Raw genomic sequence first — 144,179 nt, 5'->3', positions numbered from 1 at the left:
GCTTAATTTGAAGAATCAGATAAGCTAACAAGGGTTTTCTAAGCTACAACAATATGGTAGGGAAAAAAATCTATAATAATCATGTAATTGATTTTAGAAAAAACTAGAAACTAGGAAAGGTGTTATCAAAATAAAGGGGGTTGGTTCATTTTGCCTGCATGCATAAAAGCCTAATGAGAAACAAATGGGTTTGCAACAAAGAAAATAAAGGTTTATTTAAGGAAATGGCTCCAAGCCCAGAGACACAGATGAGCTAGTGCTCAAAGGCCTGGCAGCCTGGAGGCCTCTGGGGGCTGAGTTGTATAAGGGAAGCATCACATGATAGTTAAGGGAGCTGAGCTCATGGGCTCTATGATTGGTCGGGGCTACGGTAGGAGGTAATTGATCATTGCATCAGGTCTTGGTGACAGTCATGGCGTTCTTTTATCTGATTTCGAGGGGATGCAGCCAGTAGGGTCATTCCACCTTCATGGGTCTAGAGCTGCAAGACATTAACTTTGGTTTGACCAAAACACGGTCTCTGTGGTCAACAAACCTGAGGCTTTGATCCTAAGACTTTTCGATGCTGACCCGAGGGCTTTATGATTAAGGGAGTGGTCATGAGGTTGTACGAAGGTGGAGGATGAGGAAAGAAGAGAAGCCGGCGAGTGAGTCATGGTGCTGTTAGACTAGACAAGGCCAGTTTGGTTCAAAGAGAAAGGAGAGAAAAATTGATTGTGAAGAAGTGAAGATTTGCACAGTTACGAAGCCTCCAGATAAGAGCAAAGGAGCAGTTAGGAAAAATAGAACCTGTGAAGAAACAGCAAAGGAGGTGAGATTTCTTTAAAGGAATATTATTTTTTTCAAATATGTTCAAGTTTCCTATGGGCAGAGATTGTTCCTTATAAACTAATCCATTTTTACTCTCACACATCAGTACGTAGGAAGTGGTTTCATGTGGAAAAGTAAGAGATGGAATCCAGATCAATACCACTCCCAGGGCAGATGTTCTCTGCTTGGGTAAAGGGGGGAAAAGTCATTTGGAAATTAAAACTAAAAATCGCGTCTTTAGTGTGGAGCGACAAATCATTGGACCGAGCTACCAATGCCTGTGCCATCTGTTCTCGGAGATCTCCAAATGCAGCCATTGGAGGGCTGAGTGTGCTTCAACTGAGGTATGAGGAGCTACGGTTAGCACCCGGGACCTGGAATCCGATGGCCTCATTCAAACCTCAGCTCTTTCACTTTCCGGATGAGTGGCCTTGACCTCTCTAAACCTCAGTTTCCTGATTTATAAAATAGACATACCACCTGCCTCATAAGGTTGCTACGGGGAATAACAACTGCATTTTGAGGAGAATAGGTGTCCCGCCCGTGGGACCGGTTATTTGGTGGGAGAACCGAGGAGAACCCAACCTAAAGAAAAGAGGGGTAACACGGACGAGAGAAAAGAGTGGAGGCAAGACAGTGTTCTGATCAAGCCTCAAATTTTATTTTTGGATAACAAACATATTTATACGGCAAGAACAAAGGGGGGCAGGCAAAGGGTACCTGTTGCAATATGATTGGTCTTCAGCTGGTGGTGTGAGGAGCGGTAAGGACAGGGGGAAGTACGAGGTGGGGGGGAGAGCAGGAGACTATCAGCACCTTTGGTGGTCAGCCAGTTCTCGGAAAGGCTTGTTTATCATGGGTTTGGTTCTCACAGCCTGAGAGCTTGAGAAACCAAGGGCGCAGCTCCCAACATCTCCTCCCTTTCTATTTTAGAAAGGTGGGCCTTAACCGAGTGGGGGAACATTGACCTGGTTCCTCCCGTGGGCTATATACGCCCATCTATTGTTGGCTCTTGGTATCTTTTGGGGAGGAGAGGCAGAGCCGGTTTTAGATTGTGATTTGGATACCAACCTCTATGCAAACCAGGTATGTTCTCAGGGAAGGACAGAGGGGACCCTCTAGTGGGTCTTCCCTTGCAGTAGCTTTGCATCTGCACCCATCTCGATGCCCATACCTTTCCTTGGTCTATCAAAGGTGAAGGTAGACATTTCTCTGTCCCTTATGTCGTCCCCGTAGGGAGAGGGGGAGGTAAGTGTCTGGCAGTCCCCAACCTTGGGACGCCCCTGCAGCTAGGCGACAAAGGTCTGGGGTGAGTGAATTCCAAGGTGTGGTGGCCGCCAAAGAGGACGTAGAAAGGGCAACATCGCCCGCCTCGTTAATGATTTGCCATGTGTAATTAAATATTTGATGAGTATGGACGGAGGCAAAAAGTCCGCAAAGCAGGAGTAGGTACGTTATTATATGCAGGTGCAAAGAGTACACGCTCCTAAGAAGAAAAGTGTAAAGAACAGCAATCCTAATCTGTGGGTAAGGGGAATATTAGAGTCAGTGCAGAGGAGGACGAGAAACAGGAGGAAGAGCAAAATTCCCGTGAGGAGGAGAGGGGCTGGAGACTATCCTCTGCAATGCATCTCCGGAGGACGAGGCGATTATCTGTAAGAGAACAGAGGGGAAGCGAGGTCTCAGGGCTGTGGATCCCTGGACGGATTATAGAGTTTTAGTAGCCGGTCAGGTAACCACCGGGCGTTTTGGGCCTGTTTGTCATAGATACAGGCGTGTCCCTTACCCCAGATAAGAACAGGGTCTGGGCCCTGCCATTTATTGGTGAGGGGATCTTTCCAAAGTGCTTGTGTATAATCAGAAGCGGTGGCCGGGTGCCAGAGACGATCACCAGCTGTTTTGCCGCAGGCGTCTAAGGTTAGGAAGTTAAGGACAAATAGGGCATGATTTATTAGGGTTTTAGGGCTGGCTCTTGTGTTATAAAGGGCAGTATTTCCGGACTGTATTTTAAGGAGCATATTTTTTAGCGTTTGATGAGCTCTCTCAACAATGCCCTGTCCTTGGGGGTTATAGGGAATACCCGTGATGTGTTTTATTCCGAGCTGCGCGCAGAATTGTCGGAAGGAGGCGCTAGTGTAGCCTGGCCCATTATCAGTTTTAAAAACTTTTGGCTGGGGGATGACGGCCAAAAGAGCTATGACATGTTGAATAACATGTTTGGTGGCCTCCCCGGTTTGGGGGGTGGCATAAATGAATCCACTATAGGTGTCTATAGAGACATGGATATATTTAGGTTTTCCAAAGGGAGGGTGATGAGAAACATCCATTTGCCAGAGTTCTCCAGGAACTATCCCCCGGGGGTTTATTCCCAGGTGAGGTTCAGGTAAAAGTGTCAGACAACCCTTGCATTGACGGACAATCTGGCGGGCCTGTTCTCTCGTTATGGAAAATTTTAGGCGAAGGGTATGTGCGTTGAGGTGATGTAGAGCGTGAGCTCGTTGTGCGGCAACAAAGGGGGTGTCTTCCTGGGCGGCAGCAATCAATTGGGTGGCCTGGTCTACTATATTATTTCCCTCTGTGAGAGGCCCAGGTAAGCCTGAATGAGCGCGAATGTGTCCAATAAAAAACAGAGCATTGCGATTAATGATTAGTTTTTGTAATTTGGAAAACAAGGGGGAAGCATTTGTGGAGGGACGTATGTAGAGGACCGTTTTAAGTAGGGGTACAGAGACAGCTACATAGGCGCTGTCAGTATAAAGATTGAAAGGAACCTCGCTTAGGAGTTCAAAGACTGTAATTATAGCTGTTAGTTCAACAAGCTGTGCAGATTGGAAGGCTGTCTGTATACGGGTAACCTGTCCATTAATACTAAAGGCTGCTATGCCTGAAGAGGAGCCGTCAGAAAACACTAGCGTGGCTCCCGCAATGGGAGTGGCTTTGGTTCTCCGGGGAAAAACAATGGGGGTTTTCTGTAAGAACTGAATTAATCTGTCAGCAGGATAATGATTATCAATTGTTCCTTGGAAGGAAGTGCAACTAATCGCCCAGTCATCATCGTTTTGAATTAGCCATTGTACCTGAGCTGTATTATACGGGAGGGTTATAGTGTCAGGGTCCTTTCCAAAGAGTTTTAAGGCTGACTCCCGCCGCGAGATTAACAGCCTGAGATACCTTGGAGGCAAGGGGGTCTATGGCCAGATGCATGGCTTGGGACATTTTAGAGGTGAAGGGATCAACATCACGGCACATGCGCAACATTTCATCAAGGGTTTTATCTCGCGTCTTTCCGCGCAGCACCGCGCGGCAAGAGGCATTGGCATTTTCGTAGGCCAATTGTTTAACGAGCCTGTCATTAGAGGCTTCGCCCCCGAGGGTTCTTTCTGCCGCCTCTAGGAGCCTACTGACAAATTCGCTATAATCTTCTTGTGGTCCCTGAGTGATTTTTGTAAGAGGAGTAGTCGCAGCCCCTGAAATAGGGAGTGCCCTCCAGGCCCCAAGCGCAGCGCTAGTGGTCTGGGCGAGGAGTGCAGAAGGGAACCTTCTCTGTTTAGCCTCCGCGGAGGTGGCAGGGACCGCATCGGGCCCCTCCCTGTGGAGCTTATCGTTTAAGTCACGACCTACTTTCTGCCATTTTTTAGGGTGGATTTCAGGTCCATTAACAATGAACTAAGGGCAAACCTTGTCTATAAAAAGAAAAAACTTAATAAGATCCTTTTTCTTAACTCTAACTCCTCTTTCCCTAAGAGATTCTTTTAGGTCTCGAATAAAGACCGCTTCTTTGGAGAGCTTGGGGCCCATTTTTCAGGGCGGGGCTCGTTCGAGGGCGGGGGCCCATTCCAGGGCGGGGGGCCCTTTTAAGGGCGGGGGCCATTTACTATGAACCAGGGACAGACTTCATCAATGAAGAGAAAAAATTTGACTAAATCCTTCTTTTTTACTCGGATTCCTCGTTCCTTGAATGAGCGTTTTAAGTCTTTTATGAATAGTGCTTCTCTGGACAAGGTTTGTCCCATCTTTTCGTTTTATTTATCTAAAAAGAAAGAGGGATAGGAACTGAGGAAGTGAACATAGGTATCAAGGCAAAAAGGAGGAGAAGGGAACTTAACTTCTCTCCCGCGTGGGCAGCCGGTTAGTACAATCCGCTAACACGGACCCCCTGGGGTGCGATGCCTACGGACGTCCCGCCGGCTGTGCCTTTGGGCATAGACAAGGCTCTTTTACAGAGGCGGCAGAGGAGGGATTATACCAGAGGTCTCGACGTGGGCAGTCGGTTGGTATAATCCGCCAACACGGCTCTCAAGAGGCGAATCGCAGACCTACCGCTCTCTCCAGGGCGGAGGGAGAGGTCTACGACCGGGATGCCCTCTGAGTGGACGACTTCTGCCTTAAAGTCGACTGACACACTGTATTCTCCCAACTCAGAAAAAGCAGCCTCTAACCTCAGGGGTGGACGGCTTGTGCCGAGAAGCGGGCTAGAGAGAAAAGTCCCAAATCCTTTGAAAAAAAAGGAAAAGACAAGAGGACCAAGAGAAGACAGAGGGAGTTTATGCTCAACTCTTTTCTCCGTTTAAAATTTGTTACTTATGACCCTAGCAGTCCGTGCCGAAACTAAACTAAGGCGGATGAACACTCACCGAAGACGGCGATCTCCGGTGAGCCGAAGACGAGGACCTTCCATGAGCGGTGAAAGGCAGTCTTCTCTGAAAAACTTCTTCTCTGAAAAACTTCTCCTTAACGAGCCGCGGCCTCTGTTATTTCGTAGTCCGCCTGGGTAAGGGTTCTGCACTCGGGCCCCACGTTGGGCGCCACCTGCCCCGCCAGCGGGACCGGTTATTTGGTGGGAGAACCGAGGAGAACCCAACCTAAAGAGGGGTGACACGGACGAGAGAAAAGAGTGGAGGCAAGACAGTATTCTGATCAAGCCTCCAATTTTATTTTGCAAAGCAGCTATATTTATACAGCAAGAACAAAGGGGGGCAGGCAAAGGGTACCTGTTGCAATATGATTGGTCTTCAGCTGGTGGTGTGAGGAGCGGTAAGGACAGGGGGAAGTACGAGGTGGGGGGGAGAGCAGGAGACTATCAGCACCTTTGGTGGTCAGCCAGTTCTCGGAAAGGCTTGTTTATCATGGGTTTGGTTCTCACAGCCTGAGAGCTTGAGAAACCAAGGGCGCAGCTCCCAACAAATAGGGTTGTGAGAGATGATATCACAACTCTCTGTTATTTAATTCTTAGGATTCAAGTCTGTGCTTGGCAACATGTTCTAATCTATCTCCAGTGTGTATTTAACCCATGATTTCATATTCCACTAAAGATCGCACGTATGCTTTCTGCTTCCAAACATTTAGCGATGTTATGTAAAAGCTCTTCTACTTAGGTTTAAAGATATCCCAAAAACTGGCCTTGTCAAATTTATTGAAACATTTGTCCCTGTACTCACATCTACTCATGTTTACATGTCTCTTCCAACTTGAATAGCTTCTTCATTTTGCAATCGCGCAAATTTTTACTTCTCTAAAATGATTTTTCCTCTTCTCTTTCTCCTTGATTCAAATTGGCCTTGGGCTCACTTGCTTCTTTTCTTTCCTTATCCTTCTGCAGTACCACTGCCTTAATCACCAAGCCCTTAGGTCAGCATCAAACAGTCTTAGGAACACAGCCTCAGGTCTGTTGACCACAGAAACAGAAGTTTTGGTCAAACTAAAGATAACAGCTTGCAGCTCCATGCCTGTGAAGGTGGGTGACCCTACCAGCATGCCCTTGAAACCAGAAAGAACGACCCCGTGACTGACATCAGGATCTGATGCAATGATCAATTGCCTCTTACCCCAGCCCTGACCAATCAGTGAAGCCCACAGCCCTGACTCCCTTAGCTACCATGACTAATGAGTTTCCCCCTACAAAACCTATCCCCCAGGGGCCACCGAGGAGCCAGTTCTTTGAGAACCAGCTTGCATGTGTCTCTAGGCTTGGCACCATTTCTTTACATAAACCTTGGCTTTCTTTGTTGCAAACTCCTGTCCCTGTCTCTTTTGGCGATTGACACATTCAGGTGAAACGAAGCCCCCCTCCACATGCTGTATTCATTCTACCATGTATTAGACCTCACGATTTGCCCCCTGAAGCATCTTTCCTTGTGCAAGTGTTGTACCTGTTTGCCCCCAGCAATCCGTTCCCTGCCTTTCTCCTACTCCTGACTTCCGCAAATGGAATTACTCAGAGCACCTTGGGCATTCTTCCCCTTGGCTTAGGCCAACGGGGTGACTGGAGAACAGGGGGCGAAGCGAAGCCAGCACATGTCTCTGCACCGTCCTCCAGCTCTGTCACCAGCCGTACCGCTTCTGTGTCCCCTGCTCCCACCAGGGTCCCTCCTTCTGTGTCCTGGGTCACTACACGCGACTCTGCCCCTTAGCCCTAGAAACGCCAGCTTTCCCCTGGTCCACTTTCTGTTGAGTTCCTGTCCCCTTTTCTTCCTCCATTTTTTTCTATTGTGGTGTAACACACATAACATAAAATTTCCTATCCTAACCGTCGTGAAGTGTATGGTTCAGTGATATTAAATATATTCACCATGTTGTGCAACCATCACGACCATCTATCTCTGGAAATCTTTTCAGCTTGGAAAACCGAAACACTCTACTCGATAAACAGTAACTCCTCTTTTTATCTGTTTAGCCTTGCCAAGACTTTTTCAGTTAGTTTTCACTATTAAATATCCTCATGTGATATAGATGGGATGGATTCTATTTTCCTGCTTGGGTACTCCATCTTCAACATACGAGATTTCCAAGATGTTTTAACAGGTAGTTATTGAGTATCTGATGAAAACATGGCGCTGATGATACAGAAATGAATAACACGTGGTGTAGTTGTTATTCTTACAGTCTCACTAGGAGACAAGCAAATTCGTGTGTGATTCCCATACGATATTTTAGATAAGCGTATGGGCTTTATGAGTCCTGACTTGCCACTTTCTGGCTCTGTAAGCAAGGGCAAGTTAGGCACCCTTCCTTCAAGAAAAACCTTTGGCTAAGGAGATAAGATTGTTTAGCCCTCTGCATAATGGAGATATTTAGGAAGAACGTCCAAACAGGAGCATTTAGATGCATAGAAATGTGAGACGGAATGTAAAAATATAAAGGTACCATTTAGAAAGATAATGACATAGTTCACTCAGGCCGATGGCAGGACGAAGGAGGAGATGGAGACCTAAGAGTTCCTTAGCTGATAGAATCGTTCTGAGTTATTGGTAAACCGAAGAGGGAAAGGGATGAGTTGAGAAATAAATGACAAACTTTCCGGTCTTTTCTAAAGCCTTCCGTGACCGTTCCTGGGCAGGCTGACTCTTCCTTTTGAATTTCTATTGAGCAATAGTCAGCACCGAACTGTAACCCATTTCATTATCTCTGCGGTGTTAATTCCAGTCCTCCTCCCACCCAGACTAAATGATGAGTCGCTAAAGAAGAAAGCAATAACTTAATATTTTTCTATCCCACAGAATGTTCCTTATAATATTTTACATGTGAGAGTGTTTAACAGATCTCTTTGAGAAGTCTAGATTTTTTCGATGTTCTTCAAAAATGCTATATTACCACAGCCAGCTTAAGTAATAATTCAAGAATTTAATAAGATGACTCTATATTTTTCACTTTCCAAAACATCACCTTACTAAATATTATCAAATGGGATAAAAACGTAGCCTCACTTTTAAGAGTTTGATATTCTGCAGTTTCAGTTTGATCTTACTAAGTATCTCGACTAATAAAGAGCTAGTCCGCATGATGATTTGAATTCAGAGACCCAATTTGATTAGATTTTCTGATTAAGTGAACTAATGTTAACCATGCAATATGATGCATAATAATATATCAAACCTCATTTTGGGGTTCTCTTTTAATGGAGAGCTTACTGCATGATTAGAAAATGAAAAACGAAGCTTTTCAAGATTCATTTACTGTAAATTGACTGAAATTGAGTGGAAAAAAAACCCAAACCTATTTGCCTTATTGATGCTATTTCCATGTATATAATAATTACTTCTTAACATCGATTTGAGAAACTGTAATTTCCTTTCACATTTAATCAATGAAGAGCAATATCTGAATCCGAATCCTTTTTGAGTAATATCATAATTACCACATTATAGAGCCTCTCTTTCCTCCCTCTAAACTGTTTAGCCTGTTCGGAATTCATGTGACATTTTACATGGAAAGAAGTGTGAAATGCCACTTTCCATACTGCTACCTTATAAATTATTCATCCCTGCTGTTTATCAGGCAGCTTCTGCTTATAGATAAGAAGTCACCTCTCGTTTGCCACACACATCATAGGGACCTAAACAATCAGAAATGATGAGTAGCCTGCTCAGGGAGCAAGGAGAAAGCCCAAGCCAGCACAGTCTGGGATGAGCTCCCAGCCTGAAACCAGCCCCACCAATCTTACTTGACAAAAAAATGATACTATTTAGCTTGCCAAAGTGGATAGTTGGAAGAAAGATCCATACTCAGAATAGAGGCAAACTTTCCCTGAAAGCTTACTTGGCGGGTAACTTTACTGAATCAAAATCCAGATAAGAAATCATCCTTGCCCTTCCAAGCAACCTGACAAACTGCCAAAGCTCTAACTATCAAGATAAACTCTATTTTGTTTTGGGGGAGGGGGTTGGTTTTTCGTTGGGTTTTTTTTTTTTTTTCGTTTTTTGGAAAACGTGGCAGCATTCCTATTTACCTACATTACATCATTGTCCACATTTTTTTCCCCTCTATTACTTGTGGCACCTTCCACCATAGTCAGGTTTTAATCTGACCTATATTTTGATCTGGAATATCCATTGTTCACCAATTTAAGGTAATGAATTTATTGATTAAAAAAAAATACTGAATCTTTAAACTCTCGAGAACGTAGTAGATTACAATTTGGCCATAAAATAAATGACTTAGTTTATTATGCCTTTAAGTGATTATTACTGACAAACAATCATTGAACTAACTACAACATTTCTGGGCCAGTTTTCCCCATTGAGTAATAGCCTTCACTGCATTTGAGTGATTTCTACATTCGACAGTATAAGAATAAATTTATTTTAACCTCACATATTTCATTATGCACGTAAAATAATCATTTTGTCGATCAATAAAAAAGCATATGTTAAAAACCTATCCTGTGCCTAACAGTGTGCTAAACGAGATGCTGTTGTGAACTGAGGAGAAACTTAAGGTATGCAGTGGAGTGCCTCATATTAGATACTGTCCACTCTGGGCCTCACAGCGTGAGGATGTTGATGCACAGACGCAGACTAAAACAGATCCCCTAACTAGTTAATGGCAAGGCCAACACCAGACCTCAAATTTCCAGTTCCAAAGCTATTGTTTTTCTCACTTCTTCGAGGAGCCCGCGTTCTGTCTGGGCAGTTAAGAATTACACATATGTAGAGATCAGAACAAAACAACATACAGGCTATAAGGAAGTGGTATACTAGACATGCTATGGGCACTGGGAGTTTAGAAAATTGGCGAGAACGTTTTAGTGCACAACTCAAGGAAGACTCTGTGGGGAAAATGGGTCTTGATCTGTCCCTTGAAGAATAGGGAAGGGTAAATAAGATCGAGATAGGTGGTCATAAAAATGAATGAAATTCTGCCATTTGTGGCAACATACATGGACCTTAAGGGCATCGTATTAAGTAAAATAAGTCAGACAAAGACAATACCATACGATCTCACTTATAAGTGAAATTTCAAAACAAAAAAACAAAAACAAAAAATAAGTTCATCGATAAAGAAAACAAGGTGGTGGTTGCCAGAGGCAAGGGTGGGGATGGGCAAAATAAGTGAAGGAATCAAAAAGTACAAACTTCCAGTTATAACATAAATAAGACATGGGGGCATAGGTGTAGTTAACGATACTGTGTTGTATATTTGAAAGTTGCTAAGAGTAAATCTTAAAAGTTCTCATCTCAAGAAAAAAATCTCTAACTGTATATAGTGATGGATGTTAATGAGACTTATCGTGGTGATCATTTTGCAATATATACAAATATTGAACCATCATGTCATACCCCTAAAACTAATATGATGTTGTATGTCAATGATACCGCAATAAAAAATGTAAAATAAAATAAAAGACTCAGATAGGAACAGATGACTAGAAGAGACAGTAGCTGTATGTGGGAATTAATGAGTCAGCAGGGTAAAGAGAGGATGGCAGGGGCCTTATTGCTTGGGGAAGCACGGGAGTTCGTCTAAACAGGAGTCAGTGAAGTCCTTGTTGTAGGCAGAAAATCGGAAGGCACTATGTGACCAGAGTCAGCTTTTCCTGAAAGTTTCTCCTAAGTCACTAGTCACTAGTAGCCCACTCCCTGCATTTTAGATGCTCTCATTTAGCCCTGATTCCTCACACTTCCCGTGTCTGTACTCTTTCCCATACACCTGAGTCATGCATTCTCGCTGCGGTCGGGTTGACTGGCCCTGACATGCTCAGCCATGCACTTGCTTTGACCAGCATGATGCTGGCAGAAGTGACATAAGCAGAAGCTTGAAACGAGCTGTGCGCGGGGTTTATTCTCTTGCGCATCTACCAGCATCACGAGAGGACCGGCCTCTGACAGATGAAAGGCATATGAAGCTGAGTTTCACCAGCTGGGTCTGGCCAACCTTAGATGCCTAAGGGAGCCCAGCCAAAATCAGCAGAGCCCTCAAGGCAAGCCCAGCCGGGATGGGGTGAACCCCGCAGATGCATGAAAAATGCATGTCTATTGCCATATGCCACTGAGTTTGTGGCTGTTTATTACAGAGCAAAAGTGGATTGATACAACATGGGAGAGACTGTGCAGACGATGCCATCTCCTACTTTCATAATATGGGATAAAATATCCAAAAATATAGAAGCTAAAGAAGGGAGGTCAGTAGTATTCTTCACTCCCATTGTGTCTCGCTTAATGGATACTGTGGGAATACGAAAGACAGAAAGCAAGATTCTTAAACTGATATTATACGCCACACACATAAGGAAAAAAGGGCAAGAAAAGTTATGCAGCTATTTAAAGTTAGAAATTGCCTTTCTTGAGTCACCATCTATATGTGAGACACTGCTAAACAAGTCAGGAAAAGTAGGGACCCAGCTTCCAGGTGAGAGAGCTCCCTTAGGGAATGCAAGGCATCTGGGAGGAAAGTGTGCGCCATTCTGGTATTCCCGTTAGCAACCTCAACATTAATCCTGAGTTTCAGGAACTCCGACCAGCCCTAGCCTGGCACTTCCCTGAAGATAAGAGAGGCCACAACAACTTTCCTGAGAACAAGGTCCATGTCCAAGCAAATGGGCCTTTCATCTTCGAGATGTTCCAGGCGGATTCTGGCTGCCCAATACGAGCTCTAACAAACCGAGATGGCCATCGAGAAGGTTCATAATCATCCTTAAAAAAATAATAATAAAAGCTACAAGATTCCTTCCAAACACATAGCGAAAGCCAGGAATCTGGGAACAGCTCTGGAGGTCCCTTCACACTCCACTAGAGGAGAAGCGAAATCACCTGGGAGATGAGAGCATTCGTTCCCCACGTTCCTCCCCGCTAAGTACCCGCGTGTGGCTCATGCCCACTGTGCCTTCTCGAGGACAAGCCTTGCCAGACAGGACACCTGCCTGGAGTGTCCCATCCCTGATGTGACCTGCCAGCACTGCCACACAGTATTATTTTTCTCTCAGCTATTTGTCTCCAATTTAACAGTATTGTACAACAGACAATAGGTTTTAAATGCATATTGCTTAGGTAAAGACCAGGCGGTTTGAGCATTTAGAAAGAAATGCTGTTCCAGGAAATCAGGAGCGTCAGGCACACGAATAGAATTATAGCCAGTGGGAAACTGGGGTACGGAGGTGAGGTTTTTGAAGAGCCATCCTTAAGTGGCCCAGGACTCCATTAGGGGAGCAGAGGGGACGCTGCCGAGACAGTGGCAGGAAGAGAAGGATGCCTCTACGGCTCGTCTGTGCCAAGCGGTGTCTCCTTGGCACCACTTCTCTATCTACGTGTCTTCCAGGTCATTCTAGAATTATTTATAAAGAGAGAGAGAAGAGAAAAGGAAAAATAGAAAGCAGCATGATAACAGGAAAGGGGATGGCTAAGAGAAGTTTAAAAGTAAAATTTAAGGGCAAGGAAAGAGAAATTAAAGGGAGCAAAAAGTGTAAGACAAACAATGAAAACCCTTATAATATTTTTAAAAGTTAAATCTTAAAAATTGAATCAAACATGACTTAGGAAGTTGTAAATTTTTATATGGAGTTAAAATAGATGCTTTTTTTTTTTCTTTCAAGTGTGTTAAAAACAAGAATATAAAAAGAAAAATAAAGAAGAGAAAAAAAGGAGAAGCAAGAAGACTAAAAAATAAACAAACGAGGCTAGCTAAAGCAGAAGGGGAGAATGCAGAATGATCACACGTGGGAGAGAGGCAATGGAAAGTTCTAGAGCTGTGCTGAGAAACTAAGAAAACAGAATAGAGCTGTAAAGAAACAAGAAAATGTGGTCGGGGTGGGGATGTAAGAGGAAAAAAACTGGAAAAGCAGGGGACACACACAGTGGGCAAGGGGACATTGAACGCACTCTGTGAGCTGGCCGGTGACAAGGACTCCCTGGTAAGCCTTGTGGAACCAATTCTCTCTCTACGCCAGTAGACATAGACAGGTAAGCCTTTCGAAATCTCAGGACCGAGAAATAAAGGCGACCTCTTTTCTCACAGCCTTAACCATGGCATGTGTTTTGTTTTTTGTTTTGTTTTGTTTTGTTTCATTTTGTTTTGTTTCGTTTCCAATTTGCCCAAAGAATAGGCTTGTCAAATCATGTGTCCCGTCAGGGGAAGGCCTCCTGGAGAAGGTACCTCTCTCACTGTGTCTAAAGATGCTTCCTATAGCCCCGGATGTTCCTCTTAAATTGACCACGCAATCTCATGTAACACTTTCACAGCGTGCCTTCTCAAAATTTAACTTCCCAAATACTTAACTCTCTTAATCTAACATGTATATGATTCACATTGAAAATATCCAGGAATAAAATTCAAACAAGCATGTTGGACAAACGCTATTTAAGTTTAACAATAAATATCTTTATTGGCAGCAAGCGAACCCAAAGAATTACTCATGTTGTTATCTTTTGAGAAAATTTTTTCCTTTTGTAACACTCAATTATGCAAAGAGCTCTCTCTTAGAAGCTCTTAGAGCGCCACATGGCAACCTGATGCCTGAGGATTTAAGTCATGTCGAATTCCATCTAACCTTTCTTCAGTCTGCCTCAGCACTTGTATAGTGTAATCCTTGCATGAAGATGTTAATATAGGTTTGATTTGTGTTGAAATGAGCAAGGAATTTCAGCAAGATCTACCTGAAGAGATTATTTGTGTTATTTCATTTTACCGTATTACTGTTCTGTGATAGATACATTCAATTAGCAGAGTATATCTACCTCCGAATCAGTTGTCTTGCCACAAGGCAATTTGACAGCTAAGCTTGAGGTTCACAAAAAAATATCTATTTGGTTCAGTAAAAATAAAATAACTCTCAACTTTTCAGTTAAACCAAACTTGCTCTACTTTTTCCAGATTGATGTTATTGAATAAACTTCTTTATTCCCTTCTTCAATACTTACACACATACACACACACACAAAATTTGTATCTGAGACCAATATCTTTCTCTACACAAATAAAATTTTTTTTCTGTTTCAAAATAGAACATTTCTTATTTTAAAAATCATTGTTGGACCTGGTTTCATACTGTAGCAGTTAGCATGTCTGCTTTACACGCAGAAAGTCCTGGGTTCATGCCCCAGTAGAGCCACAGTCCATAGTCTATGGCCACGCCACCCTGAACAAGCCCGATGTCTGATCTCGGAAGCTAAACAGGATCGGGCCTGGTTAGCACTTGGATGGGAGGCCACCTGGGAAGGCCAGGTGCGATAGGCATAAATAATAATAATAAATCTAAATAATAATAATAATTGTTATGATAGGAAAGATTTAAAATAAGTGACGATCACCCTATTCTCACCAGTAAGAAATAATTATTGTTAATATCTTTATATACATGTTTAAACATCTTGTGTGTATATATATATTTATAAATATATAACCATATATTTCAAATAACATTATACTATATATTTGACAATGTTTTTTGTTTATTATTGCAATGTGTCTTTCAAGGAGATTATCTTTTAATTTGATGAACTATAACTTATGTAATCTAGACCCCCCCCATGGACTTAAAACTATTTTATAATTTCTACTTTATGAATAATTCTGTGATAATCACCCTTGTATGAATATCTCTGAACATTCATTCCATTATTTTTAGACTAAATGCCTACACATAGAATTTCTATTTCAAAAAGTATGCATATTCTAAATTTTAGTATTTGTGAATTTTAAATCATTTGATCAAGACTTTTTAAATCCTGGGTTTTCAACTGAGATCTTATTAAATTCATTGAGTAGGTTCATGTGAATTCATTCATTCATTCATTCATTCATTCATTCAGTGAAAATGAACTAAACTCCCACTATGGGCCAGATGCTAGTACAGTGGTAGAAAAAGCAAACAGCCTTCCCTATGGCACATTTGCATAAAAGAGTCAAAATCAATAAACACACAGATACATAACATGAAGTCAGGGTGTAGGGAATGCTAGAGGTTAAATGCTCTGAAGAAAATGAAGATGACAGAGGGTAATACTTTCTGTAAGGTGATTAGAAAGATTTCTTAAATGAATATTGATCAGAGACCTGATTCTGAGAAAAACAAAATGGAGAGAAATTTAACATCAGAGTTTTACTTAGACCTTCCTCCATGTAAAAGAAACAAACAAAAAAGCAAACATATTTTTATTTTCACAATTATCCTCCTATCTTTGAACTTTTCTAGGAAACTCTCTGAGGACGTTTGAGAATACAATGAAGACAGGAAGGCAACGCCACGGAGAGACACTCTGGAAGGTGAGACTGTCCCCTGGGGTAGGAAGCAGGAGGATGGGTTAGGATGTCAGAGGTCTAGGCTCGAATCTCAAGTCACTTAACTCAATAAAGATTCAGTTTTCTCAGCTGTAAAATAAACAAATAGTACATTTGTCTTAATGGAGTTGCTTGGAAGACCCAATGTGAAAACGCACATTAAAGTATTCTATTAAGAACTAAACACATACAAATGATGGTTCCATTAGGTCTCTAGAAGGTGTACCCCATTGGGTCACTTCTCAGGGGAGTGTTCCTTCCACATTCAGCCTTGGGATGGAATCGGCCAGATGCTCAAACCTTGGGTAAAGGACACTCCAGAGCTGCAGTTCCTCCAGGTGTTTAAAATCACAAAGCAGGCATCTGAAAAACCTGAAATCTAGTCATAATATACGATAGAGTCTCTCATGTAAAAATAACCTGAAAAAAAAATTAGAAAAAAATACATAATCATTGGGAAATACCCTTGGGTTGCCCTTCTCATACGCGAAGCATAAGACTCCAAGGGTCTTTGCAATCTGTGATATGAAGCTACATACAAGTCTTGTCACACTTGCCAAGGACCACAGGGAAAGTACTGAGAGCAGAGGAAGCATGAAACCCTACGTTATTCAACGAGTAGTTAGTTATCAAGCTGGTCTCATCCTCCGTGCAACATACTATGTTAAGCACTGCAGGGGACATATTAAAACATTAATCATCAAAGAGTTCACAACTGGGATGAGAAAACAAAACACACACCTGCGAACATTTAAGTAGGAAAATGACAGGTGAAACAGCAGCCTTACCAGAGGACATCAAGATAGAAGCAACAATGAATATGATTTAACACGGGACAGAAAGACTCCAATCTGGCTTCTTAAAGAGATGACATCTGAGTGGCATAATTGAGTGTGACATTTGAAAAGGATAATTTTCAAAAATAGGGTAAAATCACGACTCTCGTATAGATACAGAATGAATATGCGTTGAAGATTTTATTTAACTCATTATTAATAAGAGAAACTGTAAAATGTTACCGCCAGTTTAAAAGAGAAGTCGAAGAAGCACAAATTGATACGTAGTTAAGGAATGTTGAAATTAATTTACAAATACGGAGGAAGTTGACTTTCCATTCAGAGAGGGGCATCAACTGAGCCGCCATTTTTTTTAATATGTCTATAGATGAGAATTAGTTGGCATTGTTATCAGTTATTTACAGCATTCCCAGTGGTAAAATAGATTAAAGGCAATGAAAGGCCAGGAGTCCCCATACAATCAAATTTAGATAACCTGGAAGTGTGTGCTTAAAACAGGCTCGGTTTTCCAATGAGACACACAATTTTCCCCACAAGGTCCATTCCAAATTTAAACCATCACTTTCTATAGCTGATTCCCAAAAGTGTCATTTCTTATGAAGACATTACTAATATGGGAAGACTTATCAAGGTTTATTACGTATTCGTACTATACAAAATCATTCAAACGACTTTCATTAGTACCTAACAAAGTAAATAAAAGCAATGTATTTGTGTCGCAGTATGATAAAGTATGATATGCATTATATTAATTTAAATCATGTATCACCTAGTGGAATTAAATATGAAACATTAATTTAAGTTATTACATATAGGAATTTGAGACATCTGTAAAGTAAATTCTCACCCACATGAGAAATGTAAAATATTAATTTATTGCATATAAAAATTTGAGACATTTGTAAAATAAAGTTTTCACCCACATGAGCAGCTCTTGAAAAGGTCAACATGGTGGCTTCAATAAACTGTCTCTCAAGATCAGAGAACTCATTCGGTATATATAATTTTCAAATTAATACAAGAGAAAATATATCTTACGAAAATTGTCTTTTGGCTGCTTTAGAGATTCTCTTTCAATTTTGTTTTCTGGTAAAATTTATTATACCATTGATTTTATGGTCATTCCCTAAAATAAATATGTCTTGATCCCTCAGGAAGCCAATGTCGAGGACCTTATATTAATTCAAATCAATTTTTCCTCCCAAAATAACAATGGTGTGACTTTCCCGAAGTAGTGAGTGTGTGTCCTGCTGAGTCATACTTCTAGCTAGTCACCTTGTCTCCTGCTTCTCTTTTTGTCATTTAATTACAAGTCTAGGACCTACTAAATATAGCATTTGGCTGCTTTTACCTCCTCTAGGGGTTACAGGTGATTTATGGGATGACAGTGATATGGGCTGGCAGACTCACAGGTATCCAGCTCTCAGATTAATGCATTAGACCCTCCTCTGGGCTCTGGGCCCTAAAACTTGGTAGGATTGATTGCTTTATGTATAACTCTTACAAGTTTCAAAATAATTTTGCCTTTTAATTTCCCCCAGACTTAAAACCATGTTCTAAGGAGACATTAAATCCCAGATTTAATTACGAATTCATGAAGGCGGCAGAAGTACTGCCCCCTTCGAAGGCTAAGTAACGGAATGGAGTCTAAAAATAGATGACTCCTGGCTTCATTGCTTCCTCCCACTTGTTTAACCAACCCTGTTCCCGTCAAAAAGGGTAGGCCCTGGTAGAGCCTACAACACAACGGATGCGACTTCTACTTCAAAACTTGACACCAAAGTACAAGGCTTATTTCTCCAAGATACTAGGAATATACAACTCTGAAAAATTATTGGTGCCTCTCCAAATAAACGCCAAGAAGTGGGAAGCCTTACTTCCGGTGAACTGCACACGCTCTGTTCCATGAAGTAGCTTTGTCTGAATGGGGCTGGAGCAATGCACAGCTGGGCATGGGAGTCAGGCTCGGCTGGATTTCAGCCCCAGCTCTACCACTCACCAGCTCTCCAATCCTTTGACCCTCGATTTGTTTATCTGTAAAACTGGAAATAAACATAGCTACTTTACGGTGCGTTGTAACGAAGGAAAAAAATATAGGGGTGTTTAGTGAGTTTTAATCACTTTTTTTTAACGTTTCACCAGTAAATGGAAATTGCAAGCACAAAATCATAGGCAAAGAGTCTTTCTACCTGGCTCTCACGGCACCAGTTTTAAGCTAAAGTAGGTCTGAAGGTCAGAGAGAAAAAAAGTTTATCATGCTCACTCAGGTGCCGTCCAGAGAGAACCTTTGGCTTTTGTTGACCTTTCAGCTGACCAGCCCCTTGACCCATTCTCATGACTCCTGGAAGAGGCTGCTGCTTTCACGGAAATACCCACTCACGGCGAGGGTGAGTCGTCCAGGATAGTGAACGGAACACACTCCTGGGAGTCAGCCAGCCCCAGCTTCAAATTCTGGCTGCTTCTCTGTCTTTGGGATCACTTTGAAGCCTTGTTCTTTAAGCCTATAAATAGAGAAATTAATACCTTCCTCTAAAGACTCTTGTAAAGATTAAATAACATATGCGTGCCAGGAGCATATTGGACTCTGTTTCTGTCCAATTAATACCTTTTCTCTTCCTGCCAGACACTGCCTATTGTTTCCTAATTCCTGCTAAGTGTTGCTTTGAAAATCGACCTATTTCAAAGAAATCAAGTTCTACCAAGAAAAAATGAGGCAGAGGAGGAACAATGAGCCAAGTGAGGAGCAGCCTGACGCTTCGTGTCTGATGAAGAATTAACCTCGCCCATAGAGAAGTCTGGTTTTTGTCCTCAGGTACTGGAAGGTGACTTCCCAGCCCTGGGAATGTCCTGCTTTGTTTTCCTGAGGACTTTGTCAATCTGGCTCTAAGGATGTGATACAGGATGGGGGTTTGACCCGTGCCTTATCAGCTCCAACCTCCAAAGGAATTGATGACTAAAGATATGAGTCAGACCTCAAGGACAGCTGGAGACTAAACTTCAGCTGCACAGGAGGAACATGACTGACTCTGAATACAGCTCAGGATACAATAGGCTCACGTAACTTCCATGGTTGGCAATACTCTGTGTGTGTTGTCACACATTATGACTGGGAGGACGTAACACCACCCACGACCCACAGGGAGAGGATGACCAGAGCTTCCCATTTGTACCTGTCCTGGGCTCTGCCCTCTGCATCTCTTCTCTTGCCTGATTTTAACCTGCATCCTTTTGCTGTAATAAATCATAACCATGTGTAACAGTTCTAGGGAGTTCTGTGACTCCTTCTAGTAAATTATCAAAACCGAGAGTCGTTTTGAGAACCTCTCAAACTTGCAGTTGGTGTCAGAAGTGAGAGCAGGCTTGCGAGGACTGTTCCTTCTAACTCTGTAATTATCTCAAATACCTCACTCTGCTAGAGAGAGAAAAAAAGTCAACAGAAGCCTGTGCCCCATCCAGGGAGCGCACAGCTGGTATTCTGACTTGACCATTTGCAGATGAGCAATCCTTATGACTTGTGTGTGATTAAGTATTGTGTCTCCTTACTGCCACCACCAGCACGGAGTAGAAGACAAGGACCCAAAGTATGCGGGGATTCCAGACCCAGCAACATCAGGGATTTGCTTAGATATTTTTAATCTTATGTTTCTTTTCTGAGCATACTAGTTCTTTTTATAAGAATTTCTGTAACAAACAGCATTTTTATGATACAGAATTTTTCAGGTCCATAGCCTCCGCATACCTTTGATGGTCAGTCTGAGGACACACGTGGCTGAGGCATATTCCTAAGGAATGCCACTGGCGGGACACATGGTCCCAGGCGAGCACACATATTCGGGGTCAGCCCCTCGAGCTAGCTACTTGCTACCAGAGTTCATATTTCTCGTTCATTAAGTGAAATGTAATATATGACAAGTAGCTCTTGACAGAGAAAGAGACTTAATGAGTGGAAATTTATTAGCGGACATGGATGTCTTTTCCAATGACTTATCCATTAAAACAAGAAAAAAGTCAGAGGGATGAGGCAAAGATTTCGGCCGCTGATGCCTTTGAGCCCGTTTCCTCTTCGTCGTTCATAGTAACGGAGCAGTCGGAGTAGTCATCTGGGTGGCCATAGCTCTTTAATTAATTGTTATTCTTTGAACAAACATCTTTTGAATATCTACCCAGCATCAAGTCACTGCTGGAAACTAGGACAGATACAAAGTTGTTTCATTTATGGACCTGTCCTGCCTTCAAGGAGCAGAGACTAAAATTTTGCATAGGTGCATAAAAATAGCAGCACCAATTGTCACTGGAACTCCAAGAAGGGAGAGGTCACTTCTACCTCGACAGTCACGGACGATGTGTAAGGCATCGGCTGAGCCTGAAAGGCTGGGAGTATGCGGGTATATGAACATGACTAAGGAATTTAAGGGGAGGCATGGCGATAGAGAAAAAAGAAAAAGAGAAAGAAAAAAAAAAAAAGAAAAGGCCTGGTAAGGGAAGACGAAGAAATCGATTTTCCTAAAGAAAAGGTACGTGAAGTATGGTAACAGACAAGATAGCAAGGTTAAATTGGTTTTTAGAACAGAGCTGGGCTAGACACATCAGAATCTAGTGGCTTTTTAAAAATAAAGACTCTAGGATCACACCTACGGAGGTTCTGATTTAGTCGGTTGACAATCATGGCTCAAAGAATCTAAGTTTTAAAGCACTCCGGGTGATTCCCACAGGCGGCCACATTTGGGAATGACTAATGTATGCGCAAATTATAGAGGACTTTAAACGCCGAGTTAAAGCGAATGAACAATTTTTTCTAAGTGCCTGTCCCACAGGTCCTTTCTCCTAAGCACTCTAGTTCTTTTTTCAACAGCTAACAGAGTTCTTTATTAAAAATTTATTTATGACATCCAAGTATGCCATGTTCAGCAGCGCGGGAAGAACGGCCCTCGATTCGACATCCCCGGAGGAGGCGTGCTCCCGCTTCTCCGAGCGGGGCCTCTCTTGCTATCTGTCTCCACACTATTACCCTTCTTTCTAGACAGGGCGTCTCCACGAGACAGATTTAGTTGTTCTACATCTGAGGACAGGGCAACTCTACACAACGTACCGAAGCAGTTAAATTGAGTATGCTCGATTTTCCATTGCAGTGTGATCTCGCCTGTGGGCTCCCCCAATATCCAAGCAGCCGAGGGTCTCAGCTCACCAACTACTCAAAGGCTTTCAGCGTCGTTATACCTGCCTTAAGCTTCAAAGTTACAATCTGTAGCCTCGAGAGATTTCCAGTTTCAGAAAGAGTCGCATTAACCCTTATAAACCCAAAGTTGTATGATTTGAGAAAGTACTATAAGAATAAATGGATTTTAGGCAGAGGTAAGGTATTTTGGGTCTTGGGTGACTTTTTAATGTTCTACTAAAGTATGCAAACTCCTCCCACTTGTGTAAAGTGTGTGGAGAAGGAACAAGAGACTTGAGCAGGACTTTTTTCTATAAAAGGCCAAATAGTAAATATCTGAGGCTTTGTGGGCCACTTGGAGTCTCTGTCACAACTACTAAACTCTGTCATTGCAGAGTGGAACAGCAATAGACAATAAGAAACAAGTGGCTGTGGCTGTGTTCCAATAAAATTTTATTTACAAAAACTGTATTTGGCACTAAGGCCACAGTTGAATGGCCCCTGGTTTAGAGAAATGGAGAAGATAGAAAAGTTTGAGAGAATCAATAGAAAAACTATTAGAATTAAGAGATTTTTTTTCAAGCTTGTCAGATATTGAATCAATTACAATAATAGTAGCACTCTGTACACTAGCAATAACCAATTAGAGAATAAGATTAAAAATTAGAAACCATCATCAAAAGTAATAGATGACATAGAGAATCTAGGAATTAACCAAATACATAACACTTCTATGGAGAAAAATGTTAAACTCTAATACAGGACACAGTGATTATGTTTATAAAAAGAGAAGTATGTTATGACTTACTGTTGAATTGTACACTTGAAACTTATTGGATTCATTAACCAATGTCATCATAATAAATCTAATCAATGTACTGTATACTTGAAACTAATCGAATGAAATTGTTAAAAATAATTTTCAAAATTAAAAGACAATAAAATAAGAGAAGTAGGCCCCCTTAACTTTTCCCGATTCATTTGTAAATGCAATGCAGTTCTGTGGAGTAGAATAATGGGTCCCCAAAGATGTCTGCACATTAATCCCCAGAATATGGGAATGTGTGAAAAGGGATTTGCACAGGATTAAGGTTATCAGACTTGAGATGGAGAGATCACCCTGGATTACGTGGGCTGGTATAATCACAGAAATCCTCAAAATCAGAGGATCTCTCCCAGCCGTGGTCTGAGGGGAAGATGATAATGGAAGCCGTCAGAGAGAAGTCATGTTGCTGGCTCTGAAGATGGAGGAAGGGGACTAGGAGATTTCACTGGGCAAATGATGATCTTGGGCCATGAGCCCACCTTCTGCATTACGTTGGGACAATAATGGAACAGAAAGTTTTAATGGAAAACAGGGAATTGAGTGATCCCTATTTTCCAAATTCAGATCTTGTGGTTAGAGGTATAAGAGAGGAATAAAGGGGGACTATTTTTTGCAATGTGTTAATTTTTAATTTACAATTTTGAATTATGTTGGCTCCTTAAATACAAGATTATATTTTAGCAAAAACAGTAATATCTTTATACTCATATCAATTCAATCTACAAAGGCAAGGAAATAAAAAGCAAGACCCAACTTAATTGCTAATTTTATTTTAGTTCCTAAGCTAGATTTGTCTTTCGAATGGATACTTCCCTTCTATGAAATTGCTATAGGAGAATATAGAATCTTCTCATATATGTAAGTAAATAAGAAATTATCTTTAACCTTAAATATTTCCACAAAATTTTGACTAATTTGTTCTATTTTATTTTTATATAAATTCACTTTCTATATAAAGGTGTACATTTGGAAATTCTATAATTTAAGAACACAGATCTTATCTAGTTTACTTTTTTTATTTCTTGAGGCAGCTAACCTTGTGTCTTCCTTATTACAATATAGGCTGAATGAAACAGAATGGATTTTAGTCATGATAAATAATTTGTTTCAACTAAGTCTTCTGGAAACACACTACTTTATTCAGAAATAATAAAAATCTTTTACTTAAAATATTTGTTGCTCAAAAAAGTCACATTTCCTGATTAATTTTTGAGGGGTTTATCTATTTTTTTTTTTACTAATGTTTAAAGCTATTTTTCATTCTAGTTATTTTCAGTAATTCTTATGAAATATTAATGATCATAGGAGTTCACCAAAATGAAAAAGAATGGCATCAATTGAGGACAGAGGACAATCATGTCCATCAAAATGAGAGATATTAGTTTTACGATCGAAGATTACTTTATCCCTTAAGCATGATTATTGTTATTTCTGAGATTTAGGCCTTAAAACATAGGGAAAAACATTTGTCAATGAGTTTTCAAACCGTTAGAGTTCTATTTTCTTCCATGAATATCTTAGCAAAATCCTCTGGGAGCAAAACCTCTAAAAGTATAGACTCTATGAGAATGACAAATTCTCACAGTTACATATATAAAGTCTAACAGAATAATCAGAGAAAAAAAATAAATAAATACATTTTTCTACCAAGCTACAGTTCAGAGTCCATCCTCAATGATTCTGACTACCATTATGGTAGACAAAGGATGTTTAATTAAGTTTGGTAATGAAACAGTTGTTTCCAGTTGAAGTATAAAAAATATGTAAAATATTAAAAGGCAAATTTTAAAAAGTAAACCCAATATGCATTGCTTGATTAGATGAGACAATTTCCTTCTATTCTCTCTCATTCTCTCTCTTTCTCTCTCTCTCTCTCTCTCTCTCTCTCTCTCTCTCTCTCTGTCTCTCTCTCTGTCTCTCTCTGTCTCTCTGTCTCTCTCTGTCTCTCTCTCTTTGTCTCTCTCTGTCTCTCTCTCTCTCTCTGTCTTTCTCTCTCCCCTCTCCATTCTTTATAACATTTTCAGAATGATGTCTTTGTCTGTTAGCACTACCATAAAAGAATGCCATATACTAGGTGGCTTCTGAACAGCAGAAATGTACATCTCAAGTTCGGGGGGCTGAGAAGTCAAGATCAAATGCCAGCAGACTCGCTATCTGGTGAGCCTACTTCCCAGTTCTTGGATGGCTGTCCTCTTGCTGTGTCCTCACAAAGCCAAAAGCTCCCTGGGGTCTTCTTCATAAGGGCACATTCGAAAGGACAAAAAATTTTGGTTTATGGTAAATGGTATAGTGGGACAAAAGACCAAAATTGTACCTTTAGATGAGCTTTAATATATTGTATGTAATATACGGTTCTGAGAATACAATCACGAGAGCTCAAGCAACAGTCCCCAGTTCACGGACAAGAGAGAGGAAGAAACCGTGAAACGGGCCTCACTTTATGCAAGTACGAGAGACCTCAAAGGCTGTCCATCTTCAGTATCAGAGAAAGACTGGTGGATTTCAGATCTCAAATGGAAAACACGAAGCCCAAAGGCAGGAAGATAGTAAGTGGGTCCTCAGTAATAAATATTTGTTCTCTTTCCCTTGAAAGACAAGACCTTATAAGTAAGACATCCTGGAAACAGATTTCTCAATTCTCTCTCATTAGCATCCTCTGGATACAGCGCTTTCATTGCCTTCAAAAGGAATTCTTTATGCAAAGAGTCTGTAATTAGGGTACAAGGGAGAACTGAGCCCCTGAAAAAGACAGCGGTGTCTGCCTATTGTCTTCGCTGCTTCTTATCTAAGGCCTGGATATCAAAAGCACCTGGTACAAAATACAGATGCAAACACCTGACCAGTCTCAGAGTTAGTCCATTTCCCATAAGAAATGCAGTCTGTGCACTTTTCTTGAAAATGGAACCTCTGAACAGCACATCCAGTAATTAGTGCATGATTTTCTTTTCACTTGAGCGTTTTCTAGTTCTCTTTCACGATTTCAGCCACTGAGTATCAGAGAGAGAAAAACAATGTCTCCAAGTGTGATTCATTTCTCAAAGCAGGGGGCAGAGTCCAGTTTCTTGATGAAAGCTTTGACCTTTTAATGCAGATGAAATGGAGCTAAATTTATTTTGTTGCAGAATTTGAACTGGTCCGGCAAGGCAAACGTTTCAACAGTTTGGGCTTCCTGTAATTAACTGTCACATAAGTGACCAGGACTAATCAGCGAAATGCTAGTGGGTCAACCTCAGAGGGATTTAAATGCTGATGACTTTTACAACAAGAACGGCTTTCTAAGGAAACATTCATCCTAGTCAATAGTTCACTGTATAAACAACACCGAGGCTGAGGGGTTATCAAAAACGCAGCGTGAACCCCCGTTAGGCTCCCACTGCCCTGGTTATCCCTGATGCTTCTTAGCTGGGGGGCACTCCTCTGCAAACTCCGCACACAGGGAGCAGGGCTTTGAGGATGCGGAGGTGGAAGGGCTTCCGAAAAACGCTTCTGTTGCTATTGTGCATGGAGTAGCAGAGGGACGCCCCCCTGACTTGTCACCTAACTAGCAAAATGTCCTTCTCGCACAGGCACAAATGAGCTGCTGAACCCCACTGCAAACTACACAGCTCACAGAGTGTTCACTGGCAGAGCAGGTGAACAGAGCGATCAATTTCAGATAGATTATTGTCATAATCTGAGCAAAACAGAAGCGCTTGTCCTTTGACTCATAAATCAAAGTATTTCCATGACAACAGAAGGCTTTTCATACAGTGGATGACCAGGAGCAAATCCTCTGATCTCTTGACATTTCTAATCACAGAGCATAATATAGTAGGTATGCAACCTGTCCACCTGGAACCTGACTTTCACTGGAATTCTCCAAATTGCTCATGTAGGACAGAGCAAGTTTGGATTTTTTTTTCCATGCTTCATTTTTGCAAGCTAGTGATAAATAAAATCAGAAATAAATATAAATTTTTGGCATGAACAACAAAACCAGTTGCTAAAAAAAATAAATTTATTTCTAATTAAATTTTAAAGGCCTAAAGAATAAAAGTATTCACCTCCAAAAGAATGAGCTAAGGCACAATTTCGCCCTTGGTGACTTCCATAAGTGCCTCATTTCATTGGTTAATGATCAGATTTTATTAGTTCATGATTGCCATCTTATATCTGCCAGCTTTTCCCTCTTACTAGAAAATTTTCAGGTCCCTCCTGCAGGAATAAAATGCAATTAAGTGTTCAGTATTAAAGCAAGGAAATTATGCCTTCGTACCATAAATTGTTTTCTTAAATAAAGTAATTTTCATAAACTCTAATGATGACCACTGGTTACCGAAAAATACAAAAATTAAACCAACTACTTGTGGAAGAAGAATTTCGGTATCAGTGGGCAAAGGTGAAGTACATCAACATAACATTAAAGGAAATCGTCACGTAACACATATGCACTCACTATATCTGGTCTAAGTTTGTGTTTAAAAAATTAAAAAGACAACTAATTTTTCCACCTTATCTCCTAGCCCATAGTTAAACTGCAGAAGATGCTGTTAAATTGGGATTTATCATTTCGCTTCAGATAGATTGTGACTTTCTTTAAAAAAAAAAAAAATTAGCAGCTTTGTTGGAGAATAATTGAAAAACAATACATTGCACATATGTAGAGTATTCAATCTGATAAGTTTGACCATACGCATATGCCTTGAAAGGGTCATTACCATCAAGATAGTGAACATAATAACTCCCCAAAATATCCTATATGCTCGTGTCCCTTTGTGAACCTCTTTTTGCCCCCGCCATCCTCAGACAGCCACTCATCTGCTATCATTGTAGATTAGTTTGTCTTTCTAGAAATATGCGTAAATAAACTTTTTTTTCCCCCCTGGCTTCTTTCACCAAGCAAAATTATTTTGAGATTCATTCACATTGTAGAATGCATTAATAATTCACTCTCTTTTTACTTCTGAGTATTCCATCGTACAAATGGACCATAATTCTTTTTTTCATTCTCTGGTTCGAGGACATCTGAGTTGTTTGTAGCTTTTGGCTATTACAAATAAGAAAGCACTGAACAATCTTATGCAAATTTTTGTATAAACATATGATTTCATTTATCTTGGGTAAATCCTAAGAGTAGAGTAGAAGAGATGGATAATATGTTCGGTGCATGTTTTAACTTTTAAGAAACTGCCAAATTGTTTTTTCAAAGCAATTGCATCATGTTACATTCTTACCAGCAATTAATCAGAGTACCAGTATATTTACATGAGTATAGTTATCTAATTCCACGTGTCTTTACATTCCTTCCAGTGATAGCTCGGGATTGTGTTGCTCTATTTAAATCTGTCCCAATGGCATAGAACGTAACTGATGCTATAGGAATTCTGAAGCTAGATCATAAAAAAAGAACACGGCTTTGGCCCGGCTTTGCCTCCCTCTCCCTAGGTGTCTGGCACTGTGGAAATATTACTCCCATGCAGAGGAGAAGCCCATTATACTCCATGAGGAGAAAACATGTGGAAAGCCAAGAAGAGAGGAAATGAAATCTCTCAGCCGAGATGTGTATCTGTTATCTTAGGCCTCAAATTATTTCTACAAACAAATTTGCAAATAAAATGTGTAGCTCATAATCAAAGACAAGCAGGCTAATCAGGAAACTTGATGATATGGAGGGGAACTAGAAAGTACCAAACAAGCAAGAATCCCAGATAATTAAGCACTAGCTTTATATAATTATGCTTACTATGTTCAAGAAGATAAAAAAGACAAGTTTAAATATTTTGGCAGAGAACTGGAACATAGCTTTTAGAACGACAAAGCTGATTTAGAAAAGAACAAAATAGAAATTCAGAAACTGAAAAATAAGTGATACTAAGAATTGAGTAGATATGTTTGAAAGTGCACATCCTAGAAATGACTAAAGAAAAGTTAAGTTAGTAAATGGGATAAAAATGAAGAAAAATTTCAGAATAAAGCTCAAAAAAAAAAATTCGAGGGGAAAAAAGAGAGAGTATGAAGTTAAGAGACCATGACAATACCATAAAAGGTTCTAAGATGAATTTAATTATAATCGCAGAGTAAAAGAGATTCAGAAAGAATACTTGAAAGGAAAATAGCCCAAAATATTTCGAAACTGGTGATTGACCATTACACAGATGCAGTAAGCTCAGTGGCTCACGAGAATGACAAAGAACTACATACCTAAATGATCACAATAAAATTTAAAGAAAAAAAAAGAAAAGGGAAGGAAGGAAGGAAGGAAGGAAGGAAGGAAGGAAGGAAGGAAGGAAGGAAGGAAGGACGGAGAGAGGGACGGAGGGAGGGAAGGAAGGAAAGGTTGATTTTTTTATATACTTCTTTTGTACTGAAGATACAAAAACCTTTTCAATCCCACGTGTAGATGGGCATCATAAAGAAAGCGTGCGCACGTGCTGCAGGATTTACGTACAAGAGTGTCCCTAGCCACATTATTCGTAATTGTCCAGAGAAGAAACAGCCCGAATGTCTGTCAGTAGTGTGGATAAATAAATGGTGACATATTCATTCAGTGGAATACTTCATAGTAATTAAAATTAACACATTACAGCTGTCTTCAGCACTGTGGGGTGATCTCACAAACATGATAGTGGACAAGAGAAGCCAGTCTAAGGTATTTGCTTTTCGTTTCCACCTACATTCGTTTGAAAGGTAGATAAAATTTAGGTAGTGTTTAGGAATGTACACACGGTAGTAAAAATATAAAGAACAGGTATAGAGAAAGCAAGGGAGAGATTAGCAAAAAGTCAAGGTAGTGATTAACTTGATAGAAAGGGGGGATTTGGACAGGAAGGGCGCGCAGCGGCTCAAGACATGGGCAGCGTTATATGTCCCGATATGAGTGGGGAGTGCATGCGTGTGTCAGAGAAAAACTGCACCGGATGGAGCTAAACAGGCAAAGAAGACTTTATTCAAAACTACTGCAAGGCAGGAGAGAGAGTGAACAAAACCCTGAAACAGAAGGCCGGAAGTGAGTTCATGGGAAAATGCTGGATGAAGGACAGGTCGTGGGCAGCTTGGTCACTGTGATTAGACCATCTGTGTTCACTAACTGGCCTGTGCGAAGTTTAGTCAAGTCGATGGGAATGTTAAGGCCCTCTTGGTCAGATTTTAGCTTTATACTATTTCATTTAGCTGTATGCTTATGTTTTACACAGTTTCCTATATATGTTAAAAATCTGTGTAGACCAAAATTTATATGATTTCCAATTTGCTTTTTTAAATTTGTCTTAAAAGAGATAAATATAATGATAGTTATGAAACATAAAAATTCTATTAAGAACAAGTATCAACGATAAATGGTAATTTTTCGTGAATGATAGGAAATTAATTTTTATTTTTGCTTGTTTTTAATTGTTCTGCTCTAGTCTCGTATGGCTCCGAGTATACTACCTGATAATAAAGAGGAATTTATTTCCCCAAATGAAATGCCCCTACCTATATTCTCTCATATGAAAGCCACATGGGTTTATAATTAACAGTGTTTAAATATAATTTTCCCCAAGAAATCTTCGGGTCTCTTCTGTTTGCTTAGAACCCAAAGGACAAAGAAATATGGTTAACTGTACTTACCCGCCCTCTCTCTTCCTTCTCCGCAAGTGTGAAGATGCAATGTGGGATTGAGGAAAATCAGAAGAGGTTTCCCACAAGCCTCTGCAAATATTTAAACCCCATGGGGGAGAAAAATAAATTAACTTGTTGAAAGACCATCCTCTTTTTTTTTAATGGAAACTTTTCGACATTATGTGACTTGAAGGGCATCCCCTAAGCCTAATGTCCTCCCAGGGAGTAATTTAAACAGAGGCAAAACCACAGTTTCTTCTGTGCATTAAGTGAGTTGAGTTCCTATGAATTCGAAATGCACCGAGGTTGAAGTGACTTTGTTGAAACGTACCTGAGCCAACTCAGTGCCCGAGAGAAAATTCAATCTAATAATGCGTGCTGAATATTTACATCTTTATATGGTTTATAATATCTTTGTTTTCCCCAGCCTTTATTATTACTTATGTATCCATCTCTATTCGATACCACACCCTGAGGCTACCCAATAATGGTATAATGTTCTTCACTTCAGTCAATGAACTTTAACAGAAACCAATGCATTTTAACTGAATTTTTGTTTATCTCAAGGAGCACATTTTAATGAAATCAATACATTCTTGCTGAAAGCCACATGAATCCATCGGAAAGAATACATTGTTACGGAAACCAATATACACTTTTATAATGTCTGTATGTTTTAGGGTAAGCATAGCCATACATTTTAGCTGTGACCAATATGTTTCTGCAGGGCTGATACTGAGAAAACTTTATTTCATAGTAAAGTCAATTCATTCTTACAGAAACTAATACTGTATTCCATATTCCTGAGCCAGCAATGTCAGGCTAAATGAAGATTATGATTTATAAAATATAAATATTTCCAGAAATGACATTTTAAAAAGTAGTTTTTAAAGTGTATAACATATTATACTATCTTCATTAAAATTACAAAAGAAGTTAGAGAAAAGGTTTTGAACTGAAATATTAAGGAACCTGTTTATAATTTGTTTGGGTTAAGCACTCACATACATTTATTATATTTGTATCTCAGTCACTGAGTTGTTTCAATGTATGTTTATTTCATTAGCTACACACACACACACACAATGGATATCCTTTGGAAAAAATCAGAGGTTAAAAGTTTTAGAAATTTCCAGTCCTGGAACAATATCACATCTTCTCCATCTCGCGGGGGAATAGTGAAGGAAAGAAATTCTAACAAGCGCTCAAAAATAAAAATATTTTGAAAACGTGCAAAGTTTTACACACGTATGTACCCACGTATAGTTTTGTGTATTTGTAGTTATTGATGCAAGTCTTTTGGCCTCTGTTATAGCGTTTCTACACCTGGATTGGCCACTATATTTTACACTTAGTCCTGAGATGGAAAACGCATCACCTTGGATAAAGCTAACCTTTTAAAATTCAAGCGTGCTTGCATTTAGAAAGTGACTGGTTATCTCCCAAGACGTTATCTAATTGGCAGAGTAACCTTGTTGTATAATTTATCTAGAGGAAAAGCAAGGGCAGCTTGCTTCCCCAGATGTGTTCATTTGCCTTTTTAGTTTTTTCTACTAATGACATTTCCAGAAGATGAATAAAATGAAGAGAAGAATTATACATCAGTAAATGAAATAAACCCTAAATCAAGTTTTTTAAAAAGCACTTTTCAGAAAAATATGCATCCTAGTTAAAATTAAATGTTATAGTTAACATTCACATAAACAATAAGAAATTAATAAACAGTAAGAAAATTCTCAAACCATCTACTGGACTTCTCTAACTAGGAAGAGTAGAAAAAACAGCAAAATATTAAAGGAAGGACATTATTCTTGAGAAAGAAAGAAAGAAAGAAAGAAAGAAAGAAAGAAAGAAAGAAAGAAAGAAAGAAAAGGAAGGAAGGAAGGAAGGAAGGAAGGAAGGAAGGAAGGAAGGAAGGAAGGAAGGAAGGAAGGAAGGAAAAAAGGAAGGAAGGAGAAAGAAAAGAAAGAAAGAAAGAAAGAAAGAAAGAAAGAAAGAAAGAAAGAAAGAAAGAAAGAAAGAAAGAAAGAAAGAAAAAGAAAAAGAATTTCTGGACACAATTTCTCTCAGTAAAGCAACTCTCTAAATCATTCCAAGTCCTTTGGCTTCAAGGCTGCTTTGTAAACTTGTCCCCCTAGGGCTGTCTCTGTCCTAATAAAGATACCAATTCCTAAATAGTTACTTTAACTCAAGGTTTATTTTTCTTCACAAGGTTCAACCTTGGAGCGCTCTGCCTTATGAATCAGTCTTTATAGTGAATCCCTTTCATTTCCTCGGTTAAGAGTTAGAACGCCAGAAACAAGGAGTTAGTGCATCTCAAAAAGCACATTTACTACCATTTGGAACTTCACAAAAAGCAGTGCCATATTCTCTCACTCCCCCTTTTTGGGGAGCAGGGGGTTTGTAGTAACTTTACCTTGAGTGAGGAATGAGGTTGCAATAAGTCGCCGTGATTAGAGCAGATAGGGGTTATCTTGGCAAAGCGTGAAGCCTGAGCTTTGATTTTTTTTTTTTTTAACACCTACATCACTTGGTCTTCCTGGCTGGTCTCCCATCCAAGTACTAACCAGGCCCGACAGCACACGAAGCTGAAAAGCAAAGCCCAGAATACCACCTTTTCTGGTTTCCCCAGCGCAGTGCTCCTCCCGAGTTGGGAGGAGTCACTGCACAGCCTCGCCGTCGCCAGCAGAGGTCCCTGAGCATCCTCCCCTGGATTGGCTCCTTCTCACTTTGCTCCATTCGTCTACCATTCTTTACTTACCCTTTAAAAGTTGGGGGGGGGGGGGGGGGCGCGGGGCGGTACCCATGAGATCCACTCTTCCTAGAACTCACTCACTCTGAAGCCAGAGTTCAAGTCACTTCCTATATAGATTATAGTGCCACAAATCTTTTTCTCTTTTGCGGGCATCCATGAATTTCTGATCGTTACCGGACTTATCCATCTACCTGGATCATAGCGCCTAACATTCAGCATGTCTAAAACTGAGCTCGTTATACCTACCTACCTCTAAAGCTTCTTTTATTTCCAGCATTTCCAAACGTGGGAGCATCAGCCGCTATCTCACGCGAGCCAGAACCACGGGACACACGCTTTTTCACTGGGTCTCTTTCGATTTAACTTACTGACCATCCCTCCAGCCTGTCCTATTTTTGCTGCATGTGACTGTCTCTCCTGAGCTTCTCATCATTTTTGTCTAGAATAAATATCGCGACCACTCTCCATGTTCTTATCCGTTCTCCACACCGCCTCTAAGGTGATCATTTGACAAGACAAGCTTAATCGTGTCAATACTCAGCGTTTAATTTCTCCCCATCGCTTACAGAACAAAGCGAAACTCGTTAGCAAAGCTTATCTTATCTTCTCATGCTCTCCACCTGCTTTTACTTCTAGCGGAGTTTCCTGTCAATTATATAAATCTTCTCTGTGCAAAGCCTCACTAGACCACGTACATGTCGCTTCATACAATGACACTTTGCTCTTTCTATTATTTTTAATTGCATACCTCCCTATACTTTGACTGTAGAGTGAGCTCCTACTTGTACTACAATTCAGAATGGGCGTCGTCATCTCTTCTGTGAAGGAGCCACATGAGACAGTCCCTTCTCCCTGATGCATATTATATAATAGATATGTCTACATCATAATGATTATTACATTGTTTTATAACCATTTGTATATCTGCATCCCCTCTATGACTTGTGATCTTTAAAGGAAAACAGATTTGTGATGTATGTCTTTGTGTGAGAGGTAGTATGATCCTGCTGGAACATCTTTTGAGTCAAACATCAGAATTTAGCTGCCTGCATTTGATCTCAAAAGCTAAGCAGGGTCAGGCCTGATTAGTACTTGGATGGGAGACCACCTAGGAAGACCAGGTGCTGTTGGTGTAAAAATAAAAAAAATAAATAAACGGGATTGTAAGCAGACAAGGTCCATGCAATCTGTGAGGTCAACCAAGGGTTGCCTTGTTTAAAAAAAAAAAAAATTTTAGTTTGCAAATAGATCTGCACATTCGTGTTAGAGACTTAATTTCTCTAATTCTCTGCTCTTTAATTTAAAAATAGGGATAAAACAAGATAGAGGAAAATTTAAGTGACTGGTTCATAAAAGGATCTCAATAAATGATAGTTGCTATTATTATTAGAATTATTATTATTGTTATTGTTGATTCTCCAATGTTTGGTATCCTTTAGGTACTTTGTAAGTGGTTCTCAAATAAACAATTTACAGTTGTTAAGTATACATATGTATATACATATGTATGACTTTAAATGACTATCTTGTTTGTCGACAAGGACTCTACATAACTAGTTGTTCTTCTAACAACTTCTAAAGTGATCTTTTCAAGCAGATATTCAATAGATGTTGGTTGACTGAATTTCTCAATGGTCTTCTTTGGAGAAGAAGAATTATTTTTCTTCTTTTTTTAGTTTTATTGATTTATCTAACTTTATTCAATTTTTTCACTACTGGTAGTCATACTACAGACAGAATTATGTTTATAAAGAATCTATGTTTGGATTCAACTAAAATTTTCCTGCTATTTAAGAGACTTTCAAGATGAAATTAAACTTTAGGCTTTTGAAAATAAGCCTAGTTTAATATGCTTAAACCTCACGACCATTTTTTAAAGCTCTTGAGAAACAACGAAAATATCATCTGCTACGCACAGGCTAAGAGTGAAGTCCCACTGTTTCATTCTTGAACTCTTCCGGATTATAAAACATTTAAGATTTATTGATAAAAAGCGAGTGGCCCGGTTATAGATTTGGTTAATTAAGAAAAAGATTATAACAAGCTCTAAGAGTGGTATCACTGCTTTGTGCTGTGTAGATTTAATAAAGTGACTACAATGCTCTCTAGGTCATTAGGGACAGCAGGCCGGCATCCCATCCTACCCTCCCCCCGCCCCCAGATGCTTATTACATTTCCCACAGTGCCGGGTGGCCAGGCTGGGGCTGGTACCCACTAATGCTGCTGTGGGTGATTGTGACAATCATCTCATGGATGAGGGCCAATAGACTCACACACAAAATTATCAGACATTCCCCCCAAATCCCCTTTACTAATGACATTGCAAATGCCTGACTTTTGATCATGGAGTTTTCAAGTGAAATCAACCAAAAGACCTTGCTCGCTTCAACAAAACCACCACAAACTTCAGTGCCTGAAAATATTTTGGGATCGACAGTTTCAAAATCCACTTTTTTTATTTTAAGGGCAACTTTTAAAGGCTTCCTTCATATCCTTCTAACCCACAGGGCTTCATTACAGTAATGAGCAAGAGTCAGAAAACCCAGAGGTAGCTGACTCTACTTCACTAAAAAGAATATTCAACAATTACGGGAATGTGACTATCAGAAACATTTATAAAGCGTATGGCTATGACTTTGAAGGTACCGATATTTTCTTCGTTGTGCAATAAAGAGAACACCCTTTATCATTATGAGTATTTCTTCTGACGCATTCCTCATTGAAATATAACCTGTAGAACTCTCAGAAAGGAAACGTTTGCATGTGCGAGCAACACCCGTCCTGTGAAAGAAAACAACCTGGACTTCTGTTCAGACTATGGTCCATTTTCCTATCACATGACCTTATATTCTCATCCCCAAATCCACACAATAGACAGCGCTCACAGCTTCCTAACTTCAAAGACATATACAGCGAAGTTTGACAGCCTTTGAGTGCTTTAAAAATAAGGCAAAAGATTGCTATTGTCGGAGCATTCATCTTACCTATAGCTAGAGCTCAGATTTCACCTGCGGTGGAGTCCGTGGTCTAAACCACGGGAAAAAAAAAAAAAAAAGTTTGCAATGGCAACCTCTGGTGGTGATTTTTATTTTACACTCTTCTGCTTTCTTGTCTTTTCTAAATTTTATACTAGTTACTTTTGTAAAGATAAACCCCAAAATATGTTTAAAGTCCGTTTGAAGACCAAGTAGGATCTTTCAACTGTGCATGTGAAGCCAAGACACATGACCCATCAAAATTACTGGAATTTGTCCTTACTTAGGCTCTCGTTAATTTAAAGATACTTATACTGTCTCTTAACACTAATCGCTACAAAAAGATTGGAAGAATGGATATTGATTTATGCCCAGCGTGGCCCATTTAAAGAATCTTCCATAATCATTTAAAAGTACTTAATTCATATCTATTTACTTACTCACAGAAAGATTGTTGTTAGTAAAATGTATTTGTCATTTTTCCCTCCCATTTATCTCTGAAACATTTTAACACAAAATTGTGCTTGCTGGTGAAGTCTAGTGACGACAAAATCGATGGTTTTATTTTGTTTCGTCGTGCCTTTTATAGAATGCAGAACTATTATCATGTTTTTCTTATCCTCAAATTATTAATCTAGTCTATATCCAATGCTTTGCAGAAGATGAAAAATAGTGTGAAGTTCAAAGCCTTGCCACTTCTGTGTAATGATGATTGGCGACCCCGATGGCAGCTACGTTAGACCATTTTCTCAGCACACCTGGAAGTGGGTCTTTCTCATGTGAAAGAAACAGAATAAGGTCAATCTACCTGAATATGATCTAAAAAAGAAAAAAAAACCCAGACCCCTGGGTTTTAATTTGTAAGTTGGAGTAATTTTTGACAAGTCACTAAACGCCGGTAAGTCTTTGGGGTAAAGAGATGCAGAGTTTCTAGAGGTGGGGAGAGATATGCTGTGGAGGGGAATTATATCTCTACTATTTCTGCAGCATTCTCAGGTTATGTGATAGTAGCTTATTCCACATAATTTTTAAATGTGTCACATGGAGAGTAATGACTTAAGAATTGTGGTTTACATCCTCAAAGAGGCGTTATTTCGCAGCCAACACGTGTTTTGATTCTGTCCATGGAAACTAAATAACCCAAGAGCTCGTCCTTGTTAGGCCGGTGAGTTGCTACTGTTTACTATGGTTTGGTTCTCTCTTCTCCATCTGTCTCCTAGCCCAAGAGGCTCAGCTCACCCTTCCTCATCACTCTAACCGTTATCTACACTGCTAGATCTCAAGTTGCAGCTCCATGTAGACTTACCAGCAGGAAGGCAGCTTCCATGCGAGTGGTATTGAGGAGTGTCGTGATTGCAATCTGCAGAACAAATATCCAGTGCTAGTTCAGAAAAAGCTAATTACTGAATTAGACTATTTAAAGCCAAAGATCGGGCCAAATTAACAAAGAAAACAATCTATTTAACCAAAAAGAGAAAGAGCTGATTACCTCCGCTTGTGCATCCCATTATACCTAGTCTTCCACTATAACACCAGTCAGATTGTATTGCATTTTTTATTTTACATGGGTCTCTTCCTTGTTAGACCATTATCTCACATGGAGAAGGAAAATATCTTACTCATCTACTATCCCTGGTGCTTAGACCAGGGCCTGGTATGCATACGCATGTGCGCGCGCGCGCGCGCGCACACACACACACACACACACACACGAATGAACAAATAAATAAATAATGCATCCTAAGGTAACTGGCTCCCCCATAACTTCCATTAAGTCATAGAAAAGTTATCAGATCTTTGAAGCATACAGTCTTAGCACTGAGGGGGTTATCAAAGGTCTTCAGAATCAACCTCACTCAACAAAGAACCTCCTTCTTTCTTGTACCACCTGAAGATTTAGGATGAGAGAAGACTGACCAACCGTCTTTTCAGGCTGTTTGCTCATTCTTTGAACACCTTAAATTGTTGGGAAATTGTTTCTTTTATTGAGCCGACATCTCTGGCTTCCTCCCACACATTCTAGCCGTGCCCTTAGGGTTTTCGGTGAGTAAATAAAATCACTCAGAAGATTCTTTGCCATTGATTTGAGAGCCCTGTGTAGGCCACGTTTGATTTCGGACTGAGCTCGTTACTAGTCTTAAGTCTTTTCATTCGCAGATCCTAATAAAAGGTTATTAGAAGCCCAAATGAAAGTGCTCAGTGCAGCCATGTCAAAGCGATGGCTCCTTTCTTGGGATTTCACCCTAGAGAACCAAGAAGGGAGAAAAGAACTGTAGATAGATGTTTAGTGCCAACAATGCATCAGCTGGTTTCCACAAGCTTCTTTCTTCATTGAATTCAACTCATCATATGGTTCGAATATTATCCTCATTGTACAGATTAGCTAATAGGTATTATTAAAGAAGCCAACTGTCCCTGGTTCAATATCTTAACAATCCGTGTATGATTTTAAATAAATTGAACTGAAGGCTTATCATAAATTAATGCCCAAATTAAAATATAAATCCATCACTGGCAGAGAAATTGCCTTCCTCTCGGTAGACACCATGGATTCTGGAATAGTAGGGATCTTGCCTCTATTTCAAGGCTAAGTAATCTAGAGCAAGTCACATAACTTTCCTGGGCTGGAGCATCCTAATCTGTGAAATAATGACAATCATACAGATCTGGGAAGGCTGAGTGAGGATAAAATGGGATCGTATATGTAAAGGTTAGGTGAAATGCCCCAGAAATGACAGTGTTGATAATGATGAAAGAGACATGGAGATCCGGCTAAAGGATTCAGAAGATTTCAGAGCTGGGAGGCACCTTAGCAATCACTTAGTCCAATTATATATATAATTTATACACACACACACACACACACACACATACACACATATACTAACACAGACCCTAAGGGGACACAGACTGTATTCAAGGTCAGAGAGCAAGTCCACACCGGCTGCCTATTCCCTGGGTCCGTGCTCTTCCCTGCAGTCCACAGAGTCCCCAGGCTTGGCATCTTCTCACACAGGTCAGGACAGAAGTCAGCCAGCAGGCAAGGGAGCCCCTGGCACTGAGCGCGACCTCCAGCCCGAGGGAGAGACAGAAAGCACAGCCTCGTTCTGCCCACACACTTTCTCCAGCGTCCCCTTCATACTTAATCACTGAAGACAGTCACGTGAGGAGTGAACCTTCATTTCTGTGGGGTCCGTCTGCTCCCACCACCGACCTGCATGCTCAGGATGCCTCCCCACGAACACGTATCAACTCCCAGTGAGCGGTCAGACAGAAAGCTGCCATCACAGCTGCCTCACGGGGCTCCGAGCCACAAAGACAGTTGCTTCCCTGCATTGCAGCCCTGCCCCTGTTGGCAAGGAGGGTCAGGAGAGCCTATCAAAGCCGCTTCCCAGGACAGTGAGGCCCTCGGGCAGACAGATGTGCTGAGCGTGAAGACACATTCTCAAAAGCCCTCCTCACTCCCAGCCTGGGTCAGAGCGAACAGGGCTGGGACCTTCATGCCAGAGTCACTGGCCTCCAGGGCCGATGCCCTAGTTACTGGATTTTAACTTCACCTTCTTCCTCTCCCGTTACACTTAGTTTTGTTTTGTGTTTTTGGCTTTTCCATTTTCGTACATTTGTTATTTTTCTTCCATCTTCCCCATCTCGCCCATGTGCCACAGGAATACAGAAAGCAAAAAGGCTCCTGTCTAATTCCGACTGAGTGAAGGAGGCGTAAGATGACCAGGCAAGGACTGTGCCCGCGTGGCTCTCACTTCTCTGATCCCGCTGTCCAATCTGCCCAGCCTACGCCACGGAGTGATGGGTGGGAGCCGTCCCTATCGCACTCTGACTTTTCTGTGAGAAAACGCATCTCCCCCATTTTCCATCCATCTTCAGTGCTGCGATGGGCACGTGACTTGTGTCCGACCCATCGGAGCAGAGAATTCACGCTCGTCAGTACTGGTGGGTGTAGACCCAGGCGCGTGATCCAGTCACGGCCCATCGGCTGCACAAGGCTTTTCCAGAAACTACTGGAAAAGAGCTATGTTCTCACATCTGCAGACTTCAGTGTGGAAATATGAGAGGCTGAGGACCACCACATGAAATCGGAGAATGAAGCCTACACTATAGAAGGCAGAGCCCTCAAATGAAGAAAAGCTACACTTTGGTGAAATCAATTGAGAGCCTAGATCAAGCAATGATTGAAGGTATAAATGTCCTTTTTTTGTTGTTGTTGGTCAAATTCTATCAATGAGCAAAAAAGAACTAACTAGTACAATTTCCCTTGATAATCTACATGAATAAATATTTTAGTGAGATAGGTTCAGTGTGACGTTACGTGAATTTGCGAACAGGAAACATGAAATAAAAACCTATTTCTTGATTTTTCGGCAAGCACCACACGAGAAGAAAAAATATCAGAAACAAAATTATCTTAATGATGTGTCTCGAGCAGTGCAGTAGAGAGAGGGGGAGGTGGAGGACAACCTGCACTGAGTTCGAGAGAGAGTCTGGGTCTCGCTGACAAAGCTGGGATTCTTTGGCCACCTGGGCTAAGCCTGTGGGTGGGAGAAGCTCTGAGGTGTCCTGCATTCAAGACAACCCCGTCACCAGCAGCCCTGAGCGGAACACAACACCTCCTCACGCCAGTCAGCTTTCAGATTTTCCCAAAACAACATGTTTTAGAACGAATTCAGGTGTTTCCTGTAACGCCCGGAGCAGGATACATGTTTTTATGAAGCGTCAGCTTTCCGGTTCACTATACACTGGCTCCCAGCAGCGTTGGCGGCTGCATCTTGTACGGCTCTGCGCATCATCACGTCCAGTCCTGCCCTCCGTTAGAACAGCATTAGCGCCCAGCATGTGCATGGAAGGATGGATGCCCAACGCGCTATCTGCCCTGTGGTATCTACGGAGCGAGCACACCTGCCGCCCATTCTAAGCTATTAGTGGCAATCAAAAAACGATCCCCGCGGGCCGGCCCAGGTGTGCTGCTTGCCACCCAGTAGGTCCTCACCGACCACACAGCCCTTCCCACTGCCAGGAGAGGGCCGGGTCCGCCTCCCACGGCTCCGATCCTGCGTGAGAAGCGCTGAGAGGCAAAGGGCGAGGCCACAGGCACAGTGGGCCTCGATCGAAGAGTGGAACTTCCAGGGCATGGAATGACGGCGTGAGGGCCACCCCGGCACACCAACCCTTGCCGAGCTCCCAGACCAAACGTTTCCGACATGACGTGATGTGAAAGGCTGTGAGGTTTCCTGCTGGGTGTCTCATTCCCCAGGTTGGAAACAATTTGGGAATGGGGACCTGCAAGCCAGGTGGAATCAGCCATCGGCCCAATCCAGAGGGCTGGCAGCCGGTCTCCCCCCAGCAGCTCCAGCTGCCCCACGGAGGCAACGGGATGTCAGGAGTACACCGACAGGTGACATCTGGGGGGACACCTGGGGTCCCCTCAATGCGGACAAGCTCACTCCGAAAGCCCCACGCGCCCTCGGGACTCTGTGATGAAGAGCGTCCTCGGGACCCTGTCGACTTGAAGAAGGGACCTGCGGGGTGGGTCAGAGGTGACTGTGGCGCAGAAGAATGGGAAGAGGGCGCTTTGAAATCCCATCAAAACGCTGCGTCCGGAGCAGCTGTTGAGGGAATGACGGAGACGGCGATGAAGGATGATGGTAAGCGTTTCATTTGTTTTGTTTTTAATTTGGGGCTTTTTGTTTGTTTTTAGTGAAACTGTCAATTCTGAGGGAAACTGTGAGGGAAGTGGAATCTGCTCCTCCAGATGGAGAGGCTGGGCCCCGCGCCTGGAGGGGGCCTGTGGGAGTGAGAACCAGAGGGGAGAGGGGGGAGGGGGAGGGGAGGGGGGAGAGGAAGGAGGAGGAGGGAGGGGGCGGGGAGGGGGAGGGCCGGGCTGGCCGGGAGCACCGAGGGCTGGGCGCGCGGGACAGGCTTGTGCTCCAATCACAGCGACCACAGAAATGGAGGTGGTCGGTCCCACCTGGTCTAGCAAAAGCCCCAGGTGAGACCGACCTCTGACCTGCAGCCAAAAGGGAGTGAATCTGGGGCCCCGGGAGGGAGGGAATTTTGTCAGGTAATGCGGAGCCCTTGCTTGAAACCGGAGGGGAGAAGAGAAGCAGATGGACTGGGCCTCCACGCTCCTTTGTCATGGTTGATGAGAGGGAGAAATCAACGTAGGAAAGGGACTGTTTGGTTTACAGGCATAGGCGTCGTTGGTGTTCTGTTTTTAAACTTTTGACGTTTGACATCATTTTTAGCATTATTTATAAACCTTATTGAGTACACCCGGGCTTCATCGGGGTTTGTGGACTATTATTTTAGATGTGAAAGCCAGGCTTATATTGTCAAACCGTGCCCCGCCCCCCCTGTAATGTTCAAATTCATAAAAGGGGAGGAAAATGAAAACACGATTTCGCGGATACATATTAAATTCAAAATACTGGATTTTTAATATTTGCATTTGGATGCGGATATTAAGAGACAAAAGTTACAGATGAAAAAGTTTAAAATACAAACAACTAAAAACTGTCCATCAAGACAAAAAAAAATTGCCTGAGTACCTTTTAAAGAATTAAAACATCATCCAAATTTTTTGAGATGAGTAATAAGAAAAATGTCTAGTGTGAATGCTAGACCGAAGCATTCTGGTTTGAGTGATAGTGTTACAAACAAAAGCTGAATTTCAAGCTTCAGTAGCTAAATCTGTTTACCGTGTTTTACTGTTTTATTTAACAAGATGTCGATGAAATTTTACTACATAACTCTTTTAATAAAGAAAAAAACTTTTTTCTCAAAATGGTTTATTTTAGTTATTATGGATTATGCTAAATTTACACAAAGAATTTTTTTAGCTGTTCCTAAAACCAAAGGCAAAATATGGTGAAATAATTTAAATCCTATAATAAGCAAAGAATTTAAGATATAATAACAATTCTCAAATAGCAGAGAAAATGAACTCATTTAAAATTGGTCTTTAGCAGATATAATGAAGAAGATAAATTTGGACAATTAGAAACTAATGAAGACTTTGTAAACATTGCTATTTACAAAGAACAAGTGAGAAAATGCTTGAGAAACTTGGACATTTAGTAAGCAATAGGTCTGAATGACAAATGCCCTAGGCTATTAAGAAAATTAGTCAAGAAACTTAATTAACTTACAATAATTTTTCAACACTCTAATAAATGATCGAACTGGCAACTAGGTACCCATCTTCAGAAAAAGATTAGAAAGAATGAGCTCAGAAATTACCAGGGAGTAATATTTCCTTGAATCATATTAATTATTAATAAAATCATAAGATTAGAATTCCATGCATGACAAAAAGATCTAGGCCCCAGAATCATAATAATCACACACAAAACAAATTCTTTTCCCCTCGATGTTACTGAAAAACAGAGAGAAAGAAAATAAAATTTATATTGACGATGATTATGTATTTTTTTTCTAATTTTGGAATGTGAAAAATCAGACGCTTGCCAAATTACTTTTAACTGACTTGTTTAAAAGTTCAGCTATATAAGTTCAAACTCGTCCTTGGCAAGAGAAGATTGGTAATCATCTTCACCTAAAAGAAGTCTCTGGCGAAGGGTTTGAAGAGCTAGCTGACCAGATGTCTAATTTCCATTGGTCTACACCCTATACTAACGAGGTCAAGGTTGAATATTGTGACGTTTGGTTATTTCTCAATAGCGAGAGTAATTTTAGGATTTAAACCTTCATTGCACTGAGAATTTGCGGTTAGCGTTGTTATGGGTAGAAAGGAGTGGGCCTAAAGCCTCAAAGCAGGGGAGGACTAGCTTTAAATGGGAAAATTTGAGATGAGCATATGAGAGGGAACAAAGTCTTTAATGAAGATAAATGGGTGGATAAAAAGCAAGTAATCAGTGGAAGAAGGATCTTCCTCAGCCAGTGGCCACCTTGATGAATTATTCATTCACTAGAAACCAATGCCTAGGACCAGGAGCCGTCCCCTCCCCCGCCCCCCCCCCCCCACCTCTGCTGTGTCTGGCGAAGGCGAAGGCTGTGCCCAGATTTCACCTCATGTACACGAGGCCTGGCCTTGAGGGCATCAGGCTGTGGCACGTTTGGGGGAATTAACTTTCATATTGTCAAAATAGACAGCAACCCACATCCACACTCCTAGATAGAAACAGGTGACAATGACGGATAAAGACGATGCCACCTCGCATAGTGTTAAATCACGTTCCAGTGAGCTTGTCCAAGACCAATAGCAACTTTCTTTCTACCCCCTCACAATGAAAAGTAAAAGACTTTCCCTACCAAAAAAAAAATAGCTAAACAATATATTGATGCTCATTTATCCTCAGATCTTGGGAAAAACTTTTAGTTTCATTGAGTCTTTGTTTTCTGTTTCTCAGTTGTAAAATATAAAGAATTTTTTGAAAGATCTACTTAACAAGGTGAATGTAAAAATTCATTATATGAAATATCACACAGTAAACCTATTCACAAGTTTTCAAGCATTATATACATTAGTTATTATGCTCATCATTCTGGCTATATCATACTTAAATCCTTCTCCGAAATATTGATACACACATGGATCCATTTAACAAACATTTATCATACCTCCTAACACTATACTACTTTAACAAAGTCAAAGATACAGAGAGAAATAAAGTTTTTTACCCTCATAATTGCAAGGGCGACAGTGATGTTACAACACAATGTGAAAATCGCTCTGATTTTTTATTAATGGGTATACATGGGAGAAACGCATATTCCAGTCTTGGGGCAAAAAAAGACTTCCTGAAGAAAGTGACATCAAACATGAGAACAAAAGGTTGTATAAAATTTAGAAAAGGAAGAAAAGGTTTCAATGGGGGTGCATAACCCGGACAGGACAAACAATGTTCACAAAGACATGGAGGATACATTCATGAAGATTTCAAGAAGTGCACAGTCCAGTTTAGATAAACCGAATAGTATGTATGGAAAGACGAGGCTGCAAAGGTTTGTAGACACCAGGTCCTGATGGTCTGGTACAGCATACAACAGGGTCTAAACTTTTTCCGGTGGGTACCTGCAGTCACTAAGGGTTTTAAGCAGGCTGTGACATGATCAGATTAGCATTACTAAGAATTAGAGTTATGGTTTAAATTAGGATGATTGCAGTAATTCAGATGAAATATCATATTCAAACGTTCTAAGGCAGGAGTCTGCAAGCTCTCCACTGTTCATAAAGTTTTATTGGAACACAGCCGCGTTCACATACATATTATTTACATCTGTTTCAGTGCTATGGTGGCAGAGCTGACTGGTCATGACAGAGACTGTTTGGTCCCCAAAGTCTAAAATACTTACTTTTTGACACTGAATAAAATGTTTGCCAACTCCAAATCTGAGGGGGGAAAAACAGGAATAGAGAGAAAGAGAAAACATTGCAAAAATATCAGTTGAAATTGACAGTTTTGAACTAATTGTTTATAGAGTAGAAAGAAAGACAAGTAGATGTCTCAGAGGGGTTGAAAGAATAAGTGATAAATAAATAAGCTATATCTGGTGTCTTATCTTTATAAACGCTTACTTACTATAAATTCATCATTTTCTCTGATAATCACAGTTTAGGTTAAAATATACATAACATATACTGCAGTATACTCCACATACAGAAATGTCAAGGTATAGAATTCAACCTGTAAATGTAATAGACAAGCATTTTATTTAGTATCACAATTGGATTGCATATTATTTTCCAGATGAAGTTTAACTCGGCCCTGCAAATCCGATTATATTTTTCTTGAATGAACCTCAAAGCTCTCTGTAACATTAGCTATTCGTCTTGGGCAAACTCTTTCAAGTCTAAGTTTTCTCAGTTGCGAAATCATAACTTTCATTGTTTCTAACATCTAAAAGTCCAAACACTAACGATTCTTCTCTACCGAGAAGCGCAATACAATTACTGATTTGTTTCTCTGTCTTTAGTGGGTAGTCGTCCTGTTAGCCGATCACCAGGTATCTTGGAAAGACTGAGACAGATCAACTGAGATATAATACTTGGTGAGCTGCTTTAATTTTTGATGTTCTAGAGACTCTTCCTTCTGAAAGTCTCCTTTGTCTTGTCTTTTTTTCTTCTCGTGTCCTGATGGAAGGAGAGAAAATGGAAGGATCTTTTGTGGTAGGATACATTTGGTTGATTCTAAAGATGATATCAGTCATTTAGAAGAGGATATTGGGAGAGCGAAAGCTGCATATCCACAGTGTGTGTTGCATTATCTGTTACTTCGGCACTTAGGCATTTACATTTAAAACCCAGAGCACATGTATTCCAAGTCAGGATCGGTGCTGCTTTGAATCAGCAGGGTAGGTCCAGAGCCAAGGCATACTGGCAGCCAGGGTACCTGTTAAGGGAGATAATAAAAGAATCCTTAAGTCCTTGGCATAGGAGCTGACTTAGAAATAAGAGATAAGAAAATTAGTTTGCAATAGAATCTCTAATGATTAGTTAGGATGGAAATCAGGTCTTCTGCAGTCTCGATCACATTTTTTATTATCTTGGCAACTTATCTGGCGTATCAGCATTTTCTGCAACATTCCCCCCACGGTCCCTTCAGTAACATCTTTTGCTTGAGTGAGCGGTAAATAACAAGGAGAACTAGGGACAATTAACTATTATTGTAGCTCTATAACTAATGAAAATTTATACATTGCACTTTGGGGGAAAATGTACTTATTAACACGCCTGTGGGGGGTAGGTTAATGTTGCTATTTTAACTTTGCTTGGGAGAAACTAAAGTAGAATAACTTATCCAAGGTTAGCCAGCTGTCTGTGGCAGAGTCTCCACCCCACCCCCACCACCCCCAGCTCCGGCCCTGAGCCACCTTGTAAAGTCGAGGGTGCCTGCACCCCAGACTCTACACAAAGGGTCATCTCTGCATAGTAAAGCTGATTAGCTGATGGACTAAATTTTTATATATAAACTAATAAATCTTAATACTCTCAAATCTTTTCACAAGTATGCACACGTTTATTTAATCATTTGTTTTTAAGGATTTTTAAATCCAGCAAAAACTTCAGGACCCCACAAAGAACATTTTAATGGTGATGTGACAATTGGCAGGGTTGAGTTGCAAGTCTATATTTTTACCCGTCAAATCACACTGTCACTTATTTCTTTATTAATCCAACTGACGTTCACTGCGCACTTACTGGGTAGTTCAATGTTCCCATTGCACAAATTTTAACAGTATTAGATAGAGGACAGATACTAAGGGCTTTCTTACATGACGTGAAAGAGAGTATTTTATCCCGTAGTTACTGGTTAGCTGCTGGGAAATTCTGAGTAAGGGTGTGACAATTAGATTTTCTTTGCTGGTTCTGGCAACAATCTTGAGGACAGATAGAGGAGAAATTGGAGCAAGAGTTAGGAAATTACCCTTTTCTGAGAGAGAAGTGATAACTTGAACGAAATCACTGGCCGTGCAGATGGAGAGATGAAAAAAATTATGATACATGTTTGCGTTCACAGGCAAATAGGAAGATTCCAGTAACTGGAAGTAAGAGGCAAGAGGAAGGGGAAGTCTAGGATGACTTCCGGTTTCTAGCTTGGAGAACAAGATGAATGACGGCTCCACTCAGTGAGATTGAAATCACAGGGGCTGGGTGGGGTACAGCAGACACAGGGATGGAGAGTATCCTTACTCTAAAATATATTGAGTTTGAATTGCCCGTAGACAATCTGAAAGACAATTTCTAATAAGCAGTTCGCTATACGGGTCTAGATCTCAAGGTGAAATCTGACTAACACAGGATTTGATGGCCATGATGTAGTTGATGCTCATGCATCTTGGCTGGCCTTGAGCTTCACCCCACTGCTGTTTGATCCTGTATGAAAGTTATCATCCTCAGAATGGAAAAACTAGAAACAGTTATTCATTTTCTCTTGGACATTATTTTTAATGCATTTTTTTTTAAGCCATGAAGAAACCTGATGATCTTAGCCAGTACTGGGAAAAACATACAGTCAAATATGTGTCTAATAAACTTTAATCTTTATAAATTCATAATAATAGGGAGTATGATTCATGGATGTTTCCCATCTCTTCTTCATTTCTAATGGTTTCCCTGAGTACTTTTGACATTTTCCCTCTGCTTCATGCCTTTTAAGATGATGTTTTGTGAGCTGCAAAACATTAAACAAAAGTAAAGAATTAAAATAATCATAATGATGAAGATGATTAGACTTTATATCTGTAAGTCACTTAACAAAATGTCTTCGTATAATAAATATTTAATCAATATAAAAATATTTTACTCACTTCAGTAGCCCCAAGTGTTTACAACATCTTCAGCACAATAAAAACTAGAACAATACTAATAATCAAACTACTAGTTATATAAAATCAGTTCTAAACATTTTAATTTATTTTGCACTGATTTACCCTTGACAGCATTTTAAGAGTTTCCTTATAGTTTTTTTATTTCTGTTCAAAACACCAAGATAACTTAGATGCAATAACTGAGGCTTTTTATTTCTAATTAGAGATGTATTTGTTCAGAAATATGTCTACTGAAATAAAACTAAACTTGATTAGGTTTTGAAAAATTAAATTAAAAAGCAAGAACTTTAGTTGAATTCTGATAGATCTGTTCCAGCTTAGCCCAAAAGTATTTCTTTAAAATAAACAAATTATCATTTGTCTCAAATACATGGAAAGGGAATTGTTTGGTCAACAGACTAATAGCGACACCAAGTGGTAACACATTGGAAATGTTTTTAGGTTTTTTTTAAACATCTGAAAAATGACAGCCTGGAGGAATGATTATTGTGACCAGCAGCATCTGTAATCTGGCTCTAAATGAGTGGAATTATAACTTTTTAAATTATAATTACAACCAGTGTTTCTGTAATGAAAGTTTTGTCTCCAGCCCAGACTCAGAGTCAGATAAGAAATTTTGTGTGGACGACCATGATTGGTATTCAAATGGACATGAGTAATTTTGCTCATCCTTTTGGAAATAAGAAGGAAGCAGGTGTTGGGCACGTAACATCAGCATTCCGCAGAGGTGGCTGCTGCCCCTAATGGCAAGAGGTACCAATGAGAAGGTTCAACCACGTAAAGTCAATTCCTTCTTTGCGGCTTGTTAGGTGTGTGACTGGCAGCCCGATATTTAAAATCTCCCATGAATATATTTTTTTTCCCATCTCAAAATGGGGAGCCCTAAACTCCCCAGTATGCGTGGAGGCTGATTGCTGAAGGATGTGGACCAGACAGAGGATCTGGTACCACTTTCAAGTAGCTGAGTCCCTCTCGGCTACCTTCACCTTAGGACCACCTGAGAGGCTCTCCTGGTGGCAATGTGCCCCAGTGCTGTCGGAAAGCAGAGAGAGGGGGCGCTCTCTCTCTGACAGATACCCCCGGCACAAGGACGTGAAGTGGCCTGGGAGAGTAATCAAGCTCCCAGTTTCACTGCGGGTAAAACATTACATACAAGTGAGAAGAAATGGGAAGAGATGAAAATAAAGAATTGGGGAGGAGACAGATCATAAAAGGCCATGGCATTGGAACAAGTCTGGATTTTATCATGAAGGCATGGGAAAGCAGAGAATGGTATGAATACTTTTACTTTTTTAAAAGTTAGGACCCTAATAACAGTTTAAAGATTAGATTCAGGAGGGAGTGGCTGAGACCGAAGCAGAGGAAATAAGGAAGGGTCTAGTAGAAGATGCTAGATGCTCCGGCGGCATTTTTATGTGATTGGACGGGTGGCGGGGTCCCAAAGAGGGAGAGGTCAGGGTGCAGCCTGGTGGATGATGTTCCTTAAAAACACAGAAGGAAAGGCAGAAATAGCTGTCTGTCACTGTTCGTAGTGGTGAGAGGCTTAGGGCTTAGAGCAGTGCTCAGACTAGGCCGCGAACAAGGAGTTTGAAATGTCCACGACTCTTCAGTGGAGGCTAATGCCGCCCCCCTCTTCTCCCTCTGTACCCATCACTCAGGATTGCCCCAAACAGGGTCTGTGCTACTAGATACTTAATGCAAAACTCATTTGTCGCCTGTAGCAATAACAAATGTATGTATCCCTTCTACTCATTGCCACTGATATTTCTCTCTGAGGTCTACCTAAAGGTAAAAAAAAAAAAAATCATCCTTCTTCAGCCTCCCCTGAAAGCAGAAGTACAAGAGATCCTAGGTTTTCCAGAACAAACCTGATCTCGGGCAGAACAATCTCAATTTCAACCCTGAAAAACACCTGATTTCAAACCCGTTTCTCAGAAAATACACTCACATTCTGCTCCAATTTGGCTACAAGGCTTTCTTTATGCCTCTTCAGAAAAGCTTTGTGACCCATTCGATAAGCAAGGCCACTCTGAGAGGAAGGACTTCACGGCGTGTTCCATTCACCAGCTGTGCTTCTCGGAAGGGATTACCGGGCCAGCTGTCCTCGGCCCCTGAACCCAGGACTCCCAGGCGTCTCCAGGGAAGAGGCAGAGAGGGTCTGAGATGTCAGTCAGCTGACTTCCAACCTGCAGAACAAAGGCAACAGAGCCACCGAGCCCTGCGGGACTTGCTTCCTCCAAACCTTGGTCCTCTGATGGAACGTCACTCTCTTTCTCAGGAAGAAAAGGAGACTGACTGGATTCACACCGAAGCGGGCTGGCCTGCTCCCCTTCCTCTGACACAAGCAGCAGCCTGGAGAACGATTAGCAAAGGCCTTCCTTCCGATGAGAGACTTCAAAGGCCCGAATGAGGAAAGAAATGTCACTGGAACATGTTGAAATGACAAACAGCAATATTTCCACTGACAAAAGATGAAGATGAAACAAACGTTAGAACAGAAAACATGTTTTATTTTGCGATGCTCTCACTGAAAACTATCATCAAAGTCTTGAACTCAAATGAAAAAGGTATCGGTAAAATAAGCATACGAGAGCCAACTCGGATTCCTAACGCTTTTGTTATTTCGAAATAACAAAAGCTTACAAAGTAATGACAACCCTCAAGGCAGCAGGTAAAGTGTGTGTGGCCCACACTAGCCTCGTGCTGCACCTTTGTTAAGAGAACGTTGCAGCTGGAAGCCACTTAGGGATCATCTGGACGAACCCTTTAATGATGCGAAATAGGAGATGCAGAACCCAAAGGACTTTAAGTTACCTGCTCAAGGTCACACAACTAATTGATGACTTCTGAATCGTTAGCAACTACCTTCCCTGCTGCCGTGGACACGATATCTGAAGTCTTCTACCTATGAATCTGCCTTTGGCCAGTTATCGAGGCAGCTCTGATCAGAGCTGAAGTTCAAGGTCTCCAGATTCTAGGGCCTAGTGTTTGTCTTGCTGTCTTCTATCCATTCTGTGTGGTGCTCACTGAGCGACAGACTTGCTGGAACCCGCCTCACAGCCGCCGATTCAGTCTGCAGTTAGCATGTGCCATAGACTAAGACAAAGACTGCAAATTCCAGAAAATTCCTGGGCAGAAAGGACGGAGGACTGGGAAAGGTGCATTCTGGGAACTGAAGCCCGCAGAATTAAATACTATAGGTCAGGGGAAAGACAGGAAGCGTAAAGAGTACTTTCTTTTCTCAAATATTGCTTAGTATGAGAGGTCTCGAGAATCAGCCAACAGGCGAAACATTCAGATTATTCACCTTTTAGAAACTGGCAAAGGATTTGGAGCTTTGTAGCTTAACCTGCCTTTCAGTTATACAGATTTCACACTTTTCAAGAATATGTAAAAATGAAAGAAAAAAAGAGAAAGAAGTGTGGAGCCTGTAGAGCTCGACAACGTTCAGATCGAAGCGGCATGGAAAATGCTCGGAGAAACACAGTTAGAAAGTGGCCTGCAGGATCTGGAGATAATGTGGAGACACAGGCAGACGCAACAGAAATTTTTTTAAAGTGTAGTATTTCTGCAAGGGGATCGCGCGATCGAGGAGAGACGAGTCTGGTGTGACAAGGCCGAGATGGGCGGCACGAGGAAGGGACCGAGAGGACACTTCGCCCACGCGGTCTCCGCCAGGCCCCCTGCTCTCCCGCTCCCACGCCTCTCGGCCATGCGTGTGCAGCTAGCTCTCTTCTGAGATCCAGCGAGGAAGCCGCCTTTCTGAAATAATGTGTGGATTTTGCAGGAATATCAACGTTAACGAGTCCAAAATGGGACCTTGGTCTCCATCCCACCTCTAACCTCCTACCTGCGAATGCCCTTCGGCTTTTCCCTTTTGCAGGAAAAGCGTCTCCTTCCATTCCTTGGCTCCTCTCGATGACTTTGCTCATCCTCAGCAGCCCCACACACTTGCTGGTGCATTCTGTCCCACGCCGGGACCCCTGGTTTCTTGTTTAAAGAAGGTCTTCCACGCATTCCACTTCTACATATATTTCTCTGCTACTCTGGTGTAAACGGCCTTCGTCTCTTGCCAATACTATTAAAATAATCTTCTGATTGGGCTTCTTGCTTCTACTTTGCTCCCTTCCTTTATTTTATTCTCCACATAGTAGTCCAAACGATCTTTAGAAATTGCAAATTTAAGGGTTTTCCTCCTCAACTTAAAACCCTTGACATTTGTTTACTGTGAAAGGACAAATATTGACACTCAGAAGAGTTGATCTCGAAGAAACAATTTGGATGAGAACATTAAAAATTCCAATTAACATCTTGAGCTAATTCTAGAGGTTATTTCACATGCTCACGCACACATAGACACACACAGAGATGTGAAAAAAAGGAATAATCGAAAGGCAAAAATATGTGTTTGTGAAATTAAAACATTATTGCCTCCTCCCCCCCCCAAAAAAAAATCAATTGGACTAAGAGAAAAAAAAAATTGAAGCAATCTTTCAGGGTTTAATAATGGAAAATAGAGAAAAGTTGAGCTTTGATACTCAATTCAGAAAGTCCAGCATTTGATGCACTTGCATTCTAGACAGTAAGATAGGAAGGAAAGAAAAAGTCCAGTAGACTATACCACATTTCATCAATTCCGAAATGACCTCAGTTTTAAAATGTATTATTATTTCATGTGTCACTTTGGAAATAAAAGCTCTGCAATTGAATTATGATACAGTACTTTTACTTGAATTTTTATTTTATAAAATACGTAAGGAGTTCTTTCAAACATATTTATATATTTTATCTTATTCTTGTTCAATTGTAAAATTAAAGATTCACAAAATACATTTCAAAATCACCTTAAACATATTCAGAGCCTGACTCTTTAAAATGATTATGGGGCTTAAAACCACAGATGTTCATGTTTTCATTACGATATCATTTATTGTACCATCAGAACTCTGGTATGTGCGTAGCACCAAACACCACCTAACAGAGGCGAATGCAGCACTACTGTCTCTAGGGTTTTCTTCCAAGCTGCTGACACCCTTCCTGCATATTTTGCTGTCGGCATGGGATAGGTAATCTTTTATCACACTTTCTTCTACTTGTCTTTCCTTAGTTCCTGTAAATATTGTTATTGCTCTGCAAGAAAATAAGGCATTTCACTCATTCCTCCAAACATAAATATTTGCTTCTCTAATATCAAATTTCACAATACTGTTTCAGTCCAACAATTTCAGGCATTCACAATAATTTTTTTCAATGCCAAATAATAATGTAATCTTTAAAAATTAATGGCGACTACACTCAATATATATAGCACCAACAATAACTTGAGGCAAAAAAGATATAGACATCTATGGCTAAATACAGGCATGTATGGATAATAGCAATTGCATCAAGAAATATCTTAATTTCAGAGGTATGAAGATCTACAAAAATGGGTCTCAGTGTAAAGTACAGTGTAATATTCAACTTTTTCATGCAATTTTTATGGCATTTTCTATGTTCATCTGTTTGTGGTATTAAAACAGGCATGTTTAAATTTAAATTTTTCTTCACTATGAATCATTTTGTATTTCAAATGATAGCATTTATCCATTTTAATTCACTTCCTTAAAGTCTACTTTTTTAAATACTGTTAATAATTTCCCTACTGCTGTCCTTTTAAATTTGCCTGATGTATCTTTGCGTATCATTTCACATTCCTATTCTGTGCCACTTTGTTCAAGAGATGCTAATTTAAATCCACATTTGGCAAAATCCTTTTTTCATTTTTAGGTCTAAAAGATTTTGTCTTTTAATAAGGAAGTTACACTGAGTTTGATTATAAGTTTACAATATTTATTCTTATCTGTCTTAGCTGGTTATTGTTCTCACCGCATCATGTTATACCATGATTTCTCCACTCTTTTGTTAAATTTCCTTCCATCGTGAAATGTATTATGCATACAGTGCAATGGATTACATGTATGTGTATTTAAAAGTTAGTAATAAATTAAATAAATATCTAATATCCACTACCCAGCTTACAAAAACAGAGTTTCATGAATAACTTTAGAGCTCCCTGCTGACTTAACTGATTGCATTCCTTCCTGGCCCTAAACTTAATACTATTCTATATTTTTGTATTAATATTTTTAATTTTTTCTCTATAGCTTTATTATACATGTGTATATATGTGTGTATGTAAGTGTGTATGTGTGTGTATGTGTATATATGTATATATATATATCTCAAAGCAGCACGATATTCAGTTTGTTTATTACTTAACTTTACACAAATGCAACTGATACTTGTTATTTTTGGTGGGCATTGTTTTATGCTGGTAGATATGATTAATTCATTTTCCCTAATATATGGCATTCTGCACAAATTTGTACAACCTTCAGAAGACGCCACTGACATTCTGTTCTATATGAAAGGTGCCAACAACGTGAACGGTGCCCCAGAGGTGAGCAAGGCAATGACCCTGATTCCGCTGCAGGAATACAATATGCATGACCTACTCATTTTAATAATTCAGTGTTTTCTTTAGGGTTTTTCTTTTTTTTTACATCTTTTCTTGCCATGATGAGCAATATTACTATGAGCATAATTTTGCATGTCTCTTGCACGTACAGTTTCTCTAGGGTTTCTAACCAGGAGAGAAGTATTTGGTCATAGTAGGTACAAATACTTAATTTTACTAAGTAATGCCAGATTCCTTTTCTCAGTGGTTTTACCAATTTCTGCTCCTTCCAGCTTTGTATGAAAATTGCTATTGATCTTTGACAAGATTTGGTATTAAGACTTTTTTAAATCTAGAGACTATAAAATATAATTTCTATTTTTTTATAGAGTGAATTCAAATTTATTAGAGGCCTATGAGTGTACGGCAAATTAGGCGATGGTGGCTTTTGTGTGTGTTATGCACGTGTGTGTGTGCGTTTGCTTGCCTTGACATGTTATCACAGATATCATTAAAAACATGGCTCAGTGTTCTGCAGAGAAGGCACAAAGCAAGAGTTTGACTCTCTTCCTAAAACTGAGCTCTGGAGAAATTAAAGGCAGGAGGGAAACAAGGATTCCAAGAACCAGTCGATTAAACAAACAATAACAGCCACAAGACCAGGAAGACGTCTACAGGAAGACAAAATGTTGCTTGGACTAACACACCCGGGCATTGCACAGCTGCAACCTGGAGAGACACATGCAGCCTATGGAGAGTGGATGGGCTGGACCAGATGCCTCAGACTTTGTCTCTGCCTTGGCTCCCGGTGGCCTTCTGTCTTCAGAACAAACCCTAAATCAATGTGTCCTTGAGGTTATATTAGCGCATCATAAAACAACCTGGCAGGCTGGCAGATCAGTGGTTCAGTGAGAAGTAAAGGTAAATGGTTGAGGTGGGAGAGGGGAGGGAAAGAGGGAAGAATTACCAAGGAGAGTCACGAAGTACAAGAGGAAGTTTGGGGGTGCGGTAGCTATGTTCACCATCTTGATTGTGGAGATGGACTCATGGGCGCATACATATATCGAAACATGTCAGATCGTACATATTAAATATGTAAAGGTTTTCTGTGTAAATAATATCCCAATAAAACTGTAGATTTTTTAAAATTAGAGGTGGAAGATGCCTCAAAATGTGCCCGCTTTTATGTTGACAGTATCACTTTTAGGAATGTTTCTTTAAAAATACAAAGAATATGAACAAATATCTAGGATATTCACAACAGTAAAGTACATAAGTAATTTTAATTATCTAAATTAGAATTGATTACAGAAAATAAAGACAGTCATACATTTGACACATCAATTGGATAACATCGGAAGATAATTATCCTGAAGAAGGTTCACAGTAAGTAGGGGTAGAAAGAAACTACAGAAGCATAGGATGAACCGTGTTAAAATGTTTCTAACTTCTATTTGCATGCAGAGAAGAAGGAAGGATATAGGTCATTGCTGACAGCAATGACGCACCTGGATAGTGGAACTGTGCGAGACTTAAGTTTTCTTTGTATACTTTTGTAGTTTCCAAATTGCTGCCGTGACACAAATGCTTTTTAATCATAAAATAATGTAGGGAGGTCTGCCTTTAAGCAAGAGGTGCACTTGAGCCATGTCTGACTGTACGTGATGAACTGGAGGGGTCCGTGTTTCCAAGGGGTGCTGGGCGTGTGTTCCTTTGGGGCCACGTGTATGTGTCAGACACAAAGGGGACGGAGGGGGACACATGGCATGCGTCAGATATTTGGCTCCGAGCCCAGCCCCGGGGCTCACAGCCGAGACCCTGAAGTCACGTCTGAGGCTGACAGCAAGAGGATCCAAAGGAGCTGTTTGCATGAAGGACCGTGTGAGACATGGGACGTGCAGGGCTGTCTGTGTGATGGTGACAAGGGACAGACACTTTCTCTCAGCTGTGACAGATGACGGACACTGGCACCTGGCCCTGGTGCGGGGCAGAGCTCTGGGGTCATGGCAGGATGGACGAGCAGATAGAGGGCTAAGCTGTGGATCCCTGACGTGCTCCTAAGGACGCCCACGAACCAGGGCCACCCCGTGATGGGTAGGTGAGGGCCGGCCATGAGAGGGAGGGGCTCCCCACATTCCAGAATGAGCGGAGCCCCAAACTCTACACATCGGAGGCCTGAGTTATTCTCGATGGCTGTGGAATGCTCAGTAAACACTTTCACAGTCTCCCCAGGTGGACACACTTTACTTTTGAGACTCAGCCACAGCACCGATTTGGTCAGCAAAATCTGAATTAAGGCGAGGTGGAGCGAAAGGGAAGGAGTGTCGGCGCGGCGATGGCGCCTCGTTATGGAGACGAGAACCTGCCGCAGAACAAAACGCTGTCGGTTTTGTGGTGCTTGATGAAGAAGAGGAAGGGGCGGTCTGCACAGAACCTAGGCTCTATCCTGCTGCAGCGAGAATTCCTGACCACGGCCGTGGCCGCGGCCGCCTCCGTGCCCTCCTCGTTGACCTCTACAAAGCACTTGTGCACCACCTTGGACACAGGTACATTCTTCTTACTCGACATTCCAGAGAAGTCTGCCCTGGCCTCCTCGAAAGCGTCGGTCATCCCCAGACTTCGCAGGAAGGACTCCAAGTCGTAACTCTCCTCCAGCTTCAGCCGCGGAAGGAAAACTTGGACCTTACCCCGATCCATCTTTTCTGGATCCGTCCAGGCTCTGAACTTCTCGTACGTAAGTGCTTTTTCCACCTGAAATAAGCAAGAGTCAAATCTTAACGTCTAGGTGACGACGGCCGCGTGCCCACCCTCGCCCCATCACGCCTCCGCCATGACACGCGGCGAGATGGGGGTTCAGGTCCAAGACATCTTACTGAGACTTCCCCTCAAATTCTTGTATTTTTCCCTGTTATATGGATAGAAGAGTAGAACAGCAGGATGATATGACACAAAGAAAGGCTTTAAAAAAAAAAAAAACATCTGTACCACATTTATTTTAAATGTTTTTTAGTACAGAAAATTCTCAGGACCAATTAATTATATTTAATTACATTCATGTGATACACGTTCCTGTGACTTGGAGGGACTGTGTGACAAAAGACAGAGCATGGCTCAGGACTCTGGCCTGTGGAAAGGGTAGAAACCAGGGACCATCTGAACAGGAAGGGAGATGTGGCTCCTGGGGAGGGGACGGCAGAAATGGGGAGTCCATCAGGACCATTGCTTCCGGCATCTGAGTTTGCCCCCTGCCCGCCCTGGAGTAGCTTCAAACTGTCGGAGACCCATCACTCATTCTATTTATCCAACGGGAAGGAAGGAAGGAGCAAGAGGGGCTTCCACCTGCATCTCCCCCTTTCCCTTTATACCTGAAGCCCAGGCGAGTGCTCCTCTCCAGTGACATAAAGCTGTTGGGACATTAGCTTTATTCCTCAACTCTCCTGATTTTCTCCTTAAGTAGCCATGACAGACCTTATTCTTGACTTACACCAGTAGCTTCCTGATACCATAGGGATACCAAGCCAATCAAGCAGGCCCACCCACAGTATCCTGTGCCTCGGAGTGCTGACGCTGGCTTACAGCTCTGGGGAGGGTCAGTTGTTAAACCCTTGATGGTCTGAACTCAGCCATGCGGGCACAGTGACACCCTGGAATCGGCAAACTTTATCACCGAGGGCTTCCCCACCCCCGTGAGCCTGACAGCCAACACACTGTTTGGCCTGCACCTCCCACCTCCCGAATTCACCTTCTCCCATCCTGAACTCCATTCCTTTCCAGTCATGGGATGAGATCTCTCTCCTCCTAAGATAAATTCCTCACCTGTACTTTGGACCCTCGCTACTCAAAGTGTGTCCACGACCAGCAGCACCTGCATCACCTAGAATCTTGTTAGAAATGCAGGCTCCAGGGCCATAGCCCCCTGAATCAAAACTGCATTTTAACAAGATCTCCGAGACTCGCATACACATGAACGTTTGAGAATCACGGCCCGCATCAATAGGCAGCCTTTTCCATTACTATTGTTCAGTAATTATTAGGCTCTCAACTGGCCCCTCTCTTCAGAAGAAAGAATGTTCTTAAATTCTTGGAATCCCTCTTCCTAGCTTCATCAAACTTTGTCCTACCCACAATTCCGCTTCTAGATATATACTCAATAGAAATGCACACGCATGCTCACCAAAGACATGCAATAGTGTTCATCCAGCACTCGTTACAATAACCCTAGATTCAAACTCCTCAGATGCTACCTCATGGATGGACTTGAAGAAAAGCACTCAGGCCGGATCCTTAGACACTCAGACTCATTGTCAGGGGCTTACCACGGCGAGATCAGTGTCCTCATCAGGCAGGAGAATGACCATGCTCAGCTCCTCCCCAGCGTAAGGCAGCTCCAGGACCTGGCTGTGCACCTCGTCTGCATAGCCCATTTTAAATTTAGCTTCCTTAAACATCATCTGCACTGTCTTTTTTTCCTAATGAAAATATGACATTAAAATCAGATTACTAAAAAAGAGTACAGCTCACTAAAATCATGTCTAATTCACGGAACCCCTAGGCACATATAAGAGAATCATTGCTTCTGTGCATTAATGCTGATACATATAAAATCTTCATTATCACATATAAATAATGAGCATAACATGCTACTGCCCTGGCAGATCAATTATCAGCAGGTGAGAGAGAATAAACCTATGAATACAGAGACATAAAACTCTCTCATTATTTTCGAGACAGTTGTGTTTTTCTCTCCTCTAAGAAGACAGATAGAGAAGCACTCCCGGGGACCTTATAATTAAAATTATTTGTCTAAGTTAAGAGAATTAGCTCATATTCAGACCTTTGGGCTAAAGGATGGGGTTACCGAAGACATATAGGCAAGAGGGAGTTAGACTGTTACTCTGAAAAGTCGCTCGATTCCATAATTGGTTCTATGGCTTTAATTTTCTTGAGAGAGGAACCTTAACAAGATGTGTAGAATCCACCATTTTTAAAACTTTCACTAAATATATTCTAGGCTTTTAAATCTTTGTGCAATGTGCTATTATTAATTTGATGGGGGTCAAATTCCAAGCTAATAGCTACTGACCCCAACAATTATCATATTCAAATCGGAATGAAGAAAAGTATTTTTAATATTAGGCTTATAAGTCTGGAAATCTAATGTATAGCATGGTGACTATATGAGTTGATGACACTGTATTAAACACTGGAAATTTCCGAACAGAGCAGATTTCAGGGGTTCCCATCACAAAAAAAAAAAAAAAAAGAAAAAAAAAAAGGTAACCATGTGAAGGTATATGTTAGTTAGCTTAGCTGTAGTACTCATTTTCCTATCTGTGTTGAAATGTCATCTTGTACACCTTGAATATATACAATTTTTATTTTTAAAAGATACCCAAAGAATTAAAATATAAATATACACCGTTTTTGTTCTGTTGGAAATTTATAGTCAAGAATTCTAAGGAAATAAACAGAGTTATCGCTGACTTTTCAAAAAGCTACCTAAGTAAATATAGACGATGATACAATACAAACATAATTCCAAGGCTTAAAAGAAATGTTCTCTCAGTCGAATAATATGACAGAGACACAAGATCAATTTGACCAAGGATGAAAAAAGGAAACTATCAATATAAAGATTATTTTCATTTCTCTCCTCCCTTCTCCAATAAAGGATATCTGGGAAGCGTGAAACACATTCAGAATCGGGTTAAAAATTGAGACTGTGAAATAAATTATTTTTTTTCCATTGACCACCGTTCCCAGAGTATTACTTTAAGAAAGCGGCGGTATACCTGAAAACGCTTTCCCTACCTGGCTGGTTTTAAACGGCATCCCCCTTGTGTGCTTCCTGTCAAACTGCTCGCTCCATCGCCCCTTGAAATAGATGGCATTCACCAGAACCAGCTTGGTCAGGGCGCCGACCGTCCCGACACCCAGGATCTCTGAAATCTTACCTGTAAAGAACATGAGGGAGGTTGACTGTTCTTTGGGGGAAGGAGGGGGATAAACAGGCTTTAACAAAAATCCCTGGATGCATAATGCCCAGGCTTAGTTGACAGCCGGGCTGGAATCCTGTCTTTCCGGCCACGTGTCCAAGTCGGGCGGTGGCGTTCCACGCCATGCACCCAGGGCAACTATCGCTTGCCTTCAATTCATAGATGTAAAAATTCAAGTTCAGAGCATTTGCCTGACTATTTTTGCCAAGGTCACATAGGCGGCAAGCGGCTGAGATGAGGAAAATAACCCAAGAGTCTTGGTTGTCACCGTAAGCCTCTCAACCTCGGCACCATAGTATCTCAAACAGGACACTATCGGTATTTTAGGCCGAATAAATCTTTGTCATGGGGACCATCCTGTGTATTATACGATGTTTAGCCAGTTCCACTTCCCCCGATTGTGACAAGCAAAAAAGTCCTCAGCCACTGCCAATTGTCGCCGGGAGGTTGATTCTGGTTAAGAATTGTCACTCTTTGCCAACCTTCAGATATCATTCAGGGGAGGAGGCTCTTACAAAGGGCGGGGATCCATCCAGAACACGGAGAAGACGGGTTTCCCGTAGGGAGGGACGGGGACAAAGGAATTAGGGGGACGCAGTAAAGCGGCCCAAGTTGAGCTGTCCGATGAGACTGGGGCAAGGGGATCCCCAAAGCCCGCCGGCTCTACTACTCCTAGAAAACACGTGGACGGTCGGCCTGACGGAAGGAAGCGTGGGGGGCGCCACGGGCGGGGAGTGACAGGTGTGCGGAGCGGGGGCGATGGGGGGGGAGCTCCCGGCTGCTCCGGTGACCGGGGACTGCGGGATCTGCGGGACAGTGAGAACGCTACCCCCAGGACCGGCGGAAACGTGAAAGGCTCTTCTGTTCCGCCGGTCACGACTTTGTCGGCCGTCAGAATGTTCGCCGAGGTCACTGTGAGCTGATGCACTGCGCACGCGCCACAGCGATGGAGCGGACGGAAGCAAGCCCGCCAGGTGGGCACCGGACACACAAGCGGCTGAACTCCCCTACTTCCTGGTAGTCCCTAAATTATGTGTTAGGTTATTACAGTGCGTAAAAGCATGCCCTTTACTCTGTACTCTAGTCAAGAACGGGCTGAACTGTTTCTGGAGAGACAGAAACAGTTTCTGCTCAGGACAGTGGACACTATGGCTCCCCATTAGCTGCACCTCCAGATTCTGGGGCAAAGGTCTCGCTTGAAAGCAACGGGCCACGGCCAGGTGACCAAGCAAGGAGTGGGCCATGGATGAAACCAGATCTGCTCTGGGCACCAATGTGGCCCTATTTCAGCTGTCACCCAATCTGAATATCATTCTGCCCTCAGAGCGTGGGAAGAACCCTCCCTGATAGAAGGCAAGTCGGGCCCCCAAGGAGAAGCATTTTGGGGAGATGCTTCAGCACATCCACAGGGGAGGGGAGCAGATATCCTTACACTCGGTTTAAGTATCTTTTGAAGTCACCACTTTGCGATCCGATAAGAACTAGAAAAATGACAGCCTCACGGCCGGCCTGGCGCGGCAAACACGCAAACAGGCCCCAGTCACAAGGTCTCACGCCCGGCGGTGTCGGCTCTCTTGTCCCTCACGACGCCAGGTCCACGGAAATAAAGCCTCTCACCTTCGGTCTTCTCTGTCACCCAGTCGTTGATGTGCTTCCTGCACTCCTCCGGGTCTTCGGCAAAGGACAGCTCCTCCAGCGCGGCCTGATAGAACTCCTGGCAGGACTCCTTAAAGGCCTGCAAGTGCGAGACACCGAGTCTGGCCCCGCTCGGCGAAGCTTCCCACAGTGCGAGGACATCTTTTTTTTCTTAACGTATTTTTAGCCGAAAGCCTTACACGGGTCATCCTGCACTTGAAGCCTCACTCATGCAATGAACAAAAACGTACAGACCGCCGACCCCGCGCCTGGCCCTGTGCTCGGTGCCGGACACCAGGATGAAGACGGGACGTGACGCCCGGGGTGGCTCGCCGTCTGTTGAGAGCTGACGCACACACACGCGGTCACGAGGTGTCTGAGAACATGCACGGTGGCAGGCGGGCACCACACAGCCCGGGAACATAAACCAAACACTTAAACTTCACAGCGACTTTCCGTTTGATTCTCCCGCCCTCCCCACACTCACTACACAGTCTAACTCTCTGTGACACATTTTCGCATCACCAGCACCAACTCCAGGGTCTGAAATGCATTTGTGGAATGACTGGGCGGCTCCATGGCAGAAGCGGATTATCAAGAAATCTTACAGGTCCTCCGGGACTGGAATGTGATCAGTCCTGACAGGTGTGTGTGTATGTGGGTGTGTATGTGTATAGAAATTAGAGAAAATATCGAGGCAGGGGATGAGCCTTGAAAAGTAACTTGGGGTCAAATTAGGAAGTGCCTGTACCCAACATGTGAAGACCCAAAGACGACTCACCTCACGAAAACTTGGCTTCAGATATAATGTGCCTGGCAATCGGTGCCCATCCTCCGCCCATCTCCTGTTCTCAAATATTTTAGCTTCTACAGAAGAGAGAAGACGTAGAGAGACGAGCCAAGCAACCCAGAAAAGCGGAGTGTGGCTTCCTGTGTCCCTAGTCGTTCCCCAACCACAATATTCCAAGATCGGGCTGATGTTCAGAATAAACATGGAAAAATCAGAAGGTTCCTAGAATCGCTCATGCTTACCCTACAAGACCCAGCCACCTGAGGGACCCAGCTTCACCTCCAGTGACATTTACGCCCAGAGCAGGCGACCCCCATGGAGCAGCAGGCAGCAGCGGTTAGGACAGGGGCGCACCTGAGTCTCACAGAGTCTGGGAACTGCCGGCCATTAAGACGGCTGGGCTGCCCCAATTATTTCATTCATCTCAAGATGTCATCACCCCGCATGTTGCGCAGCAGTTTGGCCCTCGCTTACCGAATCGTGGCAGGCTCAGAAATCACATGTTGCAATAAACAGAAACTATGCAGATTTAAAACCTCAGTTTTACGAACTCACTTCACTTTTATAAAGCCTATTATGTCACTATTGTGATTTATGAGACGAAGAGAAATACCTGGCTGGACTTGGCGAGATCAGTTAGGAAACGACTAAAGTAATGCTGTGCGAGGGAGTGAGAGTCCGGACGCAGGCAATGCTGGGGGTGACTCAGTGGAGGGGACAAAATGAAACGACTTCGAGAGGCCAGCTCTGCAGGGACAGCCCCACAACCAGGGGTGATGCTGGGAGAGCTTCGTACATACGGGAGACAGTGCGGTCACTGAGGGTTGGGGATGAAGGGGTAAGAGCAGCTCCGGGTGCAGGGGGATGGACATAACAGACTGCTGTCCAGGAGGGATGTGTCGGAAACAATTTAAATGGACATAATCCAGAAGCGATCGCGACATTGAAAATTATAATTACAGCACTGCATTTCAAGGCACATTTTTAGAGCAGCAGAATTATACTTTATCTGCGTTCCTCAGTAGTGTCTATTTTATTTTCTATTTCTCTTTCATCAACACCGAGGTACTGCTTACCGGAAGGAAGTCATATGTCTTTTCTCCGAAGAGTCTGTTGGCGGTCCTGAGCAAGCACTGAGTGCCAGATCTATTAATCTCCGTGAGCAGCGACTGGAAACCTCGGTGGACGTCTTCGCCTTCGTCCAGACAAAGTGCCTGGTCAGAGAACGCAGGGACACAGACTTTTAACAGTGCCGTTTCACTCCCCCAAAGAACGATCTCCAAACAAATCTCTGTGCTGAAAATCATGGAACACCCTTTCCTAGAAGGAGGTTGGTTTAACCGTCCACACGGGTCTCTGAGCCTGGGTGCGACAGCCACACTGGGCCGGATGTTTGTCTTGTTAATTGCAGACTGTTTCGCAGCATTTCTGGACCCTACCCACTAGATGGCAGCAGCATTGCTCAGTTAATGACAATCAAAACTGGCCATTGGCGGACTGTCCCCTGGGAGGTAAAATCGGCCCTGGGTCACACCACTGCCCTACCAGAGACCACCAGGCCATCGGGAGGGCAGGGTTTGAAACTCAAGGAGGGAAGTTAACAGAACACGTGGGGAGCCAGAATGAATCCAGCTCAACCCCAGGAACCACAACAATCAGCGGAAAAACAAGGAGAACTGTTCCATCAGCAACTTCATAGTTTTCCAGCCCAGAGTGTGATTTAAATGTCCAGTCGGAGAGAGGATTCGGGTGATTCCTGTGTCTCCCTACAAGTCCCATCCAAAGCCTCAATCCTCTAGGGCACTGGAAGGAACAACCCTGGGGGGTCCGCCGCAACCAGGGGATGAACACACTTCCAAAAGCGTCTGGACCATCTAGAAATCAGTGGCAAAATGATGCACATATGAAATTTTCTGGAACATATTCCCAAGGCTGTCAGACCATCTAAGGCACGAAGCAGTTAAGGATTCCTCCCCTAAAGCATCATCCTCTACTTCATTTGTAGCTGAGGTTGCACATAGCCTACTTCTGATCAATCAGATCCTATATTTTCTCCAAATAACTGCAGGAGATAGAACTCCTCATTTACGTTGCATTCTTCTTCCACTTAGGCATAATCGCGCACCAGAAATAACCCGCTTGACAAAATGCTCATTTCCACAGCTGTATTTCAATTCAAAATACAATATTAGCAAAAACTTTAAATTTAACGGTTTTAATTCTTACCTTTTCTTGTGGGACGGAATTATGGTTTACCTTAATCAAATTTTGCTACAACACGTCAATGTCTTTAATCTAAAGAAAAGACCAGCCACACTGCTGTCGTCTGCTGGTTGGAGGTGGGACAGGACCAGTTCTGAGGAAGCCCAGAGCGAAACAGACTGCGGTTTTCCCTTGGCGATGGGCGCTCCTACCTGGGCCATCTGGGCGGCTGTGTCTCCCTTGGCCCCCATGAAGACCATGGCCAGGGCAGAAGAGACGCTCAGGGGAGAGAAGAACACATTCCGCGAGCGGTCCTCTTCACCCAACATTTTTAATAAGTTGATGGCAAAAATGCCGTTGGCTTCCCCGAGACGCTCCATCGGGGAAAGTCTGTATCAAAAACACAACACGGAAGCACATCAGCCCAATGCTCCGTCACGTCACCTAGTCACCAGCACCCGTCGGTGGACGTGGAGTGTGATCGGCAGAGTAACTGCACCCCAGAGACATCGAGTCTAATTCTCCAGGCCCGTGACTGCATTATCTTACATGGCAACAGGGACTTGGCTGAGGGGATTGAGTTAGGGATCATGAGAGGGGGAGATTCTCCTGGATGATCCTGTTGGGCTCAGTGTCAGTACAGGGTCCTTACAAGAGGAAGGCAAGAAAGTCAAAGTGAGGGAAAGCAACGTGACAAGGGAAGCAAAGGTCAGAACGATGCAGGGCCACTGTCCAAGGAACGCAGGCAGCCTGTGCGGGCTGAGAAAGGCCCGGAAACGGGCTGTGTCCACGGCCTCCAGAAACAGTGCAGCTCAGTGGACCTATTTTGGACTTCTGACCCCCAGAACTATTGTTTTCAGGCACTAAATCTGTGGTAAGGTGTTACAGCATCAATAACTAATGAATACAGTGGTTTATTCGCAGTCACCAATCCAGGCTGACTGGCACCACCCTTAGCAAGAGGACCTCTGCAGGGCCCCGAGGCCCTCCGACGGCTGCTGACGCCTTCCCTCAGTGTAGCGACGGCAACACACCTGGCTCTTGCAAAGGTAGGGATGAAACTCCAGCGGTGAAAAATTGTTATAGCTTATTATTAGAATGTCAGTAAATTATTATAAGTTTTGCATTAATTACTTTTATTAAACCTTACAGAAACCTGGGCTACTACTCAATAAAATAGTAAAGTCTATCGACTCATCTGGATTTCCCTAAGTCTCTTTGCTGTTACAGCTGAAGACATTTTGGAGAATGAAAAGACAAGTCATCGCCCACAATCCCCTGATGCTACGAGCTATTTTTCATCATTTCATCCTCTGTTTTACATGTTCATGTAATTTTTTAACTCAAAAAATTGTAAAACTACACAAGAAAACCATGCTTCAGTTTAGGAAAGTAGCAAATAAGCAAAACCAAAAGTCCTGGAACATCCACCTGGAGGTGCGGGTCTTCATGCACGTTCACTTTAATGAACGGATGGACCACCACGTGATCGTTCCTCCCCCAGGCTCCCCGAGGACCGGAAGTGCCTCACAGAGCAGTCAGGAACCTCTTAGTAGGCCACGGGGGTCCCTTGGGGTCACGGGGAAGTGGGGGATTGCGGTTTAAGGGTAGTTTTAGGAGAGGAAAGGGGAGCTGAGTGGGAGCCACAGAGATGGGATGGGGGACAACTATTCAAGCATAGCCTCTCCACTAATGAATAGTTTTCTTACAGCTTCCTCCTAGGACATTTTTTTTCAAGAAGAGATGTCTCTGGTTTAGGAAGAACAAAAAAAAAAATGTGGGGTTAAAAAAAAACAAAACAAAAAAAACGCGAAGACCACATTCAAAACAGAACACAGCCCAAACCAATGCAGAATCTTTAAAGCTTAAAAAAAAAAAAAATTGTGTTAAAATGTCAACCAACTAAGAGTAGTTTTTACGGCAGTTCTAGATACTTAATAGGTCATTTATTAGAGGACAAAATGTTCAAGTCCCTCAGTGTCCTCGCACCATGAATGAAGCCTCTCTGGAGCCCTCAGCGGCCCCGCTGGAACCCACAGGCTGCAGACGCTGGACGGCCGACGTGTCTGCAGGGGGCGAGGCCCACGGAGGAGCACCGTCCGGCCTGCCTCCGGGCCGCCTCCGGGCCGCCTCTGTCCCCTCAGTCTTCACCTTACGCTTGAGGACATTTCAGAAAATAAAGGGCTAGGACGGAGCCAGAAGGAATATTCACACATCAGGGCGCTGGGTTTACCAGAACGTGGCACCAGAGACCCAGAGAAGGAGAACAGGACCTGGAGATGGCTGACACACAGGTACCTGGATTTGATCCCCACTGAGCAGAGAGCTGTGGACTCAGAGTGAGGCGGGCATAAGCTTAGAATGGTGTCTGAGCGTGCGTGTGCGTGCGTGCGTGTGCGTGTGCATGTGCGTGTGCGTGTGCGTGTGCGTGTGCGTGTGTGTGTTTTGCCTGAATAGGCGGAGGAATGAACTGGAGTATCACATCAATTTCACATCAATTACAAACGCCCACTTCTGGTTTCTTCCGTGCTTCCTCTTTCTTCACCTCGTTTCCTCACCTCCATTCCTTTCAACGCCCAGGTGTCCGTCAGTAACATAGTATTTTCCACCAGGGTCCGCCCCGCAGCAGTGACACCCAATGGCACACACAAGTGCACCTCCAGGGTGAGGCCCAGAGCACACCGCTGGAAAAGACAGGCTGGAACAGGTAACAGAATGACTCTCTTCCCTCCAGATCTCCTTGGTGCCCCAGCCTCATCTGTACATTAAAGCTTGGGAGAGGATTGCGCTTTAAACAAAACGAACCTTGCCCAATAAATCTAAAAGGTTATTAACTTCATGATAAAATAATACTTTTGAGTGCTAATGTCACAATTCAATTGTGTCATTAAAAACACAGCAAAGGGGAAAGCTTTGATTTCCAGCAAATAAAATAAATTGGCGTGGAACTAGTTTTCTTTTTACAAGTGAGCAGACAAATTCAGGACAGTTAAACACTGTCCTCAGGTCTTAAAGTAAGAGTGGCAGAGTTGACCGCAAAAGCGAGCCCTCTGCCTCTAGCAGGTGCCATTACTCTCTTCCTGGGGGCCTTGGACGATTGCCAACGTCCTTCTCTACTGCCTCTCTGCTGACACACATCCTAAAGTGAATTTGTTCAAAAAGCATTTATGGAGAATGTTCCCGACATGAGTTGGAGGAGAAAACAAGCAATAAATGCCATGATTCCAGACCGGGCACGTTCAGCCTGGGGGAAGACACGTAGACACAAATGAATGGTTTCAAGCCAGCCCTGTGATCTGCAACGGGACCACAGACACAGAGCCGGGGACGGACATGGAAAAGCAGCGCAAACTCCCTGAGGAAGCCCCAGAGCAGGTGAGCAGCAAGTTGGTTGTACAGGTCAGGCAGCAGTTTCTGTAACATGGCAAAAGGGCGAGGTGAATTTTAAGGCTTTGGCTGTGGGCCTGGTGGGTGCGTAGAACGTAGCAGGGGCGCCATGGTTTGGTGGGGCCCAGGTGGCGGGTCTGGGTGGTGTCCTGTGGGAGAGAGGCAGGATGGGCCCCTGAGGCCAGCTTTAGAAATCTGAACTTGATCTGTGGTCTGGAAGCCATCCAAGGTTTTTAAACAAAGGTTTTATAAAATACAAAGAGTTTTCAAAAAATCCCGTGGCTCACCATTAAGCGTTGGAAAAGGCTGGGGAGCCTGCTGGTGGACCACCGCCAGGGGTGAGTGACTGCGCAAGACAGAGGAGGAGCCGGCACTGGAGGGCAGAAAACCGGCCAGCCCGCTGGGTGTCTGCGAGTCGGATCCCACCAGGGGTTGGGAACAAGTGGAGAGTGGTGCCCAGGTTGCTAAAACAAGCCCAGAGGCCAAAATGGAATCACTTCCGTTAAGCCCTAGGTCACCATACCCAGATGTTATCAGTTTCAGCTCTCCCAGAAAGAGAATCTTAAACGAGGCAGTCAGGAGCTGGCGATCAGCACTACTTGGCCATCGGCCTGGTGGACCCTACTGTCCACTAAAGCGAAGTCACTGTCCACTAAAGCGAAGTGACGAGTCTGCCTTTTTGCCAGTATCACTTCCTGCTTCTGCCCCCTCCTGCCCAGAAGAGTCTCCCGGTTTGCACAGCTCCTCAGAGCTCCTTTCCATCTGCTGCCATATTCAAGTGGATTTTTGCTCAAAGAAACGCTTAATTTTTTTCAGTGTGCCTGAGTTTATCTTCTCACAGGCTGCTAGCTAATTCATGCCGACGGTGGGCCACAAACCACAGAAGTTTATATGAGGAGCCGGCATAAATGGGGCAGGGGCGCACTCCACGTGAGACATGTGCGGGAGACAGCAGGGGACAGAGGTGGGTTACTTAAGACGGAGTCCTGGAGCGACAGGCTGGGAGCTGCACCATCCGGATCCTAGGAGATTCTAGGAAACGGGATGACATTCCTCAGAAGGTACAGTGAAGACAGAAGAGCCGAAATTCACCAACTTCTGGAGACGTCCAATAATAGCAGGAGGTAAGAGGAAGAAAACAGGTCCCCAGACTCAGCAATCAGGGGTGTGGTAGGGGAAAAGAGAGGCTGAAGGGGGGATGGGGCATAAGGGCCTGAGAGCTGAGACTGCCTGGGCCTGCAGCGGCCTCAGCCCGGGGTGAGGGTCCGGGGAATCGGGGCGGGGGGGGGGGGGCGGGGTGAGCCGTGTGGCAGAGGGGCTGGGAATCAGGGAAGCCGCGGAGCAGGGGAAGACGGGCGGGGATGCATTTTTTTCAAATTGAGGGGAAGCAGCCGGTGAAAAACAGATGAGAGAAGTGAAAGGAGGCGCGTGGGGGCGGGAGAGACCCAGGATAGAAGGAAAACAGAAACACAAAAAGACGGTAAGGGAAGGAGGAACGACGAGAGGACTCGGAGCGGCGGGGCAGGGACAGTGCCAGGGCAGCCAGCCGCACCGCAGAGGGACCCGCGCCCCTGCCGGCGGGTCAGCGGCCCGGCGCCTCCAGAACGTGACCCGGCCCGGCTGCAGCCCGCGCCCGCGCCTTCCTGCCGCGCCCTGCGCACGCGCGCGCCCCGCCCCCTCGCGGCTGGCCAATCGCAGCGCAGCGGCGTCGCCGGCCGCGGGTCACGCCCACCCGGGCCGCCCCGTGACCCAGGGCGGGGCGCCGCGCTCACGCGCTTCGGTTTCGCGGCCGCGGCTGGCTGAAGACGCCCCGGGGCGCTCGGATATCGCGGCCCGGGGACCCTGCGACCCAGCTCCGCGGGCACCCTGCGGGGCCGCCTCCCGCCATCGCTACCGCTTCCCTCCCACCCCGGGTCCAGGCTGGGGCGTCCACCGTGGGATGCCGGCCACGCCGGCGCTTCGCAGCCTCGGTACCTGGGCGAGTCCCGCCGCGATGGCCTCGGCTGCTGGTCCAGCGCGCTGGGCGCTCTGAGTCCGCGTCGATCCCGGCGACGCCTCGGGAGGAGGATGCTCAGCCTCGTCTGCGCCTCTGACTGCGCATCCCGAGGCTGGACCCGGGAGTAGCCCGCGCCTCCTCGCACGCAGCGTCGTGTCCCCGCCTGAGCGCGCCCGGCGTGGCGCCGCAGCTGGCGGGTCTTCCGGGGGTGGTTCTGGAAGTCTCCACCCAGAGAGGGATGGGTTCGTTTTTCCTGGCTTAGTCCACACGGAATTCGTATCTAGGGCGTGTATGCAAGAGCAGTTTAAATTGAGACTTGACGTTGAAAATGAGCCAGAAGCAAAAAAAAACAAAAAAACAAACAAAAAAAAAACCGGTTACAAAGGTTCCTAAAGCTTTTTGTCTCCAGCGAACGTAGCAAGTTGGAAGAATATAAGATTGAAACACAATAGACAATTATATTTCTACACAATAGCAACAAAAATCAAAAGTTGAAATTAAACAGCAATACTCCTCATAATAGCGTAAAAACAGTATATACTTAAGGATAAGTCTCACAAAATGCGTATAAGAGCTGTATACTGAAAACAAAATGATACTGAGATCAATTTTTTAAATGGAGAAAAATGCCGTGTTCATAGGTTGAAAGATTCAATATTGTTAAGATACCTACTTTCTCCAAAACGATGTTTAGATTCAACACAACTCTAATCAAAATTCTAGCAGGAGACAAGCTACTTCTAAGGAACTGCAAAGATGAAAATAGTCAAAACGACTGAAAAATAAGAATAAAATTAGAAGATTTACATTACCTGATTTAAAAACTTATTTAGCTATAATAGTCAAAACAATGTGTATTAGCATCAATATAAACAAATACAATGGAAACCATAGAGTTCAGAAATAGATCCACACATAGTGTCAATTGACTTTTGGCAAAGGTGCAAAGACAGTTCAGTGGAGAAAAGATAGTCTTTCTACATATGCAAAAATACACACTTAAAATGGATCATAGACATAAATGTAAAATCTAATGTCGTGATACTTCGAGAAGAAACACAGGAGATAGTCTTGATCACCTTGGGTCGGGCAAAGAGTTCTTAGGAATAACACAGGCATGACATATAAATAAAACGTGGTAAATTAGCCTTCATCAAAATTCATAACTCCTGCTCTTTGAAAGGCAATGTTATCAAAACAAAAATTCAAGACACAACGTGGAATAAAAATGCCTACAAATCATATATCCGATAAAGGATTTGCCATCCATAATACAAAATTTCTCAAGACTATAAGAAATATAAAACAAAAAAGCAAAAAAAAAAGTTGGAGAGATATTTAAAAGACATTTCCCCAAAAAACATATAGAGATGGCAGATAAGAACATTAAAAAAATGCTGAACTTAATTCATCACTGGGGAAATGCAAACTAAAACCACAGTGAAATACCACTATGGACCAAAAATAACAACATTGATGGGACCGAGAGTTGGCAAGGATGTAGAGAAACTGGTGTGCTCATATGCTCTGTTGGGGATGTTAAAAAATTCAGCCACTTTGGGCCTTATGCGAGGTATATGTTTCATTTTTAAAGAAACTGCTAAACTGTTTGCCCCTTCCATATGGCCCAGACATCCACCCCCGCGTCTCTTCACCAAAGAAACAACAACGTGTGAATGTTCATAAGAACTTTATTTGCAATAGGCAAAATCTTGGCAACAGCCTAAATGTCCACCAAGGTGGATGGATAAACAAATGCTGGTATATCCATATAACAAAATATTTAGCAATAAAAAGGAACATGGTATTAATATGAATATGAATGAAGATCAAAAGTACTCAGCAATAGCAGCCATACAGAAAACAGCAGATAATGTTTCATTCCATTCATGGAGAATACTAGACAATGCAAATTAATGTATGGTAACAGAGAGCAGATCAGTGGTTGAGTGAGAAATAAGGGTAAATGGTGGGGGTGGGAAAGGGGAGGGCAAGAGGGAAAAATTACCAAGGAGAGTTACTAAGTACAAGAGGAAGTTTGGGGGTGCAATAGCTATGTTCACCATCTTGATTGTGGAGATGGATTCATGGGCCCATACATATATCGAAACATGTCAGATTGTACATATTAAATATGTAAAGGTTTTCTGTGTAAATAATATCCCAATAAAACTGTAGATTTTTTTAAATTAGAGGTGGAAGAAGCCTCAAAATGTGCCCGACTTTTATGTTGACGGTATCACTTTTAGGAATGTTTCTTTAAAAATATAAAGAATATGAACAAATATCTAGGATATTCATAACAGTAAAGTACATAAGTAATTTTAATTATCTAAATTAGAATTGATTACAGAAAATAAAGACATTTGACACATCAATTGGATAACATAGGAAGATAATTGTCTTGAAGAAGGTTCACAGTAAGTAGGGGTAGAAAGAAACTACAGAAGCATAGGATGAACCATGTTAAAATGTTTCTAACTTCTATTTGCATGCAGAGAAGAAGGAAGGATATAGGTCATTGCTGACAGCAATGACGCACCTGGATAGTGGAACTGTGCGAGACTCAAGTTTTCTTTGTATACTTCTGTAGTTTCCAAATTGCTGCCGTGACACAAATTCTTTTTAATCATAAAATAATGTAGGGAGGTCTGCCTTTAAGCAAGAGGTGCGCTTGAGCCATGTCGGACCGTATGTGATGAACTAGAGGGGTCCGTGTTTCCAAGGGGTGCTGGGCGTGTGCTCCTTTGGGGCCACGTGTATGTGTCAGACGCAAAGGGGACGGAGGGGGACACATGGCATGCGTCAGAGATTTGTCTCCGAGCCCAGCCCCGGGGCTCACAGCCGAGACCCTGAAGTCACATCTGAGAGTGATGGCAAGAGGATCTGAAGGAGCTGTTTTCATGAAGGACCATGCGAGACATGGGGCACGCAGGGCTGTCTGTGTGATGGTGACAAGGGACAGACACTTTCTCTCAGCTGTGACAGGTGACGGACACTGGCACCTGGCCCTAGTGCTGGGCAAAGCTCTGCAGTCAATGCAGGATGGAAGAGCAGATAGAGGGCTAAGCTGTGGATCCCTGACGCGCTCCTAAAGACGCCCACGAACCAGGGCCACCCCGTGATGGGTAGGTGAGGGCCGGCCATGAGAGGGAGGGGCTCCCCACATTCCAGAATGAGCGGAGCCCCAAACTCTACACATCGGAGGCCTGAGTTATTCTCGATGGCTGTGGAATGCTCAGTAAACACTTTCACAGTCTCCCCAGGTGCACGCACTTTACATTTGAGACTCAGCCACAGCACCGATTTGGTCACCAAAATCTGATCTGAAGGAGCTGTTTGCATGAAGAACCGTGTGAGACATGGGACGTGCAGGGCTGTCTGATGGTGACAAGGGACAGACACTTTCTCTCAGCTATGACAGATGACGGACACTGGCACCTGGCCCTGGTGCGGGGCAGAGCTCTGGGGACATGGCAGGATGGACGAGCAGATAGAGGGCTAAGCTGTGGATCCCTGACGTGTGCCTAAGGACACCCACGAACCAGGGGCACAGCTTCGAGGGGAGCTGGCCACCCTGTGAAGGGTAGGTGAGGGCAGTCAGTGAGAGGGAGGGGCTCCCCACATTCCAGAATGAGCGGAGCCCCAAACTCTACACATCGGAGGCCTGAGTTATTCTCGATGGCTGTGGAATGCTCAGTAAACACTTTCACAGTCTCCCCAGGTGGACACACTTTACTTTTGAGACTCAGCCACAGCACCGATTTGGTCAGCAAAATCTGAATTAAGGCGAGGTGGAGCGAAAGGGAAGGAGTGTCGGCGCAGTGATGGCGCCTCGTTATGGAGACGAGAACCTGCCACAGAACAAAACGCTGTCGGTTTTGTGGTGCTTGATGAAGAAGAGGAAGGGGCGGTCTGCACAGAACCTTGGCGGCATCCACATGCTGCAGCCCACAACCATGCTCACGGCCGTGGCCACGGCCGCCTCCGTGCCCTCCTCGTTGACCTCTACAAAGCACTTGTGCACCACCTTGGACACCATCACATCTTTCTTGATCGACATTCCAGAGAAGTCTGCCCTGGCCTCCTCGAAAGCGTCGGTCATCCCCAGACTTCGCAGGAAGGACTCCAAGTCGTAACTCTCCTCTAGCTTCAGCCGCGGAAGGAAAACTTGGACCTTACCCCGATTCATCTTTTCTGGATCTGTCCACGCTCTGAACTTCTCGTACGTAAGTGCTTTTTCCACCTGAAATAAGCAAGAGTCAAATCTTAACTTCTAGGTGACGATGGCCGCGTGCCCACCCTCGCCCCATCACGCCTCCGCCATGACACGCAGCTACTTGGGAGTTCAGGTCCAAGACATCTTACTGAGACTTCCCCTCAAATTCTTGCATTTTTCCCTGTTATATGGATAGAAGAGTAGAACTACTAGAAGAATCCTGAGAGAAAGAAAGGCTTAAAAAAAAGAAACAAATAAAAAAACCCATGCGTACCACATTTATTTTAAATGTTTTATGGTATAGAGAATTCTCAGGACCGATTAATTATATTCAATTATATTCATGTGATACACGTCCCTGTGATTTGGAGAGACTGTGTGACAAAAGAAAGACAGAGCATGGCTCAGGACTCTGGCCCGTGGAAAGGGTAGAAACCAGGGACCGTCTGAACAGGAAGGGAGATGTGGCTCCTGGGGAGGGGACGGCAGAAATGGGGAGTCCATCAGGACCGTTGCTTCTGGCATCTGAGTTTGCCCCCTGCCCGCCCTGGAGTAGCTTCAAACTGTCGGAGACCCATCACTCATTCTATTTATCCAACGGGAAGGAAGGAAGGAGCGAGAGGGGCTTCCACTTGCATCCCCCCCTTTCCCTTTATACCTGGAGCCCAGGCGAGTGCTCCTCTCCAGTGACATAAAGCTGTTTGGACATTAGCTTTATTCCTCAACTCTCCTGATTTTCTCCTTAAGTAGCCATGACAGATCTTATTCTTGACTTACACCAGTGGCTTCCTGATTCCATAGGGATACCAAGCCAATCAAGCAGGCCCACCCACAGTATCCTGTGCCTCGGAGCGCTGACGCTGGCTTACAGCTCTGGGGAGGGTCAGTTGTTAAACCCTTGATGGTCTGAACTCAGCCATGCGGGCACAGTGACACCCTGGAATCGGCAAACTTTATCGCCGAGGGCTTCCCCACCCCCATGAGCCTGACAGCCAACACACTGTTTGGCCTGCACCTCCTACCTCCCGAATTCACCTTCTCCCATCCTGAACTCCATTCCTTTCCAGTCATGGGATGAGATCTCTCTCCTCCTAAGATAAACTCCTCACCTGTACTTTGGACCCTCGCTACTCAAAGTGTGTCCACGACCAGCAGCACCTGCATCACCTAGAATCTTGTTAGAAGTGCAGGCTCTAGGGCCATAGCCCCCTGAATCAAAACAGCATTTTAACAAGATCCCCATGAGACTCATATGCACATGAACGTTTGAGAATCACGGCCCGCATCAATAGGCAGCCTTTTCCATTACTATTGTTCAGTAATTATTAGGCTCTCAACTGGCCCCTCTCTTCAGAAGAAAGAATGTTCTTAAATTCTTGGAATCCCTCTTCCTAGCTTCATCAAACTTTGTCCTACCCACAATTCCGCTTCTAGATATATACTCAATAGAAATGCACACGCATGCTCACCAAAGACATGCAATAGTGTTCATCCAGCACTCGTTACAATAACCCTAGATTCAAACTCCTCAGATGCTACCTCATGGATGGACTTGAAGAAAAGCACTCAGGCCGGATCCTTAGACACTCAGACTCATTGTCAGGGGCTTACCACGGCGAGATCAGTGTCCTCATCAGGCAGGAGAATGACCATGCTCAGCTCCTCCCCAGCGTAAGGCAGCTCCAGGACCTGGCTGTGCACCTCGTCTGCATAGCCCATTTTAAATTTAGCTTCCTTAAACATCATCTGCACTGTCTTTTTTTCCTAATGAAAATACGATATTAAAATCAGATTACTATAAGATGAGTACAGCTCACTAAAAACATGTTTCATTCACAGAACCCCTAGGCACGTATAAGAAAATAATTACTTCTATGCATCTATGCCGATACATAAAAAAAGCCTTCATTATCACATGTCAGTATTGAGCGTAACATGCTACTGACCCGGGAGATCAATTATAAGCAGGTGAGAGAGAATAAACCGATGAATGCAGAGAGACGTAAAACTCTCTCATTATGTTTCAAAGAAGCTGTGCTCTTTGCTCCTCTAAGAAGATGAATAGAGAAGCACTCCCAGGGACCTTATAATTAAAATTATTTGTCTAAGTTAAGAGAATTTGTTCATATTCAGACCTTTGGGCTGAAGGATCGGGTTAGAGAAGCCATATAGGCCAGAGGAGTTAGACTTTTACTCTGAAAACTCGCTCGATTCTATAATTGGTCCTATGGCTTTGATTTTCTTGAAGGGGGAACTTTAACAAGATGTGTAGGGTTCACCATTTAAAAAATTTTCACTAAATATATTCTAGGCTTTTAAATCTTTGTGCCTTATGCTATTAAGCTGATGGAGGTCAAATTCAAAGCTAATACCCCTACCATTATCATATTCAAAGAGGAATGGAGGAAAGTATTTTTAATATAAGGCTTATTAAGTCTGGAAATCTAACGTATAGCATGGTGACTATATGAGTTAATATTACTGTATTAAACACTGGAAATTTCCTAACAGAGCAGATTTCAAGGGCTCCCATCACAAAAAAAAAAATAAAAATAAAAAGGTAACCATGTAAAGAAATAAGTTACTTAGCTGTAGTACTCATTTCACTATGTGTGTTGAATTATCATTTGTACACTTTGAATACACATAATTTTTATTTTTAAAAGATACCCAAAAATTAAAAAATAAATATGCACCTTTTTTGTTCTGTTAGGAATTTATAGTCAAGAATTCTAAGGCAATAAACAGTTGTCGCTGACTTTTCAAAAAGCTACCTAAGTAAATATAGACAATGATACTACAATACAAACAAAATTCCAAGGTTTAGGAGAAATTTACTTTAAATTGATTATATGACCAGAGACATAGATCAATTTGACCAAGGATGAAAAAGGAAACTATCAATATAAAGATTATTTTCATTTCTCTCCTCCTTTCTCCAATAAAGGATATGTGGGAGGCGTGAAACACATTTAGAAACGGGTTAACAATGCAGACTGTGAAATAAATTATTCGTGTTTTCCATTCACCACCGTTCCCGGAGTATTACTTTAAGAAAACGGCAGTATACCTGAAAACGCTTTCCCTACCTGGTTGGTTTTAAAGGGCATCTCCTTTGCGTACTTTCTGTCAAACTGCTCGTTCCATCGCCCCTTGAAGTAGATGGCATTCACCAGAACCAGCTTGGTCAGGGCGCTGACTGTCCCGACACCCAGGATCTCTGAAATCTTACCTGTAAAGAATATGAGGGAGGTTGATTGCTCTTTTGGGGGGGAACAAACAGTCTTTTACAAAAATCCCAGGATGTATAATCCCGAGACTTAGTTGACAGCCGGGCTGAATCCTGTCTTTCCAGCCACGTGACTGAATCGGGCGGTGGCGTTTCACGCCTTGCACACAGGTCATCTATCGTTTACATTCAATTCATAGATGTAAAAATTCAAGTTCAGAGCATTTGCCTGATTCTTTTTTGCCAAGGTCACATAGGTGACAGTTCCCCCAATTGTGACTGACAAAAACGTCCTCAGCCATTGCTAAATGTCACCGGGAGGTTGGTTCTGGTTGAGAATCGTCGCTCTACACCAATCTTCTGATATCATTCAGGTGAGGAGGCTCTTACAAAGGGCGGGGATCCATCCAGAACACGGAGAAGACGGGTTTCCCGTAGGGAGGGACGGGGACAAAGGAATTAGGGGGACGCAGTAAAGCGGCCCATGTTGAGCTGCCGATAACAGTGGGGACAAGGGGATCCCCAACTCCCCGCCCAGTCTTCCTAGGTGGTCTCCCATCCAGGTACTAACCAGACCTGACCCTGCTTAGCTTCCGAGATCAGATGGGGTTGGGCTCATTCGGGGTGGCATGGCCCTCGGCAGTTTAAGTATCTTTCGAAGTCACCACTTTGCGATCCAATAAGAACTAGAAAAATGACAGCCGCACGGCCGGCCTGGCGCGGCAAACACGCAAACAGGCCCCTGTCACAAGGTCACAAGGTCACGCGCCCGGCGGCGTCGGCTCTCTTGTCCCTCACGACGCCAGGTCCACGGAAATAAAGCCTCTCACCTTCGGTCTTCTCTGTCACCCAGTCGTTGATGTGCTTCCTGCACTCCTCCGGTTCTTCGGCAAAGGACAGCTCCTCCAGCGCGGCCTGATAGAACTCCTGGCAGGACTCCTTAAAGGCCTGCAAGTGCGAGACCCCGAGTCTGGCCCCGCTCGGCGAAGCTTCCCACAGTGCGAGGACATCTTTTTTTTCTTAAGGTATTTTTAGCCGAAAGCCTTACACGGGTCATCCTGCACTTGAAGCCTCACTCATGCAATGAACAAAAACGTACAGACCGCCGACCCCGCGCCTGGCCCTGTGCTCGGTGCCGAACACCAGGATGAAGACGGGACGTGACGCCCGGGGTGGCTCGCCGTCTGTTGAGAGCTGACGCACACACACGCGGTCACGAGGTGTCTGAGAACATGCGTGGTGACCCCCTCCCCTGTGGATGTGCTGAAGCATCTCCCCAAAATGCTTCCCCTTGCGGGCCCTGCTTGTCTTCTATCTGGGAGGGTTCTTGTCTTCTATCTGGGAGGGTTCTTGCTCTAAGGGCAGAATGACATTCAGGTTGGGTGTCCATGGGGCACCACATACTCCATGGACATCCATCCAACACTTAAACTTCATGGCGACTTTCCGTTTGATTCTTCGGCCCCTCCCCGCACACACTACACAGTCTAACTCTCTGTGACACATTTTCGCATCACCAGCACCAACTCCAGGGTCTGAAATGCATTTGTGGAATGACTGGGCCACTCGATGGCAGAAGCGGATTATGAAGAGATCTTAAAGGTCCTCCAGGAGTACCATGTGATCGGTCCTGACAGGTGTGTGTGTGTGTGGGTGTGGGTGTGTATGTGTGTGTGGGTGTGTATGTGTATAGAAATTAGAGAAAATATCGAGGCAGGGGATGAGCCTTGAAAAGTAACTTGGGGTCAAATTAGGAAGTGCCTGTACCCAACATGTGAAGACCCAAGACGACTCACCTCACGAAAACTTGGCTTCAGATATAATGTGCCTGGCAATTGGTGCCCATCCTCCACCCATCTCCTGTGTTCAAATATTTTAGCTTCTACAGAGGAGAGACGACGTAGAGAGACGAGCCAAGCAACCCAGAAAAGCGGAGTGTGGCTTCCTGTGTCCCCGGTCGTTCCCCAACCACAATATTCCAAGATCGGGCTGATGTTCAGAATAAACATGGAAAAATCAGAAGGTTCCTAGAATCGCTCATGCTTACTCTACAAGACCCAGCCACCTGAGGGACCCAGCATCACCTCCAGTGACATTTACGCCCAGAGCAGGCGACCCCCGTGGAGCAGCAGGCAGCAGCGGTCAGGACAGGGACGCACCTGAGTCTCACAGAGTCTGGGAACTGCCGGCCATTAAAATGGCCGGGCTGCCCCAATCATTTCATTCATCTCAAGATGTCATCACCCCGCATATGGCGCAGCACAGTTTTTTGGCCCTCGCTTACTGAAATGTGGCAGGCTCAGAAATTATATGTTGCAATAAACAGAAACTACGCAGATTTAAAACCTCAGTTTTACGAACTCACTTCACTTTTATAAAGCCTTAATGTCACTATTGTGATTTATGAGACGAAGAGAAATACCTGGCTGGACTTGGCGAGATCAGTTAGGAAACGACTAAAGTAATGCTGTGCGAGGGAGTGAGAGTCCGGACGCAGGCAACGCTGGGGGTGACTCAGTGGAGGGGACAAAATGAAACGACTTTGAGAGGCCAGCTCTGCAGGGACAGCCCCACAACCAGGGGTGATGCTGGGAGAGCTTCGTACATACGGGGGACAGTGCGGTCACTGAGGGTTGGGGATGAAGGGGTAAGAGCAGCTCCGGGTGCAGGGGGATGGACATAACAGACTGCTGTCCAGGAGGGATGTGTCGGAAACAATTTAAATGGACATAATCCAGAAGCGATCGCGACATTGAAAATTATAATTACAGCACTGCATTTCAAGGCACATTTTTAGAGCAGCAGAATTATACTTTATCTGCGTTCCTCAGTAGTGTCTATTTTATTTTCCATTTCTTTATCGTCAAACACCGAGGTACCGCTTACCGGAAGGAAGTCATATGTCTTTTCTCCGAAGAGTCTGTTGGCGGTCCTGAGCAAGCACTGAGTGCCAGATCTATTAATCTCCGTGAGCAGCGACTGGAAACCTCGGTGGACGTCTTCGCCTTCGTCCAGACAAAGTGCCTGGTCAGAGAACGCAGGGACACAGACTTTTAACAGTGCCGTTTCACTCCCCCAAAGAACGATCTCCAAACAAATCTCTGTGCTGAAAATCATGGACCACCCTTTCCTAGAAGGAGGTTGGTTTAACCGTCCACACGGGTCTCTGAGCCTGGGTGCTGCAGTCACACTGGGTCAGGTGTTTTTTTGTTCATCGCAGACTGTTTCGCAGCATTTCTGGACCCTACCCACTAGATGGCAGCAGCATTGCTCAGTTAATGACAATCAAAACTGGCCATTGGCGGACTGTCCCCTGGGAGGTAAAATCGGCCCTGGGTCACACCACTGCCCTACCAGGGACCACCAGGCCATCGGGAGGGCAGGGTTTGAAACTCAAGGAGGGAAGTTAACAGAACACGTGGGGACTGGAATGAATCCAACTCGACCCCAGGAACCACAACAATCAGCAGAAAAACAAGGAGAACTGTTCCATCAGCAACTTCATAGTTCTCCAGCCCAGAATGTGATTTAAACGTCCAGTCAGAGAGAGGATTCGGGTGATTCCTGTATCTACCAACAAGCCCTGTCCAAAGCCTCAATCCTCTAGGGCACTGGAAGGAACAACCACGGGGAGTCCACCACGGCCAGGGGTCGGGACACACTTCTAAGAGCATCTGGAACTTCTAGACGTCAGTGGCAAAATGAGGTACATATGGAATTTTCTGGAACATATTCCCAAGGCTGTCAGAGCATCTAAGGCACGAAGCAGTTAAGGATTCCTCCCCTAAAGCATCATCCTCTACTTCATTTGTAGCTGAGGTCGCACATAGCCTACTTCTGATCAATCAGATCCTATATTTTCTCCAAATAACTCCAGGAGATAGAACTCCTCATTTACGTTGCATTCTTCTTCCACTTAGGCATAATCGCGCACCAGAAATAACCCGCTTGACAAAACGCTCATTTCCACAGCTGTATTTCAATTCAAAATACAATATTAGCAAAAACTTTCAATTTAACGGTTTTAATTCTTACCTTTTCTTGTGGGACGGAATTATGGTTTACCTTAATCAAATTTTGCTACAACACATCAATGTCTTTAATCTAAAGAAAAGACCAGCCACACTGCTGTCGTCCACTGGTTGGAGGCGGGACAGGACTAGCTCTGAGGAAGCCCAGAGCGAAACCGACTGCGGTTTTCCCTTGGCGATGGGCGCTCCTACCTGGGCCATCTGGGCGGCTGTGTCTCCCTTGGCCCCCATGAAGACCATGGCCAGGGCAGAAGAGACGCTCAGGGGAGAGAAGAACACATTCCGCGAGCGGTCCTCTTCACCCAACATTTTTAATAAGTTGATGGCAAAAATGCCGTTGGCTTCCCTGAGACGCTCCATCGGGGAAAGTCTGTATCAAAAACACAACACGAAAGCACATCAGCCCAACGCTCCATCCGTCACCTAGTCACCAGCACCCGTCGGTGGACATGGAGTGTGATGGGCAGAGTAACTGCACCCCAGAGACATCGAGTCTAATTCTCCAGGCCCGTGACTGCATTATCTTACATGGCAACAGGGACTTGGCTGAGGGGATTGAATTAGGGATCATGAGAGAGGGAGATTCTCCTGGATGATCCTGTTGGGCTCAGTGTCAGTACAGGGTCCTTATAAGAGGAAGGCAAGAAGGTCAAAGTGAGGGAAAGCAATGTGACTAGGGAAGCAAAGGTCAGAACGATGCAGGGCCACTGTCCAAGGAACGCAGGCAGCCTGTGCAGGCTGCGAAAGGCCCGGAAACGGGCTGTGTCCACGGCCTCCAGAAACAGTGCAGCTCAGTGGACCTATTTCGGACTTCTGACCCTCAGAACTGTCAGATCATATATTTTTGTTGTTTTCAGGCACTAAATCTGTCTGTGGTAAGGTGTTACAGCATCAATAACTAATGAATACAGTGGTTTATTCGCAGTCACCAATCCATGCTGACTGGCACCACCCTTAGCAAGAGGACCCCTGCAGGGCCCCGAGGCCCTCTGATGGCTGCTGACGCCTTCCCTCAGTGTAGCGACGGCAACACACCGGGGTGCCGGGTACTGTGCTCAGTGCTTCTCGTGTATCAGCTCTTTTCATCCTCACGACAATGTGTGAGGTCGACACAGAGATTATCACCACATGGCAGAGACCAGGAGCCGGCCTGGGGTTGAGAGCTCGTTTCAGATCCCACAGGCAGTGAGTATCAAGGAAGTTGAGACCGGAAGCCGCGGTCCGATTCCAAAGTCTCCACGGTTACAGGAAGTTCCCGTTCCTGCCACTTCCCCCTCGGTGTGGCGTCTCTAGATTAATTTATGAACAAAGTTGTATGAATTATAAATAATTCTCTGTGGATAAAAATGGCATTTCTGTCACTGTGTCACATGAAAACAGCTGGATGGATTTCAAGAGCTTTGGAGTGTGTGTGTGGGATGATCTGCCCTGCAATACGGGCTACTGGGAAGACTCAAAATCCACTAAGAATCAGGGGGCCTCCAGAGACATACACTGTTCTTCATGTTTTTCACAGGAGTTGCGGGAACCGGGCTGCGAAGGGACCCCCAGGGCAGGGCTGTAAAATACGAAGCCCAAATCCCAAGTCCTCAGGTGGACACTGAATCAGAGACACCTGTTCTGCCTGCAGCCCGCCAATCAGGCCTTGACTTTCCCCTCAGCCTGACCAAACCTCACAGCGAGCTCCATCCAGCCTCTCTGCACAGACCCCTTTTCATTAGGGCATTTATTTCACACAGCTTGGCACTGTAAATTCTTTCTCTGCTCCTTTGAAATGAAAATATTTTCAAAAGGCTTCTTTCCCATTTTAGGACCCAGGACTGTCTTTCTCAAGTCCCTAGTGGAAGATAGCACCCCACCTCCCACGCTCTCTGGGAAGGTAGGGATGAAACTGCAGGTGCAAAAAATTATTACAGCTTATTAATTATTATGATGTCAGTAAATTAGTATAGGTTCTGCATTAATTATTTCTATTAAACCTTACAGAAACCTGGAAAAATAGGAAAATCTATCGACTTATCTTGGGTTCCCGGAGTCTCTTTGCTGTTACAGCCGATGATATTTTGGAGAATAAGTCATCACCCACAATCCCCTGATGCTACAAGCTATTTTTAATCATGTCATCCTCTGTTTTACATGTTCATGTAATTTTTTAACTCAAAAAATTGTAAAACTACCCAAGAAAACCATGCTTCAGTTTAGGAAAGTAGCAAATAAGCAAAACCAAAAGTCCTGGAACATCCACCTGGAGATGCGGGTCTTCATGCATGTTCACTTTAATGAACGGATGGACCACCACGTGATCGTTCCTCCCCCAGTCTCCCCGAGGACCGGAAGTGCCTCTTAAAGCAGTCACGAAACCACTTAAGTAGGAACCTACTTCAGTAGGCCACGGGGGTCCCCTGGGTCTCTGGGGGATGGGGGTTTAGGAGAGGAAAGAGGAGCTGGGGATGGAGGACAACTATTTCACCCAGAGCCTCTCCACTACTGAATAGTTTTCTTAAAGCTTCCTCCTAAGATATTTTTTCAAGAGATGTCTCTGATTTAGGAAGGAAAAAAAAAATGGGGTAAAGAAAAAAAAAAAAGCATGAAGACCACATTCTAAACAGAACAACAGCCCGAACCCAAGGGCAAGGTGAAATCTAAGGCTTTGGCTGTGGGCCTGGCAGGTGCGTAGAACGTAGCAGGGGCGCCATGGTTTGGTGGGGCCCGGGTGGCGGGTCTGGGTGATGTCCTGTGGGAGAGAGACGGGATGAGCCCCTGAGGCCAGCTTTAGAAATCTGAACTTGATCTGTGGTCTGGAAGCCATCCAAGGTTTTTAAACAAAGGTTTTATAAAATACAAAGAGTTTTCAAAAAATCCCGTGGCTCACCATTAAGCGTTGGAAAAGGCTGGGGAGCCTGCTGGTGGACCACCGCCAGGGGTGAGTGACTGCGCAAGACAGAGGAGCCGGCACTGGAGAGCTGAAGACCGGCCAGCCCGCTGAGTGTCTGCGAGTCGGATCCCACCAGGGGTTGGGAACAAGTGGAGGGTGGTGCCCAGGTTGCTAAAAAAAGCCCAGAGGCCCAAAATGGAATCACTTCCGTTAAGCCCTAGGTCATCATATGCAGATGTCATTACAGTCTCAGCTCTCCCAGAAAGAGACTCTTAAACGAGGCAGTCAGGAGCTGGCGATCAGCACTACTTGGCCATCGGCCTGGTGGACCCTACTGTCCACTAAAGCAAAGTCACTGTCCACTAAAGCGAAGTTGCTCTGCAATGACCAGTCTGTCTTTTCGCCAGTATCACTTCCTGCTTCTGCTCCCTCCTGCCCAGAAGAGTCTCTCGTTTGTACAGCTCCTCGGAGCTCCTTTCTATCTGCTGCCATATTCAAGTGGATTTTGCTCAAAGAAACGCTTAATTTTTTTCAACGTGCCTGAGTTTATCTTCTCACAGGCTCCTAGCTAATTCATGCTGACGGTGGGCCACGAACCACAGAAGTTTATATGAGGAGCTGGCATAAATGGGGCAGGGGCGCACTCCACGTGAGACATGTGCGGGAGACAGCAGGGGACAGAGATGGGTTACTTAAGACGGAGTCCTGGAGCGACAGACTGGGAGCCGCACCATCCGGATCCTAGGAGATTCTAGGAAACGGGATGACATTCCTCAGAAGGTACAGTGAAGACAGAAGAGCCGAAATTCACCAACTTCTGGAGACGTCCAATAATAGCAGGAAGTAAGAGGAAGAAAACAGGTCCCCAGACTCAGCAATGAGGGGTGTGGTAGGGGAAAAGAGAGGCTGAAGGGGAGATGGGGCATAAGGGCCTGAGAGCTGAGACTGCCTGGGCCTGCAGTGGCCTCAGCCCGGGGTGAGGGTCCGGGGAGTGGGCGAGAGCCAGGGAGGGGTAGGCGGGGTGAGAGCCGGATACAGGGGAACTTGAAGTCAGGGAAGCGACGAGCCTCTTCATCCGACTCCTGCGGCCGCGGACAGGGGAAGACGGGCGGGGAAGCATTTTTTCAAGTTCAGGGGAAGCAGCCGATGAGGAACAGAGGAGAGAAGTGAAAGAAGGCGCGTGGGGGCGGGAGAGTCCAAGCATGGAAGGACAATAGAAACACAGAGAAACACACAAAAGATGGCATGTTAGGGAAGGAGGAACGATGAGAGGACGCGGAACGGCGGAGCAGGGACCGTGCCAGACCAGCGGCAGGGGCAGCGCCAGGCCGGCCAGCCGCACCGCAGAAGGACCCGCGCCCCTGCTGGCGGGGGCAACGCCCTGGCGCCTCCGGGACTTGCCCCGGGGCAGGCTGCAGCCCGCGCCCGCATCTTCCTGCCGCGCCCTGCGCACGCGCGCGCCCCGCCCCCTCGCGGCTGGCCAATCGCAGCGCAGCGGCCTCGCCGGCGGCGGGTCACGCCCACCCCGGCCGCCCCGTTACTCAGGGCGCGGCGCCCGCATCCGCGCTCGGGTATCGCGGCACTGGCGGGCCACAGAGGCTCCCGGGCCCCAAACACCGCGGCTCGGGGACGCCCGCGACCCCAGCTCCATAGCCACCTTCGGGGCCGCCTCCCGCCACCGCTCCCTACCTCTCTCCCGCCTTCCGCCTCCCATCCCTCCCTCCCTCCCGGGTCCAGGCTGGGGCGTTCACCGTGGGAAGCCGGCCACGCGGGCGCCTCGCAGCCTCGGTACCTGGGCGAGTCCCGCCGCGATGGCCCCGGCTGCTGGTCCAGCGCGCTGGGCGCTCTGCGTCCGAGTCGATCACGGCGACGCCTCCGGAGGAGGATGCTCAGCCCCGTCTGCGCCTCTGACTGCGCATCCCGGGGCTGGACCGGGGCGGAGCCCGAGCCTCCCCGCAGGCAGCATCCTGGCCCCGCCTGAGCGCGCCCGGCGTGGCGGGGCGTCTGGCGGGTCCACCGGAGGTGGTTCTGGAAGTCTCCACCCAGCGAATGATGGATTCCTTTATCGTGGTTGAGTCCACACGGAATTCGTATGTAGTGCGTTTATGCAAGAGCAGTTTCAAAAGTGAAACTTGAAGTTGAAAATGACCCAGAAGAAAACAAAACAACAGAGGTTACAGAAGTTCCTAAAGCTTTTTGTCTGTAGACTGGTTTGGTAGGACGCCCGTCAAAACATTTTTTGAGCACGCAACCCCAGTATCTGTGTGAATTTATGTGTGCTAATATGCTAAATACTGAAATGTGATGAACACTATAAAACGACAATCAAAAATAGTAAATTTTTGAGAAATACACATTTTTTTGTGCTTGCAAAAAATACTTTAAAATTTAATAAGAACAATGTAATCGAATATGTTTGTTTTAATCTTAGTTTTAAGACTTCGAAATAGAGTTATTTTGCAGACCTGGTTTCTGTTTAGTTTATTTCTAAACTTGCAGTAATGGCTATTATGAGGAAAGGCTTCTCAAAAATAGGTTGAGTTAACGGGATAAAGCCATCGATTGTACTTACTAACCTTGACACTTTATTATTCTTTCCACATACTAATTATGCAAAGATTTTGACTTGAAATCTCGCTAGTAAAAAAACCATTTTCCTCTTGAAAACTGGTGAATATATTCCTTCTGAAAAATTTTTATGACATATTAAAAATAACATTTCAAAGTTTAAGTGCCCACATATAAGAGTTTTACTATCTTTTTTAGTAATAAAATCATCTAATGATAAGAAAATAAATAGATGTTCTCGAAATGATCTTAGTCTTTCAAACAGTAGCTGATTTCTCATTCATAGATAAATTGCACCTTTACGTACAAAGGAACCTAATTAATGCCCCAAGGCTAAGTAAGTTTCAGGCTTCTTTGAAGGTTCCGCTGAACCGGAATGTGCCGTCGCCAGTAGCAAAGACATTTGCCAAAAGGTCAAAACTCCTTCTCGGAGCTGCTGGAGCGGGAGGGTGTGGCCTCGCTGGAACTGGGGGATGGATGCAAATGCCAGGTAGGAGTACGCAAAGGAGGGATTTCTTTCATTGGTACTTAATGCGAGGTGTCAGGGACAGAGGCAAAATGTTTCATAAACATATATGTCTCATGTGTTACAATTTTTTTCTATCTTTAAAGCTAAAGCACAATCATTTTTTTCTTTTGTAATACTGAACCAAGATTTGATACAGAAAACACATTTTCTTATACTAATTTGTACACTGTTTAGGTCAGATCCACTCATTCATTTTATTAAATGAATGTCAAAAAAAGCAACCTAGAGTGATACAACCGTTCAATCTCTCAAATGAGAGAAGCAGCTGGGGAGACTACCAACAGCAGTTTTGTATGAAGATTTCAAAAATAAATTAGAAAAACACGGACAATTGTATGGAGAATTAGTATCACTAAGAATATCTTCTTATAACTAACGATACATGTCAATAAATTAGAAATCTATTTTGCTTCATAAGATTTTTTAAAGCAAAGATGTTAGTGTGACTAAAGTTTTACACATAATTATTTTTAATAAAATCTTTATTTTGGAATACTTTTAGATTCACAAAAAAAAAAGTTGCAAAGATAATAATACAGGGACTTCTGCATGCTCCTAACAGTTTCCCCAAATGCCAACATCTAACATGACCATGATACATTTGCTAACACTAAGAAACTAGCATCGGTACATTGCTACTAACTAAACTCCATATTTCTTTTGGATTTTCCTAGTTTTTCTGTTAATATCCACATAAGTATTTTTAGATAGCAGAAGTGGGGAGTTAATGTTACCGTGGCAACTTGTGAACTATCAAAATTATGTTCTGAAGAAAATTCTTGTTTCTCAATACATGGCCTTCGCAAAGATTTTTCTTCACTAAACGACACATGTGAAATATAAGTGACCGTGATGATACAGTGACCTGACAGCTCAAGAATTGTAAAGCATTCGGCTGAATAACATAGTATTTCTGAAATGTAAATAAAAGTCACGTTAAGACGAAATGGTAAGAGGTAAAAATAAAATTTGCCCTTCTCTCTGGCTATACAGCGTCACTAGAATGCGCTATTTCAAGACTTATTTGCTAATACTCAAATGTGACAAATATCCAGACTAGTTTGTATAATTAAAAAGAAACTAGTTTTCAATTATAATTGCTTTTCCATCTTATGATGCATTTTTCACACCGTAAGATGGTCTCATCTGATGAGAGAGAGGCAGGTTTAGGGGGAGCAGAATCTACCATAAAAGAGAATGGTGTTGGTTTTATTATGCCTGATGAAGAAGAGGAAAGGGTGGTCCACGTTCACTTCAATGGAGGGGGGTCTCATTCGAAAAGCCACCTCACTCCCGGTGCCGGCTGCGGCCTCCGTACCTTGTTCATTTACTTCTACAAAGGACTTGTGGAAAACATTGGACAGAAATAGGTTTCTCTCCATAGACATTCCTGAGAAGTCAGCTTTGCTCTGGTGAAAGGCATCGCTCATCCCCATGCGGCCCAGGGCTGACTTGAGATCATAAGTCTCCTCCAGCTTGAACTTGGGAAGATGCAGCTGCACCTGGTACAACTCCATCATGTCTGCGCTGGTCCACTCACTCAGCTTCTCATAGGTGACAGCCTTTTCCAGCTACAGGTGTGGAACCAAGGAAGAAAGGGTCAGTAATTCTGAAGTGGAGTAAGAAATATTGGTGAGTGAGCCCTCTGGCTATCACACAGATGAATTATGATCACTCACGTTACTCATGGTACCAACACACACGCATTTGGAAATTCTCTATATACAACAATCACCTACACTGTTCTCCTATGGAATCTTTGTTCTGCAGATTAATAGTTACCAGAATACAAAATAATTAGACCTTGATTCAAAATGGAAATACTTCTATGATACTATGCAAGGCATCAACTATACACTCATAAATACATCAAAATAAATACAATTTACTTGTAATCTACATGAAAGCATATGCTATAGGACAAGTTGGATGTCCGAGCACAAAAAAAAACATTACTTTTATTAACTTGGGAGACTCTTCTTCAAAAACAATATGTGAGATACAATAAAATGTTTATACTGTATAATCAAACAATATGAATTTAGTAACAATGAACTATGCAAAAAAATAAGAGAGAGAGAAAGAAAAAAGGAAGGAAGGAAGGAAGGAAGGAAGGAAGGAAGGAAGGAAGGAAGGAAGGAAGGAGGGAGGGAGGAGGGAGGGAAGAAGAAGTTGGGAGGCGGGTTTCTCCGTCCTTCCTCCGGCCTTCCTCACTCCCCCTTCCTCTCCCCCCCCCTTCTCTCCCTCTCTCCCTCTTTTTTTCTCGCTCTCTCTCCCTACTCCCTCCCTCCCTCCCCCCCCCCTCCCTCCGCCCTCCTCCCTCCCTCCCTCACTCTCCGCCTCCCCGCCCTCCCTCCCCCTCCCCTCCCCTCCCTCCTCCCCCACCCCTCTTCTTTCTTCTCTCCTCCTGTTTTTTTTGCTAGCTTTCCTTCCTTCTCCTTCTCTCCGTGCCCCCCTGCCTAAAAAGGAAAATCTCCAAATCTTAAGAGTAATAACATTTTTATAGTGATTTTGAGGGTCCTTTTTCTCCTCTTTATTTTTTAAAGTTGTTAATAAATATATGCATATATATACATATGCATACGTGTATACGAGAACAAAACAGCATTTTAGTTTTTTAATGCCATTTGTTTCCAAACATATGCTTTTGCTACTTCGAGAGTTTTCTATATCCAAGTATCTATGTCAGTGACATATCTGCAAATGATGTACGTTAATAATGTGACAATATCTTTATCTCAGGAACCTGCACTCCTAAAAAGAAAGGCTTATCTTGTAAGGGTGTGACTCTAATGGTTTAATGTCCACACTTGGTCTTATTGTAAACAACCTTTGTAGTTACACAAATTTTATGATATAATTTGGAAATCTTTTCTACACACTAGTAGGGCCGTGGAAAATTATAAGCATAAAAAGTCTGGCACACATGAAAAGTTAGATGCTGTTTGCAAAGAGAGACAGGCCACCTATTATGTGAGAAACCAAGGTTCAATTTAGACATGTCAATTACTCAGAAACAGCATCTGACCAAAGTTATGTCAAGTTTTATAGAAATTTGACTGACAAACAACTTAAATAATATTTACTGATGGTACTGATACAGACGATTTCTCCTGTAGACTTTTTACTTGATAAAAATGTTGTTTAAAATTTTGGTAGTCTGTTAAATGTTTTAAAATGTATATCTAAAGCTAAATTAATGAAATTATTTAAAAAATCAATCTCACATAAGGCAGGTCCCACGGGAGGGAGAACAAAGACCTAGACTAAATGAAAGGTTGCTAGGAACAACCCACATCGTTTTGTGACTGCTAAATATTGGTGTCTATTGTTCATGTTGGCTGTTTGTATGGCTCCCCCATACCACAAGTGTCTATAGATGACTTAACCTACCTGAGAAAGAGTACTATCAACCTTCCATAGTTCTGTAAAGCTGAAATGATATTGCAAAGGCGAAGTCCCCAGGGCTCAAGGTATACTGGTTGCCTCCTCCACAGGAGTTAAAGAACAAGGAGGCCATGTTACACGGGGTAAATCTGGAATCATCTGCCCATCAGACAGATGATGGTTTTACCTGATCCAGCCCACCAATCTCATCTGGCAGCAGTATGAGCAGGCTGAGGTCACGGCTTTCATAGTAGAGTTGAAGGCCGATGGCTTGTGGCCTTTCTATGTGAAAAACGTGAAGCTTTTTTTTCATCGACATCATTTGCACTGGTTTGCTTGTATTCTATAGAAAAGAAGTAGCAAAGTCATTGAGGGGAGGTTCTATCCAGTCCTTAATTATCAAAATTGGTCCCCATGAATCTGGGACGCTGGCAAACACGGTGATCCTCTGCTGAATGTTGAATAAAGTTATTCAGACCTAGATCTGGAAACGTGTGCTACTGGATAACGTCATTAACAAGTGATATGGGAGTTTCTTTCTCTAACAGGATTGTGGCAACTTTTATAAATCATAGTCAGCTGGATTGTACCAAACACTCAACAGAGTACATAATCTTGAGCAAACCATGCATATGCCAATGATTCGGAAACCAAATAAGGTGTGTTTCACGTGCAAACATTTGAGAAAATATTTTAGTATTATAAAACACTGAAATTCACTGTGAGAAAGAAGAGACAAGTAATAGATTAGGAGAAAAAAAACTACAACACAAATATGATAAAGGACTGGTATGCAAAATTAAAAAAGAACTCTTAAAAACTCAGCAATAGTAAAACAAACAACCCAATTTGAAAAATAGGCAAAAGATGTAAATAGACATCTTTCCAAAGGGAGAGAGAGAGAGAGAGAGAGAGAGAGAGAGAGAGAGAGAGAACTGAGATTACGCTTTGAGACTCTAGAGATGCCACTCCAAGTCATTGCAGTTCTGCCGAGTTACACAAACTAATGCTAATTATTATTCCCATTTTACTGGAGCTAGTTTGGAATGCTCTTCCACCACTTGCAACTGAACCTTCCTGAATCTGGAATGATGTCTATCAGACTGTCTGTAGAATGGAGATGCTGTGGGGTGGCGATACCTCGCCATGGTGGACTGGGAAGCAGAGGAAGCCAAACTTCAGCCTGAGAGAAGAAGAACGATGGGAGAAACGGAGTGAAAAAGACAGAACGAATCCTGACAACATTTGAATCCTCGTTTCTGCTCAAGTCCCAAGACCCAGCACTTTCCAGCCTTCGGACTCTGAGATAATGTCTGTCACTTTGCATTAGCCTACGGTTTTGCTGTCATTGGTTCCTGTCACAAAAACAAGTGTATTGTCTCCTAACAGAGAAAAACGTTAATGAAAGAGGTGAGATTTAAAACTTTTATTTCTTTTTTTGGTAGAATGTGGTATAGGTTTAGTAGAATGAGAACCGAATGGAGGGAAAGAAGAACAGGGGAGGTAGGTGGGGTTAAAGGGGTCAAATATTTGGTGACAGAAGAAGATCTAACTCTGGGTGGTGAACACAATGCAATATACACATGACAAACTGTTGAACTGTACACCTCAAACTTATTTGATTTTATGAATCAATGTCAACTCAAATCATACTTAATTAAAAAAAATTTTTTTAAAGAACAGAATTAGTAGTTGGAGAGTTTCGGGTTATGGTTCAGGTAGACTCCTAGCTTAGACAACCCTTCACCCGCTTAGCACACTGTGTTTCTCACCTGACCCACTCCACCTTAGCTGTAGCAAGGACTGAGTGATAAAACATGTAAATAGTCGACATTCAGAGAAAAACAATGAAAGGAGAACTTCCAAGCGAGGAAGAGCGGGGCCTTTTAGTGCATCTTGTCCAGCCTTAGTAAGAGTTTACAGAGACAACATATCCAGAAAGAGTGAATTTAAAATAGAACCTTCTTTACAATGCCATGTAAAAACCCATACTGCTTAGGAAACGGTTTCTACCTTGTCTATTCTGAAAGGCTTCTCCGTAGTATCTTGGACTAGGAATTGTTGTTCCCAGGTTCCTTTAAAGTAAAGCGCGTTCACCAGAACCATTTTGGTTGCAGAATCCACAGCATCATCGGGCAGGAGATTCAGGATTTTACCTACACGAGCAAAAGGACAGGTTTCAATGATAAAGTTACATCCCGATGATATGCTACATTTATAGAAATTTTGATTATGATATATCATTAAATGATAACTTCTTATATCCACCGATGAACCAAATCAGGAAGTTAGCATTGATAGAACTCTATTAACCGATCTTTCTCAGATTTCATCAGTTGTTCCAATCGTACTTTCCCTGGACCAGAAATCAATCCAAGATCTCGAGTTGAGCTGCATTTAGTTGTCATTTCCAATTAGTCCTCTTTAATCCGGGACAGATCCTCTTTTATTTTTTGCCTTTTATGACCTGACACTCCTGGAAAAGTTTTGTAGAATGTCCCCCAATTCTCAGTTCAGATTTGTCTGACGTTTCCTCTAGATAACATTTAGGTTATGCATCTTTGCGAGAATACTATTGCTGTGGACAGAATTGCATCCTCCAAAAATGGTACATTTAAGTGCTAACACCTAAAGCGAGGTGACCGCTCAGTAAACCTGCTCCTGTGAGCCTGCCCCGCACATCCTCCTACCGCTGCAGCCTCCCAGGGAGCACCCTGCGAGCACCTTTGCAGCTTTATTTAAAAGTTCTAAGGGCAGCACTTCTTGAGATTCCAACAGATCTGGGGGGTGGCTTGGGCATGCGTACTCAAAGCAAAACAACACCCTTTCCCGCCCCCAATGAAACAAACTTCTTGGTTTTAGAAATTAACCTAAATTTGGTTTTAAATGCTGATGTGAAAACTTTCCTGAAACATTTTTGCACTTGTTTCTCTGTCTTGGTAAAGACAGTATGCTAGACCTAATCTAAAATGTATGCGACTATTCAGCATGGGGAGGCCTTCTGTATGATTTTTTAAATCTTCTTCTTGCACAGAAATTTTATTGTTTTAAAGCTCTGTCATTTTTAATTAATTACTCTCTCGTTTGATCAAGTTGTAGATGCAAAGCAAGAACCTCTATCAGGGACTGAGGTTTGCACAGATGGGTCTCAAGTTGGTTGAAATTCAGTTAATTTGAGGTTTATTGCACTGTCTCCTGGGTTCACGTGTTTTCAAGGAATCTAATCTCAAATCCACAGCCTTGTTAGGACATCTAAATTACAATTTACAAAGAATGTGCAAACTGTACTTAAATACAATTTGAAAGTAACACACTGAGCAAAATTTGACTGTAAATGTTTTACTATCCTCTTGAGAGCTAAAGAGCCACCTTCTGGTTGGCTGTCTCATTGCACAATGTCCTCGGTGGGTTTATGTAATAGGAAGGACATTTTTCTCTGCAGGTAGTCAGGATAAGTCCTTGCAGGCACATGTTAGTGTGTCAATAGAGTGCCCAATGTCCCAAGCATGTGATAGATTTTGAGATTACAAACATGTAGACAATAACCTTCTCCGATCCCCCACTTTCAAGGAGCTTATAGACTATAAAGAAGACAAATTAGGAAAAAAATAATAGCAACATATGACTGATATTGTCATTGAGAATATGACTCTGAAGGCTGTGTCTGTGTCTGCAGGCCCTGTGGCTACCTAGGAGAAGGGCTGTTTGAAAACTTCAGGAAAGAAGCCCCTTTCAAGTAGCTCAGACAGAACCTAGTCCCGCCAAAGAGTTTCTAGCATTTTCCTTAAAGACAAAGGGAACTCTGCCCTGACAAAGTCAAAGTTTCTGAATAGCCAATTAACCCTTACTTACTATAATGCTGAATAACCCCTAAATAACAGATATTTGTGTCCAATAACAAAAGGAAATACAGAACGATTACAGCTTTCTCCCTCACTCCTAAAAAAATAGAGTCTGCAGGGCGGGCTGGAGGAATGAAGTCATGAGATGTGGGAGGCAGGGGCTCACCCATGGCCAGGGTGAGTGTGTTTTGGGGACCCCCTTATTTGACCAGTGGCATGACAACAGAGGACTGGTCAGAGTGTGCCACTCCTGTATTTTGACCATACACTGACCATTATCTGACGCTTACCTGTAACTTAAAATATTTGTCCAGTTCTCCTAAAACAGAGGTTTCTCTGTGCTGGACATATGAGGCTACTTAAATTTAAATTAATTAAAATGACCTGAAGTTAAAAATTCAGTCCCTCAGTCTCATGAGCCACCTTTCAAATCATCTACAGTCACATGCGGATACAACACGTGACTACGTCGAATTTGGCAGTGCCGAGTCATGGCGCATGTGTCATCAGAGGACAACTTGCTGGATAGCTCTGCAATCTAGACAGCTGGCTCTTGTCATGCTCCTTCGGCGCGTCGGTCCACACTGGGGAAGCATGGCAAGGACCAGGCTTATGCAGCAGCAGACAAACGGCTCTCCTCTCAGCTTTGTGGGTGTAAAACTAGCAGATGCTACTCCCAGCCTTCCCACCTGGAAGGCTCCCGTCTGTGTTCCAGACAACGTGATAGACACTGGGCTGAGCATTTGAGGGCAAAGATTTCGTTCCAGCACTGTCCTTACTCCTACTTCCGCCGTGTTTAATTTGCGCATTGCAACGTGCTCATCTCTATAGGATCACGGTTGGTCCTTGTATAACTCAGGAGATGCTACCTGATCTCTAATTCTAAAACAACCGACTGCGAGTGAATGCGAGTCAGGAACGAGTTAAGCAGAATGGTGGCTCGTACCTCCCCACGGCTTTGAGTCACTAGCTCAGGGAACGAGGACCTGAGGATGGGGGGCGGCCAGCTTCCTCGGTTCGTTCCCGCGGACATCAGGGCCCTGAACGACCACCGTGAGGGGGCCCGTGATGGGATCCGAAGCCGAGGACACTCGCCAAGCAGAGCTGTCGCACTTGGGGTCCTTGCGTCTGGCAGGGGAGGCGGACGAAACGAAGTTAATCTTAATTAATGCTGTGGAAAGTGCCAAGGGGAAGGTTCCCACAGAGTGACGTGGGCCCAAAGAGGGTGGCTTTTCGGGCTGGGGGACCAGAGGCTCCCTCGAGGACATCGCATCCTGAGCAGTCATCCGCAGCAGTGCAGGGGTGGGAGGCGCAGGGCAGGGGAAGGAGTGTGAGATACAGAAATCGGCATGAGCAAAGACACGGGGTCGTGAAGGAACGCAGGGTGTTCTCATGCTGACTAAAAAACTGACCATGGCAAGAATCATTTTCGACTTAGGTATAGAAGCTACATCTTGAGGATGGCAGGGAGGACCCGCAGGCCTGGGTCTCAGGATGGCCTTATAAAGAGAATGTTTATCTACCTGTTGACTACTGCGTGACAGAAAGATAAACTTCTATCTTATCATAAAGCCACCATATTTTGGTTTTCTTTGTGATAGCAGCTTAGCCCATACTCTCACATAAGAACTTATTTTGAAAGTTGCCTAAGATCATATAGAACATTTATATCACATTTTTGCTGTTAATTAGTAGCTATTTTTCTTTAAAAACCACAAATGCAATAGTATTTCAGATTTCCTTTTGACATTTTTCTGCTTTCCCCCTGGACTTCTCTCTGAAATTAATGAGTTATCATTTTCTCGTCTACTTGGTAAAGTGAGCGTCTTGATTATATGTATTTGCTTAGACCGACTGAAAAAGTTGTGAGTCTGAAAAGTATGAGCATGAATAGAAGAAGTGGTCGGAATATTTAGAATGTGTTCTAGGAAATACATATACTTACACATAACACAAATTCAGAATAATAAAACCGTGCTTGGAGAAAGCACCTTGGTGAAGGCTTACCTTCAGTCTGGCTTTCAACCCAGGCGTTGATCTCCTTTCTGATCTGGTCAGAAGCTTCCAAAAAGTTAACAGACTGCGGCTCTACACCAAAGTATGTGTTCATGTCTTCTAAATATTTCTGAAAGAGTCAGGTAAAATCTCCTTTAGCAGAGTTTGTCCCAAACTGAGAAATCAAGTCTATTTAGATTATCAAAATAACTAGGTAGAGGAACAATGGTGCACACGCGCGCGTGCGCGTGCGCGCGCGCACACACACCCACACACACACACACACACACACACACACACATGCTCCCGTCTCTCTTTCCCTACTCCTTGCATTGGTCAATACTAAATACCTTCCTCTTCAAACTTCGCTGCGTGCTGACAAGCATGGGAAGGGAGGCCTGCTCTCCGCGGCCCTCACCCTGATTTTTTGCCCTTTGCCCGCTGGGCATCTGTGTCTTCATGCTGCTTCCTGAGATGGGCCAAAGGATGTGACGGATGAACACGAGAGAAGCACATGCTGGCTCAGGATGGACCACCCTGGGGAGCCCGTGAGTCTGAACTGAGGTGACGTCATGGTGTGTACGACGGGGGTTCCCGCCATCAGAAAAGGGGAGAAGCTGATGTGATTCCAGGCTGAGTCTTTCCGAAGCCTCTAACGTCGTGATGTGAAATGACTTGTCGGATTCCGAGGTCAGCTTCGCTCTTGAGCACACAGCCCCCAGGCACACTCACTGCCAGAGCCACTCTCTGCCCCTTCAGAGTCACCCTGCTTCAATGCTCTACATCTTTTGCTCCATTTTCCACAAAATAAATGTTGCCACAGGCACTATATGAACTGCACTTGTACATTATTATTTTGGATAATGATCTGATCACTAGATCTAGTTCGAGACCCAATTGTGGGTTGTCTTTACAACTAGACACTTATGGTTGGTCTCAATGATTGTCTACCGGAAATGCTGACCACATTAAGATTGTCCCTACGGTCCCTACGAAAATGTACAAAGAGTTTATTGATTTGTCTCACATAACTCTTTCTATCCCATCCACTTTAAGTAACATGTTTCACACTCACTTTGAGAAATGGATATGTTTTCTCCCCATATATCCCATTGGCTGTTTTAAGTACGTAGGCATTACTGGGTTTGTTGATTTCTGAGATAAGTGTCTGGAAATCAGAGTGTATTTCTTCAACCTTCCCCAAGTTGGAGTCCTTCAAAAGAAAAGGGATTAGTCAAATAAAACTGTTGATCAAGAGCTACTTACATATATGAACCTATAACAAATGAAACGATTTGGCGTATTGTGAACAAAAACTGAGATCTGTTCTAAGGTGGATAAGAAATTTTTTTTCTGTAATGTTAAAAGTTACTGAGGGCATTGTTTTCTTCACATTTAGTTTGTAAAAGCAGGGACAAGTTTGAAAGTGGAATAGTTCTGAAAGGGAAAAAAAGGAGGAGAGAGATAAGGAAAAAAGAATATGGCCCTTCCAAAAAGTGTAGACATTTCATATTTTGAAAAAATGTTTCTATAACTTTAACACATGTTTCTAAGAAAATTTGCCTGTTAAAGTTTGCTTAAATTAGCCATTAAAATACATGTGCTAAACGGGAGTTCTCTTTAACTATTAAATGGATATTAAAATATAAAATACCGTTTTCCTTTTCTTTTCACTTTCAGGACAAGATTTGATGTCTTGGTCTTTAATAAATTGAAGCACCTGTAATTGTATTGAAAAGACAATACGTGAACACACTTCGCAGAGACATAATCATATGGAATACACATCAATAACTACAAGTCAGTCATGCCAATGCTACAGAACATATCGCTAATGAACCGAGGGGGCTCTAATTTGATTTAAATGGCGTATTAGCTGAACTAATGCAGTAAGTCAAAAGCAGCTTTTAAATAGATGTTTAGAAGCCTAATTTAAGTTGTGCTTTATTTTAATACTTTTTATAGGACGTTTAGGGTGACATTGGGGATACCCTTAGAGGTAAAAATCTCTTGTTTTCCATGTTCGGTTTTTTTTTTCTGTGGTTTCTTTGAAAAGAAGGCAGGGTGTTCAATTGAGACCATCATTTAGCCATTTAAGCAAAAGCCACCATTGCCCCAATTAACTGGAAAATTCAGGGGTTCTAATTGTTTCGTATCAAGGTTCGTGCTTCCATTCTCATTGTCTGCCAGATGTGGGCATTCTTTTTTTCTCCTGGGTTGTACAACAGTTTAAAAAAAAAAAAAATGAGGCAATAATTTCATCTCCCACATCCTGGACCCAGCTCACAAAGAGGAATAAAGTCTATTTCGCTAAAGCTTTGTGTTGACTCACAGTGACAAAACAGGCACCATCTGCCACAGAAAAAAAAGGGTGCCCAGGCAACTCCTCGGCCTCGATTGCAAACAGAAAGTGTTAATGTTTAAATAAATATTAAATAAAACAAGGGCAAGCAACTCCCAGAAATATATTTACTTACATGAAATGGACCAGAATTGGAATCCACCTAAGATTTAGTCTATCACCTTAACAGTTAAGTCTTTAATAACTAATTAATTATTAACCAGTTGTGAACCAAGATTTTGTTGTCGTTGTTGTTTTAATCCACACAATATCTTGTGAACTACAAGACTAAGGGTGATGGATACCTTAGGCCCAAACCGACAGAATATTGTCTCGCTCAGAATTACTGGCTGTGCCCATCTCCATACTTGACACAGAGGACATTGTCATTTGGCGTTTCAACTGTTGTATGATTTAGGTTTGAGTTTACTCTTTTCTGTTGTTACTTTTCTTTAAAACAGAGATACATATATTTACATGTTTACACCTGCATACATACACACACACACACACGACTATTTTATAACATGCTTTGCTATCTATGGCTACACACACTCACCCACACACACTGTGCTTCGAAGATGCTTACAGCAAATCAAGAATGGTTTATATAATAATATCATTTTGCTGTTTTAATGCCCCTAATGGTCCCATTAGATTCATTTGTTCAGGGACTGAACAAAGAAACAACCAAACAAAGCATGAGAAACAATTCACTTGACTTTTCTATTTGTCTTCAAGATAACTTTTCTGAGATTGGAAAGAAGCTGAATAATTCTACTATTTAGCATTTGAACCATTACTTCTTGAAATATTTTAATAATCAAAATAAAATTGTTTTCGGTGTCGAACCTAACTTGATAGCTTCATCGTCTCTCCATTTGATCTGGCTGGAGAGTACAGTTCTTAAATTGTTTTTCTTGTAAGAGTTCTCAGCTTGATTCCCTTTCCCAGACTTCTTCTTATAGTTTAGAAAAAAATTAAGGTATACCCCTTATTTTGAATATGGTTGTAAAATGTGAGGTATTTGGATTTCAGGAGTAAAATGAAGATAAAAGGTATAGAAAGCATTCCATTTTAAGGCAGCAAGGATGGTGGAGCTTCCCCACTCACCTGGGCTATTTGGGCAGCAGTGGTACCTCTGGTCCCCAGATACGTCATGGACAAACAGGTTGAGATTCCCCAGGGAGAAAAGAAAATATTTTTACCCTCAGCAGTTTCAGCTAGCTTTTTGCTAAATTCCACGGCAAATTGGTTGATTGATTTTGTTAGAGAATCCATTTGGAAAACCTAAGACAAAAAGAACAGATAGACAACATGTTAATAATCCTTTTCATTCATTTCTCTTTTGTAAAAGAATTTGTTAGCTTACACATTACTTTTAAAACCATCCTTCAGTGAAATGACAAAAATGCATATCACCTTATTTGATTTATATATATTTATATATATATAAATATCCATCCATATGTGTATATATATGTACAATAAGAATATATTATATATAATATAAGACCTGAATGGACTTTAAGAAAATCCTAGTGTAACATCATTCTTTTACGTTGAAGTCCAGAGAGTGTAAGAGAATTGCCTCAAATTTTAGTGCTAATACACATCAGAGAACAATTGGATTCTGGTCGGTTGACAGCAAATCATTGAGAATGCAACGGTATAAATGGCCTAGGAGCCAGGTCACCTCCCCCTCCCAGCCCAGACTTCTCAGGACCCCACCAGACTGCCAACTTGAAATCATGTGCAGTTTACTGGGAAATGCTTACGAAGAAATCAACACTCTTTTGCCTTAATTCTCACTCACTCAAGACCCCCTGAAACTGGTTTTATGAACTCGGGTTTTCTCATTTGTTTGGGTTTTTTTGTTTTGTTTTGTTCTGTTTGTTTGTTTGTTTTTGATATTATATTCAACTTCTAAATGTCACTTCTAATTACCCTGACATTTTAAATTTAAGTCTTTTAAGACTGGTCTCCATCAAAAAAAAAAAGTTTTATCTAATGTCATTTTATGGCCAAATAATTTCTCAAAGTGGTTAAATGACTGAAAATAAATGAAATTCCTAGGCCTAGAACCTTTTAGTAATGTCCGTGTTGCCCCCACTGACATTCCCTGGCCTCTGGGAAAACTCAGATGAGGACTGAAAAGAACCAGTTCCCTCTGGGCAGCTGAACCAAGGGAGAGGTGTGTGTAGACAGTTTGGTTTTGAGCGGGCTGCAGCTAACAATGACACTGTTGCAATCCCTCTGGCCACAGGCTGGCACTTAACAAAACAGCCTCCCAGCCTCTAAATCCTCCTCTTCTCCAGAGGGCAATGCTCATCCTGTACTGACGTTATTTGATTAAAGAGAGAAAAAAAAGTCTAGTTTTGTAGTAACTCGACTCCCTTATAAAATGTTCAAAACTTGCTGGTGAGTAATTTTTTTTTGACAGAACCGATACCATTTTGGAAATACCCTTCCTATTTCCTAACAAATAATGCTTCGTTTGCCGCCTATATTTTAAACTTTATCTTTTGAGAAGTCGTGCATTACATTCATATGGAAAATGCTTGGCTTCATGGCAGAGCCATACTCACCATGAAGGGAGAAGGAGAGGAGAAAGTACTATCTTAGGGTCTGGGATTTTTTTCTTTATAGCTATAGTTTATGGTTATTCCAGAATTCAGTTACTTGTAACTAATTCCTGAAAACTATAATTCTCTCTAATGAAGGAGGTAATTTCTTGTGAAAAGTTAATATCTAGTTACCTTCAGTTCCATGAATTCTCTCATTAATACCATCAGTAATATATCAGGTATAACCCTGTTATATTAGCCCAGGTATAAGAGGGGAAAAAATATGCCTCGTTTTTTTTTTTTTTCAGAGAAATTTACAGAAGCACTAAGTCAGCCATTAGTAAAATGTAACCCAACACCGGAAGGGTGTTTTCTGAAGGGTGCAGAATTTGGGAATGAGATCTTTACAGGGCTGAATAATGATCTTTTCAGAGAAGACTATAAACATCTAAATCAGAAGCCTACTGTGCCATTTTCAAGATGTAGTGCTCTTTTGCAGTTTTCAGGAGCTCAGTTTACATAAATATATGCAAAATAGTAATCTGTAAAAGCCTTAGGGAAGAAGCTAGAGAACTATGAAAGTAAGGAAAGGATTGTGTCATTCATCAAAATGTCTCAGTGACAGACACACATGCTCCTACATGTCAGAGCTGGAAAGAACCTTGGAATTCCTTTGATCTAGTTGCCTCGTTTTATCTGCGAGGAAACCAAGGTCCAGAGAGGTGAGTGATGCTGGCTAGCATACACCGCTGGCTGGTAGCAGAGTTATCAGTTCCATCGCACTCTCTGGACTCTGAACACAGTTTCTTTTATTGTTGTACCTTGTTGTCTTTAAGATTTTAATGGTAAAGGGAGAGATTGGGTTATGCGAGAAGGTGGACGGGAGGGAGAAGCGAGGAACGATGCTGAGAAGGGGGAGGATGTGAGAAGGATTCTCATCCCGTTTCCGTAAGAGGATGCCCAAAGCCCCTCGACTTCCCGATGATCCTGATGATGCCCCTTGCTTCATGGAGTGGTACCTATCAGGACGTGACATCTCCCCCTCAGCACTTCTATAGTCACCTAACATTACTTTCCAAAGGAAGTGATAGTTTCAGATGATGAGCACCTAGTGGAAGGTCGCAGGTTAGGGGGCTGAGATTATTCTATGAAAGGAAAGAAAGCTAATGGCTCATGGGAGGGTGGCCAGGGCAGGACGCTGGGTGAGGAAAGATAGAGAGCCAAAGACACTGACAGACACCGAGGTAACAAGTCCAGAAATGTGACTGAAGAAAACTCCATTCATAGTTTCACAAATCCTGGTAAAATGATTTCTCTAACTTCTTTTGAAACAAATGCTCTCTCCCTCTTAGCCCTCTTTCTAGAACACATTTGAACCAGCTCAGGGTTAAATATCTGACTTACACAGAATTCTTGGGGGACAGAGATTTACCTACTATTTCTGGGTGTTTTTTTTTTTTTGGTGGGGGTTGACTATTTGATATTTAGCTGGACAGTTCGACAAAGAAGGAAAAACATAGATAAACATTTTAAAACAAAGAGGTACTTACAATACCTTGTTTTCTTCCACCCGAGCAGAACTAGCAACTCCTTCCTAATACAAGAAATTGTGGCTGAGTTAAGTAATTTGTAACTGTTGAAACTAAAAAAAGATTTCTGGCGCCTCCCTCTTCTCGGCCCCGCCCTTTGATTCACTTTCACAAGCCCAGACACGTTTCCTTTCAGGTTTATCTTGGGCAGAAGCTGGAATACAAAAGCCAACGAGATGATTAAGGTTTTGCCTGAATTCTTTAATTAGCCACATTTTCCTCTCATCTGTCCACATGTAGAGACCTGACTTCGGAAATATTGTAACTCAGTTTCCTTGCTTAATCTCTTCTTTAGTCTGCCAACTGGTAGCAGCAATTCAAATCCCTTTCTTTAAAAAAAAAAAAAAAAATAGCTTCAAAGTAGTGGAATAATAATGGATAATGAAATGGAAAATGTTATTGGTGAAGCATTTACTATTAAATGTTAAGTTGCCCTTCACATTTGGAGGGGCTTTGTGGAGAACCTCGAACGTAATCAAAATGAATGTGCAGCCCACTCCCTCACTCCAGGGACGGGGAGTCTGGGGGATGTTTTAGACAGTTACTGAGTTAAATGTTGCCTCATCATCTTCTGAGTCTCTCTTGTTTCTCCCTATAGAATTTCTCTGACTCTTCCATATTTATTAGAAAGGAAAAACAACAAGTTACAGTTTCATTTTCTATCCTAGCACATGCATGCACGGAGGAGAGGAAAACAGAATGAAGAGAGGAGTGGGAACGGGGGAATAATCTAGAAGGGATGAAGGGGAAGGGGAAGGCTCTTCATTTATAACATGCTTCACGCGGTTTTATTTTTCTCTTCGTAGATCTCACATATTCTCTGGTAAACTGACTCAGAGTTAACTATTTGAATGTTGGTGTGGAACCTAGGGCAGAATGTCCTTCTGGATTTCACTAGCGAGGGTGACTTGTGGCAGGAAATTCTGTGCAGCCTGCCTGGTGTGTGTGCTAAGCAGATATTATCCACAGATGCCTTCTGACTATCATTAGCCAAAAGGACCATATGGTGGCTCTAGATAGAAAGACTATTCATCTCCACGGACAGCAGCTCCCTGGAGAGTGACTTGGGCTGCATCATTGCACAGCATGAAGACATTCTAGTTATTTGTCTTTCATTAAATGCAGCAATGAAGATTCTGCTGAACCAGCTGAGAAACTTCTTGAAAGAAATTTCTTTAAAGTCACAGATTGTTTTATTCATTTTCCCCCAAATTTTCTCAAGATTCCTTTCCCACTTACCTATTAATTAAAATCCTTTCAAATAGATATACTACCTGTATCTTAGATAGCAATGTGGTCTAGACAGTCGGATCAATCACAGCCGTGCCTTATTTCGATGCCTGTTTGGGGTGTGGAAGAGAAAGAGGTAATAGTGTCCTAAGTTAACGATACAATATTATTAGCATAATTTTGTTTGGTTGTTGTTATTTATGGCCTGCCTTCTGTATGTTTAGCAGTATGTATAGATATTACTAGTTGGGATTGAGTGATAGAAACTAAATAAATGGAGAAGAGAGATGGGAGAGAGAGTTATTATTATTATTATTTTCGATATTTGATGTTTATACCACATGAAAATATTAAGTCTGCAAAAAAATAAAAAAATTGAAACAGGGAGAACTCTAGGTGAATCAGTATTATTCTAATAGGAATCCAGAAAAAGAAAGTGAATAGCGTGAGGCGGAGACAATTGAGTGCAGAGTATCTGTCTTGTTCAGCCTGGACTGCTGTAGCAGAATACCACTGACTGGGGCTTCCACGACAAACACGTATTTCTCACAGTTCTGGAGCCTGGAAGTCTGAGATCAGGGAGCTGTCAGAGTCAGGTTCTTGGTGAGGGACGTCGTCCTGGCTCACAGACGACTGCCACCTCTCTGTGCCTGCACCTGTTAGAGAGAGGACACTCTGGTCCCTTCATCTCCTTGTCAAGGCACTAACTACATTACACAGACTCCATCCTCATGACCTGGTCTAACCCTAATTGGCTCCCAAATGTCCCGCCTCCAAATACCATCACACTGGGGAATAGGGTTTCAAGGTATATGTGGCAGGGGTTTGGGGGAGACACAGACCTTCAGTCCATAGCAATGGCTGAAGCAAGAGCCAAGTTTCTAGATGGAAAAATTCTGCTGCTGATGATGAGCAATGCACATTTTAAAAAACAATTTGGAAAAGTACTTAATGCAATGAACTATCAAGAACAAAAAAAAATTATTAAGCTACAAAGAGCAAGAATTACCCTGACTTTCACATCAGCAACTCTGGTGCCAGAAGATAATAAAATCATACCTTTAAAGTGCTTTGAACCTTGAATTCTGCACTCATACTCTACCTCAGTAACAAGAGTGAGATGGGAACATCTTAAGACTCACAATTCAAAAAGCTACTACGTATTGCCTTGCTGAATGAATTGCTGAAGTACATAGAAAAATGAATCCAAAAGTAAGTAGAAAAATGCAAGGAGCAAGGGCACATTATTTGCAAGAATGTCTGATTTAGAAAAAAGAAACCACAATCCAAGCCTTAAAAAATTAACTGAGGTCTACAGCCATGCCACCCTGAAAGAGCCCGATCCCATCTGAGCTCGGAAGCAAAGCAGAGTTGGACCTGGTTAGTACTTGAATGGGAGACCATCTAGGAAGACCAGGTGCTGTAGGTGTAAAAAATAAAATAATAAAATAAAATAATAAAATAAAATAAAATAAATAAAATAAATTAAATTAAATTAAATTAAATAAAAAAGGATTGTAAGCTGATAAGATTCTTGCAATCTGTGAGGTCAACCAAGGGTTCCCTCGCTTAAAAAAAATAATTAACAATAATTTTCTGGGATTCTGTGTTTGACCAACTGACAGTAAGTAAATAAAACCAGAGACAGTTTTATTACTTACAGAGATAATAAACATAATCACTAGTATTTTCTAAATACCGCATATGCCAAGAATTCTTTTAACTGCTTGTTATGCGTGAATTCATTTAACCGGCATAGCAACCTTATGAGAAAAGCAATGTTTTCTCTAGTTTACACTGAAAGAAAAGGAGAACAAAGAAGCTCCATGGTTAGATGACTCAGTGTGTCAGAACTGGGATTTAGATGCAGACAGTCGAGGTCCTGAGGCCACCTCTTTAGCCACCATGCTCCATGGGTCATCGTAGGGAATGTGGTGCCTGGGACGCATTTCCAGGATCCGGCCACACTTCTGAAACCAGACTCTCAAGCCAGTTCAGAACCCCCTCCCCACACACCAAACCACCTAAGTGCCTTCGTTCTCAGGTTTTCCATTATTTTCTGTTCTGCCTCTGCTTTACTCTAAAGCATCCAGTGCTATTTGAAGCACGCATGCTTAAAAGAAGCCATCTCGTGCTTCTCCTCCTGCTCTCGCATCCAGCCGTCTCTACTCCTCTGAACTCTCAGCTCAATACCCACGACTTTGATCCTATGTCTGTGTCCTTGAGGGTTAAACACTGGTGTTGCCAAAGGACTCTGGCTCAGACTAGACTGCTGCATCCCTCTGCCCTGTGCTGCTGGCAGGCAACTCTAACCCATTCTCACATGACCCCAAGGGGCTCCTTATAAAGGGGGCGGTTATCGCCTCGGCTTCTTTATCCTACTTTTTCTTAGTTCCCACAAATGAGCCATGATTCCTGATTCCTGGGGTGCAAGATATAAGGGGTCTTATGATCTGATGCCCTCATGGAATGACAACAACAAAAAAAATGGTTGTGTGGAAACATGTTTATTTATTACATATTTGAATTTTACGTAAGTTACAGACACATCGATGTGGTACATACTGTTATAAATGCACATGACATATATTTGCCTGTTGTTCAATGCTTCCTTCTAGGTTTTTGTCACAGAAGGACACAGGACACATAATCATCCTTCGTCATGAAAACAAACAAATGCATTTCTTAAGAAAGAAAAATAGCGGTCACCTGTTTTTGTAGCTGTATCTGCTACATTAAATGCACAGTGAACAATAATAAAAATTATATAAAATAATAAATAATACAGTAAAAGTTAATGCTATAAAATAAACTAAGAGTAAGGAAGAACAAAATGGAACATCATCCCATTTTAAGAGACCAAACAATTCATAGAGTTGTAATGTTATAATTGACAATCATCTAGTTATTTCTGTATTATATTTAGTTGTTCAGGAAAACAGAAATACACAGATAAAGCCCCTAAGTTTTTAGTACTTGCAGCAATTCTGAGGCTTATAACTCATACTCCAAAATCTTGTACGGAAACAGAACCCTTCAATTTCAGGGTGAGGCGAATCTGCCAAAAAAGAGGATGCTCCTGGTTATTTTGTGCATTATAAAGAAGAGGAAGGGATGATCTGCCACGAACTGTGGGCCTCCGTGGCCAGTTCTCCCAGACATAACAGCCCCGGTGCCGGCAGAGGCTTCAGTGCCCTCCTCATTGACATCCACAGTGGCTTGATGGAACACTTCGGACAGAAACAGGTCGTTCCCCTCTGACATCCCTAAGAAATTGGCCTGGCCCTTGCTGAAGGCGTCCTTCATGCCCATGCTACTCAGAATGGATTTGAGTTCATAGCGCTCTTCTAATTTGAACTGGGGGATGTAGACCTCAACATCATCTTCAGCCATCGTGTCTTTGCTGAGCCACTTGTTGAGTTTGTCATAAGTTATTTCACTTTCCAGCTACAAATCAAAAACAAAACAAAACACAACACAACACAACAGTGAGTGCTGAGAAAAGGAAAACAACTTCTAAGTCTAATGTTAAAAATCAGTGACTTTAACTTTACTACATTGTGGGTGATATAAAAACTTAATAGATTAGTAAAGTTTTTTTTGTGAGCAGGTGGCCTGTATGACATGTGTTTAAGGCTCTGAATGAAAGTTTGAGACATGCCACATTTATCAGCGACCGATTCGCGTGTTTCTGTGAGAAGTCGCACACGATTTCCTAAGTTAGAGAGATGTTCGTCACGAAAGGTAAGTTTAGCCCCAGAAACCTAAAACAATTGAAGTTGGAACGACTTACCAGCTCCAGGCTGGTAGACACGTTAGCGGTTCCATCGGGAAGCAAAAGGAACATGCTGACGTCCCCAGTGTATGGGAGTTCTAGAATCTGAGTCTTCAGGTCTTCTACGTAGCCAATGTTCAGCTTTTCATGTAAGTACATCATCCGTACAGGTTTCTGCTGAGTCTAAAACGGTTAAAGAGTAAAATAAGTAAAAAGTTCATACGATGATGTCAAGAGATTTACAGTTAGACATAAAAGAGAATAGTTTCTGCTTTAGTGCTTAAGAAATGCTTTAAGAGAACAAACTAAATTATTCGCATACACTTACAGTGGTTCTATTCTTATTACCTTTTTCAAGATTACACTCATTATTAATAAGATGGGCAATAATAAGAATACTAAAATTTTTGTTTAGTACCTACCATGAGCCAAGAACCCTGCTGGATCTCATTGAATCCTTATAACTTTTTGAGCTGGATATTGTTATTATCCTAGTTTTACAGATTAAAAATGTAATGCATAGAACATAAGTTAAGTTATATTTGGTAGATGGAGCCTACATTCCAGTCCAGGACTGTGTAAGCATAAAGTCCATAGTTTTCCACCACCACTCATATGATCTCTCACAGAATTACTGCGCTTTTCAGTAGCTTGGAAAAGTCAATCAACTGTCCAATGTCCATCACTTATAACTACCAAATCATACAGTAGCATCAGTGAATGGTCTCTATTGTTTCTTCTCCTGTCTCGTCTAAGTCCCTGAAGTATATGTTAGGAAAACCTGTTTCGTTGTCTCATACCGAGTTCACACGGAAAGGATAAAGCCCATTTAATTTCTTCTCAAATGCAGTCTTCCACTTTCCTTTGAAGTAGACAGCATTCACCAGAACCATCCTGGTCTCCGGATCTACGGAACCTTCAGGTAACAAGTTTGGAATTTTGCCTACAGAAAACATAACATGGGTTTAGGTTTCATGATCCAGAACTGTGAAAGATACTACAATTTCTTGAATCTTTTGCCTCACAATCAAACTCAGCAGCCACATTTGTCAAACTCCACAGAGATGTTGATCTTCAAGCTAAAGTTTTTCTCTCACTTTATTTAAAGCATAAGTAAAATTTGGACCCAAGTTCTCAGAAGGTTTGGAAAATCCAGGAAAATGAAGAAGGTATGCATTTAAAATTTAGAATTATTATCAAACATGCAAAGCAGATTTTCACTTCTTTTCATATCATTTTTTTTCAAAGTTTAATAGTTGTATGAAGTTATTTAAGTCAAATGAGAGTGAAAGAGAAGGAAGATAACCATACCTCCTCTAGATCTGGTCTAGACAGTCTGTGGGTCCAACCTAATGATTTATTCAGAAACATTTTTTCGGAAATTTAGGCTAGACCTACACTAGGAGGAGTGCAGATTCATGAGGTGAGCAAGGAAGAAAGGCCCTTGTGGGACTGAGAATATTGGGAGATAAGTTCAAAATCAGTTATGGAAAATGTGTAATAAGTTCTATAATAGCGCTAAATAATGCAAAGTACTATGACAATACAGAGAAGGGAGTAAATGAGTGAGCTAGAGAACGTTCTCAGAAAACGATAACATCCAAGGGTGGTTGTTTTTAAAGCTGGTTTAGGAGGCAACCCATTTATGGGGAATATCTGCTCTGCAATATTTCAACCACTAAATACATTATTTTACTTAATCCTCACGACTACACTATTAGGTGAGTATTAGTGTCATTTTGCACTAAAGGACACTATGGTGAAAGAGGCTAACAATCTTCTCAAGGCTGTAATTTTGGAAAGCCAGTCAGGATTCTGTCTTCACAGTCCTAGTCACAGTGTGACTAATAAAAAAGTCACAGTAGTATGACCAGCTTTAACATGTCCATTCAATGGCTTCACTCAGTATATCCCCAGGCAAGTAACATTCTTGGTAACTATCGAAATCTACTAATGTTATTTAATTTTGTGAGGCATATGACAACTAGATAATAAAACAAAATTCTCTGAAATTGTTATAAAATTTGGTAAAACAAACAATCCAAATGACTACTTGGTATTTGTGCAATATAACTGATTGATTCATAGCCATTCGATACAATACTTAAAGAGAAAATTTAAGGTGTTCGCAAAAAGCAAAACTTTCATTGTCTTAAATTTTGCATTTTGTTTTTTACTTTCATTTCTCTTAATCTTCACTCTTCCTGGTTCCTTTGTGTCAGTAGTTTGTTAATGTTTCAGAACAATATTTAAAATTCCTTAACGGAAATAAAGAACTAAAGCAAATCATCTATTTTTAGAGAAACAAAAATATTTTTAAATTCTATAGAACTGAGTTCATGTGCTTTTTTCCATTATGGTGGCTAAGAAACCAAATGATTGTTTGAAATAATGTTTTAAATGCAGAAGTTAAGAAAATCTTTTGTGTGTATGTGTGTGTGTGTGTGTGTGTGTGTGTGTGTGTGTGTGTGTTTTGGGTTTTTTTTTTTTTTTTTGTTTTTTTTGCATTAAGTTATCAAACTCTTTGAACATCCAAATGAAGAATTCTGGAGTTAGATTAAGGATCAGAGGACAATGGAACTCAGATCAGCCACTTAATCCCTCGGGGGCTTGGCGTCCACACCATAAAGTGGTAAATTTAGATAAATGTTTCCCAGGGATCTTTTCAATCCAAACAGCTCCTAAATCTTTGAAATTCCAAAACGATTCTTCATCCAAAGTAATCTCTTTTTTTTTTCTCTTAGAAATCCATATATATGCCATTTTTCAACAATTATTTATTTGAGGCTTATAATTCTACCTGAAAATTTGGAAGAATGAAGGATTTTCACTGTCAGCAACAAACCGTGCTAATTTTTGTGGAGACACAGGAGAAGTGTGACATACAGGCCCTCCTCTTAAATAATTATAGTCTAGGCGAGATGGCAAAGCAAACGAAATAAAATAGTTCGGTTAACGGTTCGAGGCCCTATGTGGCAAACATCAGCATGAGTCATGGCGCTAACAAAGCACCGAAGATTCGAGAAGAGGGAAAGATCAGGTGTCTCCAGGAAAGGGCAAGAGTTTGGATGCACTTAAATTCTGTGGCTGAGGCATGCATTAGAAGTAAGTATAGAGGCGGCGACCAGCATGCTGTTCACTCCAGCAGCCATCAAGTACAGTCTGTTGGATTACCGAGAACTGAAAAGTCAAGGAAAAGAGCAAGATCTTCTGAGGACAGCAGGAGGTCACTGAAGATTTTTAAAGGTAGGGATAGCCTAAGAAGTGTGTTACGTCACCTCTCTAGGTTCATCTCGTCCTCTCGGCATGGTACAACACTCCAAACAAAGCTCGATGCTTTTCCCCAGAGGGCCGAGGCCTCTCACCTCTGGATAGTCGCACATCTGCACACTCTGTCTAGAACTCTCTCCCCAGGCACCATACCCTTCACCTGGCCAGCTACAGCCCATTCTCCAGATCAAAACATAAACATTTCGTATTCCAGGAAGCCCCTTCTCATTGAGCCGTCGGAGTCAGGACGCAGTGTCACAATTATTTCAATACTGAGATTTTCAGTGTTGGAAAATGTCTGCCTTTTCTCCTAGTCTGTTTTAACGTAATATCCAAAAACAGATTATTTGAGTATTGAACATATGTCTTCTGTTAATAGACTTCAATTATTTTTTTCTCACTTAAAACAGCACTCAGCTAAACAAGAATAACTTTGCATTAACCAAAATAACTAAAATTGGATGACCATTAAGGGATTAAAGACTAAATTCAAGTATGGTTTTTAAAGGCAGATCGGCCTTCTAAAAGAAAGAAGAATAGAAAATATTTCCTTGGTTTTACCTTTGGTTTGATTATTGACCCAGAAATTAATCTTTCTTCTGGCTGCTTCTGCACATTCTAGAAAGTCGACTGCCTGGGGTTCTGTCGAATAATATTTCTTAGAGAGTTCTATGTATTCCTTTAAAGCAAGAAAAATACAGGAGATTACACAGAATATATACTGAACAAGTCTTAGAGTAATTGTGAATTACGGGCTTCCTGTCAAGACCAGGAGTCTTGGGCTGGCATAAGGGTGGAGGTTGGCTACTGGGGGCAGAGGAAATGATGCAGATTATACGCGCTCTGCCGGTCTCCTTTCTCCACACTCCAGCCTCGGCTCCGTTGCCCTCCTGCGTCCTATATTACAGACACTAAGTTAGAGGGAGATGGGGCATAGGGGCTCATGGCTCTGGAAGTCAGTTATATCCTTCCTTACTACACAGTAAGTGGGGCTTTTGCATCAGAGAGCGAGCCTAAGGGATAGTTGCTGTGACCAGTGACGTAGGGGAGCCTTAGGGAGCCCATGAGCAATGCTAACCCTCTTCGTGGAGAACAGCTTTGAAAGTGACCTCAGTGCAGATTTAGGGTCCCACCATTTCAAACACAGGTTTTACTTACCTCCTTGAATCCCTCAGACTTCTCTCCAAACAGCTTATTGGCACTTTCCAATACATAATCCCCCGTGGACGCGTTGATTGCAGAGATGACAGAGCGGAAGGATGAGTGGATCTTATCTTCAGCTTGGGCCTTAGACAGAAAGGAAGGACTCTCTTTACATAACACAAGACTACTAAACAAAACGTTACTTAAGCAAGGGTTTTTTTCAGTACAGCAATAAAATGCTATATTAATGTATATTATTTTCTGATACTTTAGAGGGATCTCTGAGGAAATAGTTTTGATTAGATGTGGAACAAAACTAATAAGACAATGTTTTACTTCTTTCATATTTTGCTGTGCCTGTGGATTGAATTTAACCAGGAAAGTAACCAATATTCTTGAAGAAAGTGAGGCTCCTTTTACAGTCTTAAACTTTAAGATTTCTAAGAAATTTTTATCGTATTAAATTGTTATCTTACGAATGTTCTTTTAAAGGTTCATATAACTTTTAAAAGTACCCATTTTATAATTAATGCATAGTCTATGCGGTGGAAAATCTGGGTTTTAGTAAACCACAACAGTGAAGGGGAATTTCAATCTGCAACCTAAGTTTGTAAAGCCAGTGGCAGATAAGGGTCTCAATCACAGCAGAGGACAGAGCCCTGCAGATGACTGCCATGTGTGTCAGGACACGGGGCTGAATCACCATATGAATGAACCCTTTCCAGGTCCTTTTGCGCATAATTCCCTGGGTAACCAGCAGGTGGAGCATCAGTGTTCCCAAAAAGGAAGCTATGGAAGACACCACACCCCAACCTAACTCAGCAGTGAAATTTTGAACGTTGGTTTTCGATAGGAGCACATCTCTGTTTCTATAATTTAGTTGGATAGCTAATATCTAAGGAATGAAGTATTGAGGAAAGATAATACTACCTCAGATGGATGGATGGATGATAGATACATAGATAGATAGATAGATAGATAGATAGATAGATAGATCGATCGATAGATGGATGAGAGCGAGAGAGAGAGAGAAGAGAGAAGAAAGAAAGAAAGAAAGAAGAAAGAAGAAAGAAAGAAAGAAAGAAAAGAAAGAAGGAAGGAAGGAAGGAAGGAAGGAAGGAAGGAAGGAAGGAAGGAAGGAAGGAAAGAAAGAAAGAAAGAAAGAAAGAAAGAAAGAAAGAAAGAAAGAAAGAAAGAAAGAAAGAAAGAAAGAAAGAACAGAGAGATAGGACAGTAGGGGAGGGATAGCCGAAGGTCAGTGGTCTCTCATGAAGCCGTCCAGCCTGACCTTCTCTGACCTTCTTCATTTCTCAGCCACTTGTCACTCCTTACCCTTTCCCCACTGGAAATCTACATCCATGTGTGTGTATTTCAGGAGTCTCTACCACAGTTTTAGAATAAATTACACAAACCCAACTAGTGGCAGGGTGGTGTGACAGAATTTAGAAAGGGCCTTGGCCCAGAAGTCAGGAAGTCTGGATTCTACCCTTGGCTCTGCCCTTCGTTATTGGTGGGACCATGAAATGTTTACTTAAGGACCCTGAGTCTTGTTTTCTTTCTGTAAAAAGGGGAAGTCATACTAGGTTCCTTCTCAGTCTAACCCTGTGACTGCAGACAAGAAGACTCTAGATATAAAATAGTAATATATGTATGTATATAATATCAGGGTCTTATAATAAATACTGCACATATTATTTGATAGAAATAAAATACTAATGTTACATGTAATAGAAATAAATTAATAATAAATATATATATATATATATACATGAATGAGTCAGGTACCTTCACAATAACATCAGGATAAGTGGCCTTCTGGATCTGCTGCTTGAGCTCACAACCGGTGACCATCGCTGGGGTCACTGGGGTGACATCATGGACTCTCATATTGTGAAACTGAAGCACCTACAATTGGAATTGGAAGAAACAGTCACATTTTTCTGCTGAGTTACTTAACTTTCAAACCAATGGCCGTCAGGTGCCTCTTAGTGGTCCTGTGTCTAGTTGCCACTGTGGATGGGATCTTCTTCATATGTCATATGTGAGTGTCGGCCACCCCAAACTTTCCCTACAGGAGTCAGCACGAGGTATTTTGTACAAATCTACATACCAGCCATTCATCTCTAGGCTCAGTTAGCTTAAAAGCCTTCGCTCACACACCTCGTAACGAGTGGCAAAGCCACCGCTCAAACACAGATGGGTCTGTCCCAAAAGTCCGTGCTTCTTCCTCCAAACCAAAGAGTGCATCCCCTTTCCTTTTAGTAGCAAGTCAACCAAATTTGCCTTTAGATTTTAAAATGTTGCAGCAGAGTTACAACAAAACAACATAAAATCTCTTGGTTTCACATGCTTAAGCACTTTCCAGATACAGAAAACCTGGGTTATGCCTAGAATGACCCAGAAGCTCATTTTCCTTTGGCATCAACATTAACCTCTTTTATTTTAACAACTCGGAGTCATTGCTTCAGCATTTGCCTCCAAACATATTGCTTTTGATTGCTAGTGATCTCTCTGCATCGAAAAGATCGAGACCCTGATGTTTTCTAAAGTTTTCAATGCGGTTTGCCGTCTTTATTTTTTCAAGGCAGAGGAAATAAAGGGACAGGAGTATATTTCAAAATGTCACTGGCATCAGAGTTGAGCAACTGAGTCTCGATGTTCAAACTGCCACAAACACAGGGAGTGATCTGGCCATCCCCTTTCCTCCTGCGAGGAGGTTAGCCAACACTCTCTGGGAGCTGCTTCTCACAAGGCCCATCTTAAATGGGTCACCATGTACCTGGGGAGGATGCATCTACACACAGTCAGGTGCAGTTCTTGTGGGAAACCCGAAAGTAGCCAGCGGCATTTTGGTGTGACAGAAAGCCTGTGAGAACCAGAACCTGTACGTGAAGCATTTAATTTTACTGTTCGCGTACATGTATGTATGACAGGATTTTAATTATATGGTGACCTCGTCTGGGTCACCATAGGAAATAAGAGAATCGTGTGAGTTTTAAATGTGTTGAATTCATCCCATGGGAATATTGCAGTGTGTGGTTGAGATAGTTCAATGTTGTTTCAAGGCCCCAGACTCGGTAAAGGGTCCCTAACAGAGCTTGTGTCCATTCACCAAGGAAGGAAGCCAGCTTCCCCACACCCTGTGCATCTTGATTTGGAAGGCCGACCATCATGCCAGGCCCCACGTTGCTGACATGGTCTCGCGAGGCCGATAACACGGCGAGGTCTCCGGAAGTCAACATCGCTCCCTGCGCGTCTCCAACAGCGTGGTGACCACAGCTCCGGGACCATTTTTTCTCTTCCTGACACTCTCTTAAAGGCACTAGAAAAAATTCTTTACTCAAGTGGGGAACAGACACAGCACTCCAGCTGAGCCATTGAAGGGGCCTGAGCCAGGAGTGAGGAAAGCATAGACCTGAGAAAGCTTTTCCTTCACGAGGCCGGTCTCCCCACCGACAAAATGACACGTGTCTTAAAACCAAAGGAGATAAAGCATGCAAAGTACTCTAAAAAATATAAACACATATTATTAAAACATAAGACGTAGTCACTATTCACAGCTTCCAGCCTTGGGGTTGGGGTTGGGGTGAGGAGCTCCAACGTGTCTTCCGCTATTGACAGTTCAGGGTTTTTGTGGTTTGGCTGTTTTGCAGATATGAATCTAAGACACTTGTGTTGTAATGGCACGCGATGATTGCTAACCTTGTTACAGTCAAGATAGCTCGAGCGCAAAATTAGAGAAACTTTACAGTTCAGTTCAGGAATCGTTCAGTCCTGATCTGGAGCTGTCACGGAAACTCACTTTGGCCATTTGGTCCGCAGTGTCACCTCTGGCGCCCAGGTAGACCATAACCATGGTGGAGGAGATGCCCCATGGAGAGAAGAAGAGATTCTGGGCGGGGCTGGTATCGGCCAGATGCTTGAAGAAGTTGAGGGCAAAAATCGTGTTTGCCACGTAGAGGTCTTCCATCGTTTCAACCTGGAAGGCAAGCGAGGAAGAAAGAACAGCTCTCAAAAGTGATGCGGCATTTTGGGTGGTGTTGGCAGGGTAGTACGGGCCGCACCCTGCACAGGGCAGGGAGTCCTCTCTGCTCTTCCTTCATGGCACAACGCGAGGTAGAGCCAGGAGGACATTATGGTCACGTGACCTATGGTGTCGTAATGGGCCTCGCGCGTGGTGCCACACTCTGCTGTCACCTTCCTGAAATTCTCAGTAATCTTAAACGTGGGGTTCTGCATTTTCCTTTGGCCCTGGATGCTGCAAATTACGTAGCCTATCCTGAGATGTAGTGAACAGTTAAATGATGAGTAGTGGAACTTCAGAGAATAATGGTAATAACAGCAATAACCATCAATAGCATTTATTGAACTCTTACAGTCCAAGAGATGCTGTTGTAAACATTTTGCCTGTACTTACAATTTCACCCTTCCCCAAACCCTGAGGAGGGCCCTGCTCATTCCCTTCCACAAAGAAACTGCTGCACACAGAGGATAAGAAAAGTGACCGGTGTCAATTGACTATAAGGGGGAAGACTAGGAATTAAAGCCAGGTGGGCGGCCCCCAGGTTATGCTCTCAACTTCTATGCTTACCTGCAAATACACAGCACACACACTTGCAAACACATGCATGCCACACGCACACTTATCCTTGTTGGATCCAATCGAGATGATCAATCTTCTCGCAAATTCTCTGCTTCTGGAGGGGACTGAGACTCGCTGTTTGGAGGTTGGGACTTTCAGTCCTACCTCTGGCATCTGCCTCCGTCCGCCCACACGCATGTCACAGCCTTGCTACGTAAGAGCTTCCCGTGCCAAAGAGTTCATTACTGAGAGCGCTGGAAAGACCCCTGTCTTCTCCAGCCACCTGCTAGCAGGGAACACGGCAGGGGTGATCCTGGCCATGCGACACACACACACACACACACACACACACACACACACACGCACACACACACACACCCTTTATCGACCATCTGAAGGTAAATGACAGACACACCTTCCAAGACCTAAGGCTTCACAGGGAGCCAAATGCCTGGACACACCCAAGCATGTGTGGGTATCTGTCGGTACTGGCCAATAACCATCTTTCTGATGGCATGTTGTGCTTTCACAGTGACTTATAACACACCCTGCAATTACCAAAATATATAAATATATCAAACAATGCTGACACTCAACATTTCACAGCAAACCTTCTGTGACAGTGGCTTCCCAGAGCCAGGGAGGAGCTGGGGAGGCGCTGGGGAGGCCCCAGGGTGGGTAAGCCTGCCGCTCCTGTCTCTGCTCAGTGGGGCCCTCCAGAAACGGCCAGCAATTGCTTCTCTGCCTAATCCACCGATAACCTTCTGAAACACTTGGTTCGTGAACAATTCTTTTTAAGAAGGTTAGCAATTTGCATCGAAATTTCTCATTTGAAACACCATCCGATTGTATTTTACGAAGACAAAATAATAAATTAAGGAAAACTTGTCCCCGAAACTCTCTCGTCTCTCCTTCTCATTTAAGTTTCATAGCACTTTCGGGAGGCAGCTCCTCAGACTTTCGTTGTAAGTATCGATTACAGCCTGACACTCAGAGAGGTGAAGTAACTTGCACGAGCTCACTGAGTTCCTATGCAGTGATGCAGGAATTCAAGCCCAGGTGTGCTCTGGAAGCTCGCTCGGTCCAAACGCATACACGTCTCACCTGCTGTTTGTCTTCACTTTTATGTGAAAGAGTTTGGGCAAGTTACAGAGTTTGAGAAATGTTAGAAAGAGGAAATAAAAAGAGGAAGTTTGCAAGTCCGCAATGGTCCTAGAAGGCTTTTCAAGTTAAAAAATTGCTTACTTTTTTTTTTCCTTGCTTTATCACTGAGATTAGATTAACTTGGGTGGCTCAGAAATCTGTTTCCTCTTTCTTCTACCAATTTCAAACTGCCCTTATAATTAGTCTTACTGAGTAGCGGTTTTTTGTGTGTGAGTTATCTCAAAGTTTCAGAAACAAACGGAGAACTAATGACAAGTAAATCATTTCTTTATTCCCACTTGAATAGACTAAATAAGAGATCGGAATCAGAAAAGTAAACGTAGGTTTCTCCTATATCTCATTCTTTATAATACCCTCCATAGTCAGTCGCTTTGATGCTAAATTTAAGTGTCAAGACAAACCATCAGAGAGGGCTTTGAATGCCAAGTAAGGATTTCAGGTGACTTTATGAAGGTAAAAAAAAAGAGAGAGAGAGAGAGAGTAAGGACAAAACTAAATTGTCTCAAATGCATTTACTTCTTTTAAAAAGTCTAAATTTTATTTTTTAAAGAAGGGGCAATTAACTGTGCTGAATATAAAAAATACTACCTGATGTTTGTGAAAGTTACCAAATTCATTCAACTGAGTTTTGTTTTGTTTAATTTGTGTAATTACTTGCCCACAGTATTTCCTGTCACACAAATGGAAACATGAAGGCGTACATTGCACAGCTTGTTTGTTTCAAAGCGAACACTGTCTCAGTCTTCTGCTTCCAAGTCCAGGGCTTTTTCTACAAACCTTTCAAAAAAGGTTTGAGAAATGTATAGTTTTAGAAATCTATGACGGCAAACGTGTACGGCATTTCCTGACCCTCAGACCAGTCCACGCTTTACCTTTGGGTGAAAATCTGTCTAGGACAATGTAAAATTAAAGCCACAAAGCGACATCAAATAGCATAATCTCCCAGAACAGGTGACACCTGTTGTGAATTCCTGAACATTAGAATAAGGTATTCAACTTTATTTACTCCCAAATGTTATGCTCCTAATTAATGTTTAATATTATCGTTGAGGAGAACAGATGGAAAGCAAATGTGGGCTGGGCTCCGTGTGTCTGTGGCAGTTCCTGACACACAAGTTGACCAATGTGCCACTGAAACTTGGCACAGGTCACCAAGAACTTGGGAGGTACCACCAGCACGCTACAATCACCCCCCTTCCCTCTGGCACCGGGCATTGGATTCGAATTTGCCGTAGTATTTAAAATAATTATTTTTTGTGACTACACAGTGCCAATAGTTTGAAATTGACCAGAACAATCAATAAGCACAAAGAGAAAACAGTCATTTTAAGGAAATGTCCCACCCAAAATTACCAGATTTTCCCCCTCAAAATTAAATGCAATTTATGTTTTTTGATGATTTTCATAATAAATAATTGTCATTTTATGAGGTGCTAAATTATTTATTGAACTATTACTTCAGTCTACCCAGCAACGAGTTTGGCTAATTTTTCCTTTTTAGTAAATCGACCGATTATTGAACTAAATTCAATAAATATATTCTGGTTTTGAACTGACTCAACCCAGAAGTTCGCTTAATTTCTACAGTTTCTGATATTTTGGATGGACGCTGAGTCATCTTTTAATTTTTTAATAATTATAAACAATTTACAGATTACGTTCAATTGCTTAAATTAACATATTTTAATTAACCTAGATAGTCCCATCAAATTCAGTATCAAAACACTCACTAGTAAAGAATATACATGTGCTATCCTGTTCTATAAAACTGACATCCCAACTCAAACATACTTTTTGGTTTGGTTAATGGTACATAGGCATTTGCTGGCTTCTGAGATTCAAGACTAAGTCTTGCTATTAATGTAATTAGAATCTTGAACTGATATATTTTCAGTTATACAAGCAACTAAACAAGAGAACACCACTAAATTTTCACTCATCCTCTAAAAACATCCCACACTTTAATTTTCATTGTTAATAATACCAACACAAAGAAAGAGAAAAAATGAAACCACATTTTATAGAGATGGCAGTGGAAATCACTGAAATACCTTATTTTCTGGGGTGCCGTATGACAGGAAACGGTCCTCTGAGAGTTGTTAGAGTTCAGACATGGTGATGACTGGTTTTATAATGTTTGGCCCCGCCCACAGAGTATTTTTTTCTCTCTCTTTCTCTTTCTAACCTGTATCCTTTGAGTGATTCAGAAAGACATCACTAGGGTAAAAATGCTTGCTTGCTAAGGCACCATTTAAGAAATTTGTTGGGAGGATGATGTCACTCAGAAACTTATGGCTTTGGCAATATCTACCCATGTCTGTTAAAATTAGTGAAAATCTGTCGGTCCCAGTTTCAAGTGTCCCCCTCTGCACCTGTGCTCAAGGATAGTACCAAATTCCACAGTATCCCTCCTATCTTTGGACAGGGGTGGGCCCTGGGCTGTTAGCGATACATAAAGGGAATGGCCTCCTCTCTATATATAGGCTCCCAAGGAACCCTATGGGCATGGAAAGAAAAAGAAGACCATTGTTTTCTTTCTTAGAAATTCTATATTTTAAAATGCCTCGCGTTTTCTCAAGCTATAATGTCCTGAATAATTCTGGGTTCCACCCTAATCTCCTGTCAACAGCCACACCCAAAACACTTAATATTTGACCTTGTTTAGAAGAAAGATCTTATCTTTTATTAAACAGTGAAAACCCATGATTGCTTTAAGTTACTCTTTAACTCTGGGTATATCATAGGTGTTCATTGGAAATTGAGCTGTTGAAAACTCGATTGAGAAAATCGCTGGGTTTTTACATACAACCAAAGGAATTCGAGGAACTAAAGTAAATAAAAGATATGCATGATGATATACAATTTGACTCTGAAAATATTCATAGTGTTAGAGTTTATCGAAAAGCGTTTGCAACACATCGTAAAGATGGCTTCTCTTCTCGTCACTTTACTTTTACGTCTAGGAAATCTCCAAAGAGATAGGAATGAAGAGAAGGAAAAAGCATCATGCTGCCTCTCAGCTGCTGTGCGTGGAGAGCTGGGTTGACAATCTGTGGATTTCAGCTTCTTCTCAGCCTGTGTGTAGTCCACAGAGCCAGATTTATCTCTACCTCATCCTGCAAACGTGAGTCTCTGGTCAAAAATGGGTGGGGTTACTTATCCTGAAGCCCTCGTTATTATTAGAGAGACAGTAGGATAGATGAGTTCTTCAGAAACTGCATCTAGCAGTCGAAAGCCAAATTACGGTCATGTGCCTCTTAACAACAGGGATACGTTCTGAGAAATGCATTATTAGGCAATTTTGTCGTCGTGCGAACGTCGCAGAGTGCACTTACAGCCTACTACGCACCTAGGTTATGTGGTACAGCCTATTGCTCCTGGGCCACAAACCAGTACAGAATGTTACTGTGCAAAACAATATGACATGAAATCAAGCACAAGATAAAAATGATGCCATCAAGAAACACGAATGCACGAGGCTGCTGCGGCATAGCACGGCACAGCGTTTTAGACCAAACTCGGTTTTTTTAAATAAGTACAAAAGGTACGCTTAAAGTAACAATAAAAAATATATAGCATAGTAAACACATAAACCAATAACGTAATCATTTATTATCATTATCAAGTATTATGTACTGTAGGTTTGTTTACACCAGCATCACCACAGACACCTGAGAAGTGTGTGACGACACTACAATGACCTTACAAGGGCTATGATGTCACTAGATGATCGGGATTTTCCAGCTCCATTTATATAATCTTATGGAGCCACCATCGTGTATGAGGCCCCTCCTTGACCAAACCATCCTTATCTGGAGCATGACTGTATTTGAGTTTTTAATTGCTTGAAGACCTCAGGTCACATAAAGAAAAAGAGCTGGAAGTCCACCCTTGACAATGACCTTGCAACGACTAAGTTCCTCCGTTAGACCAAAGGAAAGTTGCAGGCAACCGCTGGCTCCTTAACAAGTCGTAACACCCCTCGGTCCTGGGCCAGGTCTCTGCTTCGGTGAGAGTTCAGTACATGCTACTGCTCGGTGGCCCAGGCCTCTGTCCCTTTCAACCTCAGTCCCCGGGGGAAGGGGGGTTCCCCCTCTGGCAATGTCTGTGTGAACCATGTGTTCGACTGTTCTGTAACCACATGTTGGCAGCTCAACAGGCAGCTCAGCCAATCGCAAACGTGCCTAGAACTTTGTTTTGCTCACTTTTCAAGCTCTACTGTTTTTGTTTCTCCTTGTTTCCCCTCACACTCTTCTCAAAGGGAATGTCATGCTTCCTTCTCCTCACAGATCCGAATGTCACGCCTCATAATGTCCATGAAATCTAGTCTGGCATCTACAATTCTCAGTGAACTCCTGATACTCAGGACTTCACCTTGTAGAGCTGAGCTTGCAATATAATAATGGACTGTTCATTGATTAATTAGTTAATCTCATATATTCTAGCCGCTTCATCTGAGTTGGGTTTCAATCTCTAACTAGATTCTATACATGATTTCCTTTCAGCAGCAAGAACAGGGCTGAGCGTCAGCGGGTGCTAACTAAACATTTTTAATGAATTGAGTAAGGTGTTAAAACTCTCTGGAAGGGCCGTAGAGTGTGTTAAGTAAAAATGTGGACTCCAAGAGACTCAGAAAGGTTTGCCTCAAAATCTCTTTTTTGCCACTTGTTAGTTGTATAATCCGGCACAAATTTCTCAACCTCTGTGAGCTTTAATTTCCCAATAACGCTACACAGCTGACATCGTTCATTGCCTATGCAAAAGCAATCCATTTTTGCTATCCTTCTCCTCGATTTTATATAAGATTCGGAGATTTGTGGATCTTGGAGAAGAAAGCCTAGTTGTCGATCTAGGGGGTGGCTGTATCACCCAGTCTGGTCAATGAGATGTGGGAGAAGCCTGCTGGGAAATGTTTGGGGGAAATTTTCCTTTCCGATAAGAGAGAGAGATGCAAAGGGAACCTCCCTGTCTTACACCATCCCCTCCCACCTAACTTTGAGCATGGTCATCTGAGGATGCGATGTCATGAGATGCTACGGCTTTATTGCAACAATAGGAGCAGGCTAGGAGATTTGCAGAGATGCCAAACCAGAGCTCTGACGTCAGAGAACTCCTACACCGAAGTGGAAACCACCCACCTCCAGGTTTTGCTCCTGTCGTAATTATTGCATGAGATAAGAAATAAGAGTCTGTATTGTTTAGGCATTGTTAGATTCTCTGTCATTTGCAGCCAAAAGCTTTCCTAAGTGACAGCGACTTTTGTGAAGCATAAATGAGATAATGTCTATCAAATACTTAGCCTATTATCTTTCACACAGTAAGTACTCTCTAGTGTTAGCTGATATATCAGAGTGATGATTGGTGGCCGGGTACAAGAGCTGCCTTCCTGCCTCGATTAGAGCAATTTTATGAACTTGCCGTAAGACGAGAAGATGCTCACACGTCACACGACTAGAGAAAGTTGTAAAAGGCAATATATGATTAAAGGCCAAATTGATTCGCTCCAATGGTAGGAAGTGTCATGGGTGGAGGGAGAATGTGTATTAGGATCTCAAGAAGAGTTGAGATAAATTTCAAAACTTGAAGATTGGAAGGGAAAAGCACCAAAATTATAGGTATAGGAAGGCACGATAGCTGAGTGGCTGTCTGAGCTCTGCCTGGAGCAGAGTCTGTGCGGTAGGGGCGGGAGAGAGCGGAGAGCGGACAGCGTCTCACAGAGGGGCCTCTGATTCCAGACTGAGCGGAGGTCTAATCTAAAAGCAGCCGGCCGCAAACCCTGGAGAAGAGACGTGGCTTATAAAAGGTGGCATTTTAAGAAGAAGAATCTGGAAATTCTGGAAGAAGAACCCAAAGGAGAAGATGCCTCTTAGGAGATCACAACAGCAACCCAGTCAGTAGGTCGACTAGAAGAAAGAGCACCGCTACCACGAACTGTCCCCTACAGTTATAGAATAGGTAGGAATCGCGGTCCCTCAAACTACCTGAAACAGCAACAGCTGGAGGGCGGGTGACCTCTACGGAAGCTGAGACTAATGAAACAGAAAGACTTTCACCTTCTCATTTTCTTATCCTCTTGGAAAATGTGTGTGAGATCATCGTAAGTGGCAAAGGAGATAAAAAAATCGTATACGAAGTATGACCTCAACTCTATATGTAAAATACATACAGAACTATGACGTGAAGAAAACGTGTCAAAATGTGAACAGCGGCTATCATTGGACGGTCGATTTCTAGATGTCTGTCGTTGTTTTCTTTATACTTAAAAAAATTCCCCCCTTTTTTATGATAGACATGCATTACCTTTAAAATCAGAAACACATGATCTAAGTACCTTTTACCAGGGTGTTTTTATTTTCTTCCCAGTAGTACTACGACGAATCGTGTAGAAAGAAGAAATGATGCCCAAAATAAGAAAGTGCTAGCATTCTGAGTGGGAGACAGCATGGCACCGCTTTTTCTCTGAAACACTGCGACCGAATGGCCTATACCGTTAACCGCTCAGCGTCTGTCTCGTTGCCAGATGGTAAGCACCGCGAGTTGCACAACCACAGCAGTCTCCCCCACGACAAGGACAGGCGCATGGCTCATACTGGGCGCTCACTCGGTGTTTGCTAAATGACTTACTTATGCACGTTGCAAAGTATCTCTGGCCTCCTCTCCACTCTGAATGAGTAACCCCTGAAACTTCCGTAATTACCCTTTACTGGTAGACGGGGAATATACAAATTAGAAAAATATATCATCTCTACGTCACCCATTATGTTACCACTGAAATTATCCAAAGCATGATATAATTGTAGAGTTGAAAAGGAACTCCTGTTTTGACAAAAATTCCACATAATAATTTTATGTTATTAATGATTTTCATTTAAAGATATCGAAACACTTTATTTTGGACGAAGACTATGAATTAGCCTCAGTATTCAGACAGCATGGTTTGCTCTGGAAATTTTAAATAGCTGTTTTCTGTGAGCAGAACCAAATGTATGTGAAAGAGGTCACTTCTATGGTGAGAAATTGGGGTCACCTTGACTGAAATACCCTCTAATATATACTTCTCGAAATAGCTGTATCAGAGAATAAACATCTTCTTTTACAATTAGCAATAGCATCGCACGTTAACGGCTCTGGGAGAAATAAGACGTGTACCTAAGTTTCCACAGAAAGGGTGGAGGCAGCGTGGTCTGGGAAGGAATTTTGGGTGTGTGAGGAGGATAAGCAGAAGAATGAGAGGGCTTTGAATAAGAGTGAACCTAGGCCACAGACACGGACAGTCCTAGAAACCAGCTCAACACAAAGCAAACCTCGCCTATTTTAAGATATTGCCCTGGGCCAGCCATGAGTGTGAGAAAGTTTGCACATGAAACAAGCTTTGTTAGGGAGTGTAACACTTCATTCAGAGTATTTATCCTGTTGCCAAGTGATAACCCCAACATAGATGCGGTGGATGGCAGACTGTGGGAGCAGATATCCAGTGTTCAGTGAGTCAACTATTTGAAAAAGCCAATAACCTGCCTAAAGCTTATGCCAAAAGCATGTTAAGAAAAGTTGCATTTTCAGAGCAGCTTCAGAATGCACTATGAATCATGAATCCACTCATCTTAGCCACCAGGTGAAACTCTCTGCTTACAGTGACACATTTCCTTCTAGGGTCCAATAATATAATACTGGACTCATAACCACAACAAATGCATCATTCAACTCTCTATTATCCCTGTAGATTACTTGTGGATTAATGGATTATTATACTACCTAACGAGTCCTTAGCCTCTCTCTTCTCTAACATATTCCTAGTACACCTCAGCCAATGCTGTGTGCCTAATGTATTTCAACATTAACTGTCATAAAATATATTTAGAAGGTAAACATCGAACCACATCATCATGGAATACATTCCAAATCCAGATGTCAATTACTTCTGTTTACCCTCTTACAGATTTCTGTATCTTTTTTCCATTGAGAGTAGATAAAATACTTAAGACCAATAAACACCACCAAAATACATGCATGATTCACACACAGACTTCAGATTGGGGCCTATATAAAATGACTGGGAGAATCCCGTGATTTCTAGGAAGGAAATGTCAAAGAAAAATTAGATGAACTGTGAGATGATGATGCATCTTATCGTAGGATTGGGCCAGAGAATTTACACTGTCTTCAAATCATGACAGCCTTATTTAGACTTGTGTAAAAATGAGGAGGAGGAAGAGGAAATTATTGCTCAGTTCTTTTCCTGTCACTTAGTCATAATACATGGAATGCAAGGACAGGAATATGGGACCCTAAATGAGATGAGTGGGTGACTGAGGCGGAGAAAAGGAAAGGAGACAAGAAAGTTTCCCACTGCTCTATCTCCAGCCTTGACCTCTCCCCCCATCTCGAGACCGCTAAATCTAGCCCCTCACTGGACATCCCCACTTGACTGCCCACGGCCACTCCAGTTTCAATATGACCAAAACTGAGCCCGCCATCTCCCCAGCATTCTCGCAGACCTTTTTCTCCTCATCTACTTCCCATGTGCCTACTAGTCGCCCAAGCCAGAATCGGAGTGACATCCTCGACTCTTTTTATTATTCACTTTCATATTTGTCATTTAACGAGTCTCACTAATTTTAGTTTTGAAATATTTTTTGCGTCAATGTGCTCCTCTTTCTTTTTCTCTAAGCTATGGCCCTGGCTCTGGCCTGATCTTTCTGTCTCTAGCATCTTGTCCCTTAAGCCATAGGCTTGGTCTATTTACAGTGTAAATCTAACCCAACCATGACACTTTCCTCAAATTCTTCAACGAGTCCCCATTCAATACAGTATAAAATCCTGACTGGGTTCACATGAGTTCAAGGCCACTTGTCATCAGGTCTCTGCCTTCCTCTCCACTCACATGAGATTCAAGATTCTCGATAAGTCTGTATTTCATTATCTGGCACATAGTAAGTCCTCACAATTGTTAGCCTTAATGGTCACTATCACTTTTACTTCTATGGCTGTACTTAGGAAATGGTATTAAAGTTCTGTTTTACATATTTTCCCCGCAGTAAGGCTCTTAGGAGCAGAAACTGTGTGTCTCGGTTTTTTTATACTTAGTGTAATATGTGCTCATTGGGGAGGCCTACTTAATGTTTTTTGAACTAAACTGAACATAAACTTTTGTACCCCAGTTTTGATCCTCCCTAACACTACTGACATAATCTCGAAGTGTGACCTTCCTTTTCTTCCGCCTTCTCTATGATGGTAGAAAACTTTATCTTCCAAGACAGGGAGCAGTTAAGTGTGAATCCCATGAACAGGTCTGGGGCAAATGTTGGGATTCTGGGTTAGGAGCTGGGCACCTTCAGGGGCAGGTGCTGGGGGAGGACTCCGAAGGCAAAGGAACAGACACCTTGCCCTTGGCTAATGGCACAGAGCGGATCAGGCCCATGGAAGGGCAAATACCTCCTCCCCTTCAGGGATTGGGTGAAGGCACATAACAGCTTAATGAATCTCAGAACATGGGAGCTGAGATCCCAAGTTCAAGCAGGGAGCAATTATCAAGTGCTAATGAAGAAGGAGAATTGCTCAGAGAAGGTGGTAAGTGTTAAGGCCACAGGAGGAGGACTTGGGAAGGAAGGAGGCTACTTCACTTACCTCAGTTGTCCAAGTTTTGTACTGGGTACTTGACTACAAACAGAAGTAAATAGAACTTTTAATGGAAAATAAAACTTTTTAAGATGCTGCTCAACACCACATGCCAGGTAATAAATTACATTGGGTTGGCAAGAATATTGGCTTCAGGGAAAGAAACAGTTTGAATGATTTATGTATTAGACATCGAAGTCAATAGGCTAATGAGATCATGCACAGATCGGAACATCTCGGATTTCCGTCAAGTCTGGACTCGTGGTAGCTTTCGTCCCCCTGATATTTGGTTCTAGATACTTAACTGACCCCTTTAAAGCTCTTGTTTATCTGAAGTCTGAGTTAAAGGCATGAATATTCCTCCGAAATATGTAATTTCTCAGTGATTTTTGCTTTTATCACCCCTCCAACACTATTTCAATCGAGTTTCTCGGTGATTTCAATATACACACCCACATGCTCGTTGCCTTACTATGAAAGTGTGGCTCCCTTTTTCCACACACTGGTAGGGGATGACGTTAGTTACAGTCATTTAATTTTCCTGAGAAGCAGAGACTTCTCGGCATTCGGTGGCTCTTGGCCTCATCAGAATCAGCTACCTATTGTATTAGCCTCGTCTTATCAAGTGGTGCTAAGAAGCACAAATACATGGAGGAATAGAGAATAAATTCATGCTATTTACGTGAGGAAAGTTCTAGACCTTCACACAGTACATGGGCATGTATAAATTTGTGACCATCTCTTAGAGTTACAACTGTTTACAAATCTCCTAACAAATTCCGGTTTGCCTAGTCATGAGCACATAAAGCCCGTTTCCAAAATTTTTGGAAAACATCACCATCTAGGCAGAATCTTTGGTCAGCACACTTTTCTAATGAAAAGTCATGACCCGTTAGCCTGTATCTGTGACTCGTATTGAAATCATGTTGCCCAATTTTCATAATCTTGAAGCAAGATCCTCTTTTTCCTTATAGTATTGATGTGGAAAGCGCATATCCTGCACTTCCGAAATTTCTCATAGTCATTTAAAATATAATAATGCTCATGAGTTCCAATGGCTCTAGATAAAATTATAAAGTAATTTTAAAGAGATTTGAAAAGTTATAAATTATAACTCTTGTATAATTATAAAGAGATTTGAAAAGAGTAACAAGTTCCATTTACAAAACGAAATTATTGTTGTAAATGAAATAATGTTAGGTGAAGCCTTAGGCAGAATGTCTAATCATAATAAGTGGCTATTATTATTATTATTATTACTGCTATCATTTTTATTAATATCAAAGTACCAGTGGTAATTGTCTTCACTCGAGAGTTATGCTGGCATCTGATGACAGCCACGTGATATTGGGTAGGTCACTTAACTTTTTCAGGTTTCCCTTGCTTTACACTGTAATCGTCCCATACAGTTTATAAAACACTTAAACGCGCACTATTTTACTTAATGTTTTCAGTGACTGAGCAAAATGAATGTGTTTTACAGCTGAGGAAACAGAAGAATAGTCGAGCGATTCGCCTCACCGTTAACGAGCCATAAGGGTTAAATTAAACCCAAACGCGTTAGGTCGACACTCTCTCCGCCGACACTACTTTTCATGCCCTTTCCAGTTTTGAAACGTGTGGTTCTGTGTTTCCGTGATTGCTTCAGGAGCTGTTTAGGGTCTCAAGGCCAGCGACAAGGTCATATCCACCCCTGACTTCCCGGTGCCTAGCACTGTCGTTAGCACATGTTACGTCCTCAATCAGTGTGCCAAGTGTCCCCTGGCCATGTTGCGTAATTGGGTTTCCTAGCACCATTTGATGATATGAAGAAATTATTTTTTCAGTGTGATATGATGTGGGAACAGAAAAGCCCACCTCCTCCTGTGTGACCTGGAGAAGACTCTGAAGCGTCGCCCTCCAGAGCTCTGGGAGGGGTCAGGCTGAGTCTGGGACGTCGCCCGAGACCCCACCCTCCTTTGGCTTCTTCTCCTCCCTCATCCTGCCTTCCCTGTGCCTTTCCTGTTTCCCCTGGGGACACTGCCTTAAATCAACCGCTTTTCCATGAATCCTAGGCATGAAGTCTGCTGTAGAGAGAACCCAGCCTAGAACAGGTGGCCTCCTCCAAAGTAGCTTTCAAGTCTAACAGGATCCAAGAAGAGAAGGGTTCCAGCAGAAGAATTCTCCAGCGAGATAGTGTGTCCCCAGTGAGACACTGTGTGTTACCCATTGCCAGCACCCAGCGCCACTCCCAGCTTCATCAAATTTAGTCTGATAAAGTTAATCCGTATATCAGGGCCCGCCCCAGGGGCCCAACCCATGTCACAGATCTAAACCTAAACCAGCCTGCACTTACCGGAAACACCGGTTAAGGGACCCGCCCTGCATCCATCACCTCTGCTTTAGCTAGCTCGCCTCGCCCTGGAAAACAGGGCCCGCTGGCCTTGCCAGAACTCCCACCTCCGAGTGGATCCTGCCATTGCCACGCGGACCCTTGTCACGCCTTGCTGGTGGCGTCCTGCCCCGAACCCACAGAAGGAGCGTTCTCCTGCTGCGAGGCTCCGCATTCCCCAGACCTTCGTTACTAAACATCACACTCGTTACTAAAGGGTACTTTTGTCCTTTGACAAGCTGTGTGACTTTTGAATTATTTAATCAAATGTCTGAATAGAGTTTATTTAAAACCTTATCTGACTTTCTGCCATGTGGTCACGGCAGAACCTGAACCTTCATCATCCCCAAACACCTTCCCCGGGCGGGGCTGGCCCAGGCGCCCCCTGCCGTCTACATCACCCACATACTGTTTGGGACTCTCCAAGAGGTATAGAAGGTTCAGCGACGAATGTCCTCAGGTTGCACGCTGTTTAGATATATCCATGCTGCAAGGTCTTGGATGACCAGGGCCTGCCCCTTCCCCTCGCCCTCCACCCCCGCTCCAGGAAAGAACACCAGGGCATCCAGCAGTTGCCACATCGACACCAGGCTGCCGCCCCAACGCTCCTCTCTAATCATCTTTCTCGTGAGGAAAGGCGGGAAGGTCACTGCACACGCGAAGCCCATTTCCTGCATATTTGGGCCGGCAGCGCGTCCTGCAGCTGCCGCGGCATGTGACCACCCAGCGGGGCACGACATATTCTTGCGACATGTTTGCAAGGCGGGCCCAGCACACACTCATGCGGTGCGAAGCATCATCATTCTAAGAAGGATGAACTGACGAGGAACATTTTGAGGAAAGTGTTTCGCAAAACCTGAATGTTCGTGGCTCCTTCAAATCATTGTGCAGCATGCCAGGGACGGGAATGAAAATGGATGTGTCTCGAAGCCCTTGCAGACACGAAATGACAGAAATCCAGGGCAGCTGACACTAGAAACAACCATAAAAAAGTTAAACAAATGTTTCGCTCGAGTCGCAGTTGCCATCCCTCCGGAGAGGTTCGAAGCGTCTTAGTTTGGCTTTGAAAGGAGTGAAATTGATGACAAATGTTTGGCCAACACACTCGCCCATACACAGGGTGGCAGGGTGGGCGGCAGGGCGTCCCTCTTCTGGGTTACATTTTGCATTGCCGTCTGCATCTGCTGACGGTGACGGTTTTCCCTTAATGAATGGTCCACGGCAGCCTGGCCCACTCCAGCTCATCTCTGATGCCGCCTTCATGCTTTCACGCGAGACCGTGAAACCTTGTCGGTGCGGCCACAGGTAGCACGCCTCCCAGCTCCCGGTATGCGTGAGCATTCCGCACTTAGGGAGAAAAGAAAAGGTGCATCGTGGGGTAATTAATAGCACGATCGGATCCGGCGACGGTCTTTCAAAAAATAAAACCTCGAATAAAACGGGACTTCCGGAGAGAAAGAATCGCACGTCTGACTTTTGCTGTATTGCTCTCGGAAGCCGTGCCGTGATCCTTGTGAGGATGACCAGGATGCACAAAGCCATTTCTCCACCGTGAATGGATTACCGCAGATTGGGAAACCTTGGTCATTGCCACATTATTTTTTTCCCCTCTGAAGCCCGAAGTAAACTTTTTGATTTTTTTAAATGTTTCTGTCTCTAAGTCTTTCTTGAGACCCATTCCCCAAGGTTCCGCCCAGATAAAATTCTGCACTTAACACCCACAGAAACATGCGGCCCGTAGTGCGCTTCGTCCAGATGACACAGTACAGTGACCAGAGAGGACCAGAACGCAATTCCAGCCTTTATTTCCATCTCCTGGAGGAACATTAAGGAGGTTTCAGTTGGGAACTCATAGCGCCACCTCGTACATCTCTGTAAATCCCTTCGCAGCCCTTTCCAGCCCTCTCGGCCGCAGCCCTGCCCCCAGCACCTGGCACTCAGCCTGTCTCTGCTGCCGCCCGCCCTCTCGCGCTCTCTTCCACATTCCCTCTCATTCATCCTGGACCCCTCAGCTACAGCCCGCGCCTCCCGCCTCTCTCCCCACCCTTCTTTTTATCAGCTCTTCCTTGTGTGACTGAATTTACCCTCTGGCTTCTTTCCATTTCCTCTTTGTCGTATTCATTACTCAGCTTGTCCCGCCTGGAAGCTCACCCACGAAGCAAGAGAGAAAACTCACCATATGACAGAAGCAGCTGAATACAGAAGGACGCGGAGGCGGGGGAGCGCACTCACGCATTAATAATCTATTAATTCAGGAATTTAATTCGATAAGTCATTAAGGATTTTAATTCCACTTGAAATGAGGGTTTACACTATGTTAATCAAAGTGTTCTGTTGCTGTCGTAAAACTCGTCCATGAGCACACGCAGCTGAGCAAGGTATCTGCCTCTCTCTCCTCCCTGCCCCACTCCGCCCAGTTACTCCCCAGCTGTCTGCTGCCACTTGTCCACACCTGCCTGACTCCTACCTGCTGGTTCCAGATCCCAACTCTCATCAAGGCTTTTGGCTTCCTTTGGCTTTGGCGATTCTTAAATTTCCCTTTCTACTTCTTTTTGGGTAAAGACTTCCCCATCTAAGTTTTAGTTCTTCCCAGTTCGTGTTCTTGACATCACTTTTTCCTGGGATGAGAACTTCCCCAAACCCCTGACGATGTACGCGCCTTGTTCTTACACCCCAAATTCAAACGGTCAGTGCTTTATGTGTCAGTCTTGTTCTCTAGGCTGTGAATCTACAGTAAGTTAGATTCACCTTTGCTTTGAGTAAAGTAGGCATACGGTGGATGTTGGGTGAATTCAGTTCAACTGATTTACTTTTCAAGATATTGAATCACGCTCCCAACGCCATCCTCCTCATTCTTTGTACCTCCATTCTAGCACCTTCTCAATGATCTCTGCCGGAACCACTCCGTCTCTTCCTTCCTTCTTCCCATGCCCCACAGTCCTCGTCCATCAATGTTGGAGTGACATAAGCACCTCATTTGTCCTCCTGTGTTTTTGCGCTGATATACAGTCGGTATTTTTTAGTGAAAAGAGCACAAGTTTTGATTAGATTGATAGCAATAATAATAATAATAACAACATAGTGAAGATAGGTTTAAATATGGTACCTCCTTCATAGGGTTTGGTGAAGATTAAATGAAACAATGCATGCAAGATGCTTAGAACATTACCAAACCTTAGTACTCAATACATATTGGCTTCTAAAAATACAGATATTAACTTTACATAAACAGGAGCACACCAATTGCAAGTTCATCAATAGCGAAGTGTAACCCAATTTCAAAGACATTAAAATATACATATTTGTCATTTTCCTGTGGAAAAAAATGCACATCATTTTTTCATGTGCTTATTGGCCACATGTATATTTTCTTTTATGAAGTGTCTGCCTAGTATTAAAAAATGGAATCTTTGTCTTTGAGTTTATTATTGTTTTGATTACAATTCCTTTATCCAATGTGTGTTCAAGTATTTGCTCTCCAGCTGCGACTTGACTTTTCATTTCCTTAACAGCTTCTTTCAACGAACAAACTTTGATAAAGCCCAATGATCTCTTTTTCATCTATCGTGCATTCATTTGGTATTCTAAGAAAGCCCTGCGGATCCCAAGGTCACAAACATTTTCTCCCACATTTTCTTTTAGAAGTATTAACTCTTACATTAAGGTCTGTGATCTACTTCAAGTTTAACAAAATGTGGTATATTCATACAATGACACACACACACACTGACTCTCAAAATCGTCAGGCTGAGCAAAAGGAGCCAGACACACAAGCGTAGGTGCTGTATCATGTCATTTACAAAAAATTCTAGAAAATGCGAACTCATCTACAGTGACAGAAAGCAGATCAGTGGTCGAAGCTGGTGATGGAGGCGAGATGGGGAGCTTTAAGGGCGGTGGAAATGTTTGTATTCAGCGATGCTGGTGTGACCAAACTGCTCATTTTTAATATGTGCAGCTTATCATATATAACATATGTCAGTAATGCTATAAAGAATGTATACTTTCGAGACCAGGGAGGTATAAAATCCTGTTCACGCTAGTTGGTTCAGAATTAAGATCCTGTACTCACACATGACAACCTCAGCATCTGACGCTTTATACCACTTTCATACTCCATAACTTACTCATAATCTGTGTTGGCTCTTGGTGGTTTGCATGCAATGCCTGTCCTCTAGGGGTCAGGCTTATTCCAGAAAAATAATTTAGGAAGCTGGTCAATACTCTGTGAAGTAGTCTCAGGATGTATTGGGGGAAATCTGTGTGTGTGTGTGTGTGTGTGTGTGTGTGTGTGTGTGTGTGTGTGTGTGTGTCTGTGTGTCTGTGTGTGTGTGCGCGCGCGCGTGCATTTCGTTTGCAGCAAACACAAAATGGATGTGGTTTCGTATGAGAGCCCACTTCCCCAAAAAACAGTCCTCTAGAATGAGAACGGTGACAGTTAACATCTGGCGAGAGGAGAACCGGTTAGAGAAATCTAATCTGGGTTCCATGCAGATTTTAAGCCAGAAGCACTTTGGAAAAAACAGACACACCTAACTATTCAGGTTATTTTCTGCCAGAAGTGAATGTTGGAAGAATTTAATCAAGAACAATGATTTATCAAGGGCTTACTGCGTGCCTGGGACTGTACCAGGTGCATTAGCTATGCCATCATATAATCCTCACAACCCTCTGGAGCTGACGCTTGTTTTCTCGTTTTTGCTAGGGAACAAGCAAAAAGTCAGAGGACAATCTTAACTCTACAAATTCTCATGGCTTCCAGCCCTGGTCTCGTTGCCTTCAAAACTTCAATTACTACTGCAAGATATTACATTTGTATTTTAACAGGGCTTCTCAGGCCTTAACCTAGAGTTATAGTTCATTAATATAAATGATTTTCAGCCTTGGCTGAATTTTTTGCCCAGAGGTTTTTAAAGGGCTCTTTATACCACACTCAAGAAAAAAAAAATCATTGGCTATGTTATTTATTGACTTCATAGAAGGCCTTAATGACAAGTTGTTTGAATTCGTTGATGACAAGAATCTAAGAGGAAAAGTTTGAGTAATGCATTCAGGATATATCAAATCCCAAAATATATAAAATTTGATAGTGAAAAATTAAAAAGCCTTACAGGGGTAATTTAGGGGAAGAGTCAAGCATCTGAAAATGGAGAAATATTTTTGAGATTATGAGTCTGCAGCTCTCATCCCCTCCCTATAGAAGACCACTGGGCAAGACTAAAATGTCCCCTGCCCTCGGCTTCCATGCAGGCTGTGAGGAAAAGCAGGGAAAAAGGTAATTCAAAACAAAAATGATACCTGTCTTGGTCATGAAATGATACATTCAGGGCACATTCATTTTCTACAGTGGATTTTATTTTAGTGTTATTCTGTACCAGAAGGGAGGGGGAAAATAACAAAATAAAATGTTAAAAAATTATGTATATATAGTATGAATAAACAAACAACAAACTAACAAATAAACTGGCAATTAAAAAAATAATAAAATAATGCTATTATTCTGTTTGAAAACTGCATAGCAACCGATCAAACTCCAGTCCTGAGACTCTTGGAAAACACCGTTAAATGAACCAAACCAAAAAATTCTAGCCGTGGCTCATTTTGTTATTAAAAAATTAGGTATTTCTATTTGGAAAGTATTCGTAACAGCATTCCTCTTTATTACATGTCAAAGTAAAGTGTTGCTTCTCAGTCTGGGGTGATTTTGCCCCGCAGGGGGCAGTAGCAATGTCCGAGGCATTTTGACAGTCATGACCTGGGAGGAAGTGGAGCTATTCGAATTTAGTGAGTAGAAGCAACAGATACCGCTATAAATCCACGTACCTTTCTCTTTTTTTCTTTTTATGGTGACATTGGTTAACAAAAACCAATAAGTTTCAGCTGTACATGTTAACAGTAAGGCATGTATATGTTAACATTGTATGTTCACCTCCCAAAGATTTCTTTCTGTCACCATATATTTCCATATATCTTTTACTATACAGGACAGCCCATCACGACAAAAACTTATCTGGCACAGACCAGCAACGGAGGAAATTTGATGTAGAGCAGGCGACCCTTTTAGGAGAAGCATCTGAAAACTACGCATGCAACGAAGAAAACACTAGGGGTCAGTAAGGGCTCATGAAATGCCACTTCCTAAGGCTCTTCTACCTGGTAAAGAGAGTGCCGCATTGACTCTAAAATCTTCTGTGGTACGTATTGCAGGAAGTGAGTAAATATCTTTTTGGGCACCAGGGCTTTTTACTGTGGGAGTTGGGGTCTACCAATAGGAAATAGGGCAAGGTGAGGAGGAACCTTGCAAAAGTGGATTTGACTTCCAGATATCAGTGTAAATACATGAATATATATGTATAGTCATGTTAATTTTCTACTTCCAGTGAAAAGGCTAAGAAATAGAGGCGCTCTTTATTAGATCCTGGGTTCCTCTAATCCACAATCACCATAGATGACATTTTTAAGGCAATGGAGTAAATTTAAATATTACAACATATTATATGATATATTTGATTAATTTTCTCAAGTGTGATAATGGTATTGCAGTATTGGTTCAGGACAGGACAGATATCCCCAAGTGACATGGAGACCAGGCCCAACACCGAGAGGAGAGGGTCCTTTGGCAGAGAGTGTGGAAAGAATTCATCACAGACGCCAAAGTTAGAGTCAAAAGGAAAGTTTATTAGAAAAGGGGTAGCACTCCACAGACAGTGTGGTCTCCTCTGGGAGGCAAAGAGTGACAGGGACCAAGAGACGAGGAAAGACAGTGAGTAGGGCACGAGTGTTCAGGGAATTCGGTTTGTATATCATTTTTTAGTTCCCGTGAGTTAATGTTTAAAAGACTTTGTTAACCCATTTCCTTTGATATGGACATACAGTGAGGAAGGGGAAGAGTATGTAGCAGGAAAAGGTAAGAATATGTGAAAGGCCTGCTGGCCGGAAGTTCCCGGCCTTCAATCCTTAGGTTCCTGTGGTTTTAGCCATAAGGGATGACTCTTGGTTCCTGCTTCCCCTTCACAGGTGTGGGGAATGGGTCGTTAGTGACCCAGCAGAAATCTTCCTGTGTTCCGCAGGTGTCCTCCAGGCCTGGCTGCAGGGCTGATCAGCATATTGCAGTCTCTGAATGTGGCTCGATTAACATTTCTCATTCTCTTGCCTCCTCCCTACATTAGTATGAAGGAAAACATCCTTATTTGGGGGACATATTAAAGGATATAAGGAAAAGTGTCATGTCGTCTGCAACTTACATTCAAATTGTTCAGGAAATGCATAGATAGACGGTGGAGGACAGATGATAGATGATGGGTAGATAAGATAGGAAGCATATGTAACAAGATGTTAACATTGGTAAATCTGGATGAAGAGTAGGCAGATATTTATTGTACAGTTCTGAAACTTCAAAAAAAAAGAGTGTGTGTTGGGTGAGTAGTTTTTGCACCAGTCAATGACAGTTGAAAAATAAGGAAGAAAGTTTTCACCTTTTATTTCAACCATTACTGTTAATGATAATTTTTTTCTTCAGCTCCACATGCTTTTGAAAGACTCCAGTGTATTTATACAAATGCATTTTTAAAACACAAGAAAATGCTTTGGGGTCCCTTTCTGTGAGAGAAGAATGGCCTTAACTTTTAAAATATAAAATGAGATGTCCAAACCTCTGACCCTTATGCAATTTGCAGATGCTCTGTTTGAGACATATGGCTTGCCCAGTCATGTTGGTTGGTGATCCTTCGTTGGTGACTGGTCTGCAATGACTTGCCCAAAGGAAGGAGGTACAACGTAACCTTCAGACAAGCACAGATCATCCAAATGAGCTAGTTAACATGACGAATAGTTTGCTATGCACACAGGGAGAGGAATATCCTGCCTTACATACTGTACAAGGCAGAATTCTGTTGTTCACCCGAATTGGGGCTCCATTTCTAATTCATTTATTATACTCAAAGAGACCTTCTTTGGGAATTCACTCTGAAAAGATTTCTCCTTTGGTTTTTCTCCTAACACGCTACACTTTTCCTTCCTAGTGCTCATGAGAACACATAATTGTATACATGCTCCTGGATTTGCTTCTTAAATGTTCATAAACTCCATCTGGGCATGAGTAGATCTGTTTTATTCTCATTGTATATCCAGTACCCAGCCCTGTGCCTGGCACCCATCAGGTATAAACGAGTGTCTGTCGACAGAATGGCTGGTGAGGTTGGTGAGACAGTTCCTGCTGCACCCAAAGGAGAAGGTGCTGCATTTGAAGAAGGCCTGCGATCAATACCCAGGGGTCTCTCGCACCCCCAGATGTAGAAGCCACATTCAGATACCTATAGCCACTGCAAGCAGGTGAACCTGCTAGAATTCAGGGACAGACTTCAAAAGATCAAAACTTAATAATAAAATTCCATATGATTTTATTCAATATTAGTATTTCTCCCTCTGCCCCCTTGGAAACCACTGATATTTATCATTGTTAACTGTTCCTCAGTCAGGCTATCATGGAACCCACATGTAATTATTATGCTAAGCATGAGTTTGCAGGTTTCAGCACTTTGCTTCATGAATGTGTGGCACGCAATGTTTATTTTATGGAAACTCTTGGAACGACACATATTGCCATTCATTAAAATTCAACCACTGTGTCTTCTCGTTCCCACTGAAAAAGAAAAATTTCATATTTTATTCTGTATTCATATGTCCATCCACTATCCTACAGATGGGTGTTTTCTAATGCTTTGGTCACTTTGAAGAATCCTCAGCCTCAAGTTCACTGAATGATTCTCTCAGGAAGGCATTCTGAGATCCAAGGGCTCTGCCTGTTCATTCTTCGAGCCTAAGAATATTTAAAAACAAAAACAAACAAACAAAACTTGCTATGTTTCTATATCCAACAGTTTCCACCTGATAAAAAAGAAAAAACTCATAGCTTTTAATCGATGGAACTGCTGAGAGAAACAGAAGGAAAAGAATTTAATAGCATAGGAATTTTTGTTTTGTTCATTTTCCACTTGAAAAAGAAATTATGTGCACCTTTTGGCACTTTCTACCTAGAGACTAAGATAACATTTCATTAAAGTGAAATCAGTCTCTATTAAATGTTGTCATTCATTTTTCCCAACTCTCTAATCTTGTCAGATTCTAGAGCCTGTGGATGGGCAGCTGTGACTACTTCACGTTACTGGATGATAAATATTTGAAAGGTATAATTAAAACCGGGACTACAACATTCAGGGCCTGAATAAATCGTGTACTTGAAAATTCTCTTTCTCTCATCACCATCCCTATATTTTCTAAAAATATCATATAAGCTATAACTAAAATGAATTTTTACACTGAACAAACATAGAGCCTCAGCTGAAGTGGGAGTGGCCATCAATATCACAAGTATAGTCTTAAATATAGTGTTGATGGAAAAAATACTTTGAGAAACAAACTTTTACTGTGTTTTTTTCTACTGCTTCATCTTGTTTATGCATTTGAGTAGCCCTGCCCAATTCTTTAACTAGCTTGGCAAAATATATGACAGTGGTAATATAGTCCATATACTGTACAAATTAAATAATAATTTTATAATACATTATAATAATGTATAAAAATATAACTAGGTTGAGTATATGGATTCTTATTTACAGAATCTACTAGCTCTTGTTACAAAAGAAAGCTATGCAAAGAATAAACTCCTGACTTATTTCTAACATCTGTAAGCAAAAGGAGATACTAATAAAGTTCTAAGGATCTTTCCTCACTTATTACCCTGTAGTTTGTTTACTCACAAGGAGCTATGACATAATGAAAAGACCATTACAACTTAAATAAAAGTCCTTGGTCCGTTTAGAAATCAAACTCGTACGCCAGAGCTGTTTCCTTAAAGAGAAAATGCCACATGTCGTAAAAACGGAGACGTGACGCCGCGGTGGGCAGAGTTTTCAATTCTCCGGGAGAGCTGTGCAAATTCAAGGCATTTGCCTCATTTCGGCCTTCTGATTCTATTGCTTCTGCGTTTCTTCACAAATCGAAAGCCCTACCCAATCTTAGAGACACGAGTGCCAACCTCTGATGCAAGCACATCGGGACCCGGATAAAATTATTAATTAAAATTGCAGGCAAATACATACCATTCTTCCTATTTTTGTTTTAATCCTTCCTATCATTATGGCTTACACTTCGGTTTTATTGCCTCTCTTAAAATTGCTCATCAGGCTAATGATACAGTGTGTGTCATGAGTTGTTAAAACTGTGTAGAACAGTCACAGGGGTGGAGAGATGGTTCTTTTTTTAGAAACTTCTATGTTTCCACAGGGAAAATGGGAGACTGCACAAGTCACAGCCCATAGATTTTATGGTTCTCTGTTAGAAATGACTTCTAAGGAGAATGCTTGTGTCTGAACGGCAACTTAGGAAAACATGTAAATTTTCTTTTCAGACGATATTATTCTCCATATAGAAATATATAATTTTCAGCTCTGAAATTCTATTTACTACCGTAAAATTAATTGCAAGTGTTTACTCCTGATCTTTCGACCCAGCTCGGTGTCTTGGTCAGAGATGGTGCTAGGCGAAGCTTATTTTAAGCTCTCAAGTTAATCATTATTTGTTATTTTGGCAAATCTCCTCTCTTTCCTTGTCCTCGATTTTTTAACGTCAAGATTAAAGAGATTAACTCATAAAATATTTTGTTTCAAATTCTATCTTGCGTCTCATGCCAAATTTTTTTTTCGAATAGAGACACAATGAGCAAGCACCTATGTGGCAGACAGAATTGCACACAGAACAGCCCTTAGGCAGTCCGCCCTGGCTCGACAGCTGAGGGAGGGAGCCGCAGCTCTCTTGTGCAAGAGTCTCCTTGTTGCTATGTTGGAAAAATCTTTGGATGGCGCCATGTTCCCCAGAGATGCTCAGACAAGAGGTGGTGGCTGACACACTCACTAACTTCTCTGATTCCCTCATTGGTTCATGCACAGATCCAAAGGTAAACTATATTAAAGGAGTGTGTAAGCTCTATGTATACAAGACGGGGGCATGTAAAGGTGTAAATGTCGATGACTAGAAATGAAACACTTTTATTAAGAACCAGATAAGGTTTTCTTTAACCCATCATTTATGCTATTATGTAAGTCCGTGTCTGTATGTATTCCACGCCCATTCCAGACTCTTCGAAACATGTTCTTTATTTTAAGTAAAGCCATTTTTCTCTAATCTGTGCTATCTACTAAAGACTTTGTTAGTTTTTTTAATGTTTATCTTGAAAAATCAGTGTTCGTTAAGAGTAAATTTTTTATTACTTTTTATTACTTTTTTAAATGATTTTTAAAATGTATTTTCTTTTTCATTTACACAGATATTCATTCTCTCTCTCTCTCTCTCTCTCTCTCCCCCCACTCTGGGAGGTTTTTCTTCTGTTTTATTTATTTATCTTGTTTGCTGCTGCAAAAAGTTTTATTGTTTCAATTTGGTCCAAGGCATGGAAGAGGGCTCCAGGATGGTTAGAAGGCTGCCTATTGGTTGCAAGGAGAGGCTCAGGCTTAAGGCCAACACTAGGGGGGATGCAGAGGTGCCCCTCAAAAGCCTCTGGGCTACACAGACTCCTAGTCATGTTTGAGAGTGAGCCTTTCGAAGAGAGCCTCGCCCTGTCCAGCATGGGGGCCAGCCAGCCCGTGGAGGTTAGTCAGAGGGTCTTTCCTGTTTTATTTTGATTTGCTTGCATCAGACAAGTGGAATTCATAAAATTCTATTTATAATTTCTGTTTTGGGGTTTTAAGAAATTTAGCATATTCATGGGTGATGATTAGTGTATGTGACTCTTGGCATGTCCTGTGTGCAACGTTCTTTTCTATACCTGTCTTCAGGAAGCAGAAATAGTAACCTAATTCTCATTGCATTATTTCTGTTACTCAAATGGAGCCTATGCTGTTTAACACAAAATATATTAATCAAAGACGTCAAACTACTTATCGGTTCAGCAGTGATTTTATGATTCAAGTGAAGCTCTAATACATTATCATGGAAAGAAATCGTCTTATTCTTACATAATATTTGGCATCGTTTAGTATCAAAGAGTAATATTTCAGTTTGGGGGAAGGGCGGTAAGCCTATAAAACATAATTGATATTCTAGTGGACCCAGAAGTTTTTCTCTTCCCCCAAAGAAAAGCAGGGAATAAACAGCCGAAAGAAAAAAGATGGAAGAGTGGGGTCGGGCAGGAGGGCCGGAGGGGATGAGCGTGGGAACGTGTGCGCTGAGGCGGAGGCGGGGGGTGATGAAGACTTGGGAGAGACGAGGGGAGGACCTGGAGGAACAGAACGAGCGTGAAGATGAAATCACAGCCTCGTAATAATCTCATCGACCTCGAAATGCGAGTCCAGGAGAAACGTTACAAAGGTCTGAATTTTAGAAGAGAAGAAAGCACTACCGATAGAACAGGCACCTGACCAGGCGACCGATGACACGCTCCAGTGTCGAGTTCGGAGTTCGGTCAAGGGATCCGTTCGGGGGCAAATCTATGCAGTTAGTAAATTCGTTTATGAAAGAACTACTAACATGATTTAAAGATCTCTTTTTTCAACCAAAAACTTTTTTTTTTTCCCCCATGAGCGGAACCAAAAGCACCACATGAAAAATCACAGCTTCGGGCTTCTGCTCGCTGGGGAGAACGGCGCTGGCACTCCGTGACCGAAGGGCCCCCTTCGCGGGGGCCGGTGCCGCGCCCTCCAGAAACTCGTCCCTGGCAAGGAAAGCCTTGGCAGGGAGGGGCGCTGGCTTGTTTTATTTTCGGTAGAGACACACTGGTTTAGACCTTGGCCTCTGCGCATTCTGTTTAAGCTAGCAATTAGACTCAATTTTATTTTTGTAGAAAATAGTTCACAAAACCACATGAGTCTCACGTCCCCCAATTACAGTTTTTCTCTCTAGCTGGCCAGGGACATGGGTGTAGACGTTTAATAATAAGAAAAATCTCCAGCATTAAAATGAAAACATCCAAAGTTGAAACGTTTCAATATGTTGTGTTCTCGCACAGCCCCTCACCGTCCTTTGACTTCCTTGGCTCGGCCAGCATTACCTGTCCTTGGGCACCTCTTCGGCTGCTTTTGGCAGTACTTCATTTGGAAATTCTGGTGACTCGGATGTAAGCTTAGACAATGGAAGGTATGTACGACAAATTCTGGGCCTGCATTACTAGGTACCCCTGTCACTTGTAAAGCATAGGACGTGATGCAAAGTTACCCAATGCAAAATACTCTAG

The 144,179-nt window shown here is 42.6% G+C and overlaps 3 protein-coding genes and 1 pseudogene across 10 annotated transcripts; 1 reads left to right on the top strand and 3 right to left on the bottom strand.

Annotated features, from left to right (window-relative positions):
* Positions 1 to 55,880: 55,880 nt before the first annotated feature.
* Positions 55,881 to 86,930, bottom strand: SERPINB8 (serpin family B member 8). 7 transcript variants are annotated; one of them, XM_036230107.1, is made up of 8 exons: positions 86,779 to 86,930; positions 82,304 to 82,481; positions 80,967 to 81,104; positions 78,911 to 79,028; positions 77,941 to 78,083; positions 76,463 to 76,615; positions 74,559 to 74,878; positions 55,881 to 57,060 (listed from the first exon to the last, which is right to left on the bottom strand). In XM_036230107.1, the coding sequence occupies exons 2-8, from the start codon at positions 82,469 to 82,471 to the stop codon at positions 56,973 to 56,975; spliced, it is 1,128 nt and encodes a 375-aa protein (XP_036086000.1). In that variant the 5' UTR covers positions 82,472 to 82,481; positions 86,779 to 86,930; the 3' UTR covers positions 55,881 to 56,972. The 7 variants fall into 7 exon arrangements, with proteins under 7 accessions (XP_036086000.1, XP_036086002.1, XP_015974420.2 ...); XM_036230109.1 differs by having other exon boundaries at positions 55,881 to 57,116; positions 74,618 to 74,878; positions 86,779 to 86,929; XM_016118934.2 differs by lacking the exons at positions 74,559 to 74,878; positions 76,463 to 76,615; positions 77,941 to 78,083; ... (2 more) ...; positions 82,304 to 82,481; positions 86,779 to 86,930 and adding exons at positions 58,943 to 59,095; positions 60,438 to 60,580; positions 62,240 to 62,357; ... (1 more) ...; positions 65,462 to 65,639; positions 70,611 to 70,814 and having other exon boundaries at positions 55,881 to 57,377.
* Positions 86,931 to 88,547: 1,617 nt separating this feature from the next.
* On the bottom strand, positions 88,548 to 103,874 carry SERPINB10 (serpin family B member 10). 2 transcript variants are annotated; one of them, XM_016118928.2, is made up of 8 exons: positions 103,766 to 103,874; positions 100,762 to 100,938; positions 98,962 to 99,027; positions 98,383 to 98,520; positions 97,320 to 97,437; positions 93,484 to 93,626; positions 91,658 to 91,813; positions 88,548 to 89,654 (listed from the first exon to the last, which is right to left on the bottom strand). In XM_016118928.2, exons 2-8 carry the CDS (start codon positions 100,927 to 100,929, stop codon positions 89,250 to 89,252), a joined length of 1,194 nt encoding a protein of 397 aa, XP_015974414.1. In that variant the 5' UTR covers positions 100,930 to 100,938; positions 103,766 to 103,874; the 3' UTR covers positions 88,548 to 89,249. The 2 variants fall into 2 exon arrangements, with proteins under 2 accessions (XP_015974414.1, XP_015974415.1); XM_016118929.2 differs by having other exon boundaries at positions 103,771 to 103,859.
* A 2,470-nt stretch (positions 103,875 to 106,344) lies between these two features.
* On the top strand, positions 106,345 to 106,463 carry LOC118610520 (annotated as a pseudogene).
* Positions 106,464 to 107,535: 1,072 nt separating this feature from the next.
* SERPINB2 (serpin family B member 2) lies at positions 107,536 to 121,083 on the bottom strand. Its single transcript, XM_016118936.2, has 8 exons — positions 121,020 to 121,083; positions 117,025 to 117,201; positions 115,008 to 115,127; positions 113,238 to 113,366; positions 112,641 to 112,758; positions 109,610 to 109,752; positions 108,828 to 108,992; positions 107,536 to 108,481 (listed from the first exon to the last, which is right to left on the bottom strand). The coding sequence occupies exons 2-8, from the start codon at positions 117,190 to 117,192 to the stop codon at positions 108,077 to 108,079; spliced, it is 1,248 nt and encodes a 415-aa protein (XP_015974422.2). The 5' UTR covers positions 117,193 to 117,201; positions 121,020 to 121,083; the 3' UTR covers positions 107,536 to 108,076.
* Between the last annotated feature and the right edge of the window lie 23,096 nt (positions 121,084 to 144,179).

Source organism: Rousettus aegyptiacus, unplaced genomic scaffold (genome assembly GCF_014176215.1).
Source record: "Rousettus aegyptiacus isolate mRouAeg1 unplaced genomic scaffold, mRouAeg1.p scaffold_m13_p_12, whole genome shotgun sequence".
In the NCBI taxonomy this organism is placed as follows: Eukaryota; Metazoa; Chordata; class Mammalia; order Chiroptera; family Pteropodidae; genus Rousettus; species Rousettus aegyptiacus.
The sequence above is the reverse complement of the archived record's forward strand: the minus strand, read 5'-3'. Positions and strand labels throughout refer to the sequence as shown.

Excerpts from the sequence above, each read along its gene's own strand:
- SERPINB8 (XM_036230107.1), bottom strand. The coding sequence starts at position 82,471 with ATGGAGCGTCTCAGGGAAGCCAACGGCATTTTTGCCATCAACTTATTA. Across the intron at positions 79,029-80,966 it reads AGACATATGACTTCCTTCCG|GCCTTTAAGGAGTCCTGCCA; the intron begins GTAAGCGGTACC and ends TCGCACTTGCAG. Across the intron at positions 76,616-77,940 it reads TGCCCTTTAAAACCAACCAG|GAAAAAAAGACAGTGCAGAT; the intron begins GTAGGGAAAGCG and ends TATTTTCATTAG.
- SERPINB10 (XM_016118928.2), bottom strand. The coding sequence starts at position 100,929 with ATGGATTCTCTAACAAAATCAATCAACCAATTTGCCGTGGAATTTAGC. Across the intron at positions 99,028-100,761 it reads CTGCTGCCCAAATAGCCCAG|GTGCTTCAATTTATTAAAGA; the intron begins GTGAGTGGGGAA and ends ATACAATTACAG. Across the intron at positions 89,655-91,657 it reads AGATTGGTGGGCTGGATCAG|CTGGAAAAGGCTGTCACCTA; the intron begins GTAAAACCATCA and ends CCACACCTGTAG.
- SERPINB2 (XM_016118936.2), bottom strand. The coding sequence starts at position 117,192 with ATGGAAGACCTCTACGTGGCAAACACGATTTTTGCCCTCAACTTCTTC. Across the intron at positions 115,128-117,024 it reads CTGCGGACCAAATGGCCAAA|GTGCTTCAGTTTCACAATAT; the intron begins GTGAGTTTCCGT and ends TTCCAATTGTAG. Across the intron at positions 108,482-108,827 it reads TGTCTACCAGCCTGGAGCTG|CTGGAAAGTGAAATAACTTA; the intron begins GTAAGTCGTTCC and ends TTTGATTTGTAG.